General features: G+C 53.2%; 1 protein-coding gene across 5 annotated transcripts; it reads left to right on the top strand.

Annotated features, from left to right (window-relative positions):
- The first annotated feature begins 37,694 nt into the window (after window positions 1-37,694).
- LPCAT1 (lysophosphatidylcholine acyltransferase 1) lies at window positions 37,695-99,529 on the top strand. Of its 5 annotated transcripts, none has more exons than XM_073993121.1 (14): window positions 37,695-37,942; window positions 59,118-59,260; window positions 66,186-66,400; window positions 71,473-71,585; window positions 73,058-73,118; window positions 78,444-78,502; window positions 80,879-80,913; window positions 82,188-83,844; window positions 83,980-84,290; window positions 86,776-86,901; window positions 87,373-87,526; window positions 90,326-90,424; window positions 94,371-94,512; window positions 97,133-99,529. In XM_073993121.1, the coding sequence occupies exons 9-14, from the start codon at window positions 84,154-84,156 to the stop codon at window positions 97,315-97,317; spliced, it is 843 nt and encodes a 280-aa protein (XP_073849222.1). In that variant the 5' UTR covers window positions 37,695-37,942; window positions 59,118-59,260; window positions 66,186-66,400; window positions 71,473-71,585; window positions 73,058-73,118; window positions 78,444-78,502; window positions 80,879-80,913; window positions 82,188-83,844; window positions 83,980-84,153; the 3' UTR covers window positions 97,318-99,529. The 5 variants fall into 4 exon arrangements, 4 of the variants coding, with proteins under 4 accessions (XP_005556613.3, XP_073849222.1, XP_073849221.1 ...); XM_005556556.5 differs by having other exon boundaries at window positions 82,188-82,242; window positions 84,208-84,290; XM_073993120.1 differs by lacking the exons at window positions 37,695-37,942; window positions 59,118-59,260; window positions 66,186-66,400; window positions 71,473-71,585 and adding an exon at window positions 72,552-72,886 and having other exon boundaries at window positions 82,188-82,242; window positions 84,208-84,290.
- Window positions 99,530-109,882: the final 10,353 nt, after the last annotated feature.

Here is a 109,882-nt window from a genome sequence, read left to right as displayed (position 1 = left end):
TGACGTTTAAGGAAAGAAGCGGTCTCCATAACATAAAAACGCAAGGTGACGCGGCAGGTGCCGATGGAGAAGCTGCAGCAAGTTACCTTCCGCAGCCAGAAGATCTGGCTAAGATCATTGATGAAGGTGGCTGCGCTTAACAACAGATTTTCAGTGTAGATGGAACAGCCTTCTGTTGGAAGAAGACGCCATCTAGGACTTTCCTAGCTAGAGAGGAGAAGTCAGTGCCTGGCTTCAGAGTTTCAAAGGACAGGCTGATGCTTTTGTTAGGAGCTGGTGCAGTGGTGACTTTGACTAGAAGCTGATGCTTATGGACCATTCTGAACATCCCAGGGCCCCTAAAATCATGCTCAGTCTACTCTGCCTTGCTCTACAGATGCAATGAGAAAACCTGGATGTCAGCAAGTCTATTTACAGCATGATTTACTGACTATGTTAAGCCCACTCTTGAGAACTACTGCTCAGAAAAAAAGATTCCTTTCAAAATATTACTGCTCACCGACAATGCACCTGGTCACCCAAGAGCTCTGATAGAAATGAACAAGGAGATAAAGGTTGTTTCCATGCCTGCTAACACAACACCCATTGCACAGCCCAAGAACTCGTTTCAACTTTCAAGCCCTATAATTTAAGAAATACATTTTCTAAGGCTGTATCTGCCATAGTTAGTGATTCCTCTGATGGATTTGGGGAAAGTAAATTGTAAACCTTCTGGAAAGGATTCACTATTCTAGATGCCACTAAGAACATTCATGATTCATGGGAGGAGGTCAAAGTGTCAACATGAACAGGCGTTTGGAAGAGGTTCAGTCCCATCCTCATGGATGACTTTGAGGGATTCCAGCCTTCCGTGAAGGAAGTCACTGCAGATGTGATAGGAGTAGACGTGAGACCAATTACTGCTGAAACGCTTGGGATATGCTCCTTTTGTCTGAGAAAGTGGCTTGTTCTTGGGTGTAGCAAAGCACACACTTGGAGAGACATTTCCCCATGGCAGCTGGCATTTATTACACCGATCAGGAGCCATGCTTCGGGCGCCAGTGCAGCAACAAGGCAGCGTGCTGGCCACGCCAACTCCCTCCCACGTCACAGGGCCAATGGCTTCTGTGCCCCGGCACTCAGACATGACCACATGACCGCTCCTGCCTGGGAGGATAGGGCAAGGATGCCACGCTCCCTGGCACTCTCTGCCACCCCACCACGCCCCCACTTGTCTGCTGAGCCCCCAGCTCTGTCATCCACAGCTGGACACAGGGACCCAGCCAGGGACTCCAAGGGGCCCCTAGAGGAAGGCAGCATCTCAAGGCAGAGTCAGGCCCTGGGGAGAAACACACTTTTACCATCCATGGCCACAGAGCTCCTGGCTGTGAGTGAAACAGCACCTGGCCCTGGTGCACGCACGTGGGGCACGCAGAAACCCGCACACAGGGAATTCACCGAATTCTCACCCACGCGGTGGGCTGGGCCCTGCTCACCCCAGGTAAAAACCACAGGACCTGAGCTGACAGGGGAGTGCAGTGTGGGCTTCACCTGAGGGGGAGGCACAGAGGTTTCAACAACTCAGGGAGGTGGGTGTGCCCGGAAATGCACTGGGAACAACCTCGCCAGGAGTCGGAGGAACTTCCCCGTTACCAGCCTGGCCACAGCTCCACGCCCGGGCTCTCTGCCATTTGCCAACTGTAAGTGGCCTCTGCCCACCTGAGCAGTTCATGAGAAACAGGAAAATCATTTCCAGAAACAAGTTTAGAGTCAAACAGTTACCCAGAGTTCAACATTTCAAGAAGTCGAACCTTCTACGTCACACTTTTTTTTTTTTTGAAAGCAATGCGTGCTAACCCTACAAAACTGGAAGAGGCAGCGAGAGAAAGGAAGAAGCTGAAAACCATGGCCACCGGCCTTCTGGGGCTTTCCTCCGTGTTTGCGTCTACTCAGGGTTGAGGTCGCACAGTTCTGCGTCCTTCATTGTCACCTGGTATTTTCTTAAGACGATTCCATGTCATAAAAGTGCTGCAGATGCATAATTTAAAGGACTGTATTGTATCGTATCGGTTTTTCATCCACTTATTCCGATGCCCCCCGCCCGGTGGACCTGTTCTCACTCTGCCAGCACCTTCACAGCGCCGTTCCCTCTGCCGCCTCCACCATGCAAAGCCCTCCTCACCCTGTAGCCCCCCATGAGGGAAGCTCTGTCCGTCAGCAGCCAGCACTCCCGTGGGGATTCCTGCAGGAGAAACCTGAGGGCGAGGGGCGAGGCGAGCAGTACCAGGCGTCAGGAGGGGTCCCTGTCAGCCGGTGCCCGGGGCCTCTGGGCGGTGACCCACACCCCAGTGCTGGTCCCGGGGAGGCCAGGGTGGCCGTTGCACCCACCACTGTCAGTCACTGGCTCTGGGTCACCCACAGGCTGGGCTCGTGACCTCCCAGGCATCTCCCAAAGAGGCACACAGCCTCCTCAGCCTGGCACAGGGGTGCAGGCCCGGACAGGGCATCTGGGAGGCACCCATCCTCCTCAAGCCCTGTGGACGGCAGTGGGCCCCATGGCACCGCCTGCTCTGCACATGGCACTCGGGAGGCGCTCAGGGCACCTGTGTTCATGGAGCACAGAGGCAGAACGGCACTTGAGTGCGCATGGGAGTCATGCCCTGGCCCGCTGTCAGCCAGTGGGCAGCAAGCTGGAGATACCCTCCTTCCCGGAGGCCTCGGGCCAGGACCTCTGTCGCCAGGCTCTAGATCGGCACTGACCCCTTCCTGGAGCATGACTCGGATGTGGGGTGGACCCAGGACCTCGGCTGGGTGTGGAGAGACAGTGAGGGAGGCTGTGGCCTGGGAAGTGAGGCCCGCAGGGCTCAGCACTGATCCGGCCTCCCCTCGGATTGCCCCGGTGGCCTCTCTCAGCCTCAAGCTTCTCATCAGTGAAATGGTGCAGAAAACAGGGCTTCGTGTCCTGGAGGGTGTGAATTCACCAGGGCCCTAAATCACCCAGACCCCTACTGTGTCCTTGTAGGGACATGGCACTCTTGTGTTTGCTTCATTCCATTAAAGAAAAAAAAAAACCAGGCACGGGCACAGTTGCAGAGCTCATCGTAAATAACCCACTGGCGGCCCCCTGCTCCACAGCCCCCCACAGCTGCCGTTCTGACACGCGGCTGCCACTGTGCAGCGCTTCCTGCTGGACGTGGCATCTTCGCCTCCTCCGACATCTAGAAAGCCTGGGCCAGCCCTGTGGTTCACCACAAGGAATGCCGTACGTTGGGGAACTCTGAGCCAGGAAGCCACACTCGGAGGAGCTGGACACGGGGCATCAAGGGCACTGCTGGCAGTTGAATGGTGTTTGCAGAGGGAGGTGGGGAGACAAGGGCAACCTTGAGCCGATAAACACTTGAGCGACGCTGTCAGGAAGGAATCCATGACTCGATGGCTCAGCAAATATTAGCTCAGCGGGTGGCACTCAGCTGCTGGGGGCAGAGACGGCGCTGCATGCAGACACGGGTCCTCTCAAGTTGGCCTGCCCTCGAGTGTGAGGAGGGCGCCCGGCCAGCCAGCACCCACCCTGGAGGCTCCCTTGGCAGGTGCAGCCCACCCGGCCCAGCTGCAGACAAGACCCGTGGCTTGGAGGTTCCAGGTGCGTCTCTGTCTCTGTGGGCTGAGGGACATCTCGGAGAACATCTTCAGCCCGTGGGGGCCTGAGACACTGCCCTCCTCACTGCTAACACCAGACCAGGTTCAGAAGGAGGCATGAGGCACCGTGCGTTTTGCAAAGTCCACAGGATGAACACAAGGATTTGGAGCCCGGACGTGCCAAATGCCTAAAGGATGCACTCATTAAAAAACTCAGCTTCAAATGCACTCAGCTTTGAAGCTGAGGATCATTTCTGCAAAACAGAAGAATCCCTGTTCTTAGAAAAATCTGTTTTCACCTCAATCTGTCTTATAGCTGAAAATCTTTGTGTAGTGAAGTATCTTGAAGTAGAACAAGCTGCTAACAAGTCACCATCACAACTTAATGAGCGCGGCACAGGGACGCCTCCCGGCACGCGCCTGGCCTCAGCCCGCCAGGCTCCCCGCGTGTTGCCTTCAGGCTGAGCCTCGATGCACACATGTTGGCCGTAGCCTTGTAGAACAGTTAAAATTAGTAAATGCACTGGGGTGTGGGGGGGACCAAGCCCCTCACCTTGCAGAGAAGGAAGATGAGGTGCTGAGCACCCAACACCTTGATCAAGGACACGCAGTGACCCCAAACTAGGACCCGTCCCTTGGCCTCAGCTGCCCTGTGCCCTGGTCAGATGTGGTCAGGCCTGTGGAGTTTCTTTTTTTTTTTTTTTTTTGAGACGGAGTCTCGCTCTGTCGCCCAGACTGGAGTGCAGTGGCCGGATCTCAGCTCACTGCAAGCTCCGCCTCCCGGGTTTACGCTATTCTCCTGTCTCAGCCTCCCGAGTAGCTGGCACTACAGGCGCCAGCCACCTCGCCCGGCTAGTTTTTTTGTATTTTTTAGTAGAGACGGGGTTTCACCGTGTTAGCCAGGATGGTCTCGATCTCCTGACCTCGTGATCCGCCCGTCTCGGCCTCCCAAAGTGCTGGGATTACAGGCTTGAGCCACCGCGCCCGGCAGGCCTGTGGAGTTTCTGTTTGGCAAAGACCTTGCATCAGGAACGTCACCTGCAAGGTGTCCCTCCCTGTCACCCTGCCTCTCCTTACCAAGCTCAGACACAGCTGGACCCGCTTCCAGACATCCACTTAAAACCCAGCCATGCATAAAACCTTTCAGGCCAGGAGGAGCGGGATTACACCTGGGGGCACTGGATGTGGGCATGGCCCTTCCTGTGCCCCTGGGCCCCAGGTGCCCCCACAAAGCCCTTGGCTGCCCTTGGGGCCACCCTCCTCCCCCCCAGCACAGCAGTTTCCGGCACTGAGACTTGTGCTGTACCTGCTGGGACTTTCAGAGCGTTCATTTGAGCAGCACCTGTGGCCAGTGAGATTCTCACGCTGAAAGGCCTCCCTGCCTCTGGAGGCCTCCTGGGAGCTGCTGTCCTCATAGGATGTGCCCCCCAGGGGGAAAGGCTTCCCACCCTGCCAGTTCCTCCACCAATGGGACCAGCAGCATCCACCCGGTCCTCAGCCCACTGGGCTTCAGATCCCACCAGCCCACAGGATTCTCCCCACACCCTGCCCCATGCCCCACAGAGCCAGGGTCCCCTCACCCTGCGGGCGGTCACTGCAAGGCCATGCAGCCCCTGAGGGCTCACCCTGTCCCCGAGTGGAGTGGGCTGCCTTCCACCAGCGCATCAGCACCTGTGACCATGGCCTGCTGTCGCTCTCGGCTGTGCAGGGTTGGGTGCCAGGCACTCAGGCATCTGGTGCTATTGAGGACAGCGGGTCCCCCTCACCGATAGGGTAGAGAGGAAGGAGGTGATCAGAATAGCCCCTGTGGCTCAGCAGGCCCAGCTTCCAGGCCCACCAGAGCCTTGCGGGACCCCTCTTCCCCCATCAATGGGCTGCAGGGGAAAGCACAGGGCTGGGCTTTTCTACCAAAGGACCATCCGGACGTCTCAGATTACAGAGCCACAAAGACTGGGAACTGGAGGGGGCAATTCCCCCAAATCCAAAGGAACGGGGGGCTCTAAGTGATGGGGGCTGTAGTGGTGGGAGCTCTAAGCAGTGGGTGCTCTAAGCGGTGGGGACTCTTTAAGTCGTCAGGGTCCTCTCAGGACCTTCTTTGGCAGAGGAGAGCCCGCCTGGGCCAACGCTCACTGCCTGAAAACTAAAGACCAGCTCCGTGCACTTTAGGACGTGAAGAAAAGGCAGAGACAAGGAGGCTCCTGAGCGTCCCGTAAACTCTTGAAGTTCCTCCAGGTTCAGGGCGCCTCTTTCCCCAGCCAAGCCCGGCGGTGCCGTCTGCGCCCCCCACCCCTGGGCTGACGTAATGAAAGCTTGCTTTCTCCGGGCGCCCATCTGTGAGTCCCTCGCGGGCAGGCCTCCGCGGGGCCCGCTCTGCTCAGAGCTCGTCTGGTGGAACAGAGGCTTTTTGTTGCATGCGATTTCCAGGGCTGTGCTGGCTTCATGCACCGAGGAGACCGCTCTATAGGCCACGGCCACCGGGCCAGCGTCCAGCGGGGCACAAGGGATCTGTGTGTCGGGCAGGGTCAGCATCACAGCGCAGCCCGGCGGGAAAGTGGGGCGGCCGCTCCCAAGGCTCTGGCTTGTTTGAATGAGGTTGCTTTTCCCAGAGTAGCTGAAGTGTCAGTCCACGCCGAGAACTGGTTGCCTGCCAGCATCATTGCCTTTAGATTTAAAATGAAAATATGACAGAGCCAGAAGCTGGGTAAACTGTTTTCCCTCCCTCTCCTTTCACAAAGCCAAATGGAATAATTGAGATCAAATCTAACTCTTCAAAAGTGCATTTGCCTGAGAACTCTCCGTGCCAAGTGTGGGCCTGAAATAATCCCTTCGCTGACACTCTAAGCCCGGAGAAAGGCTGCCTGTCACAGAGGTGCTGACGCTGCCAGACACAGCCACGCCAGTGAACTGAAGCCTCACTCTGAAAGTGAAAGGGCTGGCTGCGAACTGAAGCTAAAACCAGATGCCTATCAATGCTGTTAGCAGTAAAATGACTTATTATTAGGAAAACGGTTTTACTTTGAAATTTAAAATAGAATTGAACAAAGCAAAATTAAAATAAAAATACAAAACCATCATTTAATTGTCAAATAAAGCTAAATGGGTAAAACTTAAAGTCATAAATGTATAATCTTTTTTTTTTTTTTTTTTTTTTTGAGACGGAGTCTCGCTCTGTCGCCCAGGCTGGAGTGCAGTGGCCAGATCTCGGCTCACTGCAAGCTCCACCTCCCGGGTTCACGCCATTCTCCCGCCTCAGCCTCCGAGTAGCTGGGACTACAGGCGCCCGCCACCACGCCCGGCTAGTTTTTTGTATTTTTAGTAGAGACGGGGTTTCATCATGTTAGCCAGGATGGTCTCGATCTCCTGACCTCGTGGTCCACCCGCCTCGGCCTCCCAAAGTGCTGGGATTACAGGCTTGAGCCACCGCGCCCGGCCTTAAAGTCATAAATGAACACTTGTGAAGTATCTTAGCACCTCACCCCTCTCAGTCCCGCTCCCGAGTCCCACACAACCTGGCATGTGAGACCTTGAGGGCCCCCCAGGTCACCCCGTTCCTGTTCTGTGCACCGTGTCCCCAGGCTCAGCCACACAGGGTCTATCTGCTATTGCTCCTTCTTTCCAAGTGGTGTTTTCTCTGCCATCTCTACTCCGTCTCTTACGAAGATCCAGAGCCCTCCATGAAAAGCGCTGCCTTCAAAGTCCCCCAGAACCGTGTCTCTCCTCTCTGGTCGCACAGCACGGTTACTGCAGGGCCTCTAAAGCGATCCCCATCCCGTTGTCTGGCTTGGGCTGCACGGTGATGCTGCTAACAGGAGTAGGTGCGGGCAGTCGTGGTTATGCATCAGCTCGACTGAGTGTTCCGTGTACTACTGTCCAAAACTCTTATCGCTTCTTCCACTTCGTTTATCACTCTCCTTGCAGATGGGCATTTTCAGTTTCTCACAATTCCAAAATAAAAATTCTTCTCAGTGTCAGTTTCTCCAGGGCATATCCCTGCAAGTGTTGTTCCCGAATCTCAGCCTTGCAGCTTCCTTTGCTAGAGATTTGCAAATGGCCTTCCTGAGAAGAGCTTCCAGTCTTTGTATTCAGCGTGACTGCCCGGCAGTCAGCGGCTCTAGGCCTGGTCAGACCTGCTTCATTCCTCAGTGGAGGGGAGAGAGGTGCATCCATCCCCAGGGGGCACCCGCTGCAGCTCCGGTACCCCAGGCAGCTCCAGGCCAGGCGCCCACTGCAGCTTTGGTACCCCAGCCATCTCCAGCACGGCGGGTGCCCTGTCTCCGTGGCCCAGTGGGTCTCCTCTCAGCAAGTCTCCTGTTCATGAGCTGTGCCTGTTTTTTGGTGCTTTGCTTTCCTGTAGCTACGAGGAACTTCTTTTGTTTTTTTTTTTTTGTTTTTTTTTTTTTTGAGACGGAGTCTCGCTCTGTCGCCCAGGCTGGAGTGCAGTGGCCGGATCTCAGCTCACTGCAAGCTCCGCCTCCCGGGTTTACGCCATTCTCCTGCCTCAGCCTCCCGAGTAGCTGGGACTACAGGCGCCCGCCACCTCGCCCGGCTAGTTTTTTGTATTTTTTTAGTAGAGACGGGGTTTCACTGTGTTAGCCAGGATGGTCTTGATCTCCTGACTTCGTGATCCGTCCGTCTCGGCCTCCCAAAGTGCTGGGATTACAGGCTTGAGCCGGAACTTCTTTAGTCTATGGATGCCAATCCTTTTCCAGTTATATTCACTGTAACTACTGTTTGTCCAGTTCACAGTTTTTATTTTCCGTTGGTTTACGGTGACTTTAACAATGTTGCGTTGTTTAAATTTGCCAACGTTTTGCTCTATGCTTTTAGTTATTAAGAAATCCTTTTCTATCTCAGGCATTAAGAAAACCTTCTAGTTTTTAACTTTAAGATTTACACTTTTCGCCGGGCGCGGTGGCTCACGCCTGTAATCCCAGCACTTTGGGAGGCCGAGGCGGGCGGATCACGAGGTCAGGAGATCGAGACCATCCTGGCTAACACGGTGAAACCCCGTCTCTACTAAAAATGCAAAAAATTAGCCGGGCGAGGCGGTGGGCGCCTGTAGTCCCAGCTACTCGGGAGGCTGAGACAGGAGAATGGCCCGAACCCGGGAGGCGGAGCTTGCAGTGAGCCGAGATCGCGCCACTGCACTCCAGCCCGGGCGACAGAGCGAGACTCCGTCTTAAAAAAATAAAAAATAAAAAAAAAAAGATTTACACTTTTCACATTGAGTCACACCTTCCTTTGGGTTTTTATGAACTATGGAATATCAAATATGTATAACATAAAATTTGCCATTTGAGCCGTCTTTGAGTTACCCGTCAGTGGCATTCACAATGTTGTGCGACCATGGCCGTTTCTATTGCCAAAGCTCCGTATCACCCAGACAGATTCATTCACTTTCTAACCCGACATTCAGTGGCACTGGATGAGTATCTCCTAACGGCCGGGCCCTGCCCTCAGGGGGATTGCTCTCTAGGAGGGGAGGCAGACAGACAGGCACAGTGGGCGCCGCAAACAAGTGAACGAGAGGGCCTGGGGCTGGGCAAGGACAGCCTGGATGGCTTTGCAGAGGGAATCTTTGCTCCCAGGGCCACAGCCCACCATGACCTGGGCGGTGACTGTGCTGCGTGTCCACCCCCAGCTGTGCTCCTCAGCCCCAGTTCTCATGATGTTTGTTCTCCTGGGTGCAGCGATGAGACTCCCGTTCCAGCTGGTAAGGAAGAGGCACAAGATGGGGCTGTCGTGCAGACTTCTAAAGAAAGAACTCATGTTATTAACACTGAGCTCATTGCCTCCATTGACATTTGCGGAGGGATGACCACGCCATGTACCCACTGAGCCCCCATCCCTGCCTACACAGGGCCCATTTCTAGTGGGGACAGAAACAGCTCGACCCCAAGGAAAAGGCAGGGAGCCTACAGGGTGGGGTGGAGCCAGAGCTGGTCTTAGCAAGGACAGTGGGAGTCCACGAGCCTTGAGAACCTTCTGTGGGAGGGGCTGTAGGGGCAAAGGCCCTGGGGCAGGAACAGAGCAGAGGTCAGAGGCCGAAGGTCCTCTCCAGGAGCCGGCGTTTTCTGTGTAGCCGTGTTCTTACCTGGGAAGAGGCACACTCAGGTTAAATGCAAACCCAAGGCCATCTTGAGCCCGCGGGGACAGGATGACCATCGCCGTAGCTAGGGGTGGAGGATGTGGGACAGAACGGACGGGGTGCGGGTCCCACTCTGACGGCACTCAGGCCCAGGAGCAGAGGGAGAAAGCCCCCCACATACTTAGTGCCACACGCTGGGTGGGGGCTTCTGACATTCCCATGACCCCACAAAGCAGCTCTTATGCCCCATTTTCCAAATGAGAACACCAAGGACCCAAGGATTCAGCAGCCGGCCTGTGGCCATGTGGCTGGAGAGCGGAGGTGCTGGCCTCAGGAAGGTGACCCCACGGGTCCATGGCTGAGACTAGCAGGCTCCATCAGCGCCCTGCCCTGCCCTGCCACCCTCAGAAACTGTCTCCTCCCGCCTCTGCAGAACACGCCCTGGGCCGTCATCCTTGAAAGCCGCAGGGACTCTGGCGAAGGTGGCAGCTCCCCGTGATCCACTCCCACTCTGGTCCACATTTCACAGCGCCTGGGCCTTAGAAAACGTCAGAGGTCCATCCTGGCTAACACGGTGAAACCCCGTCTCTACTAAAAAAAATACAAAAAACTAGCCGGGCGAGGTGGCGGGCGCCTGTAGTCCCAGCTATTCGGGAGGCTGAGGCAGGAGAATGGCGTAAAAACCCGGGAGGCGGAGCTTGCAGTGAGCTGAGATCCGGCCACTGCACTCCAGCCCGGGCGACAGAGCGAGACTCCGTCTCAAAAAAAAAAAAAAAAAAAAGAAAACGTCAGAGGTTTTCTTTAAGAGAAATGGTACATAATCACCAATGCTAAATTGATACGAAATTGAATATTTATGCAGAATGAGGAAAGAGACGGCGGCTGAAGGCAGGTGTTTCAAAGCTGCATCACCCGGGAGGAAGACTCTGCCCGGGGCTGTCACTGACCTGCCGAGACCTGGCAGATCCCACAGCGACCTGCGCTGGGGCTGCGTCCTCCCTGCATCTCATCCTGGGCTGGGGTGTGCTGCTGTCCACGGACGGACAGAGGTCGTGGAGCCCAGCCTGGCCTCACCTCCCAGTGGCTGTGCAGTGTGGTTTTGTTGGCACTGGAAGCTGGGGAAGGTCTCTGCTTTGCAGGCAGCTCACTCAGGGCTGACACCACACCTGCACCCTCCACTGGTGGATTTTCTGCCTTAGAAGAAGTCATGCCCTTTGACCTCACCTGGCATGGTTCCCTCAGCCAGATCTGAAGTGTCCCTCAAGAAGGCAGCAGAGAACATGGCATTTGACCTTTTTCCTTGGGGTCAAAGAGCGTGGAGAGTCCACATGGGCAAGTGGGCCAGGGGGCCTGGGGGCAGGGGAGGAAATGAGGCAACCCACATGTCCTGAGGCAGCCCAAAAGCCCACCCAGGGGAGGGGGTTGCCCCCCAGGCTGGGGCAACACTTGGGCTCCTGGGCCAAGGTGGGAGCTCCTTCGTCCCCGCTGTGCCCTGGAGAACGTTCTGAATGACCCAGAGAAGGGGGAGCCCTGGAGAACATTCTAGATGACGTAGAGAATGGGGAGCCCCGGAGAACATTCTGGAAACTTTGGAGAAGGGGAGTCCTGGAGAACATTTTGGAAGGCCGGCGAAGGGGAAGCCCTGATGCCTGAAGACGACCCCTCTTAGGACTCTTGGGTGAGGAGGGAGGGGATGGTGTTTCCTCTGATGTAGCTAGGAAAGATCCTCTGCTTGGGAAGATGCTTCTGGAATCCTCGTGTCAGATGCGGGATTCAAGGAACGCCTCTCCCAGGTGAGGCTGCCCTTCTTCAACTCCGAGTGGCAATGCCAGGTGCTTGGCCAGTGGGCGGGACACTGTACAGGCCTGTGGCACATCACGCATGTCCACGGGACCCTGGAACGCTCCTGGTCTTGCCATGTGGGTCGATCATCTACACCAGGGAGGACCAGGAGCCGGGCTGCCAGGCCCCAGGTGTTGGTGGGCCGCTTCTGACCCTGTGACCTGGGGCTGTCACCGCAGGGGCCTCCCTGGCCGCCTGGCTGTTTGCTGTCACCGCAGCCTCTGTGGATGCCACCAAGGTGCCCTAGGGAGCAGCAGGCACTTCCTTTCCTGCACACAAGATGCCCCTTGAACTCAGGGCCCTGGCAGGGCAGACTCTTTGGGGCCTCTCAAGTGACACCCTCCTCTTCTTCCTTCTCGGGGCTGCGTCTCCTCCTGATCCATGGCCTCACTCCTGCCTGCTTCCCCGAGCAGCCCTCCCATGTTTGCTGGACAGATGGAGGCAGCCGGGGGGATCTGGAGGGAAGTCTACCAGGGCCCATCATGATGCTCACAGCAGTGACAGAGCAGTCTGATGACCCAGAACCAACCGTGACCCAAGTATACAAGAAAGGAGTGGGTCGCGGAAGATGCCGGGGGCTCCACAGCCAACTGACAGAGCCGGCAACGCCAGGGAGACAGGAGCACGGCCGCACGGCCCATTCTCTGCTGAACCTTCTCATTAGAAACTTTATTACTGAGAAAAAACAGGAAACCAAAATATCAGCAAATGAAAAGATTCCGAGAAAAAGATTAAGTTGGAGCGTTAGAAACGTTACCGTGTGCAGTGCAGCTTGAGAGGTGGACCAAGAGGAGAAACGGCCATTGCAAAGATGTCGAGAGGAAAAGTTTGCAAGTCTTCTGCTCACGGATTTTACCGAGTTTCCTATCATAAGGCAGAATTCAGTTTTAAGGAAGGAAATTGTTTCTGGATGCGTCTTCTGAAGAACTCTGGGCCCCTCAGCATTAAAGTCGCCGTGTCTCTTTACACTTGGGCTTTAAACAAATTAAATGACTCTTGGTTCCAACGGCAGGCTGTCCGCTTGGGGGCTGCACCGGCCCACTGTGCAGGCAGCTCGCCCGGCGTCCTCTCCCCACTGAGCCTGGCCCTGAGAAAGGACCCCTCGGACAGCAGGACCGGCCAGTCCCAAACATCTAAACTTGCTCAGCACCCTTCTGGGGTGGACCTGCTCCATTTGCCAATGTGGGTTCTTGCGCAAGGAGTCCCATTTTCACAGGTATTTCTTCTTTATGCCTGCTCAAGGCAACCGTGGCTGCGGAAGACAACAGGGCAGGACGGTCAGCAGTCTCCCTACACAGTCAGCTGCTCCTGCTTCAGAAGAACCGGCCCCTCATCAGGATCCTGCCCGTTGGGAAACCTGCGTGGATTCTTCTCTATGCCCATGACACAGGCAGGGTCTGTGCTGTGGAGGCCCCTCCGCAGTTCTCCAGGGAGACGCCTGTGGCCTGCAGTGAAGAGGGCTCTGAGTGTCACTGTCTGAGGGCACTTTCTGAGAAACAGCGACAACGCAGAACAACAAGCAACATTGTGCAGTGTTTATCAGCCCCTCCGATGGTACCGTTTATCAACCCCTCCGATCACACCACTTATCAGTCCCCCTGATCCCGCCGCTTATCAGCCCTTCCATCACTGTTTTGCCATGTGCATGGCTTTCCCAGCGTTCTTCTTAAAAAAGGAAAAGAGAACATTTCCTTAGACCTTCTTGCCTATTACAGATTGATTTGTGGTTGGCTGATTTTATACACATGCGTCTGGGTCCCTGGGGTCTCCTTTAGAGGATCCTGTGCCCCCAGCCACCCCAGCTTATCTCCTAGGGCTACTGGTCAGTGAGATAGTTGGGCCATTTACCTACTCGCTTTTTTCATGAATCTCTTGTGACAGCTACTAAAGAAGAGACAACATCCAGCAACAGCCTCTCCCACAGGACGCCAGAGAACACGGACGGAATGAGAATCGAGAAGCAGAGCTGAGCTGTGACTCAAGCCCCAGGCTGGCCATCACACCGCATCCCTGCGACACTCAGACGCCAGCTACCCGGGCTGTGGCCGTCACACCGCATCCCTGTGACACTCAGACGCCAGCTACACCGCATCCCTGCGACACTCAGACACCAGCTACACTGCATCCCTGCGACACTCCGACGCCAGCTACCCGGGCTGTGGCCGTCACGCCGCATCCCTGCAACACTCAGATGCCAGCTACCCGGGCTGTGGCCGTCACGCAGCATCCCTGCAACACTCAGACGCCAGCTACCGGGGCTGGCTGTCACACTGCATCCCTGTGACACTCAGACGCCAGCTAACGTGTTCTAATAAAAGTAAGCATCGCTGGCTGGGCGCAGGGGCTCACGCCTGTAATCCCAGCACTTTGGGGGCAGGCGGGTCACCTGAGGTCGGGAGTTTGAGACCAGCCTGGCCAACATGGAGAAACCCGATCTCTACTAAAAATACAAAATTAGACGGGCATTGTGGCATGCACCTGTAATCCCAGCTACTAGGGAGGCTGAGGCAGGAGAACCACTTGAACCCAGGAGGCGGAGGTTGCGGTGAGCGGAGATCACCCCATTGCATTCCAGCCTGGGCAACAAGAGCAAAAGTCCACCTCAAAAAAAAAAAAAAAGTAAGCATCGCTTTTAAAGACATAATACCAACATGATATCAACTGCCGAAACATTCTCTGATTTCATGGTTAATAAGAAAAAGACAGCAGAACGCCAGTGCACTTGGTTTCTGGAGAGAACCACTGTCAGGAGGCCGTGTTGACAAGGACGTTGGAGGAACTCAGCCACAAGCACCAAGCAGACTCCTGGACAAAAAGAAGCCACGGCTCCAAACCTGATGGGTGGTGAAGAGTACATTCCCTTTGGCTGGCACAATGAGGGAAAAAGACCAGAGTTTTATGTTTAGGTCAGAGGAGACTCACACGTACGGTGCTAACAATAACAGTGGCTGGTGAGTAAGCACGTTCTACACGATGCTATTCCAATAGCCCTGAAGACAGGTCTTCCTATTAACCCCTTTCTACAGAGGGGACACCAAGGCTTAGAAGTGGAAATCCCTTTCCAAAGTTATCCCAGTGGTAAAAACAGCACGGGGGTTTGAACCCGGGCCTTTCTGGCTGCAGGGTCCTGGTGCCTGTCCCACACCCTACGGTGTCACTGTCTCCCGGGAGACCCTGAAGGGCAGGGGGAGCCACAGAGCAGAGTGGACAGCCTCCGGTTCTAGTGCCCGATGTGTGCACGTCGATACATTGAAGCCCTGTCGCTGGGCAGATGGACGAGGGATGTATGTCCAGGGAAATACCCGTGTGCTTTGAGTAGTAACAAGCCCAGACTGTCAAAATGAAGAACTGAGGACACATCGTTGGGCCCATCGAATTCTGAATCAGCTGTGAAAGTAGAAGAAATAATTTGCTGCAAGAGAAGGTGCTGACTTGTCCAAGACAGAATTTGCTGTCTCTTCCTCTAGAAATCAGAAGTACTCGTTCTACTGAAATACCCTAAATTGGCAGTGCTTTTTTGTGGTAATTTAATCAGTAGCTGAAGCTGAAACGCCCAGCTTTTCGCAAAACGCAGTTTGCAATCTGAGATCCAACACCGCAAAAAGTGTGGCTGGTTCTTCATCCTCATAAAATAATCAACATTTTCCAGCTACCCGGTCACATCAGCTCAAACTCCACCTGGAAAACTCCACCTGGATCTGGTGCTGTACACCCTTGACCACCCCAAAATGTCCCCCGTGTTCATGGAAGACGATTGACTCCCGAACGGAACATGAAGCACGTGCTGAGACATCAGCAGCACCAAGTAAGCACTCACTGTAAGCCAGGCCCTGTCTCTGGACAGCTGCGCTCCCTCCGGACTCCTCGGTCCTACAGGTAAGTTCCACCTCGCCCCTGCTTTGCAGAGGATGGAAAGTGAAGCAGAAAAGCCGAGTCACTTCCCAAGATCACAGGCCAGAGCTCAGAGCCCTGTCACTCCCTGTGTCGCTGCCTGTGTCGCTGCCTTCCCGTGTCACGACGAGTAACTTCCTCAACAGAAGCGCCTGACTTGCTGCGTTTGTCCCAGCGGAGGGATCACTGTTGGCTGCAAATGGGTGTCTAAGACAGTCCTTGAAACGTGAACATGGAGAAATGGAGAATTGCTAAAAACATTGCTGGAAAACGTTGCCCATACAAACGTCTGTCTGAAAGAGCAACTTAGCCAGAGCGAAACCGTCCGCTAAATCAAAGGCAACTGGCACAACTAAATGGTGTAGAGGCAAATATTTCATTTTCAGCTCAAAGAATATCACCGCAAAAATATGTTCATTCTGGGTTATCGATGCATTTTCTAAAAGAAGATCATTCTAAAAACACACTAATAAAGGTAAATATACGCTGTTTCAATCCTACTGACACAAACACTCGAAGGAGTCGAGGACCGCAAACCAATTATGTTTGCAAACTCCTGGCCCACATGTCCTCCCTCAAACACAGATGTTAATGCCTTACTCAGTGTACTAAGAAATATGTCCTCTTTGCTGAGTCTTTAAAATCAAGTGGCTTATGAAATAAACCTCCGATCCAGTAAGAGCTCTTGGCCTTATCAACTCATATTGAAAATACGCACAAGGGTTCTGTTATGACAGTCATCTCACTGTTGAAGGGTCAAATCAGGTGATTCTCGGCATCTGTTACCAGAGACCAGGTGCTTCCGCTCAAGATGACTTCCCGGTTTGCTCAAGCAAGAAGCACTTAATGAGCAAACCCTGTGGGCTGCTCCGGCTTCGGTGAGAGTGAACATGTGGGGTGATGTAGACAGCTGGGGATAGAGGAACAGGTGTGTGTGCAGGTGTGAGTGCAGGTGCAGGTGTGTGTACACAGGGGAAAGTGTGTGTATAGATGCAGGTGTGTGTGTAGGTATGTGTGCAGGTGTGTGCGCAGGTACAGGTGTGTGTGCAGGTGTGAGTGCCCAGGGGCAAGTATGTATACAGGTCTGGGTGTGTGTGCACAGGGACGTGTATGTACAGGTGCACGTGTGTGTGCAGGTGTGTGTGCAAGTGCAGTTGTGTGTTCACCGAGGCAAATGTGTGTATAGGTGCAGGTGTGTGTAGGTGCCTGTGCAGGTGTGTGTGCAGATGCAGGTGTGTGTTCACAGGCCAAGTGTGTGTAGAGGTGCACATGTGTGTGCAGGTGTGTTTGGAGGTGTGTTTGCAGATGCAGGTATGTGCACACAGGGGCAAGTGTGTGTAGGTGCCCGTGTGTGCAGGTGTGTTTGCAGGTGCAGGTCTGTGCACACAGGGGCAAGTGTGTGTATAGATGCCCGTGTGTGCCAGTGTGCGTGCAGGTGCAGGCCACATGCAGGAACACTCATGGTTCCACTGCCAACTCATCCGCAGCGGCTGTGCCCGCTTACTTCCGGGCATGAGTGGGGAATGCATCATCATCCAACTGAGAGGCCCTTCTGAGGAGCTGGTGCCTGCTCACGGAGAAGAGGGGAGATAGAAGGGGACAGGGAAGGAGGGAAGCAGGGAGAGGGCATCCTCTTATACATTCAACCCCCCTCCACGTGCTCAGACGTGGTACACATCCAGCCTGGCCCTGGCCAGAGCTGATGATGGGTTTCCCTCCTTGCTCCCTGCTTTTCTCCTGGGCCTCTTCCCCCATCCTTCTCAAATGTCCCCTCCTCGAAGATCTCCTGGGACTCCCAGGCAGGAAGGAGCTACTTCTTCTCAAGAGAAGGGGGCAGATAGAAGGGGCCAGGCTTCTCCCTGAAGCCTCTAGGCCCACCTGCAGCAATGTGAGTCCCAGTGTGCCGCCAGGGCCAGAGCCCTCTGCACCCTGGTTCCTGCCCTGGCATCTATTTAGGACAGTAAAATGGCTACTTAGATACTAATGAGAATGAGGATTTATTAAATGAAATCTTTCTAGAATAATTTTTTTAAATTCTCCAAATGAGTCTCTTTTCTTTCTTTTCTCAGACAATGAATATTATACAACCAAAATGTCTTGGGAATCAGAGCCAAAGGCAGCATTCTGAGGAAATGCCTCCTGCTCTCCTGCCATGGCACAGAGCTCTGCTGGGCTCTGGAGCTGCAGAGAAGGTGAATACGGTTCCGGGGGTGTCAGATGCCAAGTGGTGACCTGAGGAGGAGGTGGGCTCTGGAGTGTGAGGCAGCACCCCACAGTCAGCAGACAGCAAGGCATGGGGGTTCAGTGGGGAGGAAGGGCTAAGGCGAGCGCAGGGGAGGTGGGGCTGGGAGGGCAGGAGTCCTTGGGCACCACCGAGAGAGCCACAGCTCAGCAGCGTGCAGGAAGGGAGGGCAAAGGGAAGGGAGGGCAAAGGGCCAGGTCAAAAAGTCCAATAGAAAGTGGGATGAGAAACAAAATTGAGGTTGAGAGGGAGCAGCAAATAAAAGTACTCAGAAGGATTCGAAAGGGTTTTCTAAATCTGCTTCAATATGCAAAGATAGATGTCATGGGCCTTGGTTTTGCTTTTTCAGTCCAAGCGTCTCCAGGAGCCAGCAAGTCCATTAGAATCAGCTGTACTTGCAAGTAGCAGAAATGTCCAAAACAATAATCACCTAAATGAGTTAGAACTTCCTTCCTCCCTCCCATTCATTCCCCCTCCCATTCATTCCCCCCTCCCATTCATTCCTCTCTCCCATTCAGTAAGGCCAGAGGTAGCCAGTCCAGAACTGAGAGGGCCCTTCCTAGGTTCCAGGATGCACACTCCTTCTCCCCAGTTGCTGCTGGCCTGATTTCCCTTCCTGAAGTTGTTTTATAGCCCAAGATGGATGCTGTAGCTCCAGCCAACACGGCCACCTTCCAGCCAACAGGAAGTTACTCAAGGGCACTTCCCAGAAGCTCCACAATCTTGGGATCATATCCAATGTACAACCACACCTAGGTTGGGAATGCAGTCTTTCTTCACCCTGGGTAGCCACATGTCCAGCTAAAACATGCAGGTTGTATCATTAGGAAGGAGGTAAGGCCAGATGCCAGGAGAGGCCGTCAGACTCTGTGGGGCCTGGCCACTGACTGCTCCCCACAGCAAAGTTCCTCCTTTCGGAACCTGCCCTCCTCCCAACCAGAGGAGGTCTCTGTCTTTGCAACTCTGAGAAAAAAAAATTATATATATGTATATATATACACACATATGTGTGTGTATATTATATATATGTGTGTGTATACATATATACATACGTGTGTGTGTGTATATATATTTGAGACAGTCTTGCTCTGTCTCCCAGGCTGGAGTGCAATGGTGAGATCTGGGCTCACTGCAACTTCCACCTCCCGGGTTCAAGTGATTCCCTGCCTCGGCCTCCTGAGTAGCTGGGATTACAGGTGCGTGCCACCGCGCCTGGCTGATTTTCATATTTTTAGTAGTGACAGGGGTTTCACCATGTTGGTCAGGCTGGTCTCGAACTCCTGACCTCATGTTCTGCCCGCCTTGGCCTCCCAAAGTGCTGGGATGACAGGCATGAGCCACTGCACCCAGCTGAGAAAATATTTTTTTATGCTGAATTCCTTACAAATGACACAAGAGATCATACAATTAGCCATGCTTATGTTTTTGACAATATAAAATTACACATGATTTTAAAAAAGGAGATACACCTTCCTCATTCGATCAACAGATGCTGGGGCTTGTGGGGGGCCAGGAAAGGAAGAGGCCCTCGTCACAGTGTTCCTGAGACAGTGAGGCAGGGGTTTCCCTTACACTCCCTGTCCCCAAGTGTGTGAAGATAATTCCAACCAGCGTTTTTCAAAGCCAACTGGGACGAGTTACTGTAAGCAGTCTTTCCATAAAAGATCACTCTTTGAGAATCCTTGTTTTCATATTTGTGCTATTTTTGACATTTTGGGAAGCAAAATTACATGCAAACATTTGTTCTGCAAACCCAAAGTGTGAAGAAAGATGCATTCAAATGCTGAAAAAAGCTGCGCGCCTCTAGATTTCAAAATCTTTTTAGTTTTCACAAAGACCCACTGACGAGATAATCATTCCAGCTCATGTTCCCACAGAGCATCACATATTTTACGTCAAAGAAAATGGGACAGACGCAGCCGCTGAGGGAGATACTGTGTTCATTACACAAGTGTTTTTTAATATGACTTGGGACCCCAAGAGCTGCATCTCCACAGAATCAGCTTCAGCATCCTGGCCCTGCGGCCACAATTACTACCACATGCTTTAAATGCTTATCACAATATAGTAAATGAGGTCAAAATTTCCCAATAGGATATAAAAACAACGTCAAGTATCTAAGTCCTTATTTGATGCCAAATGTCCCGCCGTTGAGAAAAACGGTTTCTTCTGGGAACCAAGTGTTATGAACCAGAGCCTCCTTCGAGAAATCACCTGCAGAAATGGACGGTCGCAGGGCAGACTCCACCAGGGACGCTGGACGAGTGCCCAGAAGAAAGACCCCAAAGACTGGAAAGGAGGTCACCACCTTCCTTCACTGGTCCTGGCTATGATCCGGGTCAGTCTCTTGTGCCTCAGTTTCCCTGACTATAAAAGGGTCTAACTCACTCACTGAGGTGCCTTGGAAACCACTGTATACCAAGCAATGAAACCTCCTCTAAGATGCAGGCAGAGTGCGTGGGCTCACAAGAGCTGTGCACACAGCAGGGCCCAGGGCTTGTCTGCCGGACTTTTGGGTCAAGACCCAAAAGAAGTGGCTGCAGGAACAGCAGGGGCAAGAGCCCACTGGTCAGAGCATGGCTGCCTGGGGGGCAGGGAGGACCCTCAGGAAGGGTAGAGATGAGGCAGAGGGGTCAGGAATGAGGGGCCACAGTGGCAGCCAGGCCCAGAGGCATCTCCCTGCTGGAGAGGTGGGTGCCACTGGTGGCCCCAGGCAAGGAAGCCCATCCACCCACTGATGTCTGGAAGGATCTCCTGGCCACAAAGATGAAAAATCGGGGCACAGCCAGGGCCAGCCAGGAAGCCAGAGATTCCCCAGGCAGGAGGTGCTGGTGCGGCGAGAAGGGAATGGGTCCCAGTCGTCTTTATGTTCCGAGGTTTGACTCTGGAGCTTTGCTGACCCTGGAGCCATCACCTCTCCCAGGCCTGGCCAGCACCTGGAGTCAGGAAGCCGCTTACCTGTAAGCACACTTTCCATATTAGTCTGTTCTCACGTGCTAATAAAGACAGGCCCAAGCCTGGGTAATTTACACAGGAATGAGGTTTAATTGACTCACAGGTCCACATGGCTGAGGAGGCCTCACAACCATGGCGGAAGGTGAATGAGGAGCAAAATCACATCTCACATGGTGGCAGACAAGAGAGCTTGTACAGGGGAACTCCCATTCATAAAACCATCAGATCTCGTGAGACTTATTCACAACCATGAGAACAGTATGGGGGAGGCCATCCCCATGACTCGGTATCTCCACCTGGCCCCACCCTTGACGTGTGGGGATTATGACAATTCAAGGTGAGATTTCGGTGGGGACACAGACAACCCACATCACTTTCCATGTGGAACCCAAACAGGCCAGGGTGCCCTTGCCTCCCGCTCCCCACCTGCCCTGCCCACCCCAGGGCCTGGTGTTGGACAGCAGGGGGCAGCTTCTACATGTGCCCTGGACCCCGTGGAACCACAGACTAATCCAGTGAGTCAACCCTAAGCCTGCTTGCCCTGCCCGGCTGAAATGCCTCCTGGCGGGTTCTTCCCACATGGGCTTGTGAGGCCCGTGTAGCTCTGTGTGACGCTGTGTGCCTCTGTGTGGCCCCGTGTAGCTCTGTGTGACCCTGTGTGACCCTGTGTAGCTCTGTATGACGCTGTGTAGCTCTGTGTGACCCTGTGTGGCCCTGTGTGGCCCCATGTGGCCCTGTGTAACCTGTGTATCCCTGTGTGACCCTATGTGGCCCTGTGTGACCCTGTGTGGCCCTGTGTGGCCTGGAGAGACCACAGCAGCCTCTCCACCTGAAGTCCGAGGAGAAAGGGTTTCACAGCGAGGCCTGCTGTGTGGGCAACGTGAGTGCCCAGGTGATGGTAGCAAAGGCCCTGGAGCACCATCAGAACTCCCCAGTGCCACGAGAAGGGAACCTTATCACTGACCTTCACAGCGAGGAGGAGCGGATGGCAAAGGGGACACGGGCAGCCAGCAGGGACCACACTTCATCTCTAACATCTGTCACGGATTTTGCCCAAATTGTACGAGATTGAATGGCTGTAGAGTTGGGGAGTGGCCCCAAAAAGATGTGTCCAAGTCCTAACTTCTGGTACCTGTGCATGTGACCTTATTTGGAAACAGGGTCTTTGTAGATGTAACTAGGAGGGGCATCTCGAGATGAGATCATCCTGGTTTAAGGTGGGCCTTAAATCCCATGACTGGGGTCCTTGTCTGAAAAGGAAGAGGACAACTGTAGACACAGACACAGGAGAGCAGCCAAGTGAACTCAGGCAGCAGGGCAGTGAGGCAGGGGCAGGAGATGGGAGAGGCCTGGGTCAGACCGTCCCTTAGAGCCCTCAAGAAACCAGGCCTGCCCACACCTTGATCTCAGACTTCTGACCTCCGGAACTGTGAGACGACACATTTCTGTTGTTTTAAGACACCCACTTTGTGGTAATTTGTTCCTACAGCCCTAAGAAGCGAGTACACTGGCCAAGGTAAAATTCTGTCATTAGTTCAACCCAAACATTAGCAAACTACAAACTACAGAATCCCCCAACCCTGTGGTTCACTCAGAGGCAGACCCCAGAACTGCAGCTGTGTCCCTTCCACAAGCTCCATCCCGGGGGAAGAGCCATCTTCCGGCCCTTCCACAAGCTCCATCCCGGGGGGAAGAGCCATCTTCCGGCCCTTCCACAAGCTCCATCCCGGGGGGAAGAGCCATCTTCCGGCCCTTCCACAAGCTCCATCCCGGGGGGAAGAGCCATCTTCCGGCCCTTCCACAAGCTCCATCCCGGGGGAAGAGCCATCTTCCGACCCCAGCTCAGAAGAGAAGACTCGAGTTACAGATGTTATTAAATTAGGAGGGTTCTGTGGCAACCTTTTCCATTTTTTAAATTTCTATCTACAACTGTCATACAGTGAATGAAACCAAGGGATTTCGAACCCAGAAGTTTGCGAGGTAGTCCCTGTGGTGGGACGGGCGCAGGATTTCAAGGCATAAATCTGGCTTCCAACCTCAGTGCTGTTCCTGGCCTCCTCTGATACCTTAGGCTGTGTTGTGCAACCTGCAGAGATTCAACGTCCTCCTCTGAAAACTGGGGTTAACACCACCTGATGGAGTTAATAAACAAGAAGATAATTCACGTGAAAGTACCCAGGTCACTGCTGACGCTGGAATACTGACACCAGCCCTACCACAAACAGGGCCACAGGGACCAGATGGACCACATCCTTCTTATTTTAGGTACGAAGTAAACGTCTGAGCAAACATTTTCATTTGTAGCCTTTCTGGAACTCAGAAAAAGCCTAAATTGTAGGCAATTACAATAATTGTACCCATATTATTTCCTATGGAATAGTTTAGCGGGGTGGATTTCAACTACATTTAAATGGAAATTTATCATAGATGAGAAATAAAAGTGAAAGTGAGAGTGACAGTTGATTCCGTTTTTAAAAAATTTCTGAAGTACATTAAGATATCTGGAGAGAGAACAGTTCAGCATTTTTAAAAATATAAGTTTGGAGTTTTCCGCTTTGGGTATGTCCATGTAAGCTGCTATGAGACAAGACTCCTGAGATTTTTTTTTTTTTCTTTTTTACGTTTTGATAACCTGTCTTGGAGAATGAACAAAAGCTGGTAAATTGTGGATGGGAGGTAAACCTTGTAAGAAGAGATATACACAGGGAACCGTCCTATTTTGTAGCTTTGAGCCAGAGGTTAAAACCACATAGAGTGGCTAATACTATGACAGAAGATCCACTAAAGGGTAAGGGGAGCCTTAAAAAGAGAAAAGACGTGAAGAAGAACCCCAAATTCTGTGCATAAGCTCTATCCGTGTCACATCACTGGTTAACAGCAGGGTCACCAGGTGTGGAGTGACCCAAAGCAGCTCAGCCAAGGACTGAACTGAACCAAAACAGAGGCTGCCACCCAGGAGACAGAGTTCACATGCGAGTCAGACCCAACTAAACAGCACTAAAGGGAAACCACCAGCATTCACTGAGAGAACGAGCACCCCCGAGCCTCCTACGTCCCACGTGAAGAACAGGGAAATGTGACCCAGTCTCAAAGAAAAGGACGACCAACCAAGCTAAGCCCTGACGAGCCAGTGTGGAGACAGCAGATGCGGGCTCTAAGTCAGCCATTCCAGCTATGCTTAGAGCAAAGAAAACATATTCACAATAAATAAAAAGATGGGGAATATTAACAGAGAAAAAGAAACTATGAAAAAGAACCCAGTGAAAAACTAACATTGAGAAACACAATATCTGAAAATACAAATTTACCGGGTTGGCTTAACAGCAGAATGGCAATGACAAATGAATTAAAATGGATGACAGATCATTCAAAATTGCCCAATATAAAGAAGAAAGAGAGAAATTTTTAAAAAAATGAACAGAACCTCAGGAACCTATGGGACGGTATCAAAAGGCTTATATATCTGTAATGGGAGCTCCAGAAGAAGAAATGAGAAAAAAAAAAGTAGCAGGAAAAAAAAATCTAAAGAGAATTAGTAGCAGATAATTCCCCAAATGTAGTGTATACACTTTCAGATTCAAGGATCTCAGAAAACCTACAAGCAGGATACACTCTAAGAAAACCACAATTAGGAAGATTAACATCAAGCTGCCGAAGACCAAAGATCAAGATAAAAGGAGAGGGCAGCCGGGTAAAAATGACGCATGACACACACAAGACGAAGATTTAAATCACTGCCGATTTATCACCAGCATTTTCAGATGTCAGAAGACAGGGCAACAGGATTTTTAAAGGGCAGAATGAAAATAAACTGTCAGCCTAGATTTCTAAAATCATTAAAATAGTGAAAGCAAAACAAAGATTTAAAAATTAAGATTTAAAGAACTATTCGTGTGCAGCAGACAGGTACTGTAAGGAACGTTAAAGGAGATTCTTCCGGATGAACATATATTATGGAAACAGGGAACTTCAGAAAGGAATAAAGAACTTCAGAAATAGTAAATCAAGTGATTATTAATTTACTATTAATTTCTTTAAAATACATAGGGCTGTTAAAAGCAAAGATTATTATATTCTGTTATAGGGTAGGTAATCAATGTAGACATAAGGCACATTCAAAGTGTTCTGTGAAGAATGGGGGTAAAAGGGCTGATAGAGAAAGAATGAAAAATCAAGAAAAAAACTATATACTGTCCACAAAAGATCCATATTAAATATAAAGACACAAATCACAAATGGGTTGATAGTAAAGATACCAGGCAAAACTAAGACTGGAGTGTGTTTATTAATATCAGGAAAAAATCAACTTCAAAACAAAGTGTATTACCAGAAATAGAGATATTTCATAATGTTAAAAGGCTCAACTCATCAGAAAGACATAATTAAATATGTGTGTACCTAATAATGGAGCTTCAAATCACCAAAAGTACAGGTAAAAAGAAAAAAGAATTAGAAGGAGAAGTAAACCATATCACAATATGAACAACACATCAGTAAAGACAATCAAACAAAAATATCAGTTAAAAGTAGAAGACATGACATCATTATCCACAATCTTGAGCTAACTGACATTTATAAAACACTACACCCGACAGATATAGAACATACGTTCTCCACAAGTTCACAAAAATTTTTAAGTACCATTTAAAATATTAAATATTTAATGATAAATATGACAAAAGATGGGTAAGATTTACACATTGGAAACTACAAAACATTGTTGAGAGAAATTAAAGAAAGCCGAGATGAACTGAGAGATGTACCATGATAGTGAGTCAAAAGACTCAATATTGTCAAGATGTTATTTTTCCCAAAATTTGTGTATGGTGCTGACATAATCTCAAAATTGCAGAATTTTTCTGTAGTAATTGACAAACTGATTCTAAGATTCATATGGAAATGGAAAGGACCTCAAAAATTTGGAACAACTTTCAAAAAGAAAAACTAAATTTAAGGACTAATGTCACTGGATCTTAAGACATGTTATAAAATTACAGTAGTCAAGACTTGCATCCAAATGAATAAATAGGTCAGTGCAATGAATAGACAGCCCAGAAACAGAAACACACAGATGTGGTCAATCAATTTTTCACCAAGCTGCAAAGGCAATTCAGTGGAGAAGGGATAGTCTTATAATAAATGATATAGAAGAATTCTACATCCGTAGGTAAAAAAATAAAAATAAAAAACTTGTATCTATACCTCATACCATGTAAAAGTTAGCTCACAATGGTTTACAGACCTAATTATAAAATATAAACTATAAAACTTCTTGAAGAAAACAAGGGAAACTATTCATAACCTTGAATTAAGCAAAGATATTTTTAGATATAACATCAAAAGCATGATTGTTTTTTAATAAGGTAAATTGAACATAAAAATTAAAAACTTCTTTTTGAGAAATATTGTTAAAAGAATGAAAAAGCAGCCACAGAATGGTACAAAATGTTTGCAAGTCACATATCCTGTAAAGAAATTGTATTCACAATATATAAAAACTCTCTAGACCCATTAATAATAAAACAAAAATACTGTAATGAGAAAAATATTTGAACACATCATCCAGGAGATTTATGGACAAGAAATGAGCACATGCACAGATGTTTTAGGTCATTATTCAAAGGGAAAGCAAATTAAAATCACAATGAGACACCACTGCATATGTATTAGGATGCCTAAACTTAAAAGTCTTACCATACTAAGTGTAGGCAAAAATATGTAAGAACTGAAACGCTCATTCACAGTCTGGGTTGGGGGATATAAAATGGTCCAACCACTGTGGACAAGAGTTTGACCATTTCTTTCAAAATTTATCACCCAGCTTCCCACTGGTAAGTATTCATCCAACAGAAATGAAAACCACACATCCATACCAAGACTTGTACTCAAATGCTCACAGCCTCTTTGTTTGTAATAGTTCCAAACTAGAAACAACCCAAATATTTATCAACAGGAGAATGGATAAACAAATATCTATGCAATGGAATACTATTCAGCAATAAAAACAAATAAATGATTGACAAAAACAAAAAAAAAGTGAACCTCAAATAGTTATGCTGAGTGAAATAATTGGAACCAAAGAAGAAACGGTATGCTTTTATTTATATAAAATTTCAGAAAATGCAAACTAACTTACAGCAACAGAAAGTAGAACAGGGGTTGCCTGAGGATGAAATGTGTAGGGGTGGGATGTAGGGATTACAAAAGGGAGTGAAAAAGCTTTTGGGAATAATAAATATGTTTCCTATCTTAAATACAGTGGCAATTTCATAGGATGTGTGTGTGTGTCTGTGTGTGTGTGTGTACATACATGTTTGTGTATATATAAAAACAGCAAAATGTCCACTTTAAATTTATATGGTTTATTATATATCAATTATAATTCAATAAAGTCATGATAAAAAGGAAATAATGACTATAAGTTTTCTAAATTTTATTAAAAGTATAAACCCATAAATCAAAGAAGCTCAGCTCAGTGATTTCTCACACACAGGTACATCATAATTGATTTGCGGGAAAACAGTAATAAAGACAAAATTTCGAAAGCAAATAAATATACAAACAAAATAAAAAATTGTTGAGTTAGAATTCTCTATTTATCAGGGGAAAAATCCTACAAAACAAAGGTAAAATAAAAAGGTTTTTTATACAAATCAAGTCCGAAAGATTAGTTGTAAACAGCTCTGCACGGCAAAAAATATTAGTAAAATTTCTTCAGAAGGCAGAAAAGTGTTAGAGAAGAAACTCAAATCTCAAGACAGCAATGAAAGTGCTTGAAATAGCAAACATACAGATAAATACAAAAGCTTCTTAATTTTTTAAAAATCTCTTGAAAAGACTGTTCAAGACAAAAAAATTATATATTGTGGAGCCTACAGCGTATGTAAGAGTGAAATGTATGAAAGCACTAGCCTAAAGGATGAAAAGGGAAGCAAAAGTGTAATACTGTAAAGATCTTAAATTATATGTGAAGCAGTATATTAAGATGTCTTCCAATAATACACATATTAAAAGCAGATACTAAAAAGTTAAAACAAAGAGGTATAGCTGATGAGCCAATGGTGGAGATAAAATACTAAATTAATCTAGAAGAATGCAGTTAAAGAGTAAACAAAAAAACCAGATAAGACAATAGAAAACAAATAGCAAGGTTGTATATTTAAATCTAACCATATTAACACATCAAATATGGATGATCTAAACATGTCTATTAAAAGACAAAAATTTTAAGATTAGATAACAAAGCAAGATCCAACTCTATGCTGTATACAAGAAGCCTTCTTTAAATATAAAGCCACAGAAAGATTAAAAGGATGGAAAAACAGGCCACGCAAACACTAAACATAAGAAATCTGGAGTGACTATGTGAATATCAGACAAAGTAGCCTTCAGAACAAGAAATGTTACCAGAAGCTGGGCGCGGTGTCTCACACCTGTAATCCCAGCACTTTGAGAGGCTGAGGCTAGCAGATCACAAGGTCAGGAGTTCAAGACCAGCCTGACCAACACAGTGAAACCCCATCTTTACTAAAAATACAAAAATTAGCTGGGCATGGTGGTGCGCACCTGTAATTCCAGCTACTTGGGAGGCTGAGGCAGGAGAATCATTGAACCCGGCAGGTGGAGGTTTCAGTGAGCCGAGATTATGCCACTGCACTCCAGCCTGGGTGATAGAGTGAGACTCTATCTCAAAAAAAAAAAAAAAAAAAATGTTACCAGAGTAAAAGAGAGACATAACATGATGATGAAAAGGTTGATTCGCCAGGAAGACACAACAATTTCAAATATATATGTACCTAATAACATAGCTTCAAAATATATGAAGCAAAGACTAACAGTATTGAAAAGTGAAATAAACAAATCCACAATTATAGTTGGTATTTCAGTCATTCATGTAACAGTAACAGAAAAGCACAAAGATACAGGAAGCTTGAACAAAACTATCAACCAATGGAGTCGACTGGCGTTCATAGAACACTCCACACAAAAACAACAGAGAGGCCTGGCGCAGTGGCTCAAGCCTGTAATCCCAGCACTTTGGGAGGCCGAGACAGGCGGATCACAAGGTCAGGAGATGGAGACCATCCTGGCTAACACAGTGAAACCCGTCTCTACTAAAAAATACAGTGAAGGGGTGGCCTACCCCTCCACACCTGTGGGCGTTTCTCATTAGGTGGAACCAGCGACTTGAGAAAAGAGACACAGAGACAAAGTATAGAGAAAGCAAAAGTGGGCGCAGGGGACCCGCGCTCAGCATACAGAGGACCCGCAACGGCACCCGTCTCTGAGTTCCCTAGTATTTATTGATAATTAGCTTTACCATCTTAAATATAAGGGAGTGGCAGGATAATAGGATCATTGTAGGGAGAAAATCAGCAGTAAGACATATGAATAAAGATCTCTGTGACATGAATAAGTTTAAAGGAAAATGCTGTGCCTTGATATGCATATGCAAACATCTCCATAAATCTTTCAGCAGCATTGCGCCAGCAAGTCCCACCTTTTGCTGTAAGGCGGTTTTCTCCTATCTCAGTAAACAGAGAGATGTTCCATTGCCCAGGGACGGGCAGGAGACAGATGCTTTTCTCTATCTCAACTGCCAACAACCGCCAAAAGGCCTTCTTTCCTCTTGTACTAGTCCTCCTCAGCACAGACCCTTCACGGGTGTCAGGCTGGGGGACAATCAGGTCTTTCCTCTCCTACGAGGCCATATTTCAGACTATTACATGGGGAGAAACCTTGGACAATACCTAGCTTTCCTAGGCAGAGGTCCCTGCGACCTTTGGCAGTGTATGTGTCCCTGGGTACTTGAGATTAAGAGAATGGTGATGACTTTTAATCAGCAAGCTGCCTTCAGGCACTTGTTTAACAAGGCACATCCTGCACAGCCCAAAATCCATCAAACCTTGAGTCACCACAGCACATGTCTCTTGCAAGGACAAGGTTGGGGGTAGGGTCACAGATGAACAGCATCTCAAATACAGAACAAAATGGAGTCTCTTATGTCTAGTTCTTTCTATATAGACACAGTAACAGTCTGATCTTTCTTTCTTTTCCCCACATACAAAAAACTAGCCGGGCGAGGTGGCGGGCGCCTGTAGTCCCAGCTACTCGGGAGGCTGAGGCAGGAGAATGGCGTAAACCTGGGAGGCGGAGTTTGCAGTGAGCTGAGATCCAGCCACTGCACTCCAGCCTGGGTGACAGAGTGAGATTCTGTCTCAAAAAACAAACAAACAAACAAAAACAACAGCGAACCCTATCTTATAATATGCATCTCAACAGTCATAAACACAGTCTATAAAAGGATTAAAATCATACAGAGTATCTATTGTGACCATATTAAATTTTTTTTTTTCTTTTTTTCTTTCTTTTTTTTTTTGAGACGGAGTCTCGCTCTGCGGCCCAGGCTGGAGTACAGTGGCCGGATCTCAGCTCACTGCAAGCTCCGCCTCCCGGGTTTATGCCATTCTCCTGCCTCAGCCTCCCGAGTAGCTGGGACTACAGGCGGCCGCCACCTCGCCCGGCTAGTTTTTTGTATTTTTAGTAGAGACGGGGTTTCACCGTGTTAGCCAGTATGGTCTCAATCTCCTGACCTCGTGATCCGCCCGTCTCGGCCTCCCAAAGTGCTGGGATTACAGGCTTGAGCTACCGGGCCCAGCCGTGACCACAAATAAATTATAATAAAAATTAACTGGAAATTCTCCAAATATTTGGAAATTAACACATAACAAAAAAGCCACATGAATCAAAGAAGAAGCCACATGGGAAAAAAGAAAGTACATTGAAAACTGACTGAAAATGAAAAATCAGCTTGCCAACATTTGTGGAATGCAGATATGGCAGAACTTAGAAGGAAATTTGTGGTATTACATGAGGCAGGTCTAAAATCAATGGTCTATACTTCCAACTTAAGAAAGTAGGAACAAACGAGCAAATTAAACCCAAAAGAAGGAGAGAAAAGAACATAATAAAGATAAAGACAGAAATCAACAAAAATAGAAAACAGAAAAGTAATATGAAAAAAATCAATGAATTCAAAAGGCAGTTATTTCTAAAGATCAATAACAAAATACACCTCTAGCCAAAGTGATTAAGAAAAAGGAAGAAGACACAAATTACCAATATTATAAATGTGAACAAGGGACATCAGTCTAGATCCTATAGATGTTAAAAGGATAAAAGGGATTATGATAAACAATTGTATGCCAATAAATCAACAACTTAGATAAAATGGACAAATTCTAAATTACTAAAAAATATCTAAATTACTAAAAAAACTTAGGTTTTTAGATGGAAGAAATAGAAAGATGAATAACACCATATCTAATGAAGCATTCAAATTCATAATCTTTAAATCTTTCTGAAAAAGAAAACTCTCATTACAGATAGCTTCATTGATGAACTCTAACAAACATTTAAGGAAGATATAATACCAACCCTACTCACTCTTTATTTAGAAATAGAGAATTTGGAATACTTCCTAACTCATGTTTGAAAGACAGTATTATCCTCATTAGAAAGTCAGGCAAAGACATTAGAAGAAAAGGAAACTACAGTCAATATTTCTCATGAACACAGACACAAACATCTTTAACATAAATTTATCAACTTAAATTCAGTAATATATAAGTCAGTCGTGTAGTATGGTTAAGTGAGGCCTATCCAGAAAAACAAGGTTGGTTTAAAATTGGAATATGAACCAATTTAATTCACCATATTCACAGGATTAAGAAGAAAATTTTAAGACAATCTCAATAGACACAAGCAAGATTTTTGGCCAAAACGATAAAAACTACTCAGTAAACTAGGAATAGAAAGGAACACCCTCATCCTTTTTCAGGGCATCTGTGAAAACCCACAGCTCACCTCAAGACTGGGCACTGGGTACTAACAATCCCCAAGATTGTTAACAAGACAAGATGCCCAGTCTCAGCACTCTGTCCAACATTCTGTAGAGGATGTCACAGTCAGTGGAACAAGAGGAAATGCAAACAACAAAAGGCATACGTGTTGCTGGTGAAGGAAGAAATAAAGCTCCTTATTCACAGGTATTATGATCGTGAAATGGGGAAAATCCTAAAGAATCTACAAAAAAAGTCACTAGAACTAATAAATGAATTTAGCGAGGTTAATGCATACAAAGTAAATATACAAAATCAGCTGTATTTCTATATACGAGCAACAAACTTCTGGAAATTGAAATTAAGAAGCAGTATCATTTACAACAGCATCAAAACATGAAATAGGAACAGAATTAGAAAAACCTATGTAAGACCTATGTAGTGAAAATAATGAAACATTGCTGAGGGAAATTAAAGAAAATCTAAATAAATGAGCTCTATACCATGCTCATGGATGGATAACTCAAAATTGCTAAGATGGCAATTTTCCCAAATTGATCAATAGATTCAACACAATCTCATTAAAAATCCCACCAACCTTTTGTTCATTTGTTCCTGGATACTTCAGTTTGTTGACAAAATGATTCTAAAATTTTGGCCAGGCATGGTGGCTCACACCTGTAATCCCAGCACTTTGGGAGGCCAAGGCGGGTGGATTACCTGAGGTCAAGAGTTCGAGATCAGCCTGGCCAACATAGTAAAACCCCATCTCTACTAAAAATACAAAATTAGCTGGGTGTGGTGGTACATGCCCGTAGTCCCAGCTACTTGGAAGGCTGAGACAGGAGAATCGCTTGAACTCAGGAGGCAGAGGCTGCAGTGAGCCGAGATCGGGCCACTGCACTCCAGGGCAGTGCAGTCTAATTTCAAGACTTAATATAAAACTTTAGTAATCAGGATAGTGTGATGTTGGCAGTTGCAGATGTATAGATCAATGGAACAAAATACGGAGTCCAGGAATAGACTCAACTATACATACATGGCCACTTAATTTTTTTACAAAGTTGTCAAGGTAATTCAATGGAGAAAGAATATTCTCTTCAACAAATGGTGCTGAAACAGTTGAATACTCAGACGAAAAAATTTGAAACTAAAAAAGCTTCTGCCTCTATTTTACTTTATGCCATGTACAAATGTCAACTTGAAATGGAATACAGAACTACATGGTAAAGCTATAACTATAAAACTTCTGAAATAAGAAAATCTTAATGACCTTGATACAGGTAAATATTTATAAAAGAGGATACCAAAAACATGATCCCTAAAAGAAAACACTGATAAATTGGACTTCATCAAAATTTAAAATATCAGCTCTTTGAAAGACACTATCACTGCTTAACAAACTCATCTCAGTGACTGAAAACCACCACAATGTTCTGTTTGTCGTGATTCTGGGTTCTCTAGGAAGTCCATCCACTGTACATGATGGGGTCCCTCACTCTGGGGCTGTGCACTCCTCAGCTGGAACATCCACAGGTCCTCTTGTACCCTGGGGTCTGTCTTCATACAACCTCTACAAGTCCAACACAATCAATAGTGGTTCTCCATATAATCCATAGTGTCAAGAGTAATTTTTTTTTTGAGACAGAGTCTCGCTCTGTTCTTGCCCAGGCTGGGGTACAGTGGCGTGATCTTGGCTCACTGCAATCTCTGTCTCCCAGGTTCAAGCAATCCTCCTGCCTCAGCCTCCCAAGTAGCTGGGACTACAGGAGTGCCACCACACCTGGCTAATTGTCATATTTTTAGTAGAGAAGGGGTTTTGCCGTGTTGGCCAGGCTGGTTTCGAACTCCTGACCTCAGATGATCTGCCCACCTCAACCTTCCAAAGTGCTGAGATTATAGGCATGAACCACCACGCCTGGCCCAAGAGTAATTTTTGAAATGATTATTATACCACTGCAGAAGTAGGAAGCATCAAGGAATTAACAAAAATATAGAATCTTTATGTAGAAAAATTTTAAATGCTGTCAAAGGGCATGAAAGAAGATCTAAATAAATGGTGGAATAACCATGTTGGTGAAACACAATTCTCAAAATTGTAAAGTGTCCATGCCACGTCATCCATTTAAAACAACGTTTTTTGTATTTTCTAGTGCTTTGAAAGCTTGGAGCCTTGCTGGTCCTCAGAGGGCCCCTCCCAGGGCCAGCCAGCTCTTACTGAAGTAACCTTCTTATGGAACGGGGAGAATGAACATTAAGAATGAAGTAACATTCTTACTGAAGTACCCTGTACAATTAATGTGATTCAAAAGGAAGCTTCCAGTGGGAATTTTTAGCAATGGGGACAACTGCTTCCAAAATTTGGATGGAAAAATAAAATTCCCTGAATTCCTACTACAATTCTTGGGAAGAAGCGCCAACAGGAAGGAACCCCCTCTGCACACGGTTGAAAGGTGTAGTCACTGAAGCAGCCAGATGCCACCACGGGAGTAAATGAGTACACAGACCGGTGGGTGAGATGGGGCAGCCAGAAGGAGCTTCAGGAACCCTTCTGTTCATGCCGGAAGTGGACCCACAAGAGGCAGTCCGTGATTGATACCTGGTGTTGAGAATATCGGGTCTCCATGCAGAGAAAAAAAATCTTCAAATGGATTAAAATACAACCATGAAAGGCAGAACTGAAAAAAGATGTTAGTAGAAAATGAAGGAGAACATCTCTTTCTGTCCTAGAGATAACTCTAAAATTCAAAAATTAAACCAACAACACAAAAATACCCAGCCTCACCAGAACAAGCAGGTACCTCATGTTCTCAATGCACTTGGAGTGTAGGAAACACCTCTCCGTGAATCTACACTCTTAAAACAGAAACAAAACCAGAGCCAGAAGCCTCAGGGTGTGGTTACCAGCCCCAGGGAGCTCTGGGGGGCTTCCAGGAGGTTCCTGGGAACCACAGTGGGGACTCCTTTGTAGTTAAAGGACCCTTAGGGTAGTTTTCCCAAAACTAAGTCCTGACGATAAACTCATTTTTCCCCTGCTACAGTGAGAAAACTGCTTATACCTCCCTGCCCAAGACGAGCTTCTCTTAATCAAGCTTCCAGAACCCTCCAGGTCTTAAGAACATTCCATTACACAGAAGAACTAAAGCCTAAGTTTGAAGGACCGGTGTGGGCTGAGGAATTTCCTTGCTGCTCCTCCAGGCTTGCACTGATTTCCCCATAATCAGGCCCGCCTCTCCACCCCTCACAGTCCCCAGGAGAAAACTGACTCCTGCACACAAGAGTGCCCCAGCTCCCCACCCCCTGGGCACATACCCTGTGGACCATCCCACCCCTTTCCAGCTGCAGTAGCAAAGAAGTCCCCACTCCAGACCCAGGCCCTTCCTTCCCCTGAGCGCTGGCTCCTTCCTGACTGAGATGGGCCCATCACACCCCCTCTCATAGGGGTTTTCAACATCTCCTGTGAGGCTGGCCTGTTGCCTCCCACCCAGGAACATGTCCTGGGCCCCTTCCTTGAGCTGCTGCCCTGGATCCCAGCCTCCCGCCAAGCCTCCACCTTCCTCCTCCTGCCCTTCACGCTTCCTCCTTTCTCGAGTAGCTGGGAAAGAAGCTCTGTAACTCCTGTCCACTCCACAGCACCCTGCAAGGTGGTGGTCTCCACTGCTTGCTACTACCACTGGCTGGCCTTCCCAGGTCTCTCCTGGCCAGTCCTCCTGGAAGGGGCAGTTCTGTGGACTCAGCCCTTCTGGGGGCCTCTGCTCCTTGGCTGCTCTCTGGGGCCTCCTTGGGTTCTGCTTGATGAGGAAGAGTGTGCCCCAGTCCTGCCCCCTGCTCTGCTCTGCCCTTGGCCCTGTCTCACCCACCCTCCCAGCTGTGCCCTCTTGTGTACTGACCCCAGAGCTGGGCCTCTGGGCCTCCTCCAAATGGTGCCTCAGTGACCCAAGGATCCACTAAGCTTCTACACCAAGGCCACGCTACCCATAGCGGCTCCACCAAAGACCTCTGCTGGGAGAGGGACTCCTCTTTCCACTGACCTTGGCTCAAGGACAGCCTGCCGACCCTGCTTAGATTGTGGGGCAGTATGAGGTTCTTCCCCCAGTCTCCCCACCTCCTTCCCTGGGGTCCGACTCACTTTGCACTCTGCAGGTTAAAGCAGAAAAAATTTATTCTCTCCCAGTCTGGAGGTCAGAAGCCTGCGATCATGGTGCCCCACGGCCAGGCTCCGTCTAAGGACACTAGAGAGGACCTGCTCCAGGGCTGTCCAGCTCCTGGGAGCTGCTTGCCTGTAGCAGCAGAACCCTGGCCTTCCCGTGGAGCTCTCTCTGTGTCTGTCTCTGAGTCCGAATCTCCCTCTTCATAGGGACGCAAGCCATTTCAGACTAGGGCCCCCCCTAATGACTTCCTCTTAACCTGATCATGTGCAAAGACTCTCTTTCCAAATAAGGTCGAGGCCACAGGTGCTGTGGGTTAGGACTTGTGCTTCTTCTGGGGACACAGCCATGACTCTCTGGCAGCTCTCCCCATTGAATCTGGCTCCGCACCATCTCCAGCAGGCTTCCCCTCCACCACACACCACTTTCTGGCCTGTGCTTCTGGAAGGACCCCACTTTCATGGCTCTCCAAGCCTGGTCCTGAGGCTGCTCTCATCCCAGGACTGGGACACCCTAGGGCCCCTCCTCTCCAGAGCACTCAGGCAGCATGTGGGGCCGTCTGGATCGCTGGGGTGCAGGTGCTGCCCTGTGGCTGGCAGGCTTTGTGTCCTGGGCTTTCTTGATGATCAGTTCTGTGAGGAGCCTTGCGTGGCCTTGGGTGCTGGGTTCTGGTTTTGGGGATCAGAGCAAGTGGCCACTAAAAGCCCAGGAGGTGGGTGCAACGCTGGTGGCAGGGCCACAGAGCTCACCCCATCTCTGTGGGTGTGGCACTTGGGACAGGTGCTGCTGCTAGGCATAGGCTGGGACTCTTACGGGGCAGGAACAAGGCCATGCAGCGGGTCTGACCTGCCAGGGCCTTCTCTCTGCATGTTACGTGGATGGCACAGACCCCTGGCCCTCACCCAGGTCTCAGACACAGAAGGGTCTCTGCCTGCCCACTGCACTATGAGGTCCACAAGGGCGCAGGCAGGGTCATCGGAGGGATCGGGGCACTCCCTGGCATCTGCTGAGGATGGGGCCCAGCTGAGGCCTGCACAGCAGTGACATCCCCAGGAGCCAGGACCCTTGGGGTTTGGCCAGGTGACCCAAACCGGCTCTGTCTGGGTGAGGTCCAGTGGCCGTGCAGGAACCAACAGTGCCAGCCGGGGTGAGGAAGCCGTGAGCACTGTGACCGAACGCCTGCGTGGGTTCTTAAATCCATGCGTGTTCACCCGGAGGCAGGAGCCCACCCCACTCTCGCCCTGGCTAACTATGGGCCCCACCCTGGGGCTCCTCACAAGGCTCCCGAGCACCAGAGGCAATGCCCGCGCCAGAGGAGCTATGGGTGGAAAGGGCTGGGATCCCATCGCAGCCCCCGCAGAACCAGCACGGACAGTCAGGGCCCCTGTGTGCACCTCCTGCCTGGGCCATCCCTGCGGGGCCTGAGGCCTGGGAGGTCCTGAGGTCGGAGGGGTCCTGAGGCCTGAGGGGTCCTGAGATCTGAGGGGTCCTGAGGTCTGGGGGTTCCTCAGTTCTGAGGGGTCCTGAGGTCTGAGGGGTCCTAAGGTCGAGTGGCCCCCAGGCGGGAGTCGCCAGGGCTGAGGCGCGGCTGGAAGAACCTCCCTCAGCCTGGGGCAGCTTCCAGGGTCGCCGGTGCGAGCTAGGAGCACGACGAATAAGAAGAATGGCGGGGCCTTGGCCGGAACAGCCCGGGGCTCGGCACCCAGGGCCTGGCCCGCCTTGCGCGCAAGCTGGACGCGTGCCCGCCCCTTCCTCCGTCCCCGCGAGCAGGCGGGCCGAGCGGCGGAAGGGGACGACGTGGCAGCCTCGCGGGCCCCGGAGACCTCCCTTTCTCCCGGCGCAGACCCCGCCGGGGATCCCTGTGCTCCAGTGGCTGCAGGAGGCGCCCGCGGCCTCCCACGGCCCAGGCCCCCCACCGACCCCAGAGGAGCCTCCGGTGCGCTAAACTCACGCTGGTGCCGCCCCTGCCGGCCGGCGGGAGGCGAGGCTTCCAGGAACGCCCCGCCCCGGCCCCGCCCCGGCCGGCGCCCCCGCCCCGCCCACGTCACCTCCCGCGCCTGCGCGCCCGGCCCGCTTTAGCCGCCGCGCATCCTCGGCTCGCGCCCAGAGACCCGCGCCCAGCCAGCCGCGGCCCCGCTCGGCGCCCCAGGCAGATCGGCTGCGCTCGCGGCGGGACGGCGAGGCCATGAGGTTGCGGGGATGCAGACCCCGGGCCGCCCCTGCCTCCAGCGCAGGGGCCGGCGATGCTCGGCTGCTGGCGCCCCCGGGGCGGAACCCCTTCGTGCACGAGCTGCGCCTCAGCGCCCTGCAGAAGGCCCAGGTGGGTGCCCCGGGCGCGCGGCCCCAGGAGCCGGCGCGGACGCCAGGGACGCGGGGACCAGGGAGGCGCGGCGGAGGAGGGGCCGGGGAGGGGGCCTGGGGCGCGGCGCGGCCCTGCGAGCGGCGGCGCCTTCTCTCCCCGCGGCCGCCCCTCAGCCCGCGTCCCCGCTGCCCGCACCCGATGCCTCGGTCCCTACGCCGGCTTCCCGCCGCCCGCACGCGCATCCTGGTCCCTCAACGCCTTCCTCGGGGTCCCCGCTTCCGATCCCCGCCCCGCGTCCTGCTCCTCCCCCCAGGCCCCCGCACCTTGAACCGGGCCCACAACCCTTTCTCTGCCTCCCAGAATCCCGACCTCGGCCCCCGCGGGAGCCTGGACCTGCATCGCCGGTCCCCGCGCTCGTCCCTGGTCCGGGCCCCGCCCGCCCTGGCAGGCCCTGCGCGCAGCCCGGGGACTCCGGAGCGGCTTTCCCTGGACGCGGCCCGCGGGCGGGAGGGGACCGCGGCGCTGGGTGAGCCTCGTGTGCGGGGCCTGGTGGTGCCCGGGACGGGGCGCGCAGGCGGTGCGGGTCCCCTGTAGGCGCACGGGTCCCCCCTGCTCTGCGGCCGCACGTTGCCTTCTGGGGTGCATGCTTCGCTCCTGTTGTAAGGGATGCTTTCTCGGGGCTGGTCTGTGACCAGAATCAACTTTATGCAGCCTGGGCTGCCACGTGGGAGGGAACGGTTTGCTGAGATCTTGCGATCGGACAGTGGTGAGGGGAGACCCGGGGGCGTCGTGGGGAGGGGGCCGCTCGCTGCGGGAAACTGCGCCGGAGATGTGCTGGCTTAGCCTGGCTTTTCCCGCTACCTGGCTACCAGCTGGGTTTGCAGTTGCCTGAGATCCATTCTCAAGAGGACCTTACTTTTGACTCCAGAATAATTCCTACAAGCAAGCACCGCTTCAGGGCCTATGGGGCTGTCCGGTTTATAGGGAGCACACTTCCAATTGTGAGAATACAGTTTCCGGGAAGATGGACATGTGTTCATGCATAAAGTACTTTATCTGAAAGAACACTAAAGTGAAAAGTTACTGACGCCAGTTTGAGGTTGTTATTTTCCCAGGACGCCTGCTTTAGGTCAAAGCTCCTTGATGCGGCTGGTCCTCAGGGTATGGAAGGGGACGGGGAGCAAGAGAGCCCGATGGTGCCGCCCCTCCTGGTGACCCACAGGGTGAGGTCATCCCCAGCTTGGCTCCCAGGCCCTTTGCCGCTCCCCCCCGCCCCCCGCTCCCCGCTCCCCGGGCTCCGTGTGTGTCGCAGCTGGACTCTGGGGCTGGGGCCGTGCAGACCCCTCGGCCACCGCTCTGCCTGGCCCTCCCTCTGCCACATGCTGTCAGCTGCCTGTGCTGTGCCCCTCAAAGGAGGGCTTGGGACACGGTCGCTCATTTTGTGCCCCTCAACCATTCCTCCTCTTCAGTCCTCACCCCCACCCAGCCACCAGGCTCTCTACCTGGATCACTCCCAGCAGGCTTTTTCCTCCTGCACTCTGCTGCTCGGAAGCCCTCAGCCCTGACGCCCCGATGAAATGTGAACCCCTGCTGTGGTTTCCAGGGCTTTCCCAGCCCTGCTCCTGCCCCAGCTCTGCCTGCATCAGGCATGTTCTCTCTTCCTGCCTTTCCTGCTCCCTCCTGACTCCCTGGGGGAAACATCAAGCCCCTCCTCCCTGGAGGTCCCCAGAAGCGACTTTGTCATCCCTGTCCTAGTTGCAGCCCCCCGGTTGAGGTGTGTTCTGTCCAAAAGTGTGCACCCACTGCCCTGGCGAGAAGCAGGGCAGAGACTCTCATGGGTAGGTACAGATGTCAGGACAGAGCCAGAGTGCCCAGCCCCTGGGCCTGCTTTCCTCCCCGAGACCTCAGGGTGCAAGCTGCTCCCAGTGGCTCTTGGGCACGGGGTCATCGAGAGGCTCCTGGTCCCAAGATTGAAGGCTTCGGGCAGCTGTTCTCCCTTGAGCCGAAGCCAGGCAGAGATCCTGGCTTTAGCTGTTGGGGCCTCTGAGAAGAAGGGGTTTTGATTCGTTGTCACTTCAGAGGCCCCATCTGAGTAACTGGGTGTGTTTGTACATCCAGTTGTTTCTGCTGGATGTCTGCAATGTGTGGCTCGAGGGTATAGTTTGTAAATGTTCTTGAAACATTTTGCTTTTCACCAAGCATTGCTTTGCAAAGCTTTTACTTTTATGTAATATATTCTTGTAAAGTTTCCACAGAGTGAAATAGCCTATCTTTTAAGCCAAGAGAGCCTTCTTCCCCAAAGAAAGAAATGGGTCCAGTAGTGGCTGACATACTCAAGAACCCTCAGGAACCCAGCTAAGTTCCCAGTTGAGATAAACCAGTGACTACCTGCATTTACCTGTGAGCATTTGCCACCTGGGAGGGGCTGCTGTGTGCTTCGGATTAACACCATGCGGGGACACCTCCCCAGCCAGACCATCTGTCATTTAACTACAGATTTAATGAGGAGCTTAACTACCTCTTTGGACAGAAAACAGCACATTAAGATCTGAAAAGAGGTATCAAAGCCATCAGGGTCTGTAATGCGTGCAATGTTTTAATCCCTGGGCTAAAGCAAGGATATAGATTTAGCAGAGAGCAGTGAATAGTATATTGTAGGATCTCGGTGAATTCAGCTGAAGTTCTTTGTAGTCACACATTCATGTATTGTTTTGGAGTCGTGAGTGGTTGTCTATCACCCAGGGTTTTCTCGGTACTTTCCTTGGAGGCTGTGGGTATGAGTATTTCCCACCCTGGTTCTGATGCATTTTCCCCATTTCTGAAGTCTTCTGCTGCTCAGAACCAGAGTCGGCAAGAACTTACATTCTGGAAAGCATAACGCCTTCCTGTGCACCTTGTGGCAGAGCCCTTGGACGTGCGTCGCTGTCTCAGAGTGGAGGAGGCTGCTGGGTGCCCGCCTGCCCACGCTGGCTAATCCACAGAGAGGATTATGATGAGGGTTGAGTCCAGGGACAGATTTTGCCCCTCCCTGCCTGGTGGCCCTGCATGGAATTTACCCAAAAGTGGGCCATCTTTTTCTCCATATTTTTATACAAATGCCTGAGTTGTGATTTTTTTAAACAAACTCAGGAGCAGGACTCTGCCCTCTCATCCTCGCTCCTGAGTCCAGCGTGGCCACTCCCGAGCAGGAAATCATGTGCCCGCACACCTTGCCAGGTTCCTCATGTGGATGGCTGTGTTTGTCGTGTGTTCTTGACCTGTGGTGCCCTCCAGGCACACATGCACAGGGATGGAGGTTCCTCAAGCTTCTCTGAGCTGCTCCTGCTGCCCATGGGGTCCCCGGGTGCTGCCTGCCTGGATTCAGTAAGACCAGCTCTTGGCTCAGCCCCAGTGCTGGGCAGTGGGTGTGGAGGGGTGGGGTGGCCCAAGGAGCCCTGGGCAGCGTACCCGGCAGGAGCACAGGGCAGCCACACCCTGTGGAGGATGTACAGGAGAGTGCCTGTCCCTTGGGGAGGGTGGAGAAGGCCAGGGCTGGACAGGGCCTGTTCCCTCCCTGGATGCCACAGAGGCCTTGGAGACGGTGCCAGGCCCATGGCCCCCAGCTGCCTTCTGATGACCTGGGTGTGATGGTGCCAACTGTTCTGGCCCAGTAGAGGCCCATGTATCATTTTCCTGTATCCTCACCTCTGGTCAGTGTCATCCTTCGCCCCAGGAAGCACAGGTGAGGACACAGAAGCCCAGGTGCTATGCCGTCTCCCAGGCAGGGAGGGCAGCATGGGCTGTCTTAGCGTGGATGCCTGCCCTGACCTCACAAGGAGCCCGACCTTAGGAAACTGGCTTTTTTTCTCAAAGTCATCGAGAGCGTTCCTGTAATCCTGTCTAATTTGCTGAATGATGCACTCATGAAACAGTTGTGGTTAACTTTGCAGAATGGGAAAGGGGATTCGAAATTGGAAAAGACTTTACTCTTCATTTTTTATAGTATTCTGTCCTAAAACTTGGATTTCTAATATGAGTATGTGTATGAGAATATGTGTGTACACACACGCATACACACATACATGTGAGTGCATACACACGCATATACATGCAAGTGTACACAGACATCCACATAAGCATACCCACATACACACAAACGCACACACATAGTTTCGTTTTACAGCTGACAGCAAAGCACCATCAGTTTCACACGGAAGCCCATGATCGTGGCCCAAAGCTCGTCTTAAATGGATCCTGTCTTTGCACTCCTGTTTCATCGTGAGAAAGAGTCCTTTATCTTTATATTGTCAGCACTCATCTGTGCCAACTTTTAAAACTCTGCAGCTTCTGGATCTGTTTCAGGACGCGAGGCTGGCGTGGGACATGGAGGTGCTTTCTTCCACGCGAGGCTGGCGTGAGCCATGGGAGGTGCTTTCTTCCACGCGAGGCTGGCGTGAGCCACGGGAGGTGCTTTCTTCCACGCGAGGCTGGCGTGAGCCACGGGAGGTGCTTTCTTCCACGCTAGGCTGGCGTGAGCCACGGGAGGTGCTTTCTTCCACGCGAGGCTGGCGTGAGCCACGGGAGGTGCTTTCTTCCACGCGAGGCTCGCGTGAGCCATGGGAGGTGCTTTCTTCCCCCACACATGTGCCCTGCTCTGCGCACTTCCTGCAGGCACGGTTCCCTTCTCAGACAAGTGAGGTGGCACCTTCCCATTCCCAGACAGGAGATGACACCCAGGGCGCCTGCTTTGCTGCCTGTGGTCGTGGCTCCGGAACTCTAAAGGAGCACATGTTTTTATACATTTCACAATGATGCTGGCCTCTTGCCTGGAGCCGGCCCCCTGTCATCGTCGGCGCTGGGGGCCCGCTCCTTCCTCGCACTGGAACACGGGGCCACGTGGGTTCTGCTCCTATCTCTGCTTGCTGTTCACAGCTGTGGTCGGTGCTGGCCGCAGCAGGTGCATTTTAAGTTTTTACTATGCCAGGGACAAAAAACCTGGGGTAAGACATCAGCTCTGTCTTATATTTTTCTCTTTTTTTGCAGCTGTGTTTTTTTTTTTTCCCGCTTTAAACCACGCATTGCCTTTTCTCTGGAAAGTGTCCAGCCAGTCACCCAGCCCAAGCCCTTCATCCCATGCATGGGGCCACAGCGCATCCCCCGCCCTGTGGGACCCAGGTTCAGGAGTGGGTAGGCTTGAGAGAGGCTGTAGGGCTGTGCTCTGAGTGGGGTGGGAACCCTGAGGCGTCCGTCAGCCCCGCGGTTCACTTGTGCGTTAGTCCGTGTGAGCCGTCACCAAACTTCGCAAACGCTTCCTCTCTGATGTCCAGTTTCTTTAATAAGAGGCGGCAGGCGGCCCACAACTGCGTTCAGAGTGTTCCGGATGCAGCTCTCTTGAGCCCTCCAACCTCGTCCCCTCGTCCCCTCGTCCCCTCGTCCCCTGTGTGGGGAGGCACTGGCAGGGGTGGAGGCTCCTGTCTGGGAACAGCGGCCTTTTCCAAACCTTGATTTTACTCTTGAATTTCACACGTCCCCACTGTTCCTATATGAACTGTAGTCTGTAGAAAATGTCAAGCTGCGATCACGACTTGCTTCAATTTCATTTAAATCATTTCTTCCTAACATTGGTATTTTTTTGCAGTTGAATTATTTGTTTCTCGTATAAAAATGTTAGGATTTTGTGCCTGAAAAAGTGGCCACTCAGGAGACCTGCTGCAGGAACCGGGTGTGGGACTCGACTACCACACTTGCTGGGTGTCTGGCCCATGCCCGGTGCCTCCTGTGCCCGCACCCAGGCAGTGGAGAACGTGGCTCCCTCTCACCGCTCTTGTCTAAGAAGGCGCCCTGGGCTGTGCTGCTTGGGCATGATTGGTTGGGAGTGTCCAAGCTAGGCTTCCGCGAGGTCACCCGTCTTGCTGAGCCATGTCCCTGCCTCTGACACAGAGACCGCAGGAGGAGCCCTTCTGACCTTCCTCTTCCTGTTTCCACGGCCCTCATCCCCACGCGGCCCATGACAAAAGTACCATGGTTCTCAGAATGGCCGGGGCCACCACCATCGCCTCCGAGTCCTGTGGGCCTCCTGTGGGTGCTGGGGCCCATGACAAAAGCACCATGGTTCTCAGAATGGCCGGGGCCACCACCATCCCCTCCGAGTCCTGTGGGCCTCCTGTGGGTGCTGGGGCATGCTTACCATTCCCAGTTACTGTTTCCAGCATTGCCAGTGTAAACCTTCAGTCTAGGTGTAAATCATTTTGAAAATGAGCCCGGGAAAAAAGCATGATGCTAGGCTTGTGTTTGGAAATAACACTATTTTCTAATGTGATCAGTGTTTGTCCCTCTGAAACCCACGTCCTTCTGCAACCCTGAGGGATACTTGTTGTATTAAAACCAGCGCATCCCTGGCTTCTCAGCCGTGTTCCAGCAGCGTGAGCTTAGTGTGTTAAAGGTGAGGGCTATTCTTGAACTTATACCACAGTCAGCTCCCAGCTTCCCTCTGTGCGGTCTTTCCTCTGCTTGGTTGGTGGCCCTCCAACCTCGTCCCCTGTCCCCTCGTCCCCTGTGTGGGGAGGCACTGCCGGGATGGGGCTGGTACCTGGGGACAGCAACCTTTTCCAAACCTTGATTTTACTCTTGAATTTCACACTTCCCTCTTAGAGCCAGAGGAGTGAGTTATTTCCTCTTAAAAGAAGGTATTTGCCACATACAAGCTTTAAAAAAAAAAAAAGGAAAGAAAACAGTCTCCCAGTTCTAAATGTTTTTAAATCCTTGGGGTAGAACCAAGGCTGGGCCAAGGTACTGGAGGGCCAGGGCCCTGGAGCCGGGGAGGGCTGGTGTCCAAGCACAGACAGCGGGGATGCCACCAGGCTGGGCAGGCGTGGATCGGACATGGCATGCCTGGGCTCCTTAGGGTGGAGTCCCTTTGCTCTCCTAGGCTACCCCGCAGGGGTCAGACCCACCTTTCTGCGGCAGCAAGTCATTGCCCCCATCAGGGCAGGGTCATGGTCACCTCTGTGCCATGTGAGTCATCACTGTGACATCCTCATGGGTCCCGTGCCTCCACCAAGCTCAGCACATCCCACACTAGACCCGACCTGTCCCTGTGCCAGGTTGTCTTTGCCCAGTCAGTGGCCCCTGGACCACGTGGCACCCGTGCCTGTGGGGAGGTCTCTGTAAAGAGTGGGCTCTCCTCTCCCTCACCTTAGAGCGATCCGGGTCATTTCTGCCTCTCCCACAACTGCCACCGGGCAGTGGCCTCCGGCCCCCAGCAGCCCTCCCGCTGTGTCCAGAGCTGCACATCAGGCTGGTCACCTCTGTCCCTCCCTGCACTCAGAGGAATAGACATACTTGCCAGGGCCTACTCCCCTGCCCACTCCCGTTCTACCCGCTGGCCAGCACCAGGGTTCAGCCTTGCCACACAGACATTACTGGTGGGCCAGGGGCTCCCTGCAGCTGGGGGGAGCAGGATGTCCTGGGTGGAGGGTCTCCCACAGCCGGGGACAGGGCCAGGATGTGCTTGGTGGGCTCCCTGGAGATGGTGGCACAGACCCAGAATTGTGGGGACAGAGGCACTCCTGCAACTCGGGGAAGTGGGGGTGAACCAGGATGTTCCATGGGGGCCCCCTGTATCTGCCTGTAGTGTGGAGCAGGGTGTACAGGGCAGGCCGGGGGCTCCTGCAGCTAAGGGGGCGGGACTTGGGCCAGGATGTTCTGGGCGGGCGGCACTGGGAGGTGGGGGAGGGTCCCAGTATCTGTAGATAGTGCAGGGCAGGGTATACAGGGCAGGCCAGGGGGTTGGGCCAAGATGTTCTGGGGGGTCCCTGTATCTGCAGGTCGTGTGGGGCAGGGTGTACAGGGCAGGCTGGGGGCTCCTGCAGCTTTTGCGGGCTTGGGCCAGGATGTGCTGGGGGGGCTCCCCATATCTGTGGGCAGTTCGGAGTACGATGGGCCAGGCACACTGGGGACTCTTGCAGCAGGATCCCCTGATGCAGGATGTGTTGGGGGTGGGGCTCCCACCACAGGGGGCTTGGGAGGTGCTCTCCACGAGGGCCTCATTACAGGCAGAAAGCATCAGGGCTATCTGGAGATGTTTGTTAAACAAATGTGAGCAGCTAGAAATGCCTCGGATCTTGAATTTCAGGATTCTTTTTACTCAGACCATGCGGGAGATCCGGGGAGATTGGCGTTTCCCTGGGCCACAGCTCCTGAGGGTCTGTCTCAGGGCCTGGGCTGAATGGGAAGCGTGCTGCCTTGGGGAAGGGTCCCCTGAGGGAGGTGCAGTTCTGAGGTATGTGTAACGGTCCTGTTTTGGCTGGACATGGAAGGCGGGGTCCTGGCGGAGCACGCAGGTGGACCTTTTTGTTGGAATGGTCCCAGGAGCCTGCTTCTCCTGAGCCCCCCACGATGTGTCACTATCTGCAGCACCCCCATGGTCCCCAGCCCCCGAGGTCCTCGGATACCAACAGAGTGAAATGCTGCTGCAAACCTCGGCCTGGCCGTGTTGTAAGATCCTTTCCCAACCTCGGAATTAAAATGTGCAAAATGTGCACCTTGGGAGTCAGGGTGTGGGCCTTTGGTTCACCTTACCACCTGTGGGCCCCGTCTGGACTTTGAGTCCCCCAGTGTGGAGCAGACCCCCAGTGTCCTGGGACACAGGCTGGGGCTCAGGAATGACCTGTTGAAGGAACAGTACTTAAGAAATAGGCTGCCTTTCACAGCGAGTGCTTGGCATGGCTCTGCTCTGTGAAGCTGTGAGACCCGTGCACCTGCGATGGCCCCTCGTGCTGCTGTGGCTGCAGTGCTGGCATTTTGACCCTGTTGTTTTTGGATATTGCTCAATGGGCAGATGAGGCTGGGCCCTCCCTGTGCCTGGCCTGTGCCAGGCTCCTTGTCCTCAGCATCTCCTGTGCTTCTCCTCCCCTTGGCCTCGAGGACAAAGCTGGTACCTCCCAGGAGGGCCCTGGCATCTCCAGCCTCTCCCCAGCTGCTGGTGGTGGGGGTCCTGCTCTTGGGCTGCCCTTCTGGCCCCGTTCTCATTGGAGCTTCTCCACTGCTCCTGGGGCTCCCGCCTCAAGGGCCCGTTTCTGCACGTGGGAGCTTGATACCTTGAAAGCTGCCTTCCAAGGAAATGTAATCACAGGTGTCCTGCCCCACGGGTGAGAGCCTGTGGAAATAGGTCAAGTGTAACTGAGTCCCTGCAGCCTCCAAATAGGAATCTGCAGCCAGTTTCTGCTTTTGGAGCTTAGCCTGTTCCCACAGTGGAACGTGTGCAGCCCGGAAGCTTACACCTCTCAGAGTTTCTGCTCTCTTTCCTCCTGTGTTCTTCTTGCGAGCAGCTGCTGTGAGCCAGGCCCTGCAGGAGCTGAGTCCTCGGGGTGACCAGGCAGCGATGGAAGGGCCTCCCAGCCTGCAGCCTGGATTGTGGTGGAATCTCACCTCTAGAGTGTGGGGCTGCAGGTTGGACATGGGGGACCTCATATGTAGGGACCAGAGGGACAGAACTCTGGCTGGGAGTCCCAAAAACTTCAGGGAAGGGGGATTTGTGCAGAGCTTTGCGGGTGAGGAGGCAGGAGGACTGTCCAGGAGAGCGTGTGGGCAGGACCGGGAGGCCAGCCTGGGGACCAGAGGAGCGGCTCCCGCACCTGCCTGCCATCGGTCATCTTGAAGCAGGAACTGGGGCATCGGCTGTGATGCTCACATAACCACCCTGCCTGGGCCCTTCCTCCATGGGACTCTGCACTCTCTACTCCTGATTTCTTAGCTGAGCTTGCACCCCCACCCCACGCCCTTTTCCCACAGGCCCACACCTGGACGCCTGCGCGTGCCGTCTGAGCCAGGCGGTGCTGCGGTCTCTGTCGGTCTTGTTCTCCCTGTACCCGGACACCGTTTGTCCAGAGTGCACATCGCAGGTGCTCAGGAAGTGTCTGCAGAATGAGTAAACGTGTTTTCTTTCACACACCTTTTTACTAGTTACTTACCAACAGCACCAGGGCGTGAGCACTGTGCCCTGTGCTGGCATCATGGGTGTGTGCCAGGGCTTCAGGGAGCCCTTAGTCCAGACAGCAGAGCCCCCTGACGGGAGGAAGACTCCAGGTGAAGGCGTGGGCCATACGTAGCTGGTGCCAGCGGTCCCGGGGCCTTCCCTGTATCCCGGAAGCTGGCTCGCAGGGGAGCTGGTTGGGTGTTGATGGGGGTTCTCCAGTCACAGGGTGTCATGGTTTAGGGCATGACCAAGACCAGACTGGCTTTGATCCCATTCAACACTGCAGCATCCTCGTAAGACGCCCATGGACTGGAGTGGGTTGAAAATGGTAAATAGAGTGGTCTAGGGGAACCGCTGGTGCTGTGGGACTGCAGGACCGATTTGCAAATTCAGAGGGAATCACTGAACACACTGTCATCTCGCAGGCGAGAGCCTCGGGTAGGCGACGTGCCGAGGATTCTGGTGAGGACGGTGGAGTAGAGATGACAGCGGCAGGAGGCGGTGTGGCTGGTTGAGGCTTTGAAAGGAAAAATAGTTCAGTTTTAGAAAAGCTATATTTAATTTTAGATTTGAGTGGGAGAGCGAAGAAGAAACAGCTTTATAAATAGCAGTCAGCATGGGTTCTGGGGGAGAGGGGTTCCTGCGGGGAGGCGCAGATCCTCCTGTAGTCGCACGGGGTGGGGGTGAAAAGCTCCAGAGTGCGACCTCACCGAAATTTAAGGTCAAGGAGACAATGGGTGTTCACAGGGGTGAGAAAAAGAAAAGAAACCCAACATAAATTTGGCAAAAGATGTATATACGTTTATACAAATGAGCAAATGATGCAAACAGAAACGGGAATACCCGCTAAACATCAAATATTCCTCCCGATGAAACTGTCCCCGTGATGTGGCCTGCGCTCCTGGCAGCCCTTCCCGCCTCCTGCAGGTCTCACCTGGGGTCTGCAGCGCCTGGGGTGTGGGCCGTACCTGCAAAGCTAAGAGCGGTTGTGTGTGGAGAGAGAGCCCACAGCAGTGGTTCGCGATGCCAGTTTCTCACGTTTCGCGTCTGCGTTCGGCGTCGTAACTATGAGAATTGATTGTGGGCGTGACCGCTGATTCCGTATTTGAATGCAGCGTTTGGTTTGGACCAGAAGGCACGTTACATGAATAAAGGTGTTTTGGTGACTGGGGAGACAGAAGAGGAGGGCGTTTCCTGCTCGGGGTGTGTCTGTGGGTGCTGGACGGGAGTGGGTGATTCCTGAAGCTCCCGCCAGCTCTCAGGTGCCGAGGGCGGGCTGGTGGTGGTTGCTGGTGGAAGTGCCAGCCCCGTCCGACGGGAGGCCTCAGAGAACTGCTGTGCTTTCAAAAGTTGTTCTTTCTCTAAAAGGAGAAAGCAAAGTAAAATTAGACGTACCTTTTTCCTCCTGCCCGTGTCGGGGGTGGCCCTAGGATCTGAAGTGCTCCCAGGTGGGTCTGCTGAAAGTCTGTGAAGGCTGCGTGGGGCCTCACACTGCCCAGAGTCCTTCGCTCGTTCCCGGTTTTTGGGCGTTGTGTCTCATCTAAATCAGGCTACAAATAGCTTGCTTTCTATTAATTCCTAAGTAACAACAAGAGCAACCAAGATTGCTCCCTGAGTAGTGGGTCCTGCCCACCCCCACCAGCCTCGAGGTCTTCCAGTTTCTGCCTCTCGCCTCTTTAATCTGCTTCGGGAAGCCTGTGCCCCTGTCCTCAGGGCCTCTTGGGAGGATCTGGAGATGACTGAGGCCAGGCCCCCGGGGTGGCCTTCAAGGACTGCACAGCCCCAGAAGCTGCCGTTCCCTTCACTTCCCGAGGAGCCCTGGTCTCCCCAGTGGGACTGCACTGTTCTCCAGCTGCCCTGCCGGATAGGGGTCGATGAAGCTTTGGGCGCCCTCTCCCCTGCAGGAGAGCCAGCCGTCCTTAGTGGTCCCAGTTGCAGAAGGCTAGGAAGCTGTCTGAGGGAGTGGGTGCTGGGTTCATTTTGCAGGGGGTACCAACAGGAGTTGGTGAGAGAGAAAGTGGGCCGTAGGAATGGCGGTGCCTTGAGAAGGGAAGGCTGGAGTGGGCCCGGGTAGGGCTGGGTTTGGGACATCGGCTGGTGGGATGGTAGGTTGCCTGCGGGCCCTGCACACTGGAGGGGGCTGAGTAGCAGCTTGAGGGCATCAATGTGATGGTATTGGCCACCGCCCAAGGGCATGAGAGTGCACAGAGCGGAGGGGGTCCCGGGCCTGTGGATCCCCTGCCACTTACCCACCTCCCCCAGGGCGGCCCCTGACTCCAGCCACCCTGCAGCTGTGGCTTGTGTGCTGACCTGCCGGCCACCTGGGAAGGCTGCCCTGCTGTCCCCCTCTGGCCTCAGGTTCCCCACTTGTACAAGGCTCCCACAGTGGGTGGGTGTTTTTGCTCTCTGGGGTTGGACAGGCTCCTGGGGCACACGGCCGCATCCCCTGGCAGGATTTTCTCTGCCTTTCCCTTGGCAAGTGAGGTGACCTTCTGGGTGACGTGCAGGAAGTGAAGTGTGGCCTGGCCTTCCCCATCTCTACATCTCGCTCAGCAAATTCTAGCGTGTCGTGTGCACTCCGTTCTGGGTGTGGAGTTAACTGGTTTGGGGGCTGGCTATTAATGTGTTGTATTGTTCCTTAAACCGCGTCTTTGGGTCTCACCGGCCTTTCCTTCTGTTGGGCACTGTCCATGATCAGCTCTGGCTGCCACCCACCGCTCTGGGTTTCTGGACTGGGCACAGGCTGGGGCCTCCGGGCCTCTGGTGCGTCCCCTCAGCATCTGAGGGTGGCCACGATAACGATGACTCTGTGCCCTGGGCCGCATTGTGCTCTGGCCTGCAGTGTCCTCAGGGGTTGGGGGAGCCCACAGGTCAGGGCACCTGCTAGTTCTGGAGGCCGGCTCAGCGGGCACTGGGCCTGGCAGCCCCTCACTGTGCTGTGCCTCTCCCCACCCAGGCCCCGCTTAATGCGTGACTTCACTGCCCAGTCACGCACTTCTGCGTGTTCCTCTGGGACTGGGAGCCTCGAAGATACTTGGGTTGCCATTGAACGTTGACCCAGTGGCACAAGGCACCAGCCCTGTGCTGCTTCTGACCAACTCAACCACCTCGGGATCCATCCCTGGTGCCCTGTGTGGCTCGGAGCTTCTCCCTCGACTGGCTCGAGGTGCTTGTTGCACAGGTGACCCCCGACTCACCTGTCCCCCATGGCACCCTGGGTAGCATCCTGCCCTGTTGCCACTAGTGATGAAATCCACAGCCTGGGGCCGCCTTCCCGATTGCCCAGCCCGTGTGCTCAGCTCCTGGGATGCCTGCTGCCGGCCTCGGCGAGGGCCTCCCTCCCCTCCAGCCCCTCTGAGGCACCTTGCTCTGAGCGGCACAGGTCGTACCTGGGCTCTCGGTAGAAAACCCACCAGAGAGAGGCGCCCCAAGAGGCGGTCTCCTGCTGAGCCCGGACACCACCAGCGTGGTGCCCTGGACGGGTCATGACAGGAGGCTGGTGCCCGCCCTCCACACACCTGCTCTCCTCCTCTTTTGAGCCGATGGAATTTCTCAAAGGAGGGGGATGCAGAGCCCTCTCGGACATAGGAGTGCCTCCCAGGGCTCCCCGGAAGGGCGGGCGCTCCCCATCTGTCCAGCCCAGCACAGGTTAATTTGGCAGCGAGGTGTTTTACCAGAATCTTTGTTTCACCTTCCCCAGAGCCCACCTTTCCAGTTCCCACTGAGCACCTCCCTCCTTCCCCGGCTGTGGAGCACCTGGACTCCCAGGTCGTGTGCTGTGGGATAAGGGCATCAGCCCTGACCCGTAGGGCCCCCAGGAGCAGCCTGCAGCCCCCATCCCCGTGCCTCCCCTCCCTTCTGCTTCACTCTAGAGGAGCGTCTTTCCTCCGCGTCTCTGGGTCTGTGCTTTTCAGTGCCCTCCGGAGATGGGGTAGACTGAACACTCCCCCTGTGAACACAGTCTCCCTCTGTTTCTATGGACAAATCGAAAGCGTCTGAGAAGCAAAGACGGCCCAGGATGTGGCTGTGGCAGCAGCCCCTGGACAGCAGGCGCCCGTGTGTGCTGGCGCTCGCCCTCTCACCGTGGGAGGAGTGAACGTACTTTCGTGGATTTGCAAGTGCACTGTCACATATCCTGTGGAGTCGGGATAATTTTTTCTCCAGAATTAAAGCAGCAGTGTCGGGATGCACCTTCAGGAGGGAGGATTCCTGTGAGCTGCCTCCACTGTGCTAACCGTAGAGCTAGGGAGTGGCTGGCACTGAGCATCTGCCGCGGCCGCCTGTGCGGGGTGATGCAGCCCCGCGTCCTTCGAGTCTCCGGGCCCCGTCCTTCGGGCAGCCTCCACTCCACCCCGCCTTGTTGCAGGTGCATTGGAGCCCCTCGCTGACTGGGGCACTGCAGTGTGACATCCCCAACACGCGGGTTCGGAGGGGCTGCAGCATCACTGCGCCTGGTGCGCCTCACCAGCTCCCCTGCCGGGCACCACGATGGTGTGAGTGCGCCTGGTGCGCCTCACCAGCTCCCCTGCCGGGCACCACGATGGTGTGAGTGCGCCTGGTGCGCCTCACCAGCTCCCCTGCCGGGCACCACGATGGTGTGAGTGCGCCTGGTGCGCCTCACCAGCTCCCCTGCCGGGCACCACGATGGTGTGAGTGCGCCTGGTGCGCCTCACCAGCTCCCCTGCCGGGCACCACGATGGTGTGAGTGCACACGAGAGGGACCACATGTTCTCTGGAGACCTTCGTGTCTTTGGGTTCAGCACTGATTGTGAAACGCTGGGCGATGCTGGGGCCTGGGGCTGCTTTTGGCCCTGGTGGCCTTGGCAGAGACGAGGGAGGGGTTTGCCAGCTGCCTGACATCAGAGAGCCTGGGCCTGGGCATTGTGACCACCGGTGCCTTCACTCAGAGACTTCCAGAGAGTTCCAGGCCAACATTAGGATGGCCTTGTTTACATTTAAACCAAGAGTCATCACTTTTATACTTTTTGTCATGGGAAATCTCAAACATAGGTCAAATGTCTTTCTCAGCTCAGGCTTCCCTAATAAAAATGCCTCAGATGGGGCTTAAACCACAGATATTGTTCTCTCACCATCCTGGAGGCTGGAGTCCGAGATGGAGGCACAGCAGGGCTGGTTCCTCCTGAGGCCTCTCCTGGGCTTGCAGACGGCGCCTTCTCCCTGCGTCCTCACAGGGCCGTCCCTCCGTGGGTGTCTGTGTCCTCATCTCCTCTTATAAGGACACCAGGCAGATTGGCTCAGGGCCCCCAGATGACCTCAATCCACCTTCATCACCTTTGTAAAGGCCCCATCTCCAGATACAGTCACGCTCTGGAGCCCTGGGGGTCAGAACATCAACAGGAATTGGGGAAGGGGGCCAAAATTCAACCCAGAACACCAAAGCAGTGATAATACGGTGGGCCTGGGACCTGCCCCCAGCCTGGAGAATGACGGTGTGTGGTCACGTGCACTCCCACTGCGCCTGCCCTGCTTGGTGCGGCTGCTGTGACAAAGGACCACAGACGAGGTGGCTCCTAAACAGCAGACATGGATTTCTCACCCTTCTGGAGGCTGAAGTCCAAGATGCCGGCAGATTCGGTGTCTGCCAAGGGCCCCCTCCGGGTCAATAGATGGCACCTCTGTGTCCCCACAAGGTGGAGGGGTGAGCGAGCTGCCTCGGGCCGCTGGTGCGTGTGGATCAGGAGGGTCCTCCAGCTCCTCCTTGTTTGCTGCAATGGATTTGGGCTGTGTTTTGTGGAGTTTTGTGTGTTGTGGAGTTGTGTGTGTTGTGGAGTTGTGTGTTTTGTGGAGTTTTGTGTGTTGTGGAGTTGTGTGTGTTGTGGAGTTGTGTGTTTTGTGGAGTTTTGTGTGTTGTGGAGTTGTGTGTGTTGTGTGTTTTGTGTTTTGTGTTTTGTGGAGTTGTGTGTTTTGTGGAGTTTTGTGTTTTGTGGAGTCCTGTGTTTTGTAGAGTTCTCTGCATTTTCTGATTGATTGCATCTCCTTGTTTTCATTGGGGTTTTCTGGAAGCTGGTGGTTGCATCTAGACCCAGAGAGGGTCAGTTCCCACCGGTCTGCTGTGCTGCTCCTGCACCAGGCTCGGTTGGCTGCTGCTGCACCCCTGCCACGTGAGTGTGTGTGAGCTGGGTAGGCCTCGAGCCAGCCCTCAGGACATGAGCCTCTGCCAGCTTCCTTGATTTGGGCTGCACCATGCTCCTGGAACTGCAGGCGTGAGCCCCCGCGCCAGCTTCCCTGATGTGGGCTGCGCCGTGCTGTCCCATCTTCCTTTCTGCATTTCCCACCCATGACCTGGAGTAAGCCTGGCTGAGGACCCCCGGGCCTTCTGCTGGGAAGTGGTATTTAGCGGCCGCAGTCTGCACCAAAGCTCTCCATGCATGTGGGCAGGTCACTGCTTGGATGCCCTGGTCTATCGTAGCCAACTTTCAAATAGTTCAGACTTCAGACAAAGTTCTTCATAGGATTATGCTATAAACCCTCATTTATGGCTCACACACAGGATGACCATATTGCTTCCTCCAACTGGCATTTCTCAGGTTAATCAGGGTCCTATGGTGACAGCCGGTTCACAGCCATCAGCAGCTTGTCTTAGGAGGGCCAGGTTGCAGGTCTCTGCATCTGCAGGCGTCCACAGTGTCCTCCCCAGTTAGCTGCCGCGCGGAGGCCTGACTTGTGGTGACCCGGAGTGTGGTCCATCTTCTCCTTTCTGAGTCCCTCCACCTCCCCGCATCCAGCCTCTGGCCACACTGCCTGGAGGCTGCTCCGGCTCCCCACGGCTGCCCGCCTTGGTCATGAGACAGCCTGCTTATCCCTGTCCGTGACTTGCAGTGATGTCTTGGGCCGCACGCTGCCCCTGCTGCCTCTGGTGAAGGTGCCAAGGGAGCTTCTGTGGGAGCCTCTGAGCCAGGGTGCTGGCCCTTGCTTAGGTAAGGAGAACTCTGCCCTCTCTGCCATGTGTCCCTGTGGCTTCAGGTCTGAAAACGCACGCCTGCTCTCTGTGGACACTGCAGAGCTGCCTTGGGAAGGAATGGCTGTGCCCAGTGCCTCCACTTTAGTGACCTGAGTCTCCAGCGACGCTGCCTGGGAGACCGCACGGCCAGGCCCGTTTCCTTAGAGGGCCATTGTTCTGGGAGTTTCAGGTCTAGCCAGGATTTTCTAAGAATTTCATTGCCTACCCAGCACCTCCCTTGGCCACCCCTGCCGGTGCTGAGGGCTTGGCTGCCGCAGCTGCCCCAGCCAGCTTCTCTCTCTCAGCTCTGCCATTCTGGCATCTCCCGGGGGGGCCAGAGTCCATCCAGACCCATCTGCACTAGGGCGTGGGAGCATGAGGAATGGAAGGATCCCAATGGGTGGGCCTGAGACTGGATGCAGGGGTGAGGCCTGTGGAGGAGGGTGGGCAGAAGGTGCAGGGGCATAGAAGCTTCTGGAAGGAGCCACAGCAGTCTCCCAAGCCCTGTTCTCCTTGGCGAGGGCTCTGGGCTCCTGTGGGCGGGCCGAGCCTGGCAGAGAAAGAGCTCACAGGCCCAGAGCTGGGTGAAGTGAAGACAGAGCGGTGGAGATGCCTGGGCTCTTCACTAGGAGCACTGCTCCTCCTCCTACCTGGGGCTCCCAGAGGCCCCCTCTCCAAGCAGTTTTCATGGCACTGCAGAGCAGAGCCACGCCCTCCCCATCTCCTGGAGGCCTGGGGAGCTCCTCCCTGGCTGTGTTCCCGCTCCACCCTCCACTCATCAGCCCTGTTTGCCGAGGGTCAGCGATTGCAATTGTGGCCCACAGGCCCCTCTCCTTGCTGCCACTAAGCTCAGAAGCGCAGGCTGCATTCCCTGATGCACCATGAGCAGACGCAAGGATGCATGGGCTGAGGGTCACATGGTCACGCCGTCTTCTGGGACGCCAACAGAAGTAGGTGCACTGACGGGTGGGGAGGGTCACCTGGTCAGGTATTCTTTCCCATGCAGGAAGGAGCCAGCACAGAGGGTCACTTGTTCACGCAGTCTTCCCCGTGCACTGAGGAGCAGGTGCAGGGATGCATGGACGTGTGGGGTGAGGGTCAGGTGGTCATGCAGTCTAACCCGTGCAGGAAGGAGCAGGTGCAGGGATGCGTAAGTTGAGGCTTGGGTGGTCGCCCTGTCTCCCCTATGTGCGCAGGAGCAGGCGCAGGGGTGCATGGGCCTAGGGTCACGTGGTCACACAGTGTGTCCCCCCACTGGGTGGCCCAGCAAACCCCACGTGCTAAGGAACCAGCAGCTTGACTACCCTAGATGCAGGCAGGGCCTCCCCACCCAGGGCTCATTCATGCCCCGTGTTGTTTGGGGATGGGCACTGCTCCCCCAGCCCCAGAGCCTTTTCCAGTGGGGGTCCCGTATGGAATGGCCTGGCCGGCAGTGCTGTTTCAGGAACGCCAGAGGTGGAGTGAAGCAGGCTGTGGGATTACAGATGTGAGCCACCATGCCCGGCCCAGCTGTAGGCTTTAACAGCAGAGCCAGGCTTGTGTACCCCGGAGTGGCCTCTTCCCAGCCAGTGGCCCTGGAGCCCCCAGGACCAGGCGGGCTGAAGGCCGAGGCTACGGTCTCCTCCACTGTGCTCTCCTCCACTGCAACAAAATATGAAACAGTACCAGTAGATGGGAATGGATGAAATATTTAAAACTAAATTTTACAAATAAAGGAAAAGGCTGCCCCTTAGATTTGTGGGATTAAATCGAGGTGGTCCTTAGGGGAAGCTGTGATCTAAATGTGAATATCAGGAAATAAGGTGTTTCTGAAAATAACGACGTGGGCTTTTCCCTCAAAAAGTTGAAAAGAACATTTGACTAAATTCAAAGCAGAAGAAAGAGGAACTCATAAGAGCCAAAATTAATATGATTAGGTCACAACAGAGAGAATGAACAAATCTGAAATGGTTCTGTAAGCAGATTGATAAAATAGAAAAGTATCTGGCGACGTGGGTTTGGAAGTTTTGGCAGGCACAGATAACGTTAGAAATGAAACCAGAGAGTAGCCTTGGTGTAAACCCAAGGAGAGTGTGGTGGGCAACTTGACTTCATTATCTTAAAGGCAGCTGGGGGGAGACCTTGGTAGTGGGAGGGGAAAATATGCCAGAAGCTTCCAGGAAGAGATTTCCTCATTGACAAAAATAGTGAGGTCAAGCCAAGGAAAAAGAGGGACTTTTAGGCAGTAGTGTTGGAAACAGTGAGGCAGCGCAGGAGCTGCCGGCAGGCATGGCCGCACGCTGGTTTCGCAGAGCGACCGCATGAGGAAGCTGCCGGGAGGAAGCGACAGGCGCGTCTTACTCAACAGGTGGTGACAGTCCCAAGCACCTGTTACCCAACAGACCTAGCAATTCCTTTTAAAAAACAATCCTCACAGGTAGCGGCACAGTACTGAAGCTGGCTTTTAGTGTTAGAGAGACTGTGACCGTGAGGCATCACAGTGGCGGATTAAAGTGGGAAACAGCACGTGGCTGCCCCCACAGGTGCAGGAAAGTCGCTCTGATAACGCTCAGCACCCACTCATGATTTAAAGCAAGACAAAGCTCGTGGAGGACGAGGCCTGGGAAGGTTTCTCGGCAGTAAAGAACGTTTACTGAACACCAGTAACATAACACGACGTGGAACAGTGACAGCGTCCCCAGTGGCGGGGTAACAGGTTTGTGGTTGCTTGGCGCAGCGAGGGCCATGCTGAAACGGGGGCCCCCGGAAGCGGGGGAAGGAGAGGCACATTCGAGGTCGCCACCTCTCACAAACCAAACATCGTCTAGATCTGCGTACCCGAGAGGCTGACCTGACCGCTGGACCCTGACAGGGTGGAGACACGGGTGGCGTGAAGCCGTGAGAGTGAAATGCACACTGCACATCCAAGACAGCATGAGAAAATGCAAACTAGCCAGTAGCAACTTCTATGTTGAGTACGTGTTGAAATGACATTTCAGATATATCGGGCAAAATGAACTATGTATTAAATTGTCATTCCCTTTAAATGTGGCCCCTTGAAAATTTAAAATGACGCATGTGGCCGGCATGTTTCTCTTGGACTATGTGGGGTCTCTGTTGAGAACCCAAAAGAATCTAGGGACAAACCAAGGAAACAGAGTGGGAGCGCTCCCATGACAGGCATCAGAAATTAGGGATGGCTGCTGCTTGGGAGCCGACTGCAATCTGTGTCTCCTGGGTCTTTTCTGTCTCTGCACAAAACCTGCACCTCAGGACTGGTGTTTCCCCTCACCCAAAGCCTCCGGCCCCTCTGCATGGAGTCCTGCCCGCCGCCCAGAGGGACCTCCATCCTCAGACCCTGGGCTGCCTGGGATCCTGCAGCCTTGGCCTGCCCTGGCGTGGGGGCCTGCCCTAGGCATGGGGGGCCTTCCTGAGCCCCCATATTGACCTGCACCCCTGCCCTCCTGCCAGTCCACTCTCCTGCGCCGGGTCTTCCATTGGCTGGAAAGTCACAGCTTCCTTCTGCCGCCTTCTCTGTGGTCCGAGGTCCAACCTTGGACCAGCTACCTCCCCACGTCACCAACACTGCCTAGGGTGGCGTGTGCATTCTCATGCCCACATAAACGATTTCAGGGGAAACTGCTGAGTGAGGCCTGGGGGGCTGGGGGCTGTGTCCTGGGGGGCGGAGCTGCCTGGGAATGTGTCCCGTGGGTCAGAGTGGCCCTTGAATTTGCAGGAGAAGCTCCACTGTGTTGTTCCCAAGCCACTCGCTTGGCGGCTCCAGTAAGGAGGTAGGAAGCCGGCAGTGGGCGTGGAGCGTGTCAGTCAGCACTGGTCGGTGTCCACAGCCATGGTGAGGGCTGGTCAGCATCAGCACCAGCCAGCCTTGGTCAGTGCCGGTCAGTGCCAGTCACTGTTGGTCAGCCTTGGTCAGGGCTGGTCAGCACCAGTCAGCCTTGGTCAGTCTTGGTCAGCACTGGTCAGCACTGGTCAGCCTTGGTCAGCTGGTCAGCCTTGGTCAGCGCTGGTCAGTGTTGGTTAGCCTTGGTCAGCACCGGTCAGCCTTGGTCAGTGCTGGTCAGTGTTGGTTAGCCTTGGTCAGCACTGGTCAGCACCGGTCAGCCTTTGTCAGCCTTAGTCAGTGCTGGTCAGCCTTGGTCAGCTGTGTGCCAGCTGTAGCCCCTCCCCAGTTCTCCACTCTGCGGGGCGTGTTGTCCCCCTGGGCTGACCTCCGCCGGGTGGGGAGCTGCCTGGTGTCCCACATAGATTCTCTGGATAACGCCCCCCTCTGTCCGCAGGTGGCCCTCATGACACTGACGCTCTTCCCGGTCCGCCTCCTGGTTGCCGCTGCCATGATGCTGCTGGCCTGGCCCCTCGCACTTGTTGCATCCCTGGGCTCTTCGGAGAAGGAACCCGAGCAGCCCCTGGCCCTGTGGAGGAAGTAAGTTGAGCATGTGCTGTGCTCTCCTTGTGGGGGGGTCGTGCGGCCAAACAGTGGGAAACCATTCTCCCAGTGGGGTTGTCTCTCCACCCTAGCCCATCCGTCCTTCCCTTCCGAGCCCAGCATCCACCAGGGCTGCCACCTCCCAGTGGGGACTCGGCCACCTCCCTGCTGCCTCCTTCTTCCACGCCTCCGCCACAGTCCTGCTCTGAGGCTTCATTTTCCAGTGCTCTGCAGGACGTGTGGCCACTGTTTCAATCCTTGAGCACAGAGATCCCCCTACACCGTGGCCTTCTCTGCTCCGGAACCTGCCGGGGCTCCCTGTTGCTGATGGAAGTCAGGCTTCTGGACACCCTCTCCTGGCTTTGTGACTCCAGCCCCCTTACCCCTCCCACCTCAGGCCCTCAGCTCTGGCCCTGTCCATAGTGGCCTCCCCCAGACCCTCAGGCTGTGAGTGGACGACCTCTTGGGCTGCACTGACAGGGTGCCACAGTGACATAGGCCTCCTGCCTAGGGAGGTCCCCACCGGAGTGGCCCCCATGCAGAGGCAGCTGGACCTGATACGGTTGCTGTGGGCCCGGGAGGGGCTGTCTTCCAGGTGTAAGCGCAGCAGCAATGAGGGGAACGGCTGCTCGGGGAGCAGGTGGCCGCCGTGACATCTCCTGCCAACCTGGTCTTATTAAAAGTGGGCTAAGTGGGAACAGGTTGCCGCATCATAAAGGTTCAGTGACTTGACATCAGAATCACCATTTCTGGCCAGGCTTGGAAAAGCAGAAACTGCTCCCCAGGGCCAGCAACTGGCAGGAGCCAGGCCCCAGCCCTGCCTTTGGACAGGAGGCCCGGGCCCTCCCCACCCTCCGAGCCTGCATGTCAGCCAACACTGGCCTGGCCTGCTGCCTGCTGGCACCGCCCCTCCAGGGCCGTCTTCCCCTTGCTTTGTGGACCTAAACTCTTCCTGCTTTTAAGCACAGAATATAAATAAAGCACAGCTACCCGATGAGGAGTACATCTAAACTAAAGATCCAAAACAGACCACAAAAAATTAAACTAAATCACAATATTTTCTTGTTTCATTTAAATTCCTGAAAGTATCTGCCATTAGCAAATGAAAATGTTGAGATATCATAAATATTTTGATAAATATTTTCAGTGTCTTAGAAGTTATCACTCATGTCCTATAACCACAGCTCTGACAACCCTTCCATGTGTTGTTAACGTCTCTCATCGTCCTGAAGGGGCTCCCAAAATCTTTTATTCAGAAAGAGGATTATTAGTAGTTAACGGGAGGCTGCTGCCTGACTGTAAATAAAGTTTTACCAGAGCACGGGCACGCCCACTCGCCTGCGTGATGTTCAGGCTGCATTGGTGGGGAGCCGGGCCAGGTGGTTGGGACAGAGGCCGTGTGGCCGTAGAGCCTAATGCATTCACTGCCTGGCCGCCGACAGGTGTAGTGGACATGCCCAGGCCCCTCCTTTCTCTGGAAAGTGTCTGATCTGTGAGCTGTATGTACACCAAAGTGTTCATGGCCAAGAGGCTGACGGGAGCTGACATCTGCCTGAGCTTCGGTTCTCCTCGATACCCAGGGCCACACTCAGACACGCAGTTAGGTGCAGGGGAAAGACGGCCACTTAGGGTCCCGGGTTTGCCGCCCCGTTGCGTGCAGACATGGTGCAGTCGTAGTTGAGGGCAGCCTGGGCGCTGGGGTCCCCTCACTTCGGGCTCCGCTGAGCGGGTGGACGTTGAGCAGCTCGCTGGGTGGTGGTAACCTGGGGCAACCTGGGTTCTTTAGGGTGATGGGATTATCACTGGCTTTGGTTCTTCATTTTGCCTTTCTAGATTTTTAAAATTCTGTTTGAAGAATATGCTTTATCTCGAGGTTTGTTTTTGAAATGTTTTAACCATAAGATAGGAATTGGGTATCAAATATATAACCAAGCAAAATAGATCAAGGCCATATCAAAGTCAGGCTTTGAGTTTTGCTGAGTTGAGAAGCCACAGCTAGGAAGTGGGGGTTCTGTGGTGTTAAGCTGCAGGTGACCTGGCTGAGTGTGCTGCTGTGGGTCGCAGTGGCTTCATGGTGCTTTCCTGGCACCCTTTCTCTTTACCCCTGTGTCCTTGTTGGGCTGAGCTCCCCGCCTCCTCTGTTCTATCTCGGGAGGCAGCAGCCCAGTGCAAGCACAGGCTCCACTTTTCAAAAATAGACGGCTTGGGGCAATTTTCCATTTCCCCGTGCTAACCCTGGTGGCTTTTCTTATCTATGAATAATTGACTTGGCTTCATCAGGCGGTAAATGGACCACGACAGACTCTTATTGAGACGCTTTCCTGTGTACATCTCATGCACACGCACAGCGTACCATGACAGTGACACGCTGGGATTCCTGTCACCTCTGCTTCATGAGATCTTTGGGCATCTGGGTCTGTGGAGACTCACTGTATATCATTCTGTGTATGTGTGCAGAGAGGGTGTATGTGAGAGTGCACACGTGTGTGTATGTGTGTACATATGTGCATGTCAGTGTGCATACGTGTGTATGTGCATGCACGAGAGTAGGTACATGTGCATAGGTGTGTGGTTGCATGTGTGTATGAGAGCAGCCGGTGCAAGTATGCGTGTGTATGAGAGTGTGTATATGTGTGTGCTGTGTACATGTGTGTATTGCATGTGTGTACATGTGAGTGCATATATATGTGTGTATGGATGGATGTCTATGTATCGTGCACATGTACGTGTATGATGGCATGTACGTGTGTATGAGTGTTGTGACTGTGTACGTGTGTGTATGTGTGTATATGTGCAGCGTACCTGTGTACAGGTGTCCACATATGCATGTGTGTACATATGTGTATGAGAGTATATGTGTGTACATATGTATGAGTGTGTGTGCATGTGTGTATGAGTATATATGAGAGCGATGTGTGCGTATGTGTGTGAATGTGTGCCTGTGTGTGTGCAGGTGAACGTGTGTGCATGTCAGAGAGTATGCACGGATGCTGGTGGGCACTCAAGCTGCCCGTGCTGCCTGGCATTGAATCCCACCCCTGGAGCTCCTGGCGTCTCCTTCAGCAGCACCAATGAAAGCTCTTTGGTGCACAGTCCTGGGCTTGGCTTGGTGCTTGAAGGGAAACAGAGAACAAACCCTGAATTCTGAACTCCCCAAAGGGAAACCTAGTCACAAAAGCACCGTAGTTAGGGACGCAGGGGATCAGGAGAAAGCTGGATTTGAAGTAGCAGATTCAGAGTGTACCGCTGAATAATAATTACGTAGTCGGTGGGGACTTCAGTTGGCTCACGTTATGCTCTGCTCTGCAGTTTTGAATAGATTGATGTTGAATTAAAGCATTTTTGCTGAATGTAAGTTAGTGTCATTCAAACCTTCCTAAAATAAAAATCTTAGGCTTTCAGTGAAAGAATGACACAGTTTCGCGAAAGGCACTATTTTAAGTTACTTTCAAAACACACAGTGTTGTAAAAACCGTAGCATCGTTTTGCAAAACCCGACCATCTGGGGCTGGATCCTTGACCGCTGGCCAAGTCCTGAGCTGGGCCAGGCCCTCCAGGGGCTGTCCCTTGGCTGACTGGATGGTTCAGATGATGGTGCCCTTTCCTGAATGCTCTGTGTGGGAATGTCCGTTCCCAAGTTTGGGGATGCCATCCCCGTGATGACTCTAGGTACTCCGCGTACGTCGGCCTGGAGGTTGGAGCTTGAACTTGAGCATCGATCCACTTTATCTAGTCTCCCAGAAGCCAGCAGCTCCTGCCACCTGTGTCTCAGCCTGGGACTGCCCCTCCACACCTGCAGCCCAACACAGCTCCCCCACCAACTGCCCAGGGGCTGTCCCTGACCCAGCTAGGCCGGTCCACATGCAGCACCAGACTTGGCTCCTTGAGGCCCTGCCAGATGTGGCCCCAGGGCCCCTTCCCTTGCCCTGCCCTACCGGCACTGTAGCCAGCAGTCAGGCTGTGTACCTGCGTACAGGTCCTCTCCAGGGCCCCTTCCCTTGCCCTGCCCCACTGGCACCGTAGCCAGCAGTCAGGCTGTGTACCTATGTACAGGTCCTCTCCAGCGCCCTCTCCACCTCTTGCCTCCGGTCACAGCAGAACATTTGGAACCTGCAGAGCCGCGGCCTGGGCATGCCCCTCACGCTTGGCTGTGTGGGCCTCCCCCGCCCACCTCCACACGCCAGCTGGGTTGAGGGGATGAAGGCCTCAGCGGCCTTTCTCCTTTTTCCCCTGCATGTTCTGGAGATTTCCTCCTCCTCATTTCCCAGGCTTTCCGGTGAGTTGCTTGTCTCCCCAGTGAGAGTCTTGGTTTCTGAGAGTGTTTTCTTGTTCCTTGATGCCCCTCAGAACCCCCGTTCTTCCTGACTCTCTTGGCGATGGTGGATGTTTTGCACCCCTCTTCTGATGCCCACCCTTTCTGTCTCCTTGGGGTCAGGCCTCTGCTTCTCTGCCATGCAGCCGCTCTGCTCACACGTCTCAGGATTCTTGGGTGTCGTCTGTGTGAGGACGGTAGGACCGAGTGGATTTCCCGGGGGTGCTGATGGAGATCCCCGCTCCTGTGTATGCAGATAGATCCATCTCCTGATTCACACTCGCCTGGGAACGGGCTGCCCAGGCACCTGAGCACCTTGGGCTTGAGCTGGCTGCCTTTGCCTTGGGGTGAGTGGGTCCTGGGTCCCCCACCCCACAGCGAGCGGAGCTTTTCTCTAAGGCCGTCATCTGCACCAGCAGGCCGGGTTTTCACACGTGGATGGTTTAGGTATGAAAGTCCTCCAAGATCTTTAGAGAGAAAGCAGAGGCTGTTTTTTCCCTTCCCCAACACCCAGTACATTTCCCCTGAGCACGGTCTGACCCTGCAATTCGATTTGGGGGCTGGCAGGTATGTTCCTCCAAGGGCTGCCCAGGTTTGGATCCCTTTTTCTCTGCTGTCCTCTCTCCTGCCCCTGACCCTGTCCGGAACCAGCTCCTGTGCCTGCCACAGCCTCCTCTGCAGCCTCACTTCTCCTTCTCCCGTTGCCTTGTTTCTTCCATCTTAGGCATCAATTGCTGTCTGTTGGCTTTTGTTTTTGTGCTTGTTTTTTTTTTTTTTTTTTTTTTTTTTTTTTTTTGTGGAAAATAACATGCGTACATAAGAGTACATCTTTATTTTTTAGTTTAGTTTAGTTTTCTTGAGATGGAGTCTCACTCTGTTGCCCAGGCTGGAGTGCAGTGGTGCAGTCTCGGCTCACTGCAACCTCCTCCCCTTGGGTTCAAGCAATTCTCCTGCCTCAGCCTCCTGAGTGGCTGGGATTACAGATGCCCACCACCATGCCCAGCTAATTTTTGTATTTTTAGTAGAGACAGGGTTTCACCATGTTGGCCAGGCTGGTCTTGAACTCCTGACCTGAGGTGATCCACCTATCTCGGCCTCCCAAAGTGCTGGGATTACAGGCGTGAGCCACCTTGCCTGGCCAGAAAAGTACATTTTTAAATGTTCAGCTGAACAGGTGGTGGAGAAGTGCAAGCCTGTGTAATCCCTCTCCTTTAGAAAAGCAGCATCCTGGGTTGGTCCCCAGCGTCTCCTTAAGTAACTACACCATTGTTTATCATCTGCATACACAAAGGCCGTTCCAGGGTGGCCCCGCGAGAGGCTCTGTGCTCTCCTAGCAACCGCCTTGGCTCAGATCCATGGGGACCCCTGTCCTGGAAGTCTTCTGAGAGGATCCTCCATCCCAGGGGAATGTGAATCCAGTAAGGCTTCAGGCTCTTGCTTCTCTGTGCCGTGGTTTTACCCAGTGTGATCCCCCACTTAACCCAGTGGCCGAGTGAGACGTGGCTTTTCACGAGGGTGAACCATGTTCTCTGTGGACTAAGGTGTGCGTGGCCTGTGGCTTCTCACACACCATGGCTGTTCTGCTGCCTGTCAATTCCCTGACGTGTGGAATAACAGCCTCATCTGTAACCTCATATGAAAGCAAATACACACATTTAAAAGGCTAAATTTGTATTTTTTTTTTTTTGAGACAGAGTCTTGCTCTGTCGCCCAGGCTGGAGTGCAGTGGCCGGATCTCAACTCACTGCAAGCTCCGCCTCCCGGGTTTACGCCATTCTCCTGCCTCAGCCTCCCGAGTAGCTGGGACTACAGGCGCCCGCCACCACGCCCGGCTAGTTTTTTGTATTTTTTAGTAGAGACGGGGTTTCACCGTATTAGCCAGGATGGTCTCGATCTTCTGATCTCTTGATCTGCCCGTCTCGGCCTCCCAAAGTGCTGGGATTACAGGCTTGAGCCACCGTACCCGGCCAATTTGTATCTATTTTAAAAAGAGATCGAGGATACACAAATTCAGTTAACCTAGGCTGATTTTTACTTTATTTTCCAAATTTATTGGCCATTTAATTTCTTCCAGAAACAGCTCACTGTAATAACACAACGCCTGGTTGTGGGAACCCCGGGCTTCCTGTGGAGATGAGGTGGGGACATTCGCACGCAGGTCTCAGCTTCTGCTGTCAGCTCTGAGCCCCTCCATATTTCGATATGCATTTTAGGGGTTTTAATGTTTTTCCCATTTCAAAATGATGGGATGCTGGTAAATAAGTTGCTAACATGAAGGTCCGAGGTCTTCTGGCCTGGGGCTTGTGCTGTCTGTGTTCGGGAGTCTCATGCTGTTTTAGCACTGCCTGTCGCGTGGCCGTGACCGCCACACAGGGCCCCGACCTCCCTCACAGGAGCGAGCGCAGCCAGTGAGGGCACGGCGGAGGCCAGGAAGGCGCGGCGTCTTGTCTTCCCTCACGCAGATGTCCCAGGAGCGGCGACCGCACGAAGCCCGTGGCCTGGACTGCGCCGTGGAGGGCCCTCCCGTGGGACTGCCCCGTGCCTCACACAGCCTCCGAGACCGCGGACCCATGCCCGTGTGCCCGCGTGACGCAGCGCCCTCTTTTGCAGGGTCGTGGACTTCCTGCTGAAGGCCATCATGCGCACCATGTGGTTCGCCGGCGGCTTCCACCGGGTGGCCGTGAAGGGGCGGCAGGCGCTGCCCACCGAGGCGGCCATCCTCACGCTCGCGCCTCACTCATCCTACTTCGACGCCATCCCGGTGACCATGACGATGTCCTCCATCGTGATGAAGGCAGAGAGCAGAGATATCCCGATCTGGGGAAGTGAGTGGGACCCCCCTGCTGGGAATGAGCGTTCCCCCCTCCACTGGGAATGAGAGAGCCCCTGCCACTGAGAATAAGAGATTCCCCCCCTGCTGGGAGTGAGGGTCTCACCTGCTGGGAATGAGAGTTCCCCCCTCCACTGGGAATGAGAGAGCCCCCCGCCACTGAGAATAAGAGATTCCCCTCCTGCTGGGAGTGAGGGTCCCCCCTCTGTTGGGAATAGTGAGACCCCCTCTGCTGCTGGGAGCGAGGGACCCCCCTCTTCTGGGAATGATAGATCCCTCCCCTGCGAGGAACGAGGGACCCCACTTGCTGGAAATGAGTGAGACCCCCCTGCCAGGAGTGAGGGACCACCCCACGCTGCTGGGAGTGATCGAGCCCCCACCGCCGGGCACGTTGGCCTTTCTCCCCATTTTCTGTGTTGTGGTTTCCTGTGTGATTTTCATTGTTGTAATTGTTATTTTTATTGGCACCTGAGTGCCTTCACCATCATAACAGGCTACGGTGCTTGCTCCAGGTCTGCTTGGCGAGGGTGGCTCTCCTTTATCAGATGGCAGCTCTGGAAGTCTTTGGGGCGGCAGTGCACCCGGGCTGTGCCGTGAACCCAGGGGCCTGAGCACCTGGTGCTGCCGTGACCCCTCACCAAAGCCGGGGGCTCACTGCGGCAGAGACCCACCCTCTCGTCATCTGGGGACCAGATGTTCAAAATCAAAGCGTCTCTGGGCCAAAGACCCTGTGGGGCCCCTTCCTGCCTCTTCCCACTCTGAGGGCTGCAGGCGATCCTGGGCTGTGGCTGCATCGCTCTGCCTCTGCCTCAGTGGTCGACTAGCCTGCCTCCTTCCGAGTGTCTCTCCTCCATGTGTCTCTTATAAGGACCAGTCATTGGATGATCCAGGATGCTCTTGTCTTGAGATCCTTAACGAGTTTCCTCTGTAAAAACCTTTTTCCAAATAAGGTTCCATTCACAGGTTCCAGGGTCAGCATGTGGACCCATCTTTGGGGGCCGCATCCCATGGACTCACTGCTCTGGGAGGACTGTAGGGAGCCCTGGAGCCCTGCGTGGCCCCTCACCCAGCTGTGTGCAGCCCTGACAGCCAGAGCTCTGTCCTCGGTGCTCTTCAGGGCGGCTGGGCCTGTTCTGTCCTCGTGCTTCCTTCACAGGTGCCATCAGCACAGCACAGCACAGCAGGTTCTGGGGCACAGCGGTCCTGGGTTGGCAGTGGGCGGTGCTGCGGGCAGGAGCTGCAGGGAGGAGGGGCGTCGTCTGTGGCCGGGGCCCTCACCTGGGCGCTCCTGCCGGCTGTTTCCACGCAGCACCTAACGTGAGCATTCATGTGACAGTTTTCTAGAGAATATCTGGGGGGGACACATTCTGTGGTGCTGACCACTGAGGGTGGCGGCCACAGCTGGGATAGGAAGGCTGGAAGTGGGGTGAGGAAGCCCCGGCACGGCCGGTGGGAGATTGGGCCTGCAGCAGCCAGAGGGTGTCCAGACTGTGCCTGCAGCTGGGCAGTTGTGGGTGGCCTGAGTCTGCCTGGGACAGGCCTGGAAATCAGGGATGGTCCTTGGTGGGACTGGAGGTTCTAGGGCTGGCTGCATTCAGCTGGCTGGGGAAGCCTGGAGGAGGCTGGACAGGCCGGCAGTGGAGGGAGATTGGACTGCAGGCACCATCCGAGTGATGGCCTTGGCTCTCACATGCACCCTGCTCTGCAAGCTCCACTGGCCCGTGGGGCAGCCCCAGCTCCAGTCAGCACCGTTTGCATCCTGTGGTTCCGGCACACACAGGAAACCACATTTGTGCCCCCACCGAAAGGCCCGTGGTCCTTCGTCATCCGCTCAGGGAGGGGGATTGTGGAGCTGTGTGCCCAGGGACCCTCGCAGCTGCAGGGGTCCTTGGGGAGGGGGCTGCCCACCCAGAGTGAACCTGAGCGTTGGCCGGGCTCTCCCCGTGCCGTTGGTGCTTCCCTGTGGAGATCACCAGCGTGAAGGAGTGTTTGGTACGGTGATGCTGGACGTTGTAGTCCCATCTTTCTAGAGGCCCGGAGTCCACCTCTTCAGGACCAACCCAGGTGGCCCAGCACTGCCCTTCATCTCGGCGCAGCAGGAAGAATGGCCGCGGCCGTGCTGCTGTGTGCGGGGCCCTCGTGGAGCCCTGTGTGCTTCTCGTCATTTCAGAGATAATCCCCGGACCTGTGAGGGAAAGGACAGTGACAAACAGGCTTGTCAGAAATTTTTGTTAGAATTCAAACTTAGCAGGAACCACATTTTGCTCCCTGCTGTCCTGACCTGAAAGGGCCATCATCCTGGGGCGTGGCTGATGACTCCTCTACTGGGCCCCTGGAGCACCCTCTGATTCGGGAGCTCAGAACCATCTCCCCAGGCTCCAGCTCAGAGATGTCTCCCCAGGTCCCAGCTCAGAGATGTCTCCCCAGGTCCCAGCTCAGAGACGTCTCCCCGGTCCCAGCTCAGAGACGTCTCCCCAGGTTCCAGCTCAGAGACGTCTCCCCGGTCCCAGCTCAGAGACGTCTCCCCGGTCCCAGCTCAGAGACGTCTCCCCGGTCCCAGCTCAGAGACGTCTCCCCGGTCCCGGCTCGTGGTGACTTCTGGTTCCTCTCGTGGACCCTGTGACAGCTCACAACTTTGTTGAAGACATGAGTGTTGAAAAATGTTCAAAATATTTTCTTTTCTTTTTTTTTTTTTGAGACAGAGTCTCGCTCTGTCGCCCAGGCTGGAGTGCAGTGGCCGGATCTCGGCTCACTGCAAGCTCCGCCTCCCGGGTTCGCGCCATTCTCCTGGCTCAGCCTCCCGAGTAGCTGGGATTACAGGCGCCGCCACCTCGCCCGGCTAGATTTTTGTATTTTTTAGTAGAGACGGGGTTTCACCGTGTTAGCCAGGATGGTCTCGATCTCCTGACCTAGTGATCCTCCCGTCTCGGCCTCCCAAAGTGCTGGGATTACAGGCTTGAGCCACCGCGCCCGGCCAATATTTTCATTTTTAGATGTATCAATACCAATTAGAGTGATCAACCAAGTGGATTTTTTTCATTTTCACGTTGTTAGTTTCCTTTCAGTGACCTTCATATCTGTACCATCTATTTACAAACCTTGTCAAGGAAAGTTTGAGGCTCAAATGCCCAAAAGACAGTAGAACGCTGTCACCTTCTTGCTGGCAAAGTGCGCCAGTCCCAGTGTGGTGTGCACACGGCGTGGTGACGCCCTTCGCTCCTCAGGGCTCCCGGGGAGGGGCTGCATCTCCTTGCTGTCCTCACCGCCCAGTTCTCGGTGCTCGAGTGTGAAACGCACCCCGGGCAACCCACCCGAAGATGCAGGACCAAGACTTCGCTGGGATGCAGAGTCCTCACCCTGCGTCCCCCACATTTACCCCGGACCCCACAGGAGCGTGAAATGCCCCCATGCCACTGTTCTTTTCTTCGCCGTTATAGACAACTTCTGAAATCTTGACTCTGTTCATGAAACAAACCAGCTGACAAGATGGCGAAGGTGGCAGGGTGGCATCTCCAGACCCCGTGTGCCCTCGGGATGACCATGGGACGCTTTGGCCAAAACAGTGGGCACCGAAAGACCACGCAGTCTGGGCCATTTCTTTCACGCGTGCGCCATCCTGTGAGACAACTCTGTCATTCTTCCCTTCTTCTGATTTCGTCCTTTTTGGCAGAGTTGGGAATAACCAATGAGTAAAGATGAAATAGTCCTGGAATCGTGAAAAAGCAAAATGATTCAAGACATAGGAAAGACCACAGAGACCCTCGTGTGTGTTTGATTTTACAGGAGGTTCCCACAGACCCAACAGGCAGCCACAGGACAGAAGGAATTTTCTTTTTTTGGCTTCAATTTTCTCATTGTTCTTGGAGGAAAGAACCTCCAAGAAAGAATGAAAGTCATGAAATGCTACTCCTTACAAGTAATAAAAACACGAAGAAAAGAAGCTGAACTGGAAACTGAACTGGGGTGGGGAGGTGGCGATGACCTGCAGCAGCCTGGGAGCCCATGGTGGGGTCGGAGACACGCTCAGTTGGCCTGGGGGGCGCTGTGGGTGGATCCTGCTCACCGTCCTCAAAAAGGAAGCTCCACTCGGGTAGTTTCGTTTTAAAGTCTTCAGAGTTTGCTCTTCTGAGAATTGCGTTTCCACGTTCAAATCCTTTTGCAGAAAGACAGGTGCCGTGGCCGTGTTGCCCTGGTTGAGCACCAGCCTTCATGGCAGGGTGTCCCTTGTACCCCAACCCCGCACCTTCCAGGAGGCCGTGGGGTGCCGTGGTTAGAACTGGGGCTGCGCTACAAAGCACCACAAAACTGGTGGCTTAGAGCAACAGGAATGTATTCTCCCGCATCTGGAAGCAGAAGCACCAGAACAAAGTGCTGGCAGCACTGGGCTCTTCTGAAAGCTCCCTCAGCCCTCCTGGCTCCTGGCGGGAAGATGCTGGCTGTGGCCGCATCCTCCCATCGCCTCCTTCATCACTGGCCTTCTCTCCCTTTCTTTGTCTCCTCTTCCCACAGGGACCCTCATCTGGGACTTTTAGCTTGATCGTCTGCTTTGTCTTCTCCTCCCATAGGGACTCTCATCCGGGACCTTAAGCATCTGCTGCCACCTGTTTCCAAATGAGGTCCCATTCCCGGTACCAGGAGCGAGGACTTCAGCTTGTCTTTTAGGGGATGCAGTTCAAGCCACACGGGGTGGGCGGGGCCCAATCCACGCGACCCGGCACCTTCAACCCTGTCCTCTGTGAAGACCAGGACTAAAGACTTTCTGCTTCCTGGTGGTTGTCTTTCATTGACTTCCGTTCTGTGCTCCGTGTCCTCAGTGGGTGCCGTGGACTTGGTGTTTGTTACTTGTGGCACTGAGGACACAGGGCTTCCTGCTGTCACAGATGTGGGAAGGCCAGGTGCTGTTCCCGTTCCCTCAGTCAGGGACTCACAGCCCACCCGTGGCACAGCCCCTGGGGCATCTGGAGACTCCTGCCCCACTGGGCACCGTGCAGCAGCCCCCTCATTGCCCAGCCCTGCCTGGCAGGAGCCATGCATTCCACGTGATCCGTCTCCCCTCCTCTCTTCCAGCTCTGATCCGGTATATACGGCCTGTGTTCGTGTCCCGGTCAGACCAAGATTCTCGCAGGAAAACAGTAGAAGAAATCAAGAGACGGGCGCAGTCAAACGGAAAGTGGCCGCAGGTAACGCACGCAGCCCCGATTGTGTTTCAGTGGTTTTATTCTGAAAGATGCGAACTTCGAGAGTAGGGAGGAAGAAACCGGGGCCCTTCCTCTGGGGCTGGATTCCGAATCTCTTCTCCTAGTGAGTACGTGAACTCAGGAGGGTGCTGCCAGGCACATTTGGTTTTGGCACCCAAAATTTAAAGTTAAAGTAAGGAAAAACAATTCTCAGACGCATCAGCTTCCTGAGTCATCTTTTTTGAACTAAGTTCTGACTCAGAGCATTGCTCATCCACCCTCCTGTTGCAGTCTGATTTTGGAGTTGATGTGTCAGCCTGCTGTGTGTTGGGTGGTTCCAGAAGTCCCGGAGTAAACTTCCTGGTCTGTGTGCTGGTTCCCAGGCATCATTCAGAAACCCTGACCCCAGCTGTAGGGGCAGCTCGGCCAACATGAGCTTGGACGCTCTTTTCCTTCCGACTGAGCCAGCATTAGAAGCTGGACACTCACAGAACTGTCTGGGATCTGATTGCTCAGGAAGCTTTGCAGGGTCTGGCTGGAGCTAGCCCCTTAGAGGGTTGTGACTTCCAGGGTGCCCCAGCTCTGCCCCCACAAGCACAGGCAGCCTCCTCCCCCACCCAGTTGGCCTGCCTGGCCCTGGGCTTGCCAGGGTGAGTCCACGCCGGCCCACCTGAGGTCTGGGTGGACCTACGCCGGCCCGCCTGAGGTCTGGGTGGACCTACGCCGGCCCGCCTGAGGTCTGGGTGGACCTACGCCGGCCCGCCTGAGGTCTGGGTGGACCTACGCCGGCCCGCCTGAGGTCTGGGTGGACCTACGCCGGCCCGCCTGAGGTCTGGGTGGACCTATGCCGGCCCGCCTGAGGTCTGTCTTCCTCGCGGGGCCCGGAACTGAAAGCAGCCTGCAGGGCTGGGAGTTTGAGTGCAGTTTCTGCTTCTGCAGGCCGGTGTGAATGGGAGGAACCGAAACCGCAGTGTGGAGGGTGCTGCCTGACTGGGGCTCAGCTCCCCTGCTGATCCAGCCCATTGCTGGGGTCCCAGCCCTCCTTCGGCTCCATCAGCCAGGCACTGCCATGCGTGGGTCTTTGCTCTCCTCTCCGCCTTCGTCCTGAGGAGAATGAGTGCTGCCCCCAGGGGGTGTTTATGTTGTGCCAACCGTGGGTTCTATTTAGTTGCACCTGGTTCTCATAGCGTCTGAGAGGTGGGCGCCGCGATGACCCGGCTTTCCAGGAGCTGTAGTTGAAGAAGACAGATGCCGTTTGTGCGTGGACGCTGCTGCCACAGTTTCAGAAAACCAGCAGAGCAGAAGTCAGTGTGTGCTTCCAGAATGCTTTTTAATAATTTAGATACTGAATCTGATTCCAGTGTCTAACTTATGTCAGTAGCAAAGAAAATATATTGCGAAGATTGGCATCTGTAAGCTCTGAATTATAATTATGTACAGTTTAATGCTGATCTTTTTCTTCCTCCCACTTCCAGATAATGATTTTTCCAGAAGGAACTTGTACGAACAGGACCTGCCTAATTACCTTCAAACCTGGTATGTAGTTTTCTTAATTGTTTATTGTTCTTCTAGAGAAAAGGAAAATGTTAAAGTAATGTTTCTGAAGAATGTGCTGTGCCCATAAGAACAGTTTCTGCTTTTATCCTGTATGCTGGGGTTCTTAGAGGTATTCCTAAGAAAAGTCACAAAATAACTTGGAGAATTTGAGTCACGGATTATCGTGTTTACAGGAAGATGGAGAAGTTACGGTTTCAGGTCGTTTCCAGTGAGGTGGAGACAGAGGTTTGCCTCTGTTTTGAGATCCAGGCTAGGGGAGTCCTGGGTCCACAAGGGGCCTCCTTGCCTTTGAATGGTTCAGGGTGCCCTTCTTGGCCTGCAGTTCACCCCCAACACCCGCTTGGGAATCCCAGGTGCAGATCCCTGTGAGCCATCCTCAGATGCCCAGGGCCTCAGGTCCCCAGGTCCCCAGTTAGACAGTTCTTTCTCCCTGGGAAGCGGGGACTCAAATGCATGTGAACTTGGGTCTCTCTCGCAGCAGTTGCCTGAGTCTAGTGTTGTGTCTGCACCCATGACGTGGGAAGTGTTGCCGTGAGCAGGCATTGGGTCTCTCCCGCAGCGGTCACCTGGGTCTAGTGTTGTGTCTGCACCCATGACGTGGGAAGTGTTGCCGTGAGCAGGCATTGGGTCTCTCCCGCGGTGGTCACCCGGGTCTAGTGTTGTGTCTGCACCCATGACGTGGGAAGTGTTGCCGTGAGCAGGCATTGGGTCTCTCCCGCGGTGGTCACCTGGGTCTAGTGTTGTGTCTGCACCCATGACGTGGGAAGTGTTGCCGTGAGCAGGCGTTGGGTCTCTCCCGCGGTGGTCACCTGGGTCTAGTGTTGTGTCTGCACCCATGACGTGGGAAGTGTTGCCGTGAGCAGGCACTGGGTCTCTCCCGCGGTGGTCACCTGGGTCTAGTGTTGTGTCTGCACCCATGACGTGGGAAGTGTTGCCGTGAGCAGGCGTTGGGTCTCTCCTGCGGTGGTCACCTGGGTCTAGTGTTGTGTCTGCACCCGTGACGTGGGAAGTGTTGCCGTGAGCAGGCGTTGGGTCTCTCCCATGGTGGTCACCCGGGTCTAGTGTTGTGTCTGCACCCGTGACGTGGGAAGTGTTGCTGTGAGCAGGCACTGGGTCTCTCCCGCGGTGGTCACCCGGGTCTAGTGTTGGGGTCTGCACCCGTGATGTGGGAAGCGTGGCGGTGAGCAGGCAGCAGAGTCCACTGTTCTTTCTGCGCTGAGTCTGTTTGGAATTCTGCATACCCTTGGGCATGTCAGAGGGTCCACCCGGATCCTGTCGTCTCCCTTGGGCTACTTTAGAAAGTCGCGGCTCTCATCAACTGTGTCCACACTGGGGCACGCAGACCTGTTCTCCGGGGTTGGGTCAGAGCCACGTGGAAAAGCCAGCACCTCGCTCGGACTGGCACCGGCCGCCCTGCCTGTGGGGCCGCACAACCTGAGTGTCTGGGCTTTTATGGGAGCTGGGTCGAGGAAGTGTGCAGTCGCTTGCCTACGTGTGCCGCCGTGGTTTCCGGGCCTGTGGCCATCCTCCTCCTGCTCAGATGCGCGTGCTCTCACCCTCCACCCTCCTTGGTGCAGCAGGCAGATGGCAGGTTTTGTTGCTAGCAGAGCCTTCAGAGTGCAGCTCCATGGGAGGTACTGGGTCTTCCCGTTCCACTGTCTTCACCACGTGTGGTTCTGAGTCATTCTGATCAGAACCAGAGATGCAGAGGGTGGAGGCGGCACCCAGTGACCAAGAATCCACGTGCCCCCCCCACACTGGGCCCATGCCTGGGCATGGCCTGTGGGCAACCTTGATGAAGGCTGAAAGTGGGCTGTGTTTCCAAGGCTCCAGGGAGAAGACAGCTGGCAAGTACGTCAGGTCTTGTTCCTCGGCGGGTGTGGGGCCGGGGTCCGTGCCGGGCCCTGTCTTCAAGGGCAGGCGTTCCTCGGGAGTGGAGCCTCGTGCCTGCGGGGAGGCCCCTGGGGAGGGCCATCGCCTTGCCCTTTGGAGCTGGCAGCCCTCGTGTAGACGTGAGGAGGGCGTGTGAGCACCTCTCAGCACATATCACAAAACCGAGGGGTGTCACGGCGGTGCCCGGTGGGAGCTCACTGCGTGCAGTCCAGGAAGGGCGCTCACTGTGCCGCACGTGGGTTCCACAGCGTCTGGGGAGACAACACGGCAGCTTGATCCCATCCCCGTCTCCATTTCCAGTGGGTCCAGCTGTGAGTTCCGCATGTCACCCTCAGGCACAGGGTTCCGGCTGCCTCGAGTCACGTGTTCGGAATCTCGCAGGCCCTCGTGCGTCTTAGCTGGGTACTTTTTAGTGAGGTTTGGAGCCTCCTGTTTGGAGGTGAAATGGGTGTGTGGTGCGTGATCCTGACGCCTCATGGGGGAGCCCTCCAGAGCTGTGGGGTTCTCCTGCCTTGAGCCTGACGCCAGAGGCACCCACAACCTCCCTGGTGTCTTGGGCTCAAGCTGCCCCAGCTCCATGGTGGCCCGCCCACTCAGACCCCTCCCTCCACCTTCCATCAGATCGCCTGATGTTGGGGTCACGTTGCTGGGGTCACCCCTGTTTGGGCACCACTGCCAACTCCCCGCCTTCATACCCGGAGACCTTCCTGCATCGGGCCCAGCCTCCAGCCTCAGGCTCCTGGAGCCTCTGCCAGGGTCCTCCTGGGCATGGGGGCCTTCTTTCTCCTGAGCGTCTCCTGTCTGTGCTGCACTGTCCACCTGAGTCTCCCTGTTGCAGACCCAGGCCAGGGGTGCCAGGGAGTCCCTGGGCTTGGCCGCCTCTGAGGTGGGAGTGACAGAGCTCAGCAGAGCCCCGTGGGGTCTGCTGGATGTGGTGGGTTCCGGCAGGGCTGGGACCCTCAGGCTCTGCAGGGATCGAGTTGCACCTGAAACAGGCCCATGTGGGGCCTTCCTCTCCAGTGTCCACACTCACCCTCTTTGTCAGAGGGCACTAGAGCAGGATCGGCTGACTGGGTGCCTGGAGACCCCCTCCTGGAAGGTCCTGGGCCCACACCCTCCACATGCCCACACCCCACCTGCCTGCCAGCTCCGAGCTCTCAGAGCAGAACACAGACAGTGAGAAGGCCCTAGGATGCTGCGTGGGTCCAGCGATGGCACCGACTGCCTGAGGATGCAGAGGCTGGGCCTGCCGAATGTGGCTGCCGGGAGTGGACGCAGCTCTCCCTGGGCCACAGTGGCCTCCCTGCACTGGCTGTGAGCAGACATGGCTGCGGTTCTCCCTGGGCCGCGGTGGCCTCCCTGCACGGGCTGTGCCCAAATGTGGACATGGCTCTCCCTGGGCCATGGTGGACTGTTTCTTCCTGTGGGGTGGGCTGTGGGGGATGGGCATTATGAGTAAGGGGTGATGGCCTTCTGGGGGCCTCAGGGGTCTCTGCTGAGCCATCTTCCAGCCTCATTATTGCAACTAGTGAAGTTAGACCCATGCCCAGCACAAGGTATGTGTGAATATGGAGGTTTCTGCGCAGTTTAGAAGCCTGCGCCTCCTCCCCTCAGCTTTGTTCCTGCGTTCAGGAGCCCTGGGCTCTGACTCCCTCGTCTTGGTTTCTCCCAGCCTGACCCTTGTGCAGCCTGCCCTGGGTGCCTGGTGCTGGTGGGGTCTGGGTGCTGCTGACCCTCAGGGGCCCCTGGGAGACTAGGGAGGCCGGAGACCCCTGCAGACTTTCCCACCGGGATTTCCATGAAGTCACTGACCTTTCAGGCTCGTGGGGGGGTTTCTGCGCTCTTGGGGACTTTCCCAAGCGGTCCCCAGTGTGTTGAGGTGTTCTTTGATTCTTACTGAGTTTCTTCAGTGATGTCCCCTTGACATGTGGTTGAGACGGTCAGCTGAGCTGCAGCAGCAAAGCCATTATCACCCGCAGCAGCTCTCGCCACTCCATGTGTGCTCCTGGGCTCGGTCCTGGGCAGTGAGGACTGTTTTCTCCACACTGCATGTCTGAGGGGCTGGGGCTCAGCTGCCGGGCGTTGGAGCTGGGGCTTGAGCCTGGGTCTGTGCCAGCCCTGCCGTCCTCCGCCTCCCCTGACACAGCCAGCCGTCCACCTGGGTACACAGAAGTGCAGGGTGAACTGTGTGAGCTCATTCCCAGATGCTGCTGAGCCCACAGCAGGAAAGGGGCAACCCAGCACTGGACATGGGGGAGCTACGGCACACAGGCCAGGGACTTGGGGTGCTGGCTGGACACCAAGGCTGCAGGCGGATGTCCTGCATGAGACGAAAGCTGAGTGGGTTGGGCTGTCAGCTCGAAGTTTCAGCCCTGACACGGGCCTCTGGCCTCAGGCCACCGCGAAAGGAGAAATGGCCCTGGGGACAGATGCTCCTGGCAGCTCCAGGGGCAAACATGGGCTCCATTCTCCCAGAATCGTGCAGAATCCTGCAGCCAGGACCAACCCAAGATTCTTGACCACAGTGGCACTCGCTGGCAGCCTGGGAGGAACGTGCTGCCTGGGGATTGACCTGTGTGGCCTCAGGTTGTCAGGCAGCGGGGGAGCCCTTCTCAGACCGCCTGTCCTGTTCTAAAACTTGAGTACTTCTAATGCCTGAGTTTTCCAGTTAAAAACAAAATCTTTCGATAGACATTTAAATAGAATTTAAAATAGAAACAGAATCCACAGAGTCCATGGTGCCTTGCTCCAGTCTGCAAGGGCACAGCTTCAGCCAGTGAGAAGGCGGAGCGGCAGCTGGGTGCGGCCACAGTTCCACTGGGAACGGGAAGGTTCCTGAGTCTCCGTGGCCTGTGGCTCTAGCTGGGCCTCGCTGGGGCTCCTCCTAATTCCTTGGGAGCCCATCAGGTGGCAGCCGCTTGGAGACAGTGGCAGGTCCCAGGCAGGTCCTGCTGCAGCTGTGACCAAGTCTGCCTATCCTTCGAGCTGAGCCCCAGGGCAGGTGAGGGTGGTGGGTGGGGCCCCGAGGCAGATGTGGGTGGTGGGTGGGGCCCCGAGGCAGATGTGTGTGCTTGGTGGGGGCAGACCCTGACCCCATCAGGTGGATGGGCATGGCCGGTGATGAGGACCCTCACTTCCCACCGACGCCTTCCAGCTGGTGCGAGATGTTATAACAGAAAGTGTCCCTTGGCCGGGGAGCGCCCCTGGCCGAGGTTCCCGCCCATCCGTGCTGTGGCGCTGGATGTTTACGGTCAGGACAGATGTTGAGATAGTCCAGGCATGGAGTGCCCTTGCTGACCAGGAAGGCCTAGACAGAAAAGCTCGTTTTTATCCCAAGAGCAGCATGAGAAACGCAGCAGATGCTGTCCTGCGTGGGCTTCCGTGGTCACACCACTGTTCCTTTCTCGGCAGGTGCGTTCATCCCGGGAGCACCCGTCCAGCCTGTGGTTTTACGATATCCAAATAAACTGGTGAGTTGTGTTTTCCTGGGGTCGGCTTCCAGGGAATTCTCTGGGAATGGGAACTGCGAGCTGCTTCTGTGCACCTGTGTCTCCACCTCTCCACACCCTTTATCTGCGCCACGGCCCACGCTCGGCTGTGCTGAGTCCATCTGGCCTCAGCGCTGGAGAGGGCACGACAGGCCTGGGCCCTGGGCTCGGTGCGCCGTGTTCCCGAGTGCGGCCTTTTCTACACACGTGTCCCTGATCAACCCCGTGATTCCACAGTGGTCCCCAGTATCCCAGAGCCCTGCTTCCATAGGTCCTGAGGCAGCTGCCCTTTCCTCTGTGTGGCCAAACCTGACATTTTGGAGAGGGAACCCCCCAACCCCGCGTCACCGGCCAGGGTCCCCGGCAGCTTTCAGTACCCGGGGAAGTTTAAAAATTAAACTTCATGCTCCAGGAAGTTTAAAAATTAAGAACGTTTAAGTTCTGGAAGGCAGAGGCTGCTGGAGAGAAAGGAGGTGACTGTCATTTCTGTGGTTTTATCGTTTAGTGCCCAGGTTTTGTTTGGTTTAAGAGAACAAAATTAAGAAGGCGTTTGGGGTCCAGAGCTCCTGGGGTGAAGGTGGTGGACCCCACCTTTGGGGAGAAAGCCTGGATGAGGCCTCAGAGCAGTTCCTCATGGGGACTTGCTGCCTCTGGAGGAGGCTCAGCCTGCTCTGGCTCTGCCCTGGTCCACCCCATCCCAGCCTGCCCTGGCTCTGCCCTGGCTCTGCCCTGGCTATGCCCCGGCCCCACCCCACCCCTGACCCAGGCCCTGCTCCATCCCCTGGCTCTGCCCTGGCTATGCCCCTGGCCTCAGCCCCACCCCCTGGCCCCGCCCCTGCCCACGTCCTGCCTCAGTCTCCACACCTGTAAGGTGGCTGCTGCACCTTCTTTTGGGAGCTCTTGGATGCTCAGAATACTTCCGGTTCCATCGGCCCCCCATTTAGGCGGCCTCGCCTCACGGGCTGCAGCTGAGCTCAGGGCATTCATTTGGTGCCAGCTGTGTTTCCCCTTCCACTGCAATCACTCCCGCACGTCCTTGCCCCTTCATGGGCTCCTGGAGCATAAAGATGGCCCAGGCGGACTCAAGGTCCCCACAGCCCACTGGTGCTGGGCTCAGTGCAGGTTCCTGGTAGAGCACCCACCTGGGAGAGCGCCGAGGAGGGCCTGTCCCTCACAGGGAGCTTCCCGTCTATCGCAGTTCCTCTTTGTGATGGCAAAGGAAAGCACTGAAAGAAAGACCTCGCGGGTCAGGACACAGTGGGGCAGAAATACAGGTGACCTCTGGGTGCCGGGGTTCTGGCCCATCCGCCTCAGGGCCTGTCCCGTCCGATGCCTGTGGGTTTCACGCTGCCCGGAGGGCTGATGGTCAGGTAATAAAATGGAGTTGGGGCAGGTAGTCACACGACTGAAAGGCCTCGTCCTTCTAACTGAGGCGTGCGTTTGTCAGCCAGGCTCCTGGCCAAGGGCCCCTTCCTGCCTCTGCTGCAGAAACCATGCCCCAGTGCAACTCCTATGGGCAAAAAAATCAACCCAAGGACAACAGACTCCGATCTGTGCAGAACTCTGGATTTTCCACTTTTTAAGATTGTTTCATCAGTGTTTAAAGCAACACACTGTTGCTGGACGCACCAAGAAGCACCCAGCATGGCTGTCAGGGGAGCAGAAGGTCCACCCCAGGGTGACAGTGTCCGGGCCTCTGCCATCAGGGCCCCTGCTGTGTGGTCCCTGCCCGGCGGCACTGAGGCTGAAGATGGGACTTCCAGAGCACCCGGGGTGGGGGGGCCCTGCACATGCATAGTGGCTGGGGGAATACCCAGGGCACTTGGAGAGAGCGGGGAGCGGGGGAGGGCTGGGGTCCCGGGCGCACACTGGAATCGGTGTCCCCAGGCCTGTGAGGAAAGAGGAGAGCAAGCAGGGAGGGAGGACCCTTTTCCCAGATCCTAGGGCCTCTGGGAACCTGTAAGAGGGGGCTCTGAGTCCTCAGGGACTCTGGGGATCTTGGGGGAACTCTGGGGACCTGTAAGGAGGTCTCTGGGTGCACAGGCTCATCAGGGCCTCCTGGATGCTGATGTCTGAGCTGACGTCAGGAGGGAGGGTAGAGGGAGCGGGGAAGTCCAAGAGAGACCCAGAGTTCTCTGGGTCCTTAGAGGCTCTGGGGACCTCAGGTTGGGGGCTGGTCTGAGTCCTGGATCCTCAGGGGCTCTGGGAAGCTGGAGCTCTAGCACCCTCCTCCCTTCCCCTGGCTGCAGCGCCTCTGTGGGGTAGGAGGTGCAGGGAGAGGCTGGCACCAGCACACAGGTTCAGGTTCAGCCCCGGGTTCAGGCCCTGTGCTGACTGACCCTGCCTCTTCCTCCCCAGGACACCATCACGTGGACGTGGCAAGGACCTGGAGCGTAAGTCGAACGCCGTGTCATCCTCTTTGTCCTGTTGTTCCGTGAACACGTAGGGGCTGCTTGGGGTCTGCTGTGCACACTAGTTACTTTTGCAGTTGTGAAAGCAGCTGTGGGACAGCCATTAGGTTCAGCCCATTGTGAAAACTAAACGCACAGACGTGGCCCCGTCCTGACACTCCTGGATTCTGGGGTCTTAAGTTCTGCGTCCTCAGCACCAGCAGGGAGGGGACGGTGAGTCTCACGTTCTGCTCTTGAGTTCACCAGCTCAGTAGTTGCCGTCGTCCACCTGGCGGCCCCTGGTAAGGAAAGTGGAGATTTAGGGGTGTCTGGGGGGACCCCGTCTGCACAGGCGCAAGGACTGAGTAGTGCTGGGTGGGAGGCCAGCCCCTATTGTGAGTCAGTGTCCCTGTCCCCCGGCACAGACACTGAAGGTCAGTTATGCAATGATGAACAACCCCACGGAAACGGGAATGAGCCCCAGAGGAGAAGCCGGGGCCACAGGCTCGTCAGGGCCTCCTGGGTGCTGATGTCTGAGCTGACGTCGGGAGGGAGGGCAGAGGGAGCGGGGAAGTCCAAGAGAGAGCAGCTGCATCCCAGGCGCTTGGGAGGACATGGGTCCGCTGGTGCGTTCAGGTGAAGGTGTTGGGTCCGTGCTTCCCAGGCTGGCGTGTGGAGGCTCCCAGCTGGGAGCAGAGCTGGGAAGGGACTCTGGGGGGTATGGGCGCTCTGGGGTCCCTGGGGCCTAGGGCTGGGGTTGGCATGACAGGGCAGAAACAGGGTTGGGGCGGTGGGCTGTCTGTTGGGGGCGTGTGGCCCCGGGAGCAGCTCCGAATGTCTCCCATGTCAACTCCTGCAGCAGAGGCATGGAGATCCTGGTTCTGAGGTTGGGAACTCTGGATCCAGGCTAGAGGGGCGGCATGACTTAGGGCCTGTGCTGCCTGGGGACGGCGAGGAGGGACAGGTGTGGAGGGAGGAGGGATGGGTGTGGGCTGTACAAGGTCTCCTGAGCTGGAGAACAAGCAGGAGATGGTGTCTTGCTAGATGAACCAAAGACATCAGCAGGTGTTGAATCAGAAAAGCAGCATTTCCACCCACAGCTGCATGTCACACTGGGGCTCGGGCTGGGTGGGCACAGCACTCCCTCCGCGGGAGCGTTGACTGCCCGGTAGTGCCCTCTGGAGGGCGCGTCTGGAGGTTTCACTCCAGAATTAGAAGTAATTTACTTCTTAACCTGTGTTGTAAATCTGCTCAACATTGCGCAATCTGTTTTAAAGGCTGGAAATCCTGTGGCTCACGCTGTGTCAGTTTCACAACCAAGTGGAAATCGAGGTTCGTATGGATACGGAGTTACACAGTGCTCTTCACAGTGGCTGATGCAGACACAAGGTTACACCAGGATGCCCAGATAAGCCTTGTACAATGTGACGTAGCACCTGTCTTGCTTTCCCGTCTTTCCATTTCTCAGGGCTTGGCAGAGGCTGGTTACTTTACATCAATGACTTTATGTCTCTTGTATGAGTCTGAACCACTTGGATACGATTTGGGTTTTTGTTCTTTGTTTTTCTGAGACAGCGTCTTGCTCTGTTGCCCAGGCTGGAGTATAGCGTTGGGCTCACTGCAGCCTCTACCTCCTGGGCCCAAGCGATCGCCCTACCTCAGCCTCCCGTGTAATTGGACCACAGGCACACGCCACCATGCCTAGCTAATTTTTTTAGAGACGGGTCTCGCTTTGTTGCCTAGGCTGGTCTCAAACTCCTGGGCTCAAGCAGTCCTCTGCCTCAGCCTCCTAAAGTGCTGGGATCCCGGGCATGAGCTACCACACCCAGCTGTGTAGGAATTTTTTAAACCTACCATTCGTTATTATGGGTATTGTAGCTTAAGGGCATATGAAGCTGGCCCACATGCAAAGAATTACTCACTTGGCTTTTAGTTTTACTTGACATATTTAATACCGCTGAGCTTGTCATAGCACCTTGCTCTGTTTAATACATAGTCAAAGAATCCCCTTCTCAGCCTGACCCAGGTCTCCAGAGTCAAGACCTTGGGCTAAATAGTCACCTCTGTGTAGCCTGCACAATTTTATCTAAGTCAATGAGGAGTCGTTCTTTTTTTGTTTGAAAGGGGAATTAATATGCACTTCTTGCAACTGGAAATAAAAGATGAGTCACATGCAACTTAAATATTTAATAAAACAATTTGCTGCCTTAAATATTGCAGAGCATTACGAAATATACCAATGAGCCCAGCTTTCAGCCCAGCTGTTCACTTCCACAGAGGATAAGCCACTCTCATTACAGAGGACTGGGCTGAAGGGCCTCGGCCCAGGCCTGAGGGCGGCAGTCCCCCCACCCAGCAGGATTATGTGGCTGGATGGGCAGTGGCTGGGAGGGTGCAGGCCAGGCCTCGAGCACAGAACACAGGGACTGAGCTTGAGCTCCTGAGGGCTCCCTGGTGTTGAACGGCTGTGTTACAGGCCTGGTTTCTAATTTTAAGAGTTGAAAAGAAAGTGAATGGCTTTGCAAAACTGCTCTGTCCTTACATTGTTCATACAAGATGCAAATGCTGATGCGAGGAGCCATGGCAGTTTACGGAAGTTCTAGAAATAACAGCGAGAACTGGGGTTTCAGGATGTTCCTGTATTCTGAAATATTCCATATGAGAGAAAAGGACGTCCAGGGTGGTCTTCTGCCCTTTCCTGCACCGTGTGCACTGTGGGTCACATTCATTTAAACTGCTGTGTAAGTGTCACTCAGGCAAGGACAAGTTCATTGGACAATTTCTTTTAATTTCAAAATGCACAAGGTGCCAATAATCTGTTCCAAATGTCGGAATAACGTGCTGCAGTATCCCCATTACAAAACGGATTCTGTGAGAAGTTGGCGTAAGCCCTCTGTGAGATCAGGGAGCCGGATGTTCTGCCGTAGGCAGCAGGTGCTCCTAGGAGCACTGACGGGGGTGAGTGTAGATCAGGGAGCCGGATGTTCTGCCATAGGCAGCAGGTGCTCCTAGGAGCACTGATGGGGTGAGTGTACATCAGGGAGCTGGATGTTCTGCCGTAGGCAGCAGGTGCTCCTAGGAGCACTGACGGGCGTGAGTGTTCAGGTGCACACGTGTGCAGTTCATGCATCTTGGGGTGAGTGTGTGCGTGCACGCGTGTGCGCATGACGACTTTGAAGACGGTTCTAATGGGCATTGCTTTGACAGATCTTAATTTGTCAGCCTCCCAGTTGTCGTTATGGTATGTTGCTGAGGTCAGCGTCTGGTGATACTAACGCAGCTTCTCTGTGTGCTCAGTTCCTTCCCGTGTACAGCCCTTCTGAGGAGGAGAAGAGGAGCCCCGCGCTGTATGCCAGCAACGTGCGGCGAGTCATGGCCGAGTAAGTGAGCAGCTCCTTGCCCCGCTGCTGAGTCAGGGGCGTCTCCCGGAGTGCTGCTCCCTGTGTGTTTAAAATAGCCAACAGTGTCAGGAAAAGGCATTCTTGCTGAAGCACAGGAACCAGCTCCATGCATGTTGGTGAAGTGTGCTTGGCCTTGGGCTGCACGTCCCTTGTTTCCCTCTGATGGCATTTCACCGCCTTTGATGTTTGGAAGATGCATGACTGATTTTTCCAGACCTTCCTGCAGCTGTTGGTCACCCCAGGCCCTATGTTCCCTGTGCCCTAAATGATCCAACGGGGCACTGGCCTGGGCCAACTTCACATCTGTGTGGTGGCCTCCACGCCTGCCTTTGCTCATCCGCCTGTGTGATACTTACCAGTGCCCTTACCCTATCTGGCAGGGCAGAGCTGTGGCTGCACATTTAATCTTGTAAGGTGACTTGTGCTACTTACACAATTCTCATGCATGCAGTTAGGAAGAGGGAATGTCCTTGCTTCCCATGGTCCCAGGTCCCCTGCTTGCATGGCCAGCAGTGCTGTCGGCTCACACACCCTCCTCTCTCCCTCTCTCAGTGCCGTCAGGTCACACGCCCTTCCCCTCTTCCTCCCTTAGTGCCGTCAGCTCACACGCCCTCCCCCCTCCCTCTCTCACACATCTTCCCCATCTCCCTCCCTCAACACCTTCCATCCCTCAGGGTCCCATTCCCCTAAAACTTGTCCTTGCAACCAGGTCCTCCCACCTGAATTTACCCCCACCTGGACACCTCCCTAGTGCTTCCTCCTGCAAAGCTCTGTCCAGTGGAGCTGGAGCCTCCCCTCCACCAGGCGGCTGCCAGACCTGAGCTGCAGGAGCCACCTGGGAGCCACATCCACCTCAGTCCGCCGGCCCCACCCCCAGGCTCCTGCTGCAGCAGATGGGGCATGGCTGGGAACTTGCCTCTCCAGAGAGCCCAGAGGGGAACACAGCCATGGCTGGGCCAGCAGAGTGTACCTGGCCCTGACCTCCCAGTCACTGTGTTCGCACTCGGCTGACACCCTGCAGATTCAGCTGGGCAGCCCTTTCCCTCACATTCCCGTCCTCTCCCTCCCAGAGCATGTACCCGAGGGTAAAAATGGGTCCTGCAGTCTCTGTCCCCCAAAGCTCCACACAACCGCACCACAGGCCGCTCTGAACAATACAAAAAGCTGAGTAGGTGCCAAGCCAGGGGAATGCATTCCCACCTCCAAGCCCAGCACCTGTGATCCGGACTGCTGCCAATACCTGCTACTTTTGGGGACTTGGGAGGAGGAAAACACATTTTACAGAACTCAAGGAGAGATTGCCTATGGGCCTCACTGATTATTTTAGAGCCCTCCATTTCAAACGGACTCTGAGGAACCTGCACCTTTTTTCAGGGTATGAGAGTGCCGCCATTTCCATTGTAGTAATTCAGAATTCTCTTAAAACCCCACTCTGAATTACCAGGAGCTGTGTTCATCACGTCAGGGCCATTGAGGGGTCTACCACCATCAGCAAAACCCCCACCAAGGAACATGGGAGGGAGAAGCAGCCTCGGACTCCTGGGCCTGGGCGGGTGCCCCATGCAGCACCACTCAGGGTGTGGAGTTGGTCACGAGCAGAGGGACCCTGGCGGTGCCGCCTCCCGGCTGGTTTTCCAATCCCGTAGCGGGTCCTAGGAGGCAGTGCTGGAAGCACGTTCTCCTCCCCTGCCCGCTGCGAGGACAGCGGCACCCCAGGGTGGCAGAGTGCACACATCCTTCCCTGACCTTGGTTTTCCTCTGGGATGGGGCTGGCCTCCGTGTCATTCAGGGTTCTGAGATGAATGACACATGTGCAGTGCTGGACTGGAGAGAGGTGCCACCCAGGACGGGCCATCAGGAGAGGCCGGGGATGGCCCCAGGTGTGGCTGGCGGAGGTGGGTGGTTCTCCCAGCCAGGGCTCCTGGTCCCTGGCCCACCTGGAGTCAGCTGGCAGAGGTGGGTGGTTCTCCCAGCCAGGGCTCCTGTGAGCTTCATGGGCAGCCCCTCAGTTAGGCTTGTCCTTCTTTCCTGTGGATAGCCTGAGACTCTCCTGTTCCCAAATGGTGATGCCTAGGTTTGCCAAGGGGAACTTGAGCGGCTCTCAAATAGGACTGGAGAGGCACCGATTTCTCATCACTTGAGCACACACGGCACGGCCAGGGCAGCTGTGGGAGTGAGGGTGCCCCCCGCTTCACTCTGCTTCATGTTACTTTTTCACGGTTCTCGTGTGATGGCAGTCTGTGATCGGTGACCGTTGGTATGACTGTTGCCATTGTTTCAGAGCACCCCTATGAGAGTGAAGCTCATCGATACATGTGTGACTGCCCCAGCAACAGGCCATTCCCCTGTCTCACTGCCTCTCCTTAGCCCTCCTCTCCCCTGAGCCATCGGCGGCTACTCCGGTGGGGCGGTGAGAACTGGCCGCCATGGGGCTGGGCTGACGGGGGTGCTGCCCTCCTTGCAGGGCCTTGGGCGTCTCCGTAACGGACTACACGTTCGAGGACTGCCAGCTGGCCCTGGCGGAAGGACAGCTCCGTCTTCCCGCTGACACTTGCCTTTTAGAATTTGCCAGGCTCGTGCGGGGCCTCGGGTGAGTACCTGGTTCTCCTTACCTGAGCGTTAGCTAGAACCCGTGCTGCCAAGGCCGGCGGGGGCTCCCTGGGGTTGCAGGGCGGGGAGCTAAGGAAGTAATTATTAATGATGTTTATTCTGGTGTTTGCTTGGCTTTTTTCAAACATCAACTTCAGCCTACATAGTGTCTTTAAATCCCTTAGTGCCTGGCACCAGCTGTCTGTGTGGGTGGCGCCCCAGGAGGGCCACCCTGTGTCCTGCGAGACCTGCCCTGGGGAAGGGAACGGGTCTCAGGGGCACAGGCACCTGGCTTGACACTTGGACAGAACACATCTCACACCTTCCAGTTAGGAGAATGCCTTTTCTTGAAAACTAACTTGCTGCTACTTCTGTAAATAATTCTAATATTTTGATGCATCTGACAACTAAATCTAGTGTTAACGTGCGCCATTTTATTGAGAAAGAAAGCTTTCCCTCTCTTTTTGTCTAGGCTAAAACCGGAAAAACTTGAAAAAGATCTGGACAAATACTCAGAAAGTGCCAGGAAGAAGGGAGGAGAGAAGATGGGCATTGCGGAGTTTGCAGCTTCCCTGGAAGTTCCTGTTTCTGACTTGCTGGAAGACATGTTTTCACTGTTCGACGAGGTAGGGGCTGTCGCCTGAGGAGTGGGGTCTCCGCAAAAGCTCCTACTTTTTGAAGTATAGATTGTTCTCATTCTAATATAAATATATTTTCACACGAATTTGAAAGCAGAGACGGGAAACCACCCCTCACTACCCCACCCTGTCATTGTGAGGGTGTTTCCTCCCGTGCTTTTAAATACATGTACACATTAGACGTTTAAATTGCCCTTTACTGATGAACGTGCCTGTGGTTTGGGGGTTTTTTTAGTCTGATTATGGAGTCTAACAATATCAAATGGTGACGCCCAGCCTGGGGTCTCCAAAGGGACCCCCTGCAGGGCCCCTGCTCACCAGAGCTGCTCTTTGCAGCGTCAGAATTTCTAGTAATGTGCCCGTCCTCTATGATGGGCTTGGAGGCCCCCCGCCAGCCTGTGGGTGTGGGAGGGCTTCCTCCTGCCGCAGCCGCCCACTCCCCTCCGCCCTCCACACGTCATCCCCAGGTCCTCATCGTAACTGATGAGGCATCCATGGTCATGCCAGCTGGGCCTGAACATGTGGGCAGCCTTGGGGTTTTAGGAAGGTGCGAGGTGGTATGCAGGGGCGGGACAGGCTGCCACGGCGAGCCACAGGTCGGCCAATCCTGGTCTTTTCTGGGTGTCAGTGTCACAGCATGGACACTTACGCTGTGGTCCTAGAGGAGCCGGTGACACGCCAGGTATGTGTAGAGGGCTCCTTCAGCCTTGACTGTCCCACTACAGCGTCGTGGGATTCCCCGTGTGACAGTGCGATATGTGCTTTGCACCAATACGGAGCAGCTGTAGTGCCGCCCCGGGTGGAGCCCGGGCAGGCAGGAGGCCTCTCTGGCCAGAGAGCAGGTGAGACTCAGGGCAGGGGGACTCTGGCCAGAGAGCAGGAGGTGAGGAGCACCCAGAGGCAAAGGAAGGACTCCCTGGTTGGAGAGAGCAGGAGAAGATGAGGAGCACCCAGGACGGGAAGGAGGCCGCCCCGCGCGTGTGCAGAGCGTGAACCAAGGATCACAGTGTGTGGCTCGGGGCGTTCTCCCACACGTACCACGGGGCCCCAGCCACGGGGCCTCTGCTACGGGGCAGCTGGAAATGGCGTCTCGGATGCGAGGCCTGCCTGGGGTCCGTGCAGCTGCGGCTGCGTTTGCACCCAGGGCTTTACCACGGTGTTGGAACTGAAATGCGAAATAGTGAATGCTGGTTTCACAGGCAGCATTCCGAGGTCACTTATGACACTGTGCGGTTAATTTTTTATTTTCTGCAATTTCAAATGCGCATGATCTTACGAGGTAGGAATATTCTCCGTTTATACGCAGGACCTCAGACCCCCAGGCTGAGACCTTCCCCGAGCCAGGGACTTGTCGTCGTTTGCACCTGCCAGATACCCAAGCCCCAGTCCCGGTGCCCATGCCTTGCAAGGGGTGTGGCGTAGCGCAGAGAAAGCTGTCAGTTCCCTCAGAAGACCCTCAGGGACCTGTGTGCGCCTCACCCCTAGCACCTACGGCCTGTGTTTGACACAAGCGTAGAGGGGCAACTGCTGGTCAAAGTCCTCCCTCTGCTCCTGGGTGCTCCTCACCTCACCTCCTCTTGCTCTGACCAGAGTCCTCCCTCTGCTCTTGGGTGCTCCGCACCTGCTGTCTGGCCAGAGTCCTCCCCCTATCCTGGGTGCTCATCACCTCCTGCTCTCTGACCAGAGCATCCTCCCTCTGCCCCAGGTGCTCCTCACCTCCTCCTCTCTGACTAGAGTCCTCTCTCTGCTCCTGAGTGCTCCTCACCTCCTGCTCTCTGGCCAGAGTCCTCCCCCTGTCCTGGGTACTCCTCACCACCTGCTCTCTGGCCAAAATCCTTCGCCTGTCCTGGTGCTCCTCATCTTCTCCTGCTCTCTCCAACCAGGGAGTCCTTCCTTTGCCTCTGGGTGCTCCTCACCTGCTCTTGGCCACAGTCCTCCCCCTACCCTGGGTGCTCCCCACCTTGTTTTCTCCAACCTGAGAGTCCTCCCTCTATCCCTGGATTCTCCTCCTGCTCCTCCTGCTGTCCTCCTGGAACCTCCTCCTGCTCTATGACCAGGGAGTCCTCCCTACACTCCTGGTTGCCCTTCATCTCCTGCTCTCTGAACAGAGTCCTCCCCCTGTCCAGGGTGCTCCTCACCTCCTCCAGCCCTGACCTGGGAGGTTCTTTCCTGTGGCCTGGGCACACCCTGCAGCCACGTGCAGATCGTCCCCATCATCATCAGAAGTGCAGACCCTGTCAGCCCTGACCTGTGCCTCTTACCACCCTGCTCACTCACAGCATGTCCCTGGAGACGCTGGGTGTGAGGAGTTGCTGAGAATGGTCAGCGCAGGGCCGACTGGCTTCCACAGCTGGCCCAGGCTGCGCGTTTAGCTCCACCTCACAGCTCCGGGTTCGCCTTCTTTCTGCAGGATGGATGGGTTGCCATAAACACACTAAATTCCTAGAGCCCAGAAGCAGCCTTGGTGCTTGTGGGGTTTTCTCAAATGCAAGTCTCGGCAGGTGGCAGGCACTGCATTGCGTGTGCTTTGCTGAGGTGCTTCCTGTGGCAGCCTTGTGAACTCTGGGAATTCATTGTAATGGCCCCAAAAAGTGTACGCAGCACAGTGACCTTGGAGAACCCACTTGGTGGAATGTCCTTCCAAGATTCCCTTTTCACGTGGGCAGGCGTTCCCGAGTGAGAGCGGGACTGGCCCTTAATTAACACCAGGAGCCGTGGGAAGCCCTGGCATTTCTCCAGTGCCAAAGGCGGCAGCCGAGCTGTGGCTGAGAGCGTCTCTCTCCACAGAGCGGCAGCGGCCAGGTGGACCTGCGAGAGTGCGTGGTTGCCCTGTCTGTCGTCTGCCGGCCGGCCCGGACCCTGGACACCATCCAGCTGGCTTTCAAGGTGAGTGCACAGTTCACATGGATTTGACTGGAGGTAGGTCGGTGCAGTCACGTCAGCACCACTGTTCATTTCTCTAGTTCCTTATAATATCAGTTAATTGATCATTTGCCCAACTGCTATTTTTACGTAAGCTTTTTATGCTAGCTGTTGTTTGTAAAATGCCCAAAAAAACTCCCAGATTTATTTCTTGCTGGAATTAGCAATCCACACTCATCAGAAAGGCATGGGTGAGGTTCTTCCTGGGTCCTGGGGCACCTGGGTGGGGCTGGTGGTGTCACACCCCATCACACACTGCAGGGCACCTAACACAGGGGCCACACGCCTCGCCCTCTCTCCCCCTCGGACTGTGGACTGGCGAAGAAAGCATGGCTTAGGAGCTGCCCGCCTCGGCTAACCCCAGGGGCTACATGTCAGAGCCCAGTCATTCACCACTGGCGGAGTCTGGGGTCCCAGCCCAGCTGCAGACTCCTGGGAAGCCCTTAGGACCTGCCTCACCGCGGGGGGGGGGAAGGGAGTCGCTGCTCCCTGGGGGCTGAGTGGGGTCTGGGTCAGGGCTGGAGGGCGGGAGGCTAAGTAACCCTAAGGGTTTGGCCTGGCCTATGCTGAGGCTCCAGCAGCACCAATGTGGATTTCATCTGGGATAGAGCGGGGCCGGCTTTTCCTGTAACAGAGGCAGTTTTACCAAGGCTTCTCACAGGGTGTGACTCACATCAGCCAGACTCTCGAGGGCCTGATGTGTGAGTCAGGAAGCTGCTTGTCTCTCATTGCTCCAAGAACTCCCTTCTGTCGCTTCTGACGCCAGCACCCTCTCCATAGCAACACTGGGGAATGTCCCCACATGCAAAGGTGGCTTGTGGGGGTCACCCCAGGCAGGATGAACTGGATGACCTCCACATTTGGCGGCCCTGTGTAAGAAAGCCCGGCCTCCACACCTCCTCCAGGCCTAGGCAGCCTGCGTCCCAGGGCCCCTGGTCTCAGCCAGGCCCTGTGGCCTCACGGCCCCCGCTGACCCTGCTTTCACCGTGCCCTGGTTTTTTGTTTTTTTTAATTTTTTTGAGACGGAGTCTCACTCTGTTGTCCAGGCTGGAGTGCAGTGGTACAGTCTTGGCTCACTGCAACCAACCTCTGCCTCCCAGGTTCAAGCGATCCTCGTGCCTCAGCCTCCCAAGAAGCTGGGATTACAGGCTCATGCCACGACACCCGGCTAATTTTTGTAATTTTAGAAGAGACAGGGTTTCACCATGTTGGCCAGGCTGGTCTCAAACTCTTGGCCTCAAGTGATCCGCCCACCTTGGCCTCCCAAAGTGCTGGGATTACAGGCATGAGCCACCGCCCCCTGTTCTGCTGGCCCCACCAGCCCCTGCTCTAAAGCTACAAGTATAATCTGGAACTGAATGATAGCAGTGGTGGGGGTGGCATTGCCTTGTTTCTCAAACAGTGGGCTGTGGAGCCCAACCGTCCCCCCGCAGAGGCCCCGCCTGCAGGTGGGCAGGGTAACTGGCTGTGGTAGGGTTGAGGACGCCTGCCGGGGAGGACAGTGTGCACGGGGTCCCTGCTTGGGGTGGGCTGGGAGGTCTTTCTCAGGTGAACCAGGCGATGGGTGAGGCCCAGGCTGCCCTACAGTGACCCCTAGGGGCAGGATGGGTGATCCCGTCTCACAGGCTTCCAGGCCGGCTGATGTGGCTGCGTCTGCGTCCCGGCGACGACGCCTGGGTCCCGCCTCACCTCCACCCTCAGCAGCTCTGCCCTGACAGGAGATGCCCTGGCATTCTTCAGCTTACCTGCCTTCCTCCCACCTTCTTGCAGGCTGCCTCCCCGTGTCCCCTTTCTGCAGCCTACACCTTACATGGCGTCATTTCCTGATGTCATGGTCACTGCTTTTCTGCTGCCCTGGGACCCTGGCACATTCTAGGGGGGCTGCGTGTAGCCGGAAGGGCTTCCACGGAGCAGTCTCGTGTGAGAGAGCATGGCAGCTGCACCAGCGTGCTGCCCGTGGGACATACAGATGCAGGACGCTGCCTCCCAGGCTGACTGTGGCCACAGAACTCCTAGCACCTAGGACCCCAGAGGCACATGCCAGTGCTCAACTTTCCAGATGTGCAACGCACAGACGTGCTTCATACGCCTTGGGGCCCCTTGTTTTTGTTCTTTTTCATTATTATTACTGTGTAAACCCTTAAGATGTCCTGGTAAAAATTGCAGTGGCTCAGAGAATGGACAGTGAGAACCTGAAGTCTGTCGCCTGTAGTAGCCTCCGTCCTACCTCTGCATTTCCCATGCAGCATCTACACCAGGCTGAAGGATGAAAGTCCGCACCTGCAGTTCTCATGTCCAAACGGACACCGATGTCAGGTCGTCCCCTCTGAAGCAGCCTTGCAGCCACTGGGGGGCAGAAGGCACTGCTCCCTGGGGACTGAGTGGGATCCGGGTTGATCGAGGAGCTGGAGGCCATGGCCCTGAGGGTTTGACCGGGCCTGTGCTGAGGCTCTAGCAGCACCAGCCTGGATTTTGTCTGCAGATGTTTGATTCAGGAAATCTAAAAGCAGGAGAGAAACGTAGTCCACAGAAGACAGGGTGGCCGCGTGCACCAGCGCTGTGGGATGAGGCCCAGGGGAGGAGGGTGGAGGGTGAGGATGGGGCCCCCAGAGCCTGCGGCAGTAGGCTGCGGGAGTAGAGGCAGAGCCTCGGGAAGAGGGTGTGATCCCTGGGACAGCTTGCCAGGCCAGCGGGCTGGAGGCGTCAGCGTTTCTCCCCTGAGCACCACGAGGAGGAGCCGGGTGAGGTGAACGTGCAGCCCCTCCTTGAAGAGAGGGCAACGCCCCTCACGTGCAGCCCGCTTCTCCGAGGGTGGAGTGAATGCTCACAAGATAATAGCGCACTGGAGCAGGAGAAGGGGAGGAGGGGCTCGGAGTCAGGGCGACGGCCCTGTCAGGAGTCCCGGGAACCGCAGGCCCCAGGCAGAGAGGGCGGCGGAGGATAGTGCATCCCCAGGTAGAGGACTGGGGGCAGGAACCAGGTAGAAGAGCTGGCCCATCTGAGGGGGCAGGGAGGGGTCCGAGGGAGCCCAGGGGTTGGAGCGGAAGGACACGGCGGCGTCTGAGACGAAGGTGCTGCCACAGAGCCCGTGGACCAGGCTCGAGCCTCAAGGGCTGGGGCAGGACCCTGCACCCCACAGGGAGCTGAAGTGTTTCCGAGGAGACAGAGGGACGGGCAGGCCCTGAACAAGGGGTGTGGGGGATCCCCAGGTCACAGGGTCCGTATGAAGCCAGGAGGGGAGCACCGTGGAGCTGGGGGGTGCGGGCGGCAGGTGCCTCGCCCCTGGTCCCTGCACAGAGAGGGCCGGAGCCTCCGCCTCCACAGCTGGAGCAGGAGGAAGAGAGAAGGCCTCACATGTGAGGCTCAGGAGAGAGCCCAGTCCTGGTTTCCGCTCCGCCCGGGGCCCTCCCAGGTCATTCTCATTTCTGCTCTTGATCTGCCCTGTCGATTTCTAACCATCGGGGCTTTTTAAATGTTATTACTGATGCTTGTGAACACCTCCGCTGTAGCCTGCACTTACGCAGGCAGAGGGCTGTGGGGAGACTCTGGAGCCCAGGCTTGCGCGGCGCTCGCCCATGGCCCAGGCAGGTCCCTTCTGCGGCCTCCCAATGACAGCCACAGGTGCGGGTTGCTTTGCTGAGCTATCACGGGTGGGGTGGGCAGCGTCTGAGTCCTTGCCCGAGAAGCATCTGCTGTGTGTCCACAAGGCACCTGGAGGGGCCAGATCCAAGGCACAGGGCCCTGCCACGTGGCTCCACACGGAAGCTCAAGTCCCCCGTGTCCAGCCGCCAACCCTGCAGGTGCCCAGCAGTTCTGAGAAAGCGGGGCAGGGCCTCTGGGGTGTCCCTGGACAGCGGGGCCTGGTGGGCAGGGGAGGAGGCCGCAAGGTGACACCCAGCTTGCCTTGCAGATGTATGGAGCGCAGGAGGATGGCAGCGTCGGCGAAGGTGACCTGTCCTGCATCCTCAAGACGGCCCTGGGGGTGGCGGAGCTCACCGTGACCGACCTGTTCCGAGCCATTGACCAAGAGGAGAAGGGGAAGATCACATTCGGTGAGCCGGCAGGAGTGGGGTCGTGCTCGCAGCCTCTGGGCAGAGGCCAGGCAGTGTGGGGCGAGTCTCCTTGGGAGTCCAGGACGGGAGTAGAGTCCTTGCCATGCCTCCATTCACCAGGCTGCCCTGTGTATCACAGAAACCCCTGAGAAGGAAGGTTCTGGAGACCCGGCAAAGTTCGTAGGGAGCTTTCCAATCTGTTTTGGTGATTTATACAACCAAACTGCAAGCCCAGTTCCGAAGCTCTGAGCCTTCCGTGGCCTCAGGCTGGGATCCAGGTGCCTGGAGGTGGAGGATACCCGCACCAGCCTTCGAGGCCACTGGCTGTGGCCTTTGTCACTGCCGGCCGGGGAGGGGTCTGTCAGGAGAGACGAGGAGGGGCACTGCAGACCACCGTGCCGCCCAGGGCGACTTCCTCCCGAGAAAACTCACCTGCCTGGATGTCTGATGAAGTGACTGGTAACACCGCTGTTTCCAGAGCACGAGCTGTCGGTGTCTGGGAAATGGCGGTTGATATTTTTAAATTGCTGTGCAAAATCTGCAAACCCGAGCCCGGGGCGCCTCCCTCTCCTGCAGTGTGAATGAGCCACGCTGCATCCACCCGGGGCTCCGAGGGCTGCAGGCTCTGGCCTCGCTCCTCACGGTGGATGCCGCAATCCCCACCTTGAAGTGTGGCCTCAGAGCAAATGAGAAGACACGCGAGAGCGCTGCGTGCACAGCGTCTGCGTGGGGTCCGGAGGCGGAAGTGCAGATGTGCGCACTTGTTTCAGTATTGAAAGCGCATATGTGTGTTTAGTTACCGTGTGTGTGCACACGTGTGCATGCTTTTAGTATTGAAAGTGTGCATGTGTGTTTAGTTACCATGTGTGCACACGTGTGTGTGTGTGCATGTGCACGCTTGTTTCAGTATTGAAAGTGTGCATGTTTAGTTTTTGTGTGTGCGTGCATGTGTGTGCATGTTTCCATTTTGAAAGCATGCATGTGTGTTTAGTTACCGTGTCTGTGTGCTTGTGCTTTTGTGTGTGTGTGCATGTGTGTTTACTGTGCGTGTGTGCGTGCGCTTGTTTTCTGTATGTGCGCATGCATGTGTATTTAGTTACCGTGTGTGCACTTTTGTGTGTGTGCATCCATGTATGTTTAGTTACTGTGTGTGTGCATGTGCTTGTTTTGTGTGTGTGCATGCATGTGTGTTTAGTTACCGTGTGTGCACGTGCGCTTGTTTTGTGTGTGCGTGTGTTTAGTTACCGTGTGTGCGTGTGCTTGTTTTGTGTGTGCGCACATGTGTGTTCAGTTACCGTGTCTGTGCGTGTGCTTGTGTGTGTGCACGCATGTGTTTAGTTACTGTGTCTGTGTGTGCTTGTGTGTGCATATGTGTGTTTAGTTACTGTGTGTGTGCGTGCACTTGTTTTTTGTGTGTGTGCATGCATGTGTGTTTAGTTACCGTGTGTGCGTGTGCTTGTGTGTGTGTACCTGTGTTTACTGTGTGTGTGCGTGCACTTTTGTGTCGGTGTGTGCGCACGTGTATTTAGTTACTGTGTGTGTGCATGTGCTTTTGTGTGTGCGCATGTGTGTTTAGTTACCCTGTGGGTGCATGCACTTGTTTTGTGTGTGTGTGCACACGTGTGTTTAGTTACCGTATGTGTGCTTGTTTTGTGTGTGTAGGGGTGCATGTGTGTTTAGTTACCGTGTGTGCTCGCGTGCTTGTTTCAGTATGGAAAGCGCACGTGTGTTTAGTTACTGTGTGTGTGTGCACATGTGCGTGCTTAGAAGTGTGTGTGTGCTCTTGCGTGCGTTTGTTTCCATTTTGAAAGCGCACGTGTGTTTAGTTTGTGTGCGTGCGCTTGTTTTGTGTGTGTGCACGCATGTGTGTTTAGTTACCGTGTGTTTGCATGTGCACATGCGCGCGCTTGTTTCAGTTTTGAAAGCACACAACGCCCCTTTGTGTGTTTGGGCTCTTTGATGTTTGTAGCGGGCACCGACCAGCTGCAGACAATTTCTGGTAACAGCCATCCTTGGATTCCTCGCCGGGTGGCCAGGGTTCTGAGTGTTTCTGGAGCTGCCTAGCATGACCAGCCCCCTGCACCATCTTTCCAGCCCCGCCAGAAGCCTCCATGGGGCCATCGGTAGGAGCCGAGGGTGCTCACCCGAGAACCAGGCACAGAGTGGCCAGGAAGTGCAGTCCGAGGCTCTGTGAGGACGGCCCCCTGCCTGCCGGTTCCTCCGGTGTGGGCGAGGGCACCCCCTCAGAGTGCCAGATCACTACCCAGACACTTGGTCATGTCCCTGAGCCAGCTCCTCTGGTTACAGTGCCTCAGAAGTGCTAAGTCCCCAGGATATATCTGTCGAATCCAAAACCAGAAGCTTTCTATAGGTTTTCCCAAAGCAGGAGTAGCTAGGAGGACACTCAGCCTGCCCCCGTTGTCAGGGTGACTTCGTGCACTGCAAAGAAAGTAAGCGCGAGTTCCTGTCTCCACCCTGAAAGCATCCATTTCACAGACGATTCTAACGCTCCCCAAAGGGCGTGAGCGGGACACCCACCAGGGCCCTGGGAAAAGAGCCTCCACATCCTAGACATTTGCGGCTCCCCATTCCATAACCACAGGTGCCTTTGTCTTTCCAGCTGACTTCCACAGGTTTGCAGAAATGTACCCTGACTTCGCGGAGGAATACCTGTACCCGGATCAGACACATTTCGAAAGCTGTGCAGAGACCCCGCCTGCGCTGATCCCAAACGGCTTCTGTGCCGATTTCAGCCCGGAAAACTCGGACGCTGGGCGGAAGCCCGTTCGCAAGAAGCTGGATTAGGACCGAGGGTTGCGGAGAGACGCGGCCCCTCCCGCGTGGCCATCACCGCCATGAGCCTCTTTGCGAGTGACCTCTGGGCTCCGCTCCTCACTCCTGCTGTCCAGGCACTGTCTTCAGCCCGAGTTCCAAGGGCTTCGGGGGCTGTTTGTGTCTTGTTCCTTTGTGAAGAGTCTCTGTTGCAGAACCGGCGCGTACTGTGCGAGAATCAGAGGGCGCGCACGCGGATCCCTCGCCTGGCTTGGACCCCATGGGGTCAGGTTCCCTGCTGGGCGGGGGGCACCGGTGCCGCCCCGTGTTCTCCCACGGGGTCCTGATTTCGAGTCTCTGTCACAGCCTCTTGCAGCGGCAGCGTGCACCGGGCGGGCCTCCGTGCACACAGCACACGCCTACCACACGGAGCGTGCGCCTGCGTGTCGCTCTGGCACGAAACCGCCGTCTGCCTCTCTGGTTCCACAGCCTGGCAGAGCCGTCGCCTGAGTTTTCAGTGTTTCTACCTGTGTGCTGGAGCTCATGAGTATTTTATAAACTCCATTTAGGTACTTCAGGAAACATGCAGCATTTTTTTAAAAATGAAAATTGTTTTTCTACTTCATTTTTCCTTTTAGGGTCAAAGGATATTTATTTATAGGCCTTTTTTTTTTTTTAAATATAGAATCTGAGGCTGTTTGGGCTTTGACTTAAATTTCCATCAGGCCTCTCTCCAGCAGGTAATCCCTCTCCTTCCGTTGGGTCCCCTGGGGAGGTGTGAACTCAAGGATCTAGCCCCAAAACACTTTTTCTGCTTTTCTTAATCCTTTTCCAGTCCTCTCTTTTTTTATAAACGTTGGCAGTTTGGTGTTTTTGTTTCGGCATAACGTAATCCACTTCACCGTAGCCTAAACTCCAATCCGAAGTTGAATATTGTTCAAATGAGCAGGGCCCAAGCTGGAAGCTCAAGGCAGCCGCCACCGTGCCGCTCCTCCCTTGCTCTCAGGCCGGGTACCTGCTGGAAGCGGCTGCATCTTCCTCTCAGCCCTGGTTTCCATGGTGACTGGCATGACACAGCCGCCTGAGTGTGGCTGACCTTCCTGCAGAGAGGGGAGCTGCAGTCTTTTGCTTGTGGAAGGAGACGCTGGGCCATGCGGTGCAGAGGGTGACGAGGATGTCTGGTGACAGCTGCGTGGACACCACTCCTCTTTGCAGCACTGCCTCCCGGCGCCAGGGTCGCGGGCATATCCCACTGAGAGCAGGGGTCCTGCCCCATCTTAGAGTCAAAGGCAGAGGGACTTCCAGGCCCTGGGAAGGGGGTATTTTGGTGTCACCTGAAGTCCCCATGACGTCACCTTGTTTCATCATTTTTTATGACATAATTAGAAACCCATCCTTCAAGCACAATCATCATCACAGACTTTAGTTCGCTTCCTAAAGCAAAGGCTCCGGGTGTATTTGAAATTTTTTTTTGATTTCTGAAATGAATTGATTTTTATATTTGGGGCATCTCTATAGAAAGTGACCACCAAGGCCAGTAAGTACAGGAAAAACGTTTACTAACTTCCTCAGAGATTCGTGATACGCGTTTCTCCACTGACAGACATTTAAAAACAACCTTCAGCTCCGTTTCAATCAATCACCTCGACTTGTTTCTAGCATGGACACTGCCAGCAGGACAGACAGGGACGGAGTAAACCGAAGTCAATTTCAGGGCTCTCGGCGTGTTGGATACAGAAGAAATTCTAGTGCAGCCTTTGGTAGCTAACAGTCATTGATTTTATAATTGGAGAATGCGTAAAGATTCATGTTTCAAGGAGAAGAGCCTGCAAATGGCCAATGAAGGAGGTAAATAAACTAAGATATTCCGAGGGAAGGGACCCAGGCCGTCTCCCTTCCGCAGGTCTGCAGATGAAGGGTTTTTTTTTGAATGAAATGCCACTGTGCATTTTCAGAAAAAAATCTCTGATAAACAGACTTTGAATGGATGTTTGTTCCTCCTGATTCTCTCTTCTCTTTGTGGTGACTTAGAGTTGGCGGGTATTCAGAACTGTGAATGTACATAGCATTGAGTTAAATCCCTCGTGTGTGCGACGGGACGCAGTGGGCCCCCTGGTGGCCTGGGAGCCAGACCCACGGGCAGGTGGGGCATGGGCTGAGGTGTGAGGGCAGAGGGAGGGTCACCACGAAGGAACTTGGGATTTTCAATGGAATAAATAAAACATAAAGTATTCTATACTTGGGAGTGATGTTGTTTTGTGTGGTTTTTTATTAGAAAGACAACAACAGCCTTTGTGAGAGGACAGCCAATCCAGATGAGATTTTCTTAGTGTGGTTCTAGCATGTTTGGAAAACACACAAGAATTGAAATTCTATGGAAAACGCTGTCTTGGTGGCAAAGGGATGCTCTGGAGTGTTTTGGTATTTTGTGGACGGTAGCAGACATTTTACAGAGTCTGCCTGCCTGGTGGGTTGACTTACGTAATTTCTCAGTTGTAAGCACGTGCACCTTAAGCATGTTTTGTCAGGCAAAGAGGAAAATGGATCTGGCATTTAGTCCTACTGAATCAGTAAAAGGTTTGGAACTAGAGGTAAAAGACGGAGTTCACCTGTTACACTCCCCAAAACTGCATGTGAAGAATCAAGATTGTGTCTCCACCAGCATCAAGTATGGAAGAAAACTTAAGGAGCAAAGCCTGCAAACGGCCAATCTGCAGGCCTTTCTCCTTTTTAATACTTTGAAAAACTAAGTTTCAAAGTTCACCATCCACCACCACTCATTTCCCTGTGTACAATTATGGGGGATACTGACAGGGTGAAAAAGGAATCGTTCTGTTGTTCAGGAAGGTAAGTCTCAGACGTGGGCTACCAGTGAGCTGTGCAGTCTGACCTCACTCAGAGAATATGCACCAAAATGACATTATTTCAAGCAACAGCAATTTTTACTTCTTCATGCTTGTATGCATTTGCCATTTTTAATAAATGAATACTGCCTTTGAAATTGATTAAATATGTCCAAGTTTTTAAGTAAAGCCAGGGTTAAAACAAAGACTAGCTCTGCACGTCTCACTTCAGTGCTGGACGGGGCAGCCACTGCTAAGATGCAGCTGGCGTGAGACTGAGGAGGAGGAGTGTCTGGCTCCAGGCGCAGGCTGTGGGCAGGGTGGCCGTGCCTGGCATGTGCACACGGGGAGGTGCACAGCAGGGTAACTCGTGTGATTTGGGGCACACGTGTTTGTCATCGGACATGCTCTGCTTCTGTGTGTTCAGTTCTCCACCCAGCATTGGAGCCAGGAGAAATGAAGGTGGGGCCCTTAGGAAAAGCGAACCCACCCCTGGTGTTCACGCAAGAGTTGACACAGCTGCACCTGCTGTGCCGGAGACTCCATCAGAACCAGGGCAGAGAGAATGGGCTCGTCTTCCCGGCCAGCCGCTGCTGCTCCCGTGTGCTGATCCTAACCAGAAGCTGGCTGGGAGGAGAGGCCTCCTAGGCCATGAAGCAGAGCTTGGGATGTGGGAAGTGGGGCTGAGGGCAAACGAGGTAGTGAAGGACCAGCACTGCCCACACACAGCTGTTCTGTGTCCACAGGTAAGCCACACACTCGGACAGGTCCCGACACAGTGCTGTACTCACACCACCCAACACAGGTGCTTTTACCTTCCCCAGAAACAGTAAAGACCCAAGAGTCTTCCTCGACATCTCTGGGGGACGCAGGTTCTCTGGTACAGCCACAAACCCGTCTGGATATTCTCTGACATGAAAATCTAAGTTTCAAAGTTCACCATCTGCCACCACTAATATTCCCTGTGTAAAATAGTGGGGATACTGAGAAGTGGAAAAAGGAGTAATCAATTAACAAATGGCATGCGTGCCCCTAGGCTCACGTGCACATGCACATACACATGCACAACACATGTTCACATCTACACATGTTCACACAGTCATACATGCTCACATGCACTCATGCTGATGCTCGCACATGTACACGCATGCTCACGAGCACATTCACATGCACATGTTCATAGACATTCTTGTGCACACACGTTCATAGACACATTCACATGTATGCACATGCTCACACTAATGCACACACACATATGCTCCCACACGTGCTCACACACACATGCACACACCAAAGAGGACAGCCTGCATGCCTGCTACTGTCCTCATGCTGTGGCTAGCTGTGACGCTGTGAAAAGCAGCTACGCCTTCCTTCTTCCACTATCCATTCCATGTTTTCTTGACCCTAAGCAGTACTTGGGATGGTCAGGGTCTTTACCCAGTGAGAAGACTCAGATTTTCATTTCAGTGTGTCTGAAGCAGTTGTCGTCTTGCCTTTATTAGTCACAATATTAGTCGTGAAAACACTAAGAAGTACCTAGAGAATCCACTGAGCTCCAAGATAGCCCTTTCACTGGCGTTAGCAATCCCCACTGAGACAGCACGCTTTTCTTGAACTATTAGCTAAGTGGTATGAGCAGCCCAAATAGCTGATGACTGTCTGAACTTTCAGTGCAGCAGATGGATCGCTGAGGTCCCAGGTGAGAGCATTCCAGCCTTGGGAACTAGGACCTTGAAAGCAAAAGAGCCCAGCGTCACAGTCGAGAAAAGCAGAAATATGTGAATGGGTTTATCAGCCCACCTGGGATCATTGATGCTGCAGTAACAAATGTAAGCCAATAAAATGTAAGGGCAAGCTAAATAGATGTGGTCCTCGCCCATCTCTTCCAGGCAGGTCAGCTGCAGCTCTGCTCCACGTCACCATCTGCATCCAGCCCTGCACAGCAGCCCCTCCTGGGACTTGGCCAGTCAGATGACTTTGGGAAGAGAGCAGTGACGAGCCTGCCTAGATGGTAAATCTTACGCACAGATGCAAAATACAGCAGGTCCACTCCTGGTTCATAGGCCACAGTAAGCCACACGGCCACAGCTAAATTCAACAGCCAGGGATGGACAGTCCTCCAAGCGAGCCCCTCAAAGGAGATGAAGGATTTTCTGAACAGCAGCACCAGCCACCCTGCAGTAAGTGTTGGATGTGGTGGTGAGCAGGGCCGGTCTTAATTCCACCCATTTGACATTACAGACATTATTCTGGCTATGAAATTGTGCCATGCCTCGGTCCACAGTTTGAGGCTCTGTTTTACATCAGGATGGCAGTCCAATGTTCTAGGGCACTGCCTCCCCATGGGCAGCACACCTGAAGTGTCAAGAAGTCATCCTCACGCTTTCAGACTTGCCACCTCTGGGTGATGGGAAACGTAGGGATTCCAAGTGTGTACCTGTTCCCATTGCTGCTTTTGCTGTAACAGAAATTCCTTAACAATGCAATAGGAGGTGGGCAATAGTGAATAAGCCATTCATCAAGCCCACAGATGGCACTGGCAGAAACACTGACAGCAAAGACATATCTATATCTGGAATAATGGAAACAAACCAGGAGATATTCCCCTCAATGATGGAAGAGTCCAGTGTGATCAGCCTGTCTCCAGGGGGCTGCTAGTCCCCTTCCCAGGAATGGTACCTGGGGCTAAGTATGGGACCCTGCTTCCGACATGCTGGGAGTCCAGTGATAACTGCCTCGGCCTAGGCTGCTGTTGATGGGTCAGCTGTGTTGTTGATCCACACTTATCTCCACCCTGTTTCCAGTGCCAGTCTGTGAATGGTTCTACTAGGTAAACACTGGGTGGGCTGGGAAAGAGGCAGACTGACGTCCACTGCCTGTGTCATACCCTGGTGGAGACTATAGTCGATTAGACCCAACAAGAGAAAATATTAGTGAATCTGAAAATACAGCTATGTGTGATCCCAGTGATGTACAGGGAGAAACAGATGGAAAGAAATGGCACACGTGGCCGTGGAATAATGCCACAAGGCCCATCCTGTGTGATTGGAGCCCTAGGAAAGGAGGGGGATAGGACAGAAAAATTATTTGATGAAATAATGGCCAGAATTTTTTTCCAAATCTATAAACTAAGATACTCAAGAAGCTCAGTAAGCACCCAGCAGAAAAAATACAACAAAAACGCAGCGAGGCACACATCACAAACTGCTGCAAGCCACTGAAAAGGAGAAAATCTTAAAAGCAGCTGGAGAAAACAACATACTCTCAAGGAACAGAGATAAGAATGACGGTCGACTTCTCTGCAGAAACTGTGCAACCCAGATGACAGATGACATCTTCAAAGAGACTAAAGGCGAATGTGGTCACCCTAGAATTCTGTGCTAAATGAAACATCTTTTAAAAATCAAGGCATAATAAGACATTTTGAAATCAGCAAAAGCTGAAATAATTCACTGCCAGTAGTTCATAATGACCAACAATGTTCAGAGTTCTACAGGCAGAAATATGAGAATACCATGCAGAAATCTGGCATTTGAAGGTAGATTGTGGTAAGTTAAAAATACACCTAGTGGCTACACATGGTGGCTCATGCCTGTAATCCCAGCACTTTGGGAGGCTGAAGTGGGTGAATCACCTGAGGTCAGGAGACCTTGTGGCAAACATGGTAAAACCCCATCTCTATTAAAAATATGAAAACTAGCCGGGCATGATGGTGGGTGCCTGTAATCCCAGCTACTCGAGAGGCTGACATGGGAGAATCTCTTGAACCCTGGAGGTGGAGGTTGCAGTGAGCTGATATCGCACCACTGCATTCCAGCCGGAGGTGACAGAGCAAAACTTCATCTCAAAGAAAAAAAAAAAAAAATACGCATAGTAAGACCGCCCCCCCCCCCCCACCCCGCCAATAGAAAACAGGACCAAAGAAGTATGACTAATATAAATGTAAATTTTACCCAAACTAAGAAGGAAGGTGAGAGGGAATGAACAAAGGACAGAGAATATAAATATACAACAAATAGCAAAATGGTAAATTTAAATCCAATCATATTAGTGGTTACATTAAATATAGACTAAAAACTCCTAAATGACATTTGTTGGACTAAATAAAAAATAAAATACCTAACTATATGCTGTTTAAATATAGATTGAAAGTAAAAGGATAGGCTGGGCACAGTGGCTCATGCCTGTAATCCCAGCACTTTGGGAGGCCGAGGCAGGTGGGTCATTTGAGGTCAGGAGCTCAAGACCAGCTTGTCCAACATGGTGAAACCCCATCTCTAGTAAAAATGCAAAAAAAATTAGCTGGACATGCACATGCCTGTAGTCCCAGCTACTTGGGAGGCTAAGGCAGGAGAATCACGTGAACCCTGAAGGCAGAGGTTGCAGTGAGCTGAGATAGCACCACTGCACTCCAGCTTGGGCGGCAGAGCAAGACAGAGAATTAAAAAAAAAATTATTTTTTAATTTTCATTAAAAAATGAAAAGGTAAGAAAGTAAAATAATAGGAAATATTTATAACATGCAAACAGAACCTTAAGAAAGTTTATTTGGCAAGATTGTCATACTAAGTGTACTTTAAAGACTAGGAGCATTAGCAGAGTTAAAGGCAGACATTTCATGATGATAAAAGTTCAATTTAATTGGAAGACACAGTGCTTAAAAGTGCATGTAGCTAATCACATAGCTTAAATATATTAAGCATCAATGACAGGATTTAAAGGAGAAATAAATCTGCAAACATAGTTGGAGATTTTAACATAGATCTCTTGGTAACTGATATAACCATCAGGGAAAAATGTAGTTGTGTAGAAAAACAGCTCTATTCACCAAATGATGTGCCATTTCAAGTGCACATGAAGCAGTTGACAAAATAGACCATATGCTTGACCACAGTTAAATTTCAAGATGTTTAAATAACACAGAGTATGTTCTTTCATCTAAATGAAGCTAAATGTCATGAATTCTGCCCATATTCCCCAGGGCAGAACTGAGCTACTTGGCAGAGAAGCTATAAGAGTAACTGGAAAACATTTGCTGAGGAAGGACAGCAGAAACAGCAATACTGATGAGGAGGCCACTGTCTGTCATGTGACACTGTCAAGGGCTGGCGAGGTGCAGATTAACTCCCTTAAATGTAAGAGAAGTGAATGGGGGCCCAACACAGTGGCTCATGCCTGTAATCCCAACACTTTGGGAGGCTGAGGCAAGCAGATCACCTGAGGTTAGGAGTTCAAGACCAGTGTGGCCATCACAGCGAAACCTTGTCTCTACTAAAAATATGAAAATTAGCTGGGTGTGGTGGGGCATGCCTGTAATCCCAGGTACTCTGGAGGCTGAGGCAAGAGAATTGCCTCAACCCAGGAGGCAGAGGTTGCAGTGAGCCAAGATCACACCACTGCACTCCAGCCTGGGCAACAGAGTAAGACTCCATCTCAAAGAAAAGAAAAGTTAATGGGTCCACAATTTTTGCTTCCAGTCAAAATGGAAGAGTAGAGACTGGATTTACCCTTCGTTGGGAAATGTGGTCATCAGGCAGGAAACTAAGATGGGCTTTGCCCCGGCAGGGAAGAAGCATCAGCCCTGAATAAAGCACTGCTCTGGTCCTCCTGGACAAAGCTTAAAACCGAAACCTAAAAGAATGACCAAACTACAACAGGGACCTTACCAGTGGCCAAAGACAAAGTCCCAGAATATTCTCATTAGTACAGTGTTATCCACAAACCAACAGGGTTAAATTCACAATGCTGGGCATCCACTGGAAATTAGCACAATGCAAAAAGGTGGGAAAATGTGACCTACAGTCAATAGAAACAGACCCAGAGATGACTCAAATGATAGAATTAGAGAGGCCTTGACAATCATAACTGTTACCTCATTCCAAGAGCTAGCCAAAGGCGAGACTGAACATGTTTAATAGAGGCATGACAGATATTTTATTTTTTTAATTTTTTTATTTTTTTGAGACAGAGTCTTGCTCTGTCGCCCAGGCTGGAGTGCAGTGGCCGGATCTCAGCTCACTGCAAGCTCCGCCTCCCAGGTTCACGCCATTCTCCTGCCTTAGCCTCCCGAGTAGCTGGGACTACAGGCACCCGCCACCATGCCCGGCTAATTTTTTGTATTTTTAGTAGAGATGGGGTTTCACCGTGTTAGCCAGGATGGTCTCGATCTCCTGACCTTGTGATCCACCCATCTCGGCCTCCCAAAGTGCTAGGATTACAGGCTTGAGCCACCGCGCCCGGCCGACAGATATTTTTTAAAAGACACAAATCCAAATTCTAGAGATGAAAACCACAATGTCTCAGATGCAAAATGCACTGGTTGGGATGAGGGGTGGATTTAACATCTCAGAAGAAAAGATACATGAACTTGAAGACACAGATGTTAGTGCAAACTGTTCAAAATGAAATAAAGAAAAAAGACAAAAAAATGAACCAAGCATCAGAGAACTGTGGGACTTCAAGCCACCTGATATGCAAGCCATGGGAATCCTCAAAAAAGATTGTGCCTAAACAAGGTTATTTTATGATAGCGTCAGTTCACCAAAAGGACAAATGTTTATGTACCTAATAACAGAGCTTCATAATGAATTCAGCAAAAACTGACAGAACTGCAAGGAGACATACAGCAGTTCACACAATTATACTTGGAGATTTCAATACCTCTTTCCCAATAGTTGATAGAACAGATACACAGAAACGTTTAAGGATACAGAAGACTTCAAAAACAGTATGAACTAACTTAACCTATTTGATATTTATCCAATAATTCACCCAATAATAGCAGAGTGCACATTCTTTTCAAATGCATGTGAAAAGCTTACCAAGATAGACCACAGTCCAGACCATAAAATTCCCTTTAGGGATTCAGGTAATGTAAAGCATGTTCTCTAATGAAGAGGCAAATAAATTTGATACTGAAACGAAAAATATATTGGGCAAAAAATAAAGAAGCATATCCAGACAATATTCTAATATTTGGAAACTAATCACATATCTAAATAACAATGGGTCAAAGAGGAAATCAAAAGGAAAATCAGAAAATATTTTGAACTAAATGAAAACAAAATGACATATCAAACCTTTTGGAATTTGGCTAAATCAAAACTTAGAAGAAAATCTAGACATGAAGCCGGCCTCAGAAAGGAATAATGATGAAAAATTGATGGCAGCCACCACCCAAAGAAATCCCATGTGGGACTTTGGAAGAAATTGAAAAGTTGATTCCAAAATTCATATGAAAAAGCACAGGACTGAGAATACACAGAACAACTTTGAAAACGAAAAGAGTTGTCTGACTTACATTACCTGATTTAAAAATGTATTACAAAAGGACCATAATGAAGATAGTGCTACTTTAATCCCCTCAGGCTGCCACAACAAAATATCCAGATTTGGGGAATTAACAGCAGACATTTGTTTCTCACAGTTCTGGAGACTGGAGATCCAACATCAAGGCGCCAGCTGATTCGATTCCTGGTGAGGCCTCTCTTCCTGGCTTGCAGATGGCCACCTTCTTACTCTATCTTCACATGGCAGAAAGTGAGAGAGAGAGAGCTTCCTCTTCTTATAAGGTCCCAGTCCTCCTTGGTTATGACTCCACCCTTACAATTTAAGGTAACCTAATCTCCTCCTAAAGACCTTATCTCCAGATAAAGTCACCTTTCAGGGGTTAAGGGTTTAACCTATGAATTTGGGAGTACACAATTCAGTCCACAGCAAGTGTGGTATCAGCATCAAAATGGATTAACAGATCATAAAACAATGAGCGCAGAAATAAACTCACACACATACACACAACTGACTTTTCAACAAAGGTGCAAAAGCAACTCGGTGGGGAAAGGGCTGCCTTCAACAAACCACTGGAACAACTGGCTCTTCAGAGGTAAAGTAGTGAACTTCAAATGGTGTCTTACACCAAGCTAGTTTAAAATGCATTCTATGTGTAAATATGCAATCAATAATTTAAAAAATTTTAGAGGAAAACTTAGGAGAAAATCTTTGTGATCATGAATTAGGTAAAGATTACTTAAATACAACACTAAAAGCAGGATTTGTGAAAGAAAAATGGATAAATTAGACTTCATCAAAATTAACAACTCTTCTCTTTGAAAGAATCTATTAAGAGAATGAAAAGACAGTCCAAGACTGGGAAAAATATTTGCAAAGTACGTATCTCATAAGGGACTGGTATCCAGAATAGTAAAGAACTCTCAAAGCTCAATTAAACAACCCAAAGGTGCAAAAGATTTGAACAGACACTTGACACGAAGTGGCACTGATGCAGCTAACACGTGAGAAATTGCTCAAAGATCATGCTCATTAGAGGAGTACAGGAGATATTACTGTAAACATATTAGGATGTCTAAAATTTAAAAGACTGACCATACTAAGTATTCATTAGAATAGGAAGTAACTAAAATTCTCATACACTGTTCATGGAAATATAAAATGATACAACTACTTTGCAAAAGAATTTAACAGTTTTAAAAAAATAGTTAAACATCTATCTACCAAACAACCCAGTCATTCCACAACTAAGTACTTCTTACCTACCCCAAAGTAGTGAGAGCCTATGTTCAGACAAAGACTTGCACACAAATGTTCATAGTAGCTTTATTTGTAACAGCCAGATGTCCATCAACAGGCAGATGGAAAAACCAAGTACATCATATCCCATATCCACACACTGGATACTACAAATAAATAAAAGGGAATTAGCTGCCAATGCAATGATGTGGATTCTTCTCAAATACGATGAATGCAAGAGAACAGACCCAGAAAACAGTACTTACCGTATAATCCTATTTATATAAAATTCTATTAAAAACACATTGTTCTATAATCATAGAAAACAAATCATCCCGGCATTTTGGGAGGCCACAGTGGGCTTATCACTTGAGGTCAGGAGTTCAAGACCAGCCTGGTCAACATAGTGAAACCCTGTCTCTACTAAAAATACAAAAATTAGCTGGGTGTGGTGGCGGGCATCTGTAATCCCAGCTACTCGGGAGGCTGAGGCAGGAGAATCACTTGAACTGAGGAGGCAGAGGCTACAGTGAGCTGGGATTGTGCCACCGCACTCCAGCCTAGGTGACAGAGTGAGACTCCATCTCAAAAAAAAGAGCAAATCAGTGGTTGCCTGGGGATGGGGCAAGGTAAAGAGACACAGACGGAGGGAAGTCAATGAGTGATGAGCACCGCCATCATCTTGCGTGTGATCACATTGCCATGACTCCATCAGTCACTCACCAAATCGTACTACTTGGAATATTGCATATCCATTACACCTCGGTAAGGCTGTTTTTAAAAAGACACCAATGCCAATATAATTACAGAAAAGAGTCCAATTAGTTTTGTTAGGATGGCAGAATTGTGCTAGGTATCTCCTAGGTCCTCCAATGTTGTTCTTTTTCAAGATTCTTTTGACTACTCTACGTCACCTGCATCTCCAAACACATTTTAGAACCAGCTGGTTAATTTCTTCAAAAAACCAAGTTACGATTTTGATTGAGATTGCATTGAATCTGTATGTCAACTTATAGAGGACTGACATCTCATTAATATTGAGCCTTACAGTCAAACATGGACACCCCTCTGCTAGTCTAGGTTTTTAAGTTTCTCACAGCAATGGATTCTAGGTTTTTGGTGCACAAGTCTCAGATACATTTGATCCCCAAGCATTTTGTTTCGGATGCTATTGTAAATGAAATTATTTTAGGTTTCATTTTACAATTGTTTGCTGCCAATACATAGAAA

The sequence above is a fragment of the Macaca fascicularis genome, chromosome 6 (assembly GCF_037993035.2).
Source record: "Macaca fascicularis isolate 582-1 chromosome 6, T2T-MFA8v1.1".
In the NCBI taxonomy this organism is placed as follows: domain Eukaryota; kingdom Metazoa; phylum Chordata; class Mammalia; order Primates; family Cercopithecidae; genus Macaca; species Macaca fascicularis.
This window is presented reverse-complemented; position numbering and strand designations above follow the sequence as displayed.

Coding starts and splice junctions, on each gene's coding strand:
- LPCAT1 (XM_005556556.5), top strand. CDS start 37,808: ATGAGGTTGCGGGGATGCAGACCCCGGGCCGCCCCTGCCTCCAGCGCA. Junction 80,914..82,187: donor ACGTGGCAAGGACCTGGAGC/GTAAGTCGAACG, acceptor TCTGTTTTAAAG/GCTGGAAATCCTGTGGCTCA. Junction 82,243..84,207: donor ACAACCAAGTGGAAATCGAG/GTTCGTATGGAT, acceptor CTGTGTGCTCAG/TTCCTTCCCGTGTACAGCCC.